Source organism: Lissotriton vulgaris, chromosome 3_1 (assembly GCF_964263255.1).
Source record: "Lissotriton vulgaris chromosome 3_1, aLisVul1.2, whole genome shotgun sequence".
NCBI lineage: Eukaryota > Metazoa > Chordata > Amphibia > Caudata > Salamandridae > Lissotriton > Lissotriton vulgaris.
In genome coordinates, this window is record NC_141689.1 from 1,629,845,749 (window position 1) to 1,629,989,927 (window position 144,179).

Here is a 144,179-nt window from a genome sequence, read left to right on the forward strand (position 1 = left end):
CCCTAAAAGTGAGGTAAGGAGGGCCGCCAAACAATTCAGTGTTGGGGATGTGTGCCCATACTTGACTGGCCGAGAATAGACATTAATAATTGCCAGCTTAGGGAGATCTCTGTGGGTGAGGAGAATGCATAAAAGTCTGGTGAGTGGGTTTCTATTCTCTTCACCATGCACCCTAAGTGGGTACCCACCACTATATTGAGACCCCCCGAACATCTGCCCCTAGGACCCTGCACTGCCGCTTCACTATATGCTATGAAGCCTACTCTATTTAAAGATTTTAAGGCCCAAGTTTCTTAAAATAAACACATTTCATGGGAGTCTATGAAATCACCCCAATCAGGCAACTCTAATCTAGCCTTTAATCCTGCGATGTTCCATGACAGGATCTTGGGGCCACTTGATCTTATTTCCATCCGACACTCAAGGATCGCCTCCAGTTCTCGTCTATCTATTGCTTCAATGGACCCGAGGTTATTATCCTTGGTCACTGGGATTTGGGGGAGAAATCCTTCCTCACTAGTTATAGGACTATTAAGATTAGCATCAACTGAGAGATTCCTCACCTCCTCACAGACACCAACTATAGTATCCCTAATTCTATCTTTGGACCCCAACGTGTCCCTTCACTCTAACTGTTGTTTCGATGTCTCAACCCCCATACTCATGGTGATATCATACTGCCGATTAGACCGAGTTGGAGGACAGATGTGAGTTGAAGTTAGTCAGTCCACCATATCAAGCACACTAAATCTATTGCTAAGAGGAATACTAGACTCAAAACCAAAACCATTTGACCCAGTTCTATTGCTGGCATTGCCAGGCATGATTCGCCTTTCACAGATCTTTCCCTGGTAACTAAATTTCGCCATACGCATTGGGGGGGTATAGAAGTAACTGAGATCAAGTGTCTGGATACTAGTTCTCATATTTTGGTGAGACCTATCACATATATTACACACTACCCGACTATCTCTAAAAATAATAACTATGCAATTACCTGGTATATCTTTCGCTCTCCGGCCTACCCAGCTTACTCTATGGGCAAACAAGATTTGGCTATGCGCATTCGGGGGGAGGGGTCTATTGATGTTCAACCAATGGATCGTTTTGTTCATTAATTAACTATAGGATTCAGCTCTGCCCTTGTCTAGGTCCGGGACCCCTTTCAAAACAACAACATACGGAACGGACTCAGGGGGGTAGATCAATGCGTCGCAGCACATCCTTATAGTCATCAATGATGTATGATCCCTTCAAGCCTCCCTGCAGGGTTTTGGCCATGCCCCATCCCAATAATTGTTGTTCTGCACTCTAACCCTAAGAACAGTCCTTATTTCCCTGCAAGACTGCTCCACCCTCAGTACTGCATCCAGCTACAGCATTTCCATATAAAGCACCTTCCATAGGATAAGAAACAGATGCGTGAGTAGTCGGGTTACTGCCAGAAAAACCCTGAAGTCCATTCATAGTCAGCTCCTTATCCTGGACACTCATTGGCAGATTCTTCTTGATGCAATCAAAATTAGTTATAGTCAGCTGTTTGAATTTCGCCAATCTGTCCTCAATTAACAACTGCCTAGCAAGTATGGGCTGTATAGAAGATGTAATGAGGACTCCTACTTTTAACCAGAAACCCTTATCAATCAAGGACAAAGGACCAACAAGAGGAGGTGTGGACAAAAAACTTGCAGCAGGCATATTCACAGGCGGAAGCCCAGGGCTTAAAGATACAATGTTTACCAAGTCACGAGGCTTGTTCAGTTTGGACACCTCAGGATTTTTTTCCCTCTGTACATCCCCTCCTCGCTTCCTCTTAGGAACTGCCCCCGACGTATGCTCCGGTAGATTAGGCAGAACTTTGGGGATAGACCCCGTAGATGCATGGGTGGCTACCCCGCCAACGATAGTTGTTGGAATATTGTGTGAAGTTCAGTAAGGCTGACAGGACTCCCCATCAATCAAAGTATTTACCAATTCCTGAGGCAGTTGAATGCCACTTTGAGGAGACCCCAGGGTCTGTAGCTATATCAGTATGCTGCTCCGGAGTAAGTGTCATCATCAGACCCCCCAAAGATGAGCTTTTGGCGAATACGGGGTCCTATGAAAGGCGACGCTCAGTAATTGAGATTTCGTTCGTCAATACTGACGTAGCCCTTGTGAAAAACTGGTCAAGTGTCCCGGCTACGTACCGGCCCAATGCGGCTTTCCTCCCCTTTCCTTCGCGTCCAGACATTTCAAACTGGGTAAAGTACTCTAGTTTCGCACAGGATAGCAGAAATGGTTAATAGGCACAATTTTACGCAAAATAGCTAACCTTGCGAACTGTCGATGTCAGATGGGGGCCCAGCCCGGCCTCCTTCGGTCTCCAATGGGCTCAAACGGGCCCCCGTTCGCCCGGGCTTCGCCCAGTGCACGCCTGCGCGCTTCCCACAGAGCGAGAGCGGCAAGGTGGTTTTGAAGCCCCTGCTGTTTCGAAGCACAGGTGAGGGCGGTTAGGGCAGGCTGTCTCCTGGGACTTGGAGTCCCTCATTCGTCCCAATACACTAATGCAGGCACGCTGCGGCTCCCACGGAGCGGGAGCGGAGAGGTGGTTTTGAACCCTCCGCTGGTTCGAGGCACAGGTGAGGGCGGTCAGGGCAGGCTTTCTCCTGGGACTTGGAGTCCCTCGTTCGTCCCAATACACCAATGCAGGCACACAGCGGCTCCCCTTCCTTTAATTGTCACCAACAAGAATGAAATTTCATCCTGCATTTCCATGTTTGTTCTGATAACAATGGTACCACATTGTTGGAAGACAGAAAACCACAACAATGTCAATGAACTCTGAGATTTCAATATAATTAAGAAATTGGTGATAAAATGACTGCAGTCATTGTGCACGTGACCCTGGGACACATTTCTGAAACTTCACAAACAGCAAATGTTCTACCAACCAGCATATCAGCACAAGAAAAATGATACCCCACGTGTGTTGGCGACACTTGCTTGTGGGACAGATGATTATCTTTATTAATCGACCTTAATCCAGTAATGCACCCCAATCTTGAGAACAAGGCGGTGCACTGAGCGCCAAGGTGCACCTCAGTTTGGAGCCCAAATCTTGCTGTTCACGGGTGATGGCAGCATGTGCAGTGGTTATGTCTACATTGTGAGCTACAAATGAACACATTGGAAATATACAAAATATCACTAAGATTAATGTTTTGGAAAAGCATCAACTCAAATGAAACCATTGAAGGAACTGCAGAATGTAACCACTCACCATCCAACCCCGAAATATGTTAGATATCTAATAGATGACATAAAAGTATAGCTTTAACATCCAAGGGATTTATTTTTAATGAGTATTGTCCACACATATACCTTCACTTTGCAGGACAAATGCTTACCATTCTAAAATGGAATCAGTCAATGAACCATAAAAACTGCTTAATTGGAGATTGTGACTTCCCACAAATGTCCACACTTACACGGCAAGTGATCTCTTGAATCATCTCCTGCCCACCCTCATGGTGGAGAAATCTGCAATGGTAACTATTTATGCCTAACAGTAATCCTTTTGGGAATTCCTGGCAGAGTTTAACAATAGATTGTCGGACCTCAACGTGTACTGAAGTTAAAACTATTTATATGAACAGGGGTCTAAATACTTTTATGAACAGGCCCCAATGTGTGTTAGTTATCTCAGCTATATTCATTTTGAACTCTATTACATTTGTTTGAACAACTTGTAAATGTAATTTCAGTTATAATTTGTATAGGCTAAATAAGGGTTTTTATAAAAGTATATCGTGTTACCAAATTAGAATATATACATTGTTTGTGTTTCTGAAGCTTTAGCTTTTGTGTAGCTTCTTTAATTGTTATCCCAGCATGTTCCACAGGTGTTCAATTGGAATAGAAATGACTTTGTCATCGATTCATTTTGTTTTAATTGATACTTTATGTTAGTAGTTGAAGCAATCATTCTGTTAATGCTGCTGTAGTCTTTAGTGGTATTTTTTGTTTTAATCACTTCTACCATCATTGAGTTTATGAATTGCATGTTTTCGTGAAGTCATATTTTGATTGCATTTATGGTCAAACATTGTGATCGACTTATTTCTAGATTGTACTTTTTCTTGTACTTTAATTTGTAATGTTTTATCAGATAGTAATCCAGCTGATTCTTTAGGAGTGTTCATTATTGAGAGGTTTTATTTCTTTCCAAATAGCATTGATCTTTATTGTAGTGAAGGACTGGGACTGTAGTTTGTGCAATGCAAAATGGAACTGGCATTCTGGATTTTCCTAATTTGTGGTTCGATGTTTGCATGTTAGTTGTTTGCTGTGACAGGGAGTCTTTTTGAAATATGTTATTTTTTTATATCCTTGGATAGGTGTGACATCTTTAATATTTTTTCCAATACATGTTTTAGGTTGTCATTCATTTTATTGTGCATATTTATTTGTTTCATTGTCTTGAGACAGTTGCTGGAATACCTAGTTGAGGCTGAAATACTCATTTATCCTCAGAACAAACTTTAACAAAATACAGAAAAATATCATGTGAAGGAATGGAGTAGGATTTGGAGACAATTGAAGCTGAATAAAATTCCAGATTAAGTATGCTCGTTGTAAGAATTCAGCTTTGCTTTGTGTAAGTGGTTTCCTTTATCAGTACTCTTTTTAGGATCAAGGTCATAACAAAATTAACTGAATGCAGCGAAAATAACATAATAATCAATAAATTATATTATAGGACTCAAAATTGCGTATGGGTGGAGCCACGATAGCAGATAGTCAAATTTCCTGCCATGTGGCAAACATAAACATTCATTTAAAAAGTTAATCAATACCACATACGTCTCGTATTTTTACGTCACACCAGCATGCAACCTGATCTGTGGAGTAAAAGGTGATGCTCTCCTTTTGCATTCATTAGTCACTCATTGAAACAATCTTTGTTCAAATCAAAGTGTTAAATGCTACAGTTGTATTAATGCAGTACAAGGCAATAGGAAAAATATGGTCCAAGAACCTTCCACCCTGAACATGGGTACCTGATCTGCCTATCTGGCCTCATGTTTGGGGCAACTAGAAGAACATTTGTGGGGCTTAGTCAAACCTCTATGTTGTCCACAACAACATAAAAATTGTAATTCTCTGAAAGAGTTAGAATGTATTAAGCCATCTGGGCTACTGCTCTGTCCAAGGGGATACTTCACCACATCTATGTTTTATGCTTAATTTGGAAAATAATACAATACAATAAGAAAAAAAGGCAAACAAAAGGATGGGATTTTTTGTACCATCTAGCCAACTGTTTTACATGGAAAGGTTTCTATACTGGAAATATTTTTTTAAAACTGAGCCCAATGAATCTGATATTGCTTACTAATCTGATCAAAGTATTTGGATGGTTATGTTGGGAGGATTTAAAAGTGGCCAGTGCCGAGTATTACTCTGCTTGAAAGGACCAGAAAAACCTACTTAGAAGAGAGGCTTCGGAGCACTTACTTACCGCTTGCTCACTTAAGGATAGTTCGGCATTCTGGAAGGTGGTGAACTAGGCCCTTTTTCATGTGGAGAATTTGCCCTACCCAACACAAACCATTCCGGCTCACACCTGGGTTAACCATTTTGAGTCAACTTATAATTTGGAGGGACCAATTCCACTTCCTATAATCCCCCGAAAGAAGGATAATGTTAGCTGGGAGAAGTTGAAAGAAGCTATCTTGGCTCTCCATTCTGGGAAAGCCCCAGACCCCAACAGGATCTACATAAATCTTGTGTTGATCATCGGGCCCCTTTAATTACCTTGCACTTAAATGTCACGGCCCATGGATATATTCTTTTCTCATGGCAAAAGTCAGTGATTGTCCCACCTGGCTTGTAACAGGCCTATATCTTTAGTGGATGAAGAAGTTAAAATCATCAGCTGGGTCATCATAAATTGGTTAACAGCCTCGGCAGATGAGCATAATATCACATTTGATATACAATATGGATTTAGGCCTGAGCAAGGGACGGGAGAGCAGAATCTGATTTTATATCTGTTCATTAATAAATAAGCAAAAACTAAAAAGGGAGTTATTTACTTGAATCTCGGCACAGCCTTTGATACCATTAACAGAGCCAAGCTCTGGCCATGTTGGAGTGCTTGGTGGTTGATAATGCACTTCTTGTTTTCCTTAATAACTTGCACATGGGGCATATGGCCTTTGTGAGATATTCTTCAAATGGGGAGTGCACAATGCACTTTAAGCTGAGAATGAGAGCCCAACAGAGCTGTATTCTTGTGCCTTTGCTTTTCAATTTTTATATTAATCTTCTAGAGTCCGTTTTTAACAGAGTGGTGTCAGAACATCTCAAAGGTTGGAGGAAATCCTGTGCCAGGGATGCTTTATGCAGATGACACAGTTCTGATTATGTGTACTACAAATAGCCTACAACCTTTATTAGATCATTTTATCAACTTAATGGTTGGTATGTATTTGAAAACTAATTTCTCAAAATCCCATACCATGGCGGTTGGTCTAAAGCATGCTAAAACTTGAAAACACATGATTAATGACCAACATATCAGTAGAGTTGATAATTTTTGACCCCTGAATTAGATTCTTGGATAAATAATAATTTACAGTATTTTAATGGTGTGGCTTAAAGCATAGTTATTTTTCTAGATGCTTTGAACAAATCCATATAAAGTTAACTATTGACATCTAAAAAGTGAAGTGTATCCCAAGAGTCAGCTTTGGATGCAAGATTTGGGGACATACATTTTGCTCTGCTATTCAGGTAGCAAAAAACACGTTTCTAAGATGGCTTTAAAGATCCTTTAAAGCATCCCTTCTGAGATTGTCCATGAGGAAATAGGTGTGGGATACATTTCAGATTGTATTCAAGTCCTCCAATTGTTACTGTGGCTCTCAGTATGGTTGAAAGGTGAAACTCAATTTTAAAATAAGTATTTTAAGGGAATATATGGATCTAGAATGGTGGCACTGTATACTTTGTCTGCATTACATTATGTGCACCTTGAGCGACCTTGGCGGACCTGATCTTTTTTTTTACTCCGACTGTATTACCAAAGCAGACATGTGTTTTTCGCCAGGGAACGTGAAAAAAGAGATATTGATTTTACTTGTACCAAATATAATACATTACAACATAACTTTATTGGTCCGCTTTTCCTGGAGCTTTACCTGCGTTTTCCTTCTTCCACCTCGGGGGCCTTTTCGGCCCCTCACTGCAGTCTCACCCGGGTAGCCTGTTTGGCCAGAATTCAGCTCTATGACTGCCGCCCAGGGAGCAGCACTTGTGCTGACGCTACCCCCGCTGTTCCTGTGGAGCCGCTGCCCTGCAGCTCTTCTGGAGCTCCAGGATGGCGCAAGACCTGTGGCCCTCATCCTCTCGATCCCAGCAGCGAAAAACCTCCAAACCACAGCTCCATGGTCGAGGGCAGGGTCGGCAGCTCAATGAGGCACATCTGATTCAGGTACGGGGGAGTGAGGGGTCATTATGAGTCTGTGGTGGCGGAGTGCATCAGCTGGACCTAGCGACCAACTCGGTTAGCAGCTGCTATGTTCTCCTCCTTCCTTGCCCTGGCATTGTCTATTCGTTGAGAAGCCATCAGTCCCTTGTCAGCGCTATGCGGCTTTCCTTGCTGGCAAAGACAAATGCTGCCAGGACAGGGAGCCCGATCTTCTGCCCTATTGTGTATGTGCCTAAGAGGCCTCCCACACAAGCAACACCAACAATAGGGGAGAAAGATAGAGACTTCACTTGTTTCCATCTGTGAACTGCCAGGTAACATATGTCTGTGCCCCCTGGGCAGTTTTACAATGGTTCTCTGTCTGTCATCATGCCACCTTCCTTGTCACCCAGCACTATACCTTCTTATGTGTGCACCTGTTACTCTCATCCACTTGTGGACTTTTGAAGAAGCCTACCTTCCCTAATGGCAATTTGTACCTCCTCACTGAAATTGTCCTCACTTCTACATGTCACATGACATGTCTCCCAAATGGACTATATCTGGACATCTTTTGTTCAAAATCATTGCTTGTGTTGTTGCCACAAACACTGATAAATCAGTCATGTTGAGACATCCAAATCTTGTATATAAATCTACTAATCCAAACCAGTGTGTTGTATGTTTGTTAATGAACAGATTGCTTATACCACGGTGGATGTGTATTAACATAACCAACTTCATAGAATCTCGAAGAGAGTGAGCAAAAGTCACTAGCACATGCTCTATTTTGATATGCAGCAGCAACAATTCCATCAACTGCTATGGCATAATGAGGAATGTATTGCTTTCCAATGGAAGGTCAGGGTATGACATTAAGCTTCAGGTTCTTGAATGACACATAGTGAAATGCTCCAACTAACCACACAAAAACCTACCTTCTAAAAAAAGGATCTGTAAGCCATGTGAGCCAATAACACTGTTGCACTCATCCACATATTTCTGTCTCAGTGAACATCACAACATGATCAAACACAAATGATAGCCATAATGCTCTCACTGAAGAGATTCTAAAGTACATAAATTATCAAGCGTGGATTAATTATAGGCAGATAGTCATGCCCATACTCCGTATATAAGACTGTGTGCATCAGGTACTAATCTATATGCATGTGCTTCTTTTGCTTCAGAAAATGGGTTAGCCGTAATGTTTACACCACAGTATGCAGGCTGCAGGTAGCATAATCTATAGCACCTTCCGACCTCGGCTATTTTAAGCGAATCATTTTTGGCAAGTGTTGCATAGAGTGTACAATGTTCTTAGTGTATAGTTTTTAATACCCTGGGATGTATTTCTCATGAGAGTTTCACTGTCTGCAAACAGTGTAGTACAGAGTAAATTCTCGTCATTGAGTAAACACTGCTTATAGTACCCATGTTTCTACTCTGTCAGTCAATAATCTTTATTGTCATTAGAAAGACCATAAAAGCATTAAAATAAAATATATAAAATCAACAGGCTTAAGAGAAATCCCAATTTCCTAAAGCATATCTCCGTAATTACATCAGCACGTGCACACCGACATCATCACATGGTCCTGGGGATGCACTGGAACCCATTTGCTTCCAGTGCGTCCAGGAGAGAAGACTCCTAACAGTGACTTCTTATTGTGGTAGGGGTTTAGTGGCCATACAGGCACAGGGAAAAGGAAAGAAGTTTTCCTTTTCCCCAGTGTCACTCTGAAATGGATTCCTGCTCCACGATCGTGGGTGGGGCTGCAATCGTGAAGCATAAATCCAATCGACTAGACCATCAGGTATTTTATTTTGTTTGGGGAGCAGCCCCGTAGGCAAGGTCGCTCACCTTGGTGCTAATACTTTATTCATGTTTCTGCCTAGGGGGATAGTTTGGCTGTTTATTTCAGCTGATCTGCCTACTAGAGAGGTTGAAACCCACTAGTGCCAGGGATGTTATTTGTGCTGGAATTGTGGGGATCACCCCATTGGGCAAGGGTTGCTTCCCCTGTAGGATAATTATTTTTTGTATTTCGCCCCAGGAGGGCAAAAAAGACTGTCTTTAGGACGATCTGCCCTCTGGGATGGCAGAAGCACACTGGACACTAGGGAAATATGTTTTGAAAGGGAATGACCCCTTGGGCAAGGGCCACTTCCCGTGGAGGGCCATATTTTTTCTTTCTCTGTCCTACCCAGGGTAGATCAGCTGTTTTTAAGACTGATCTGCCCTCAGGAGGATGGAAACCCACTACACCCCGGGTATTATATTTGGAAGGAGAGTGACCCCTTGGGTAGTGGTTGCATCCTTTGGCTGTTGTTTATTGATTGTATTCCTACTGCTCCAAAGGGCAGGTTGGCCATTTTTAGGTTGATCTCACATATGGGGAGTGGGGAGGCAGATTCCCACTAGACACGAGGGATAGTGTGTAGAAGGATCATTCCCCTTGGGCCATTTTTTTTTGTTTTCCTCCCACCCAGGAAGATCGGCTGTTTTCTGGTAAAAAAAAGCCCTAACATTAAAATAAAGATGATGGCGCAACACTTATATAATGTAAACATAAGGAATGAGTGCTTATGATAAAATAAAATAAATGTGGTCCAACGCCTGAAACAAATGAATGAAAAAAAGATTTTGCATTTCACCCATATGATGAATATAAAAGACTCAATAAAAATATTTTGAAAACATGAGCATTTTTCTTTCAAGGATGGTTTGAAGAATTAAACATTTAAAGAAGAACATAGTACTCCATGCTAAAGGAGAAAAGTCAACACAATTATGATAGAATAGAAAATAGAATAATATTTTCAAATACCTTTACAGTCAACAAACTCCTAAGCAGAGTACATAGTTTAAGTTGAAAACACCCTACCAAAACTAGTTTTTGAAACGCATTGTAAAATAAAATACATCACAAAATTAGCTACGTACATGGTGAGGGTATCGTAACGTCACATAGAAAAAACAACCAATAGAACATTGAGATCAGGAAGGTAGAGTTAACCACACAACAGCCAATCAAATGTTTTTCAAAATCTGCGCAAGGAAAGGGATTGGTCGGTGATACGTCTTCTTACAATGCTTCACAACCAATTAAAAAGAGATGTAGAAAGTTTCTGTTTTTAACATACGAGCAAATCAGATGACCTTGCAAGTACACGCAGCAGGAGGCAATTATTGAAGATGACTTGCTTTCGCAAGACCCCGAATAGCTTCTTGCACAATAAATACGCACTTATCTGCCAGACCTCATTTAATGATTAACCAGGCTCTCAAGTCTAAACACGTCGAGAATCTTCACTCATCACTTTCTCTTCTTCCAGGTTCACCGTGAACGTGCGTGTCTCCTTCTCCTTTAACTCCTTTCTTTTTTATAGTAATTGTTACTCACACACTATCCAGCAAATACCCCATAGATGCAACCCCCTGGATTTGCAATAGTAATTGTTACTCATTCACTATCCAGCAAATACCCCACAGATGCAACCCCCTGGATTTGCAATAGTAATTGTTGCTCATACACTATCCAGCACATACCGTACATACTCACCCTCCTGGAGTTACAATAGTAATTGTTACCCTTACACTACCATGCACTTACCCTACAGATGCAACCCCCTGGAGTTACAATAGTAATTGTTACCCCTACACTAACCTGCACTTACCCTACAGATGCACCCTGCTCCCTCTTTCAAAATTCAAACCAGATTTCCAGCACCCTTGCACCACTTTCCAATAGAAGCCCATGTTCATACCAGAACATGGATTTCTATTGGAATTCAAAAGGCCATATTATCAAGCCCATTAAAACGGTGATAATTTTTATTTTCCTGCTTGATAATATGCCCCTTGGTTTGGATTTTGACAGAGCAGTGAAATCTGTGTTCACTTTCAAAATCCAAACCAGATTGCTTTTCCACATGCAAGTTAGCATCTCCCCATACGGAAAAGCAATGTCGGATAACGAAGGACGCGGGGAGCTGGCGGGACCATGGGGGCAATGTGGCTATCCCCACGGTCCCCAAAATTTTTCAGAAAACCCAGGGGATAGGGTCCCCGGGGATTTTAGAAATGACTGATAAGTGCAATTTTTTAATGGTAAAATAAAAAGTCATGCACACAGCGCAGCGCTCAGTGCGTCCCTCTGGTGTGCACGCTCTGGATGCACGACTCATAATCTGTAGGGTGCACGACTCCAGCACCTTTGGTGCACAACTTCTACACGTTTGGGAGCCGGCACTGCTTTTCCACATCAAATGGGGAACTACTAACATGCAGCTTCCCATTTGGAAAAGCAATCTGATTTAGATTTTGAAAGAGAGAATAGATTTCATTGCTATGGGAGGGTGGGATGGACACCCCGGGACACTGCAGAAGCTGGCCCTCCCACAATACATAAAGCCCTGGGGAGTGGTGTTCCCCGGGGCTTTGGAGACCTTGCAGTCCCCAACTATTTATTTTGTAGCCCCGGGGAGTAAGGGGCCCTTGAGTGCTTCAGGAAGGGGGCCAGGCAGTCCCCGTAGCAAAATACATAAAGTCCCAGGGGGTGGTGGTCCCCGTGGCTTTAGGGACCTTGGACCCCATTATTCTTTTCTTTTTAGCCCCGGGGGGTGATGATTCCTGGAGCTGAGGGGCACCTCTGGGCCCCCCATAAAATGTAATAATTTTGCCCTAGGTATTTACCCCCCCCCCTGCCTGGGGCTAATTATAAAAATGCTCTGTTTTATTTTATTTATTTTACAACAGAGTCCGCGCAGCCTTCATGCACCTGCCCGGTTTAAAAAATATATATATTTTGACGGCCCTGGAGGTCCTACTGGGACCCCCTAAGCAGGTCTAGAGGGTAACATTATTTCTACCCTGGCCCCTTTCTCAGATTTGCACACATATTCCACTGACTTCCTCAGCCTCGCTTCTACTGAGGCACAAAATGGCTGCCAACAGTTCCTGGTTTCGAATGTTGATAACCACTTGACAGCCAATTAGCATTCAGCATGTTATCGGAAGGGTGCGCATATGGTACGATAACGATACTCGCACACTCCATGGATCCACCGCGCCCATAGATATATAAATGATTTTAACTGTAATTTTCTCAGGAACTACTGAACAGCTTGACACCAATAAGGCAAAAGGCACAAGTCTGAACTGACAACTACTTCTTTGCCAAATTTGGTGTCATTGCATTCAGCCGTTCAGGCTGTAGCTGTGACTAAAGGTCCTATGGGAAATTGCATGGGGAAAACACGTTTTGGGACCCTCCTTTTTTCTCTGCCCCACTTGAACAATCACCCTGAAACTTTCAGGATAGTAGCGGACCAAAGCTGGCCAAAAGTTTAGAAAATTACCCAAAGATTCATCAATAGGCGCCAAATTTATTGGGAATAGAATGTTGCGGATTTCCTATGCATAATAGGTTCTAACTATAACTACCTACTGGCGACCGCACTTCTCTCTGCCACACGAACAGACGAGCATGGACCCAGCAATTTCGTGCAAGTATTTTTATGTAGCCATTGCCGCCATTACGCATTTTGGGCAATCCCGCCCTTTATCACATGACTACTCCTTGGTAATTTTCATCGCTATTTAAAGTGCAAGTGCAGTGCAGCAATTACATAAACATAGAAGAAACACTTCAAATATACTCTGCATCAAGGAGGTCTTCCATGGGCTTTGCGTGGGGTTCGTAATTGTCTCAGCGGGACAAAAATTAGAACCACTTCTGCAAATAGGAGGGGCACTGGCCATAAAGGATGTGGTGGGCGATGACTAGGGATCTGAACTTAACCCGTACTGCCACAGGAAGCCAATGTAGTGCGGTCATCAATATAAAGCATAACGTATGAATATGACCAAAAATCATCCAGAATCCCTTTAGAAAATATATAAAAGGAATGATAATATAAATTTCAATATTTCATGAAAAATATATATTAACTGAAAAAACCATAGGTTTCAGGGATGTTATAGTTAGTTGGACATCTCCCTCATACAAAACCATAGAAATTCCCTTGTTATAGTTAGTTCAGCTTAATATAACTTGCGCCCCCGCAATGCACTGCTGATGACGTCACATATTACATCATTCATGACATAGTCAGTGACATCACTGATGACATCTCAAATGACATCACTGATGACATCATCAAGTGACTGTGTATTTCTCTAAAGTTTAAATATGTTTTATATATATGTCAAGGTGTATGGAAGAATGAGTGGTTATATAAGTGTCTGGGTGGAGGATTTAGTATGTGCGTGACTGACTGTAAAAATGAGTGATTAAATGTGTCTTACTGAATGCATGGGTTAGTGACTAAACTGTCTGAATGTGTGTATAAGTATGTCTCTTGTTGTGTAAGCTGCTGCATGTGTTGGTCAGTACCTACATGATTTTCTATATGTGTTATTGATTGGTTGCCTGAGTATTTGTATGGGAGACTGAGTGTGTGTGGGTTGGTGGGAGGTGTGTGACTGTGAATAGATGCGTGAGTGGCTGATTCACTGGGTGTATGGGTTCAAGTATATATGTGGAAACAGCTGTATGGTCGGTTGAGTGTGTGTATGGGTGTGTTGGTGAGAGATTGGATGTCTCAGTGGTACATGGCAAAGTAACTCCATATGTAAAAGACTGTGAGAGTGGCTGTATGAATGAGTGTGTACTTGTATCAGTGATTGTATAAGAGAGTAAGTATGTTTTAGTATATGTTTGAATAGGTGAGGTGGTGTGTGTATACCTGTATATGTGAGGAAATGGGAGTGTGATTGATTCTTTGCATGACTGACTAGGTGTGTGAGTAACTCCATGGATGAGTGGCAGTGTGTGAGTGTCTGTATAAGTGTATGAGTGCATATGATAGTGTTGTATTGATAAGTGACTGTATATATGAGTGATTGTATGGGTGAATGAGTGGATGTGTGTGAAGACCTAGGAATCAGTGAGTGTGAATGTAATAACTGGTATTGGTGTGCCGATGGTTTAGAAAATGGTAGTCTGTATTTTACAGTGGGAGTATCAAAGATTATATTAGAGTGTGAGGAGGTACATCAGATTTTGATGTGGATGATGTCATCAGTGATGTCATTTGACATGTCATCAGTTCCCCCCGGGACCCTGAGGATTCAAGGGGACTTAATATCCCAACTTAAAACGGGCCACGGGGCGCGTTTTCACAGTGATGCAGGGAGGGGGCGGGCCTGATGTGACAAGTGTGCAAATGCACCCTGTGGCGCATTTTAAGTTAGGGGATTAAGTCCCCTTGAATCCGGAAGGTCCCTGGGGGCCAACTAGCACACCAGGTACCTCCAGTATGCACCAGGGAGCTGCGTTGCAGAGAGGTGTTCAGAGGCTGTGCCCTTTTTTACACTCCTCTGCAACGCAGCTCTTTGGTGCTTACTGGAGGAACCTGGTGGGCTAATTGGCCCCCAGGGACCCTCAGGATTGAAGTGGACTTAATCCCCCAATTTACAATGTGTCAGGTGCCAAAGTTATTAACAAAACAAAAAATGACTTTTCAGTAGAAACGAGGTCCAAACTATAACTACCCACTGGTGACCCCCAGTAGGTAATATATATCACCAATCCATTCCCTGAATTACTCAAACAAAACTCTTGGTTCCCGCAATGTCGAGGTTTTTTCAAATGCTCGAGTTGCCGAGCTTGCAAATTTGGTATTAACACCAGCACCTACATGACCCCATTCAGTCCAGTGCCATTACAGATTGAAGGCAATTACAGTTGCAGGACAGAGTATGCTGTTTATGTCCTGTTTATGTCCTGGCGTGTACTTGCGGCCTGAGGTACGTTGGGAGTACTCGGCTTGCGGTGCACGCCAGGATATTACAGCATCTCTGAGCAATTGTCAATAATGACAACTCTTATCCAGTGTGCATAACAACAATTTAGAGTGTCTCAGCTACTTTGTGTTGACATCTGTACCCCAAACCGGCAGGGGAGGGGATATAGATAAAATGCCCCGTCAACTCGAGTCTAAAATGATATTAGAACTTGATACTAAGGTACCTAATGGTCTCAACAGCACAGAAGACCTGTATAATTTTCTTTAAGGTTGTCTTATCTAATATATATGATTACACTCTGTAACATATTCTGACCCAATATTTAGTTTCATTAGTTTTGAGTAAAATCCGCTTCTTTGACAATATATTAGTTTTCCTCGCCATATAAAGGTTTTTTCCTTTGCTGTTCAATTGTTTATATCTTTTGTCTTTCACCCTGATTATTATTTTTTCATTTTTGGACTTAAAAGTGAATATAGATAGTAGGTTTTTCATTGGACTATTTCAAAAATATATCTAAAAAAACTTTTTTTTTTTGATTTCTCTTATTAGATGTTGGGTATACTTATAGAAACTCGGAGACTAATTACCAGACGTAGGCTATATTTTTGAGATTGGAGGGGTTGCCATCATGTGCAGATGTCCCCTCAGCATCATCACCAATTGGGGTTGCCATCAATATTAGATGTCCCCACAAGATTGTAAATATTATATATGGTTTTTAAAATATATACAGTATTTATTGGCATCTTTTGCACATGATATATCGTCTATAATGTTTAGGGGTTCATAGTTCAATAAGACAATTGTTTAGAATAAAACTCCTTTGTGATATACCAAGTGTGGTTTTTTTTAACATTATTTGTTTACATATATTATTCCTGTTGATTTTTATGGAATTTAGTATGTATTAACTATGTAAGCTGCCATTTGATAACATTTTAAATGTACATTACTGTATTTTACCATATTTTAAGCATTTATGCAGAAACAATCTTGTCATTACACATGAATTTATTCAGTCAGTAATTGGTATTTTGGAGACATACTTTGTGTAAATTGCTTCAAACCCATCCATACTCATAGTTATGCCAGTGTTATGTAGTAGTATTTCCTCCATATCTATTATTATCACATGGTGTGCACTAGCACTTTAAAAGTTCAGGCATGATGGGTTAACATTTGACTGTGATCAAGGGCACCCGCCCGAAACGCGTCAGTTTTTGCTTCTACTCAGTTTTGCTCATTAAATTTTCCACTGCCTCATATCGGAGTCGTTGAGTTGTCTGTTTGTTCTGGGGACCTGGGGCTACAGTCTGGCTTTTGTCTCGAGCATTTATCCCACGGAAGGTGGTTGCTTCCGCTACGAGTCCACTCCTCTGAAGCTGTCCGACATTGTCAACCAGTACGAGGTGCATCTGTGTGAACAGGAATTTGATGACGGACCCTGCCTATCGACAGTAGACACACCCACTTGTGGATCAAGCCTGCCGAGAACGCCAAACTCTGAAGGAAGAACGCTGTGTGAAATGCTGCGTGAAACCCGGACCCGAACGGGTGACTCGTGCGAATCAGGCAATTACAGGCGCGGCGAAATTCCTTTGTGATGAGTGATCTCCAAGTATATTAGGCGGTGAGGAGGAATAAGGCATTTGCGGGTGGGGGCAGCATTGATATCGGCCCCCCCGCACCATACAAACGAGCATACACACAAACTGGGCAGGAGCGATAATGACGGAAGACGCAGTGAAAGGGCGTGAGGCGGCCTCATTAAAACTTTTTTCCAACTTGCCTAAAATCCCTCAAAAGGGAGCTACAAACACAGCGGGCACATCAGGGGAATACAAACTCACCCCCCTTCAGATGAAATGAAAATGAAGGCTCTAATGAAGCGCTTGGAGAAGGTGATGAAAAATGAGGTAACCAAGTGGTGGGTGCACAAATCGTTCACAATGTATATTTCAGAAGAACGTGTTCCACGAGGGCTACTAATTCTACTGGCCCCCAACTATGATAAACCCCATCCAGAAATGCTGAAAAACGTGGGGACAGAGTAATTTGGATGCTTCCCGAAATGTGATACTTATTTTAATTGAATATGCTGAGATAGATCGTGCATCATTGATAAAGGAGATAGATGCAATCAATGAAGAGCTTTTCAAATTTGAACCTAATGATCTCATTACATCAATGAAAAAGGAGATCCAGGAAAGGGTCAATGCGCATGAAGAAAAAATCAAGGTGCGCAAGGCTTGGAAGTTTGCGCGCGATAAAGATGACTATGAACACGGTAAAATCTACACCTTCGCGCGCAAATTTGATAATGCAAAACGTTTGAAAATCAATCAAAAAAGAGCACCAGTCCAAACAGGTGCAGGGGCAACCACATTTGAAAGAGATCCATGCGAGATCCTGAATAAACGAGCACCCAGTACAAGTGACTCTAATTCAAATCTGAGCAGTAATTGCAGCACATATTCAAATGACAACTTAACAGTAGGAGACGAAGACGAAGAGCCATCAATGGTTCTGGATTTGGGCAAAGAAGTTGATTTTTTAGTCAACGCACGATTGCAAACTCTGCGCCCAGGTAAGCAACAACAAAAACAGCAGAAAAAAGGGCCAGAATCAACCGTCGCAGAAAAGAACTATGCCGAAAAAACAAGCACAAAAAACAACAACAAAAAGAAAAAATTCTGGTGCAAGAACAAGAAATAAATGAGAAAACAATAATCAATCTTTCATCTGCAACGCTAACAACAGCAGAAAAACAGTTGGTCAGTCTTGGCCTTACCACCTGTCCACTCACAGACTTCAATTACACAGCTACGAGAATAGATGTGTTCTGCTACATCCGGAAACTAAAGCTGTGCAAATTCTTCAAAATTAAACAAAGCTCTAACATCACGGAATCAAACTCAGTAGAACCTACTACTACAACTCTCCAAGCTCGCGACATCAGAGTCTTACTCACTTTATGTCAGCTGGGTGAAGGCGCTAATGACATGAATGGTGATTTGCCAACACAAGAGGAGTTAAGAAATGCTGAAATACAGCAAATTGGAGCAGGATCTAGTCCTTTTAAACCATCATCTAGTTTCATGCCCATCATGCCAAAAGAAGCAATAGACTCATTTCATGATGTTGTGACTTCAGATCTCAAGAAATTATATCACCAGGTGAAACATCGAGGAAGAATCAAGCAAGATCAAGAAAAACAATATTGGGCTTTGTTATCTAAACTGAAAAACGATCATCATAATGTGGTGTGCAGTTCTGATAAGGGAGGCAATATCGTGATTTGGCCTCAAGAACAATATATTGCGGAGGCCACCAAACAATTATCAGATACTGCATGTTACATAAAAACTTGTGTAAAGCAATATGACTTAGCGAGGGAGAAATTAAGGAAACTCCTCCTTCAATATAAGAGGGAGGGTTTGATTTCCATTCAGGAATTCAAATTTCTTCACGTTTAACTACCGGTCATGGCACGCATTTACCTTATACCCAAAGTCCATAAAGAAATAACTCCAATACCAGGACGGCCCATTATATCGGCCATCAACAGTATGGGGGAACATCTTGCTCAATTCATCGATTACGTCCTGCAACCCCTGGTTACCAACTTGCCCACGTATATCAAGGACACGGGACATTTCTTGGATAAAATCAAAAAATACCACTTGGACAGAAGACTCTCTTTTGATAACACTCGACATCGAGGCTCTATATACGAGCATAGAACATTAGATTGGACTCAGGGCTCTTGAACATTTCCTGGGTCCCAGACCAGCAGACTGTTATAACCACAGTAAAATACTGGTTGTGTTAGTATCATGGAGCCTAAATCATAACTTTTTCATGTTTGGGAGAGACATTTATCTACAAAAGAGGGGAGTGGCGATGGGGGCCTGCTTTTCCCCTAGCTACGCGTGCTTGCACGTGGGCTATTGGGAGAAGCAGGTCCTCATGGGTACGCCTCATGACATCTTTTCAGAAAATGTGCAAATGTGGGTCAGATTTATTGACGATGTGTTTTTAATTTGGAGAGGTGATGAATTGAGTGCACTTGCTTTTATTGAAAAACGTAACGCTACTGAGTATAACTTAAAGTTTACTCATCACATCAATAGTAAATCGGTTGATTTCCTAGACGTTAAGGTATATCATAAATCAGGCAGTCTGGCAACCACCCTCCATAGAAAGGCTACTGCGGGTAATTCCACTTTGCACGCTAGTAGTGCTCACCTGCACCACACAATTGAGAATATCCCCTATGGGGAACTGCTCTGCCTTAAAAGGATTTGTAGCAGTGAAGAGAAATTGGAGAAATGTACGATGGAAGCCCTTAGTAGGTTCAAAACAAGAGGGTACCATGTTGATACTCTTAAAAGAGCAGTTAACAAAATGAAACAAATGTCTAGAGACTGCCTTCTCCAACCGACAAGAGTTATTTCAACAAACAGTGAAGACCCTGAAAATTCAGTTTTGAGATTTATAACACCATACAGTTGCCAAAATAGAAAAATAAGATCAATTCTCATGAAGAGTTGGCCAATTCTTCAAACTGATAGTGTCATCTCAGCTGAACTCCCTGACAATCCTAAGATCACTTTCAGGAGAGGACCTTCTTTATGCAATCATGTCACCAATCCATTCCCTGAATTACTCAAACAAAAATCTTGGTTCCCGCAACGTCGAGGTTTTTTCAAATGCTCGAGTTGCCGAGCTTGCAAATTTGGTGTTAACACCAGCACCAACATGACCCCATTCAGTCCAGTGCCATTACAGAATAAGGGCAATTACAGTTGCAGGACAGAGTATGCTGTTTATGTCCTGGCGTGTACTTGCGGCCTGAGGTACGTTGGGAGTACTCGGCTTGCGGTGCACGCGAGGATATTACAGCATCTCCGAGCAATTGTCAATAATGACAACTCTTATCCAGTGGCGAGACACTTCAAAAGTGTGCATAACAACAATTTGGAGTGTCTCAGATACTTTGTGTTGACATCTGTACCCCAACCCCGCAGGGGAGGGGATAGAGATAAAATGCTCCGTCAACTCGAGTCTAAAATAATATTAGAACTTAAATACTAAGGTACCTAATGGTCTCAACACCACAGAAGACCTGTATCATTTTCTTTAAGGTTGTCTTATCTAATATATATGATTACACTCTGTAACCTATTCTGACCCAATATTTAGTTTCATTAGTTTTGAGTAAAATCCGCTTGTTTGACAATATATTAGTTTTCCTCGCCATATAAAGGTTTTTTCCTTTGCAGTTCAATTGTTTATATCTTTTGTCTTTCACCCTGATTATTATTTTTTCATTTTTGGACTTAAAAGTGAATATAGATAGTAAGTTTTTCATTGGACTATATAAAAAATATGTATAAAAAAACTTTTTTATTTTTTTATTTCACTTATTAGATGTTGGGTACACATATAGAAACTCGGACACTAATTACCAGACGTAGGCTATATTTTTGAGATTGGAGGGGTTGCCATCATGTTCAGATGTCCCCTCAGCATCATCACCAATTGGGGTTGCCATCAATATTAGATGTCCCCACAAGATTGTAAATATTATATATGGTTTTTAATATATATACAGTATTTATTGGCATCTTTTGCACATGATATATCGTCTATAATGTTTAGGGGTTCATAGTTCAATAAGACAATTGTTTAGAATAATACTCCTTTGTGATATACCAAGTGTGTTTTTTTTAACATTATTTATTTACATATATTATTCCTGTTGATTTTTATGGAATTTTTTATGTATTAACTATGTAAGCTGCTATTTGATAACATTTTAAATGTGCATTACTGTATTTTACCACATTTTAAGCATTTATGCAGAAACAATCTTGTCATTACATATGAATTTATTCAGTCAGTAATTGGTATTTCGGAGACATACTTTGTGTAAATTGATTCAAGCCCATCCATACTCATAGTTATGCCAGTGTTAAGTAGTAGTATTTTCTCCATATCTACTATTATCACATGGTGTGCACTAGCACTTTAAAAGTTCAGGCCTGATGGGTAAACATTTGACTGTGATCAAGGGCACCCGCCCGAAACGCGTCAGTTTTTGCTTCTGCTCAGTTTTGCTCATCAAATTTTCAACTGCCTCATATAGGAGTCGTTGAATCATCTGTTTGTCCTGTGGACCTGGGGCTACAGTCTGGCTTTTGTCTCGAGTATATATATATATATATATATATATATATATATATATATATATATATATATATATAGATATATATATATATTCACTGAAAAAACCATAGGTTATAGACCATATATAGTTAGGAATAAGCATTTACAAAACCATATTTTACTCACACAAAACCATTGAAATTTCATATATAGTTAGTTGCACTAACTATATATCGCGCACCCGCAATCCACTGCTGATGATGTCACACATTACATCATTCATGACATGGTCAGTGACATCACTGATGACATCACTGATGACATCTCAAATGACATCACTGATAACATCACTGATGACAACATCCAGTGACTGTATGTTTCTGTAAAGTTAAAATATGTCTTACATATTGAAGAATGAGTGGATGTATAAGTGTCTGGATGAAGGATTTAGTAGGTGCATGACTGACTGTATGAGTGAGTGATTAAATGTGTCTCACTGAGTGCATGGGTTAGTGACTAAACTGTCTTAATTTGTGCATCATTATGTCTGTTGTTCTGTAAACAGTTGCATGTGTTGATAAGTAGCTATATGAGTAAATATATGGGTTATTGATTGGTTGCCCAAGTATTTGTATGGGAGACTGAGTGTGTGTGTGGGTGGCTGGGATGTGTATGACTCTGTGCATAGATGTGTGAGCAGTTGATTCACTAGATGTATGGTTTCAAAAGTGCATGTGGAAACAGCTGTATGGGCGGTTGACTGTGTGCATGAGTGTATTGGTGAGTGAATGGATATCTCAGTGCTACATGTCAAAGTAAGTACATATGTAAAACACAGTACATTTGAGAGTTGACATATATAAATAACTGTGCATAAGAGCCAGTGAATGTGTGAGTGGCTGTATGGATCATTGTGAACTTGTATCAGGGATTATATAAGAGAGTAAATATGTGTTAGTATATGTTTGAATAAGTAAAGTTTGTATAACTGTATAGTTGAGGAAATGGAGGTGTGATTGATTCTTTGCATGACAGACTAGGTGTGTGAGTAACTCCATGGATGAGTGGCAGTCTGTGAGTGTCTGTTTACACTGATTGTATCTAAGGTTATATTAGAGTCTGAAGAGGTTCATCGTATTATCACATGAATAATATCATCAGTGATGTGATCAGTAATGTCAAATGAGATGTCATCAGTGATGTTATCAGTGATGTCATTTGAGATGTCATCAGTGATGTCATCAGTGATGTCACTGACCATGTCATGAATGATGTAATGTGTGACATCATCAGCAGTGGATTGCGGGTGTGCGATATATAGTTAGTGCAACTAACTATATATGAAATTTCAATGGTTTTGTGTGAGTAAAATATGGTTTCGTAAATGCTTATTCCTAACTATATATGGTCTATAACCTATGGTTTTTTCAGTGAATTTTCAAGGTTTTGTAAATGCTAATTCCTAACTATATATGGTCTATAACCTATGGTTTTTTCAGTGAATTTCATTGGTTTTTTAAAAGCTAACATCTGTAGCTGTAAAATGTATTCTTCTTTAAATCCAAAAATATATTTTAGATGTTTATTGATAATTTTTTTTTTAATATTTTTTTTCTTCGCTTCCAGTTCGCGAACCGGGAAGCTTTCCGTTAGCTCATCTTGATGCCGCGACCTAGTCCGCGAACCGGTAAACGTTTCGTTTGCGCAACTGTGACGCGTCGCGGAAGCGCGACGTATCACTTTGTCGCGTAATGCGTCCTATGACGCGCCGCGTTAGCGCTCCCGGAAGTGCTCCGGACAGCGAACCGGAACCTGACCTGTTAATTGTGCACTGTGGAGGTAATGATTTGGGCACTTTGACTGGGGTAGGTCTGGAAATGCTTTTAAAGGACACCTTTGAGCAATTAATGGCACTTTTTTCCTCAAACTGCCTTGGTATATTCCAATATATGCCAAAGACAGAAATGGAGGTAGGAAGCATGTAAACAAATCTGTTTCAGCTTACATGAGAGACCATGGAATGGGCTCCTTGTACAACAATAACTTGCGTTACTACATGCAAGATATCTACAGAAGAGATGGAGTTCACTTCTCAGATGAGGGCAACAGAATTTTCATTCTGAATTTAAGACTGTGCATTGGTACCTACTTATAAGTACCTAAATGTACCATAAACCCAAAAGCTCTTCTCAGAGCTACCCTTCATCTGATCACTCACAATTATTATTTTTTTCTAACTTTTTCACTAATTTTCAACAAAATACGCTCCCCGGGGCGCTACCCGGTTCGCGAACCGAAAGCTAACCTCGCTGAATTTTTTTAAAAATTGTTTTTTTCCGCACATATAAGCCTCCTCAGCCACCCTCAGAAAACCTAGGGGGTCAAGATAAATCTACCATGCCCCCTTCTACCCATTCTGAACATTATTTGCCCTCCATCTTGTATCTTAATACGACCAAAACACAAAATGGAGGACTCCCGTGACGCTTAAGGTTCGCGAACCGAGCCGCTTCCCGGGAAGCGGTCCAAAAAAAAGGTGGGAAAGTAATTTACAGAAAAACGACTAGAGACACTCTCACCAAATATAGATTAGCTCATACTACATAACAATCCCTTTCATTTTCACAAATTTGATTGAAATTCCATTTAGCCATTTAGCCTGTAGACCTCTCTAAATACCGTGAGGTAAATTACTTCACAAAACACATCTGAAGTGTTGGAATTGACAACTAATGAAAATGTTACTTTCATTTTCTACTTTTATTACCTGACATTTGATTGGTTATATACCTGAATATATATAAAGGAAGAGAAGGAAACACAGCCATTTTGACTACTACTTCTTGTTGTATATATCATTTGGAATATCACTAATCACTTCAACTTGTTTCTAAAGGTAAGTTGTTATTTTTAAAACTGAAGTATATTGTGCACTATAAGTAAATATGGTAAACTTTTTCAAATAGTTATATACTATCCCTCAGTACTAGTTATAGATTTAGATAGACTTCTCTGTTATAGTTATGGATGGACTCAGGCTTCTCTTGTATAATTATAAATTTACTTACGTTAAATCACATACACTTTTTTATATTCCTACTACCACTCTGATACTATACACTGCCCAAAGATAAATTCACTGATAAAAAATGCCTATCTAAAATTAATCCCAACAGTGCCCTATCTCTACTAATATATATTTTTTTAATCCAAATTTCAGGCAAAATGGAAGGCGAAAACCAAGTTTCTTTTCAAATGGACCTGCAAGAGAGCAGCCAAGAATTGATTGATACAATTGATCAAATTGACATTGAATTTATGGATGAAACTTGGGACAAAGAACTACTGCAATGTGTCCAAGCAGTAGGTGACCTCCTTGAAAATGAGAACATTTTACAACCGCACAGATTGCAAACAATATTCCAAGAAAATAATGACATTTCAGACACTGAAATGTTAGAAAGTTTAATAAATTATGAAACACAATCAAAATAAAAAAAAAAATGCTTTAAAAATAAAGAAAACAAAAAAAAATCAACAAAAACAACAAACAATTAACATACAGTATTTGAAAAGTCTATCATTCTTTTTTCCGTATAGTACGCTGCCCAGAACGCTTCCCGGTTCGCGAACTTGGCGCTCACCACGCAAAAAAAAAAAAAAAATTTTTTTTTTTGACCCTGCTGGGCCCTTTTAAAACCTCCACATAAAACCTAGGGGGTCAACGAGGATCTACTATGCCCCCTTATGGTAATTTTCCCCTTTGTTTTGGCCTCCTCTTGTCTCTCGATCCTACAGAGAGACAAGATGGCGGCCGCTCCGGACTGTTTAGAATGTTGACAGACACCGGAGAGCCAATCAACTTCGCTTCGCAAAGTTCCGATACGCGAAAAGTTCGCGAACCGGAGCGCTACCCGGAGCGCTGTTACAGATATATATCTTGTTTTAAACGTTAATTTCTCAAAATCCACTGAAGCACATATATTGAGACCTAGCAAAGGCACATCGGGCTAACAGTCCCTACAATTTTGCCAAGTTTCGTGGAAATCCATTCAGCCGTTCGGGCTAAAAGTGAGGCCAACCGCCCTATGGAAATTAACATGGGAAAAACGCGTTTTGGGACCCCCCTTTTTTCTCGGCCCCCCCTTGACGAACCCCCCCAAATTTCCAGGAGCTGCTCAGAAACAAAATGTGCCATTTTCCTGAAAATTTCAGCCGATTCCGTCCACAAACGCCAAAGTTATTAGACATAGAATTTTCAAAAATCCCATAGGGAAAAAATCCTAACTATATATACCTACTGGCGACCACCAGTAGGTAATATATATATATATATATATATATTCACAGAAAAAACCATAGGTTATAGTCCATATATAGTTAGGAATTTGCATTTACAAAACCTTGAAAATTCAATGAAAAAACCATTGGTTTTAGGTCATATATAGTTAGGGATTTGCATTTACAAAACCTTATTTTACTCGCATAAAACCATTGAAATTCCATATATAGTTAGATGCGCTAACTATATATCGCACACCCGCAATCCACTGCTGATGATGTCACATATTACATCATTCATGACATGGTCAGTGACATCACTGATGACATCACTGATGACATCTCAAATGACATCACTGATGACATCACTGGTGATATCTCAAATGACATCACTGATAACATCTCAAAGATGGCCGATCCTTTTCCTCTCAATTGCACTGGCATTGTAGGGAACGCCTCACGTTTGTGACGCGCTTATATGTGGGCGGGAACGCGGTCACGTGTCCATACACGGAACCGGGCCCGGAAGAGCTGCACTCGCTGTTCGCTTCGTGGAAACGCCGCACACGGGTAAGCGGGTGAAATACGTGCACCAATACAAATGTGTACGCTTAACTTGTGTATTCGTTAACAACGAGCAAGTCTTCTAAATCCCGCTTTTATTTACTTCCAATAGCTTGATACGAAATATATTTGGAACCGCACCAGGTTTTCTAACTAAAGAACTGATACTGGTAAGATAGCGATCACCCTCTGACAGGCATTATCACGCAAGGGTAACTTAACATAGTAGTTACTGATGTAAGCATTACTCTCTTTTAACAGCACGCTCTCTGACCACAGAAAGTTCGATAGTTTGGTGAAAGAAACCGAGTGATTTCCGAGCCCGACCTAAACGTATATGCCTTTTAAATATATGTAAGTTGAAGTGAATTACCGTGTATAGATTAACATACAATACTCGACGTATGGAACAGAATTGTAGCCAATAATGAGAATTAATTTTTTTGGCAATATTATTGGATATGGAATTCCACCGCATGCTTATATATTAATAGAACTCTAGTGAGGGAATTCTGTGACATTTCTTGCATAGGCATTTCTGCCTAGAGCCACCAATGGACGATGGCGACACTGCATATCTGTAGTGACATATTTTACCTTGATTGTGTCACAGATATAAGGACTCTCACCGCATCTGGACGCACTCACACCAGTGCTACTAGGGGAAGTCCCGGCTGGGTTGGAATTATCACCAGCTAAGCGGTGAGTCAACGTGCATACAACTTTGAGCTAGTCTCACTATGGCGATATCTTGCCCAAACATCACTCAAATACAGTTAGTGATGATATCTTTCCGTTTTATTTTCTCTCAACAATGTTACAGACCTTCGGATGTTGACACGGCCGTCTAGGTATGTCTTCTCAATGACACGATTTTGCACTATATCACAAGTTTGGCATGAAGGATGTAAGAGCCGCACACGGTCAGGACACTCTCGCAACTGGTTTTTTGTCACTATGTGTCATTGGGATCATTGAACACATACAGTGAGCTACTATCTCCTCCCACACAAACCCCTCACGACCCCTATCACGTACACTCACGTCTTGATATAATATCGACTATAGACACCTTATTCGACACGGATGTGTTGTGGTAGCACTAGAAAAAACGAGCCTGAGCAAATCACTGTATGTTCACTGCTGGAGGAAGCATTTACTTGATGTCTATAATTCCCAGACAGCATGGTCTGGTATGGTAATTTATCTGTTCAAAAGAATATGCTATATGCTACTTATTTGTTTGTTTCAGCCCTGAGGAATCGCGAAGGCGATGAAACACGTGTCGGCTGGCTGTAATCTTCATTAAAGACTCCAAGATTTAATCATCTTGTGGAACTTTGTTCACTTCTGTCAATTGGTGTTCTGGAATGTGCTTGTATATTGTCATTGTACAAAACGTCTTTACTTCACGGAGTGCTGCGGCAAACCGTTTATCTGACAGGAGTAGTGTCTTTACTCATAGGAGTGGTTTGGGTTTGTCCACTCGCCGTACAGCACCTAAGAAATTCTTGTTTTCTGAAACTATATGCGTATGAACTGGCAGTGCACCCTCTTACTGATTCAAAAACCTTCGTCCTTCTAATACGGTCTCTATTGTGTTTCTCGGCAAAATGCCGGGCGACTGGGTAAGATGGATCTGCTTTATCAATCGCTCTTAGATGTTCTAAGATCCGTAATTTAAGCATATTGATTGTGCTCCCTATGTAGCGGAGGCCACACAGGCAGGTCAAACAATAAACCGCTAAAGGTGTGCTGCATGTAATAAACTGCTTGATTTGCAGTTTCTTACCAGTATCAGGTACTTCTATGGAGAGGACCCTTTTGCTTCCGACGCACGCCTTGCATTTTCCACATGGGTAAAACCCACTCATGGTTTTTAAGGTGTTACTCTTTGGAAGTGATTTCTCTAGGTGACTAGTTACCAGATAGTCCCTTAAAGATCTGGCTTTGTTGAAGGTTATGAGTGGGTGGGTAGGTAGGTCATCTTTGAGTGTGTTGTCTGTCTTGAGAATGTGCCAGTTTTTTTCGAGCATGGCCCTTAGATCATCGGCTCCAGCGGAGAAAGTAGTTATTAGTCTAAACTTGCCTTTACCGGCTATTGATATCATGGAGTCGTTCCTTGTGATCGGTTTAGTTGTCAACAAGGAATCTCTAGGGATAGCCCTTACTCTTTTCAAAGTATTATTCAAAAGGACTTCTCCATACCCCCTGGCCATAAATCTACTCATACATTCCCTCGCTGCCACTTCGAAATCCTCTAATCTCGAGCAATTCCTTCGGAGTCGAAGTAGCTCTCTGTATGGAATACTCTTAATGAGTTGCGGGGGGTGGCTACTGCTGGCAAAGAGTGTAGAATTACCAGGAGTAGTTTTTCTGTGTAGGGCTGTGTGAATATGATGGTCTTCTGAAAACACTTTTAGGTCGAGATAGTCCACGGTTGCCGGACTCACCGTCCCTGAAAAATGTAAATTGTAGTCATTCTCATTGAGTAGGTTGATGTAGGCATGTGCTGTTTCGGATGAACCCCGCCAGAAAATAAACAGGTCGTCAATGTACCTGAACCAACCCTCAGTCTTCCCCTCTGAGCCATCTGCCATACAGCTCCTGGGTACCTGCTTCTCCCACCAGCCAACAAAAAGATTCGCGTAGCTGGGAGCGAATCAGGTACCCATCGCCGTTCCAGACACCTGCCTGAACAATTGATCCTCAAATAAAAAGATGTTATTACTCAAGCAAAACTCAGTGAATTCGAGGATCATGGTGTTATGTTTGGTAAATCTTAATTGTCTCAAGTTCAGGAAATGCTGAATAGCTTCTAGGCCTTGCTGGTGATCTATGACTGTGTACAAACTTGTGATGTCCAACACAATTAGCTGGCAGTCGTTGTCCCAATTCACATTCCGGATTTTGTTGAGAAAGTCCTTGGTATCCCGGACATATAAAGGTAGAGTGAGTACCAAGGGAAATAGGAATTTATCAATGAAACGGGACATGTTTTCAGTAAGACTGCCAATAGATGACACAATCGGACGGCCCGGTGGGTGTACATTGTCTTTGTGTAATTTCGGCAGATGGTAAAATGTCGGTGTGAGAGGTTGGCTGTTCCGGAGAAAGAGAAATTCGTCCTTACTCAACATGTTACAATCATGCCATTTCCATATAAGTTTGTCATAGTTCCGGATACTCTCTTGGTATACATCATTAGTACACTTGACGTAAAAGTTGGTATCAGAAAGCTGGCGTAGTGCTTCGTATCTGTAGTAGTCTCTGGTAAGTAACACTACGTTCCCCCCTTTATCCGAAGGTTTGATTATGATGTTATCATCCTTCATGAGGTCGTGTAGAGCCAGTTTGTGTTGCTCTGTGATGTTATATTTCATAGGATGGTTCACTTTTCTGTACTGCATTAGTTCTTGAGTCATGGCCTCAGTGAAAGCGTCAATAGCATCCCAGGGCATCTGTGGGATGAATACTGAAGGAGGTTTATACCCACTCTCTTCCCGGTCTTGCTCAATACCAAGGGCCTGTGCTCTCTGTTCTCTATTGAGGGTCTCAGATGGATTATATGTGGGATTGTCTTCCCGCAATTCCTCAAGGGTTTCTAGAGCTTCTATTTCTCTGCCCGTGAGGGCATCCGTTGCTGTAAGTCTGGTACCCTTGTCTCCAGTTTCTTTCAAATGAGGTCGTAGTTTGAAATATTTATGTAATTTGAGCTTTCGTGTAAATCGGAAGAGATCGATCCTTGTTTGGGTATATTCGAGAGGTGTACTGGGGCAAAAGGTAAGTCCGAGGCTGAGTAGATTCTTTTCACAGTCCGTTAGAATTCTGTCCATTAAATTGACCACCGTTAGATTATGACTTGTGGTATCCTGGCCAAAATTCACTTTTTGTTGCTGCGAGTTTGATTGCCCCAATTGTTGGGCTTCGCTCTGCCTCTGCCCTTTCCGCCGCCGCTGGCCGCAGCCTGCTCTCCTAGTCCGCCTTGTTTTTTTGCTGTTTGTTGTTGTTGGGCCATGTCTGGTGGTTTCGTTTTTCCGCCTCGTAGCTAGGTCCCCTTGATGACATCGAATTCCTGATCAAAAGGAGTTTTTTCACTGTCATTAGTGGTGTCTGGTCGTGCTCTTTGTCGTGTTTTGGCTGATGCTCTTGTATTTTGTTGCTCATTCCCGGATTCATTCTCAGTCACGTCGGACTCTGACGTGGGAATTTCAGATGTTGAGATAGTACTGGATTGGAGTGCTTGGCGCGAGGCATCATATTTTTTTGCATATGTTAATATGCGACCTTGTTGGTAATCATCCTCATCCCTTTCGTACTTTTCTTGTTTTCTTGTACGAATTTTCTGTTCGTATTTAGTCAGGCGGGATTTCATCTGAGTTTTGAGCTGGAGCACCAGCTCTTTATCCGATTCCTTCTCCAGCTCGTCCTCCAAAGTCTTTATTTCCTCCAGTGCTTTCTCTCGGTCACTCCAAGCGTATTTGATTAGTATCTTGAGTGTTCCTTCCGTGTAAGCGGCTGTGTGTAATTCCCAATCCGTGAGCAGCTGTGGGTCTGGGTTCTCATACGATGGCACAGTAAAAACCCTCAAGCCGCGTGGCACTCTTTTTACCTCCACATAGCTAGTGAGGCTGGTAGCTTCCCACCACTTGCGTGCCTCGCGTTCGTGCAGTCTTTCTAGTTTGACCATCATCTCTTTTATTCTCATGTTTTGTGGGTCTACTAATGGCACATTTTCATTGACCCTTTCTCGTCTATCACGATGCTTAAATATATCTTGTGCCGCAGTGCGGCGTTCAGTCTCTGAAAACATAGCACCGGTTGCAGTTGCGCCTGTTACAAGATGAAATCCGGGAGCATTGATTGATGGGTTTAGCTTGTGATAACTCCGTGGAAAGGAAACACTTCCTGACGCCCAGCCTCAATAGCCGCTACTTCGTTATGGTATCCCAACGAGATATACAGGGAAATGGTCAAACGACGGTCCGCTGTTGGAACAAGCTTTGCAGTGTCCGCAGGGATAAAAGCCTGGAAGGTCAATCCCCCGCGGCACTGATTCGCTAATGTCATTATGTACCAGTAGGTCCCTCAGGTTGCGGCCCCTGCGGTATGTGATACTATGTTTCGCAGTGAGGCAATTGCCTTTTATCCCTGCAGACACTGCAAAGCTTGTTCCAACAGCCATATGATCAAAGAATACTGGAACCCCAGTACCAGTAAGATGCAAGCTATCACGCAATTTCTTACATGCACAACAATGTTTGTTGTTTACATTCTGGTATGCCCTTGTGACTTAAAGTACATTGGAAGCACCACCAAAATGGCCAAACAACGTATTTTAGAACATACGAGAGCAATTACCAACAAGGACAAGCAATACCCCATAGCAAGACATTTTGAAACGCACCATTACTCTAATCCCAAACTGCTGAGGTACTATATCATTGAACAGGTTAATCTGACCAAACGAGGTGGTAACCGAGCATTGAGACTCAGACAAAGGGAATCGAGACAGATAATAGGTCTCTGTACCTGTTTTCCGAAAGGACACAATATGGATGAGGAATACAATGTACACCTACATAGTATATAAATGTGTTTGATTGATTGGTATCATATTTCATACTTATGCTTCTCTATCTATCCTCTTTCCTACAGGTTGAAAGGGAGGGACTTTGTCTCAGGCTTGCGACACCGATACCCTAAACCTTTCAACATGGACTGCTTCCATTCTTCACTCCTAGTATGCACAGTTTTATTTTGACAAGGTCACTGTTATTTTCACCATTTTTGAAGTGGAGAGTGGGTTTATGCCTTTTACAGACTGTGTAACAGAAGTTTGCCATCAATTCTGATGTGGGATTCATGGAGTTGACGCATATACGGTTAACAGGATGGATGGTTGGTTGCCAAACACAATGTGTATTTTCCCACTAGCCAGGGTCAGTATCCACTTCATGCATAATCGTTATAATTGTACCAACTCCATTTGTTGGATATGTTTAGCGTTTACCCCCACTAACCAGGGTGATAACCAACACGCGAGTTTACCAACTTACGTGCTCTGTTGTATCAAACGCACTAATCTGCTCCATTTACTGATTGAGCATTAACTTGCAGCGTTGCCTTAGCTACCGTTGCCATGACAACGTGGCTAGCTTCGGACGCTCACACATGCGCATCATGACGCGCACCTAACTCCACATCCATTGGATGGCGGGTTACCAGTCATCCGTAGTCCTTTGCTTATGATACATAGGCCTCAATTCACATCACCCCTGTATTCCCACACAAGTGTACCATGCCTTTTACTACAATTTTTGGGTAACATTTTACCCTTTTGAACATGAATTCTCAGGTTCGAAGTGGTCAGCTACAACACAATTGTGGTAGATTCCGTTATTGCATTATATTTTATTATGTTATACAGATTCAGCCGCATTTCAAACTGTTTTATAACTGTTTTATAATTATTGTTTACATTTGATTAACAAAGTTTTGACCACTCGAAGATGGTGCCCACGATCACAGTAATGCCTCGTCGGTCCGTCCTCTATGTTATGTAATAAGATGCATTTAAAATGGCAAACTTCACAAACACAACTGTGTGATCAAGCACTCATGGAGTGCGAAACGCGTCACGTAGGGCTTATGACGTGAATAAACCCTACCTTTTGTTGGCAAACCGGATTGTGTGGTGTGGATTATTGCGCCTGAGAGCACGCTTTGACCTCCGTTTAAACTGTGATATTGACGCCGGCTGCTTCACCCGTGGTGTGCCACCCCCTCAAGACGAAGGATACATCGAAGAAGCTACCTTTGGATTGATATATATATATATATATATATATATATATATATATATATATATATATATATATATATATATATATATATATATATATATATATATATATATATTATATACATATAAACATATATACACACACACACACAGACAATAAATTACGAACTGTTACAAATAAATTGGAAACAGTTCTAAAAGACATACTAATTTAATTACACACAAAAATGTAAACAAATAAATAAATTACAATTTAGTAAAAATATATTCCCACACAGAAACCTCATCATGTGATAAAGCCTCTGGCGTCATGCAGATTTGCTGGGTGTTCATTTCCTGAAATCAAATAAAACACTGAATTTTTGCACCAGAACGGGCTCTGCTTTTTCGTCCAGTCCAGTTGGGGACGCGATGGCGTCGGACGAAGAAATTGGAATATATATATATATATATATATATATATATATATATATATATATATATATATATATATATATATATATATATATATATATATATATATATATATATATATATATATATATATATGTATATATATATGTATATGTCTATTATATATACATATAAAAATATATACACACAGACACACAGACAATAAATTACGAACTGTAACATAAATTGGAAACAATTCTAAAAGACATACTAATTTAATTACACACAAAAATATAAACAAATACATAAATTACAGTTTAGTAAAAATGTATTCCCTTTTATATAAATTAATAAATACAAATAATATAATGTTAAATAGACAGAAACCTCATAACAATATAAACTTAAACAATATAAACAAAACTATAACATTGTAGTAATAATACATATACTATTTCCACTCCAATCTCTGAACTAGTAGGGAAATCGTTGGACAGGAGGGAAACAATTTACTATTCCCACTCCATTCTGTGCAACATAAGGGAAAGCAATGTATCCATACAGGGTTAAAGTTACTATTCCTACTGCAGTCACTACAACAGTAGGGAAAATGTTTGTTTTCGGATAGAGCAAAATTACTATTCCCACTCCAGTCGGCGCAACTGTAGGGAAAGTGTTGGACTCAGGAGGGGTGAAAATGACTATTACCACTCCAGTCGGTGCAACAGTAGGGAAAGTGTTGGATTGCAGAGGGGTGAAATGTACTATTCCCACTTCAGTTGTACAGCAGTAGGCAAAGCATTGTACTTAGGAGGGGTAAAATTGAAACTGTTGGATAGCAAAGTGGTAAAATTTACTAACAACTAAAACAGGTAGTGATGGTTTTGTTGATCGCACCTCTTTTGTCATGTGCCACTGTATTTGTAGATAGGACTCCAAGCAATTTTCTTAATGTGGTGCTATAGGGGACAAATGCATCATTCTACCCTAAATGCATAATACACTTTGGCAAAAACCTCTGTGGTAATAGATACGATCAAAGTACCCAAGCACTCCAAATAACAATCAACATAGAGATTTCCCACCCTTCATATTATTTCGTAGTTCCCATAGTTAGACCACAAGAGCCAGATGTTTGTTGAACAAAGCTTGTATTTGAGTCACGTAAAATAGCCAACACGTGTTTTTTCACACAGGTGACTTTTTCAAGGCTGTATTTACATATGTACAAGTATACCAGCCTATACAGTTTTTGGTTTATATACATTACTTAAATGTTATCTACATTTGTTATTCATATAATATTGTATTGTGGCAAAACTCAAGGAAGGAAAAAAGAGCCCTCACTGTGTCCCCATGATAAGAAAAAGTTTATATTATTTCATGCCATCTATTTAGATGACATACCAACTATGTACAAAGCAATAGAAAAGAAGCTGTGAACAGTGTCCTTGTAGTGCACACCCCTGTTAAGGGTGGAAATACCAAGCAGTGTCCTTGTAGTGCTAACCCCTGTTGAGTGTGGAAGGAGAAAAAACAGAATATTGCCAAGATAGTAGTATATGTGGTCGTCCAAGTGGTAAACATAGAACCTACACCAAAGAATAAAGTGAGATTGGTCAAACACAAAGTCATTAGTCCCTTGACTGACCAAAAATAATGGTCGAGTAGTCATAATCTTCGTAGGGATGATGAGTATAAGTTGAGCTGTGTAGATAACTGATAATAAGAGGGAAAGTAAATGATTAGTCATCTGTCAATTTCCGTAAATAGAGTGACATATTCCTCATGTGTATCTCCCATATTAGACTTACAGTTTACGTTATAGGTCAATAGAGTCATCTGAGTTAAGCCCAAACGTCCAGCTGTCATCTTTAGTACTGAGGAGTGAATCCTAGATGGTCAATAATTAACCAGCAAGAAAGTCATCCTAAGTAGAATTAATAATGTTACACAACATCCTTGTATTAAATCATAGTTTTGTCGATTCCAGTAAATCGGAAGAAAATATATTAGTTATTTGAGTCATTGACAAACGACTGACAGTCATAGGTAATGTTCAATTGTATATTCTAAGTTAAGGAAAGCATCCAGCTGTCCAAATAGTATATCCTTAGTAGCAAAAAGTGGATCCTAGATGTTCTATCCACCTGCAAAAGAAATGATAATATTCAATATAGTTATTCTTTTAAATGAAAATTGTATAGCACAAGTCATGTCTTCAATTACTGGAGGAGATGCAAGTGTAAATTTCCTACAGGGGAAGCAGATTTCGTCCCTCTACTGTAGATCGGTACCGGTTAGGGAAAACAGGAAGAACCATGATAAGCCCCCTGCATTTAGAAAGAACCATACATCAGAGAAAGAAAGTCTGTAATATATTTCATCATTATGTTGCATATTGTAACATGACATTGACATATTCTTAACCACTGTCTATGTGTACCGGTAAATCCACAAATATGTTACAAAGAAGAAATTTTTGTCCGCACTGTGTGGTATGCAAGTAAAACAGTTTCCCTCCATTTCGTACATTGAGTGCCTCCCATATCATCAAAAATATCCATCAGCAGCAGAATAATTTAAGATAAATCATGACCTGATTGGCATTGGCAACCGACGAATAACCCGTCAAATAAGACAGCTGTAAAAACTTTCACTATCAATGGTGCCTAAGGTCCAGTTCATAAGTATTCAGAACACCAGTGTTTCAAATTATGTAAAGACATCCTGGCTATATTTATAATATGTCCCGATTAGGTAGCGATATGTTGCATCCAAATAAGTTCTCAAAGAAGCCCAGAATTGTCAGTACTACCCCACATCAGTTATCCTTTACATGTATCCTGCGTATCGCATCCATTCTTAGTTTCAAAGTACCAGAGGTGTTTGAACCGGATGTCTAAAAAGTTCAAAACTTTTAAGATAAAAACAGATGATCAAAATAGAAAACAGACTACAGGACATAGCGGGAACAAGTCAAGAATGGCCACCATATTTGAATGTGCCTGCCGCAATAAGTGAGAAAGGAGGTGTGCAAAGTATTTGAAAAGCAAGCAGATAGACAAACTCCTATTTTCATCACCAAAATCAGTTTCCAAAACCTAAGAGATGTGGTTACTCTTATGACTTCTGCCGTTGTAATCCCATATCCGAAAAACAACTACATTTTAGGTATGGATCCAAGTAATCATAGAGGAACCCGAGGATGGGGGTCTGTAGGGATGGTCTTAGCCCCTGGACGAGCAGTACAAAATGTATTTCGGCATGGAACAATGATACATAGATTTTTTTTTCTTATACTTAGATGGATTGGAGAGTGACACATATCCCAAACGCATTGTGTACGACTTCAGAATTCAACATAGGGAGTATCGAAATAGAGTTAACAGTTGCAAAGTTCACCTATTGATATACATGAGAGAGATGCCTAGTCAGGAGACATCTTCAAAATTCAGCATTCGGAGTATTGATACATAGTTAACAGTTCCCTAGTACACATATTGATATACCTGAGAGGAAAACATAGTCAAGTGACTGGTGTAGTTCAGAATTACCAGTTCCCAAGCGCATATATGGGCATTCCTAAGAGAATACATATTTAATTGATTAGTAGTTGCTGGAACACATATACATAAGAATTTCCTCCTATTTATAGATTACTCAATCCCTTAAGAACACATGCAGTTCCCTATCAATGTTGAGCCCTTGTTTCACTGCCCTCAATTTAGTTATCCAATTTGTCTCCTCCTTTCTTAGGGTTAGGGTTCTGTCACCTCCTCTCAGGTTATTCGCAATGTCTGCCAGTGCATGGAATCCAGTGTTTATCACTTAAGCACCTGTGTGTATGGTGTTATAGTGTGTTGCTAAGGGGTAGTTGCAATTATTATTTCCAATCACCCTGATGTGTTCTTGTATGCGTTCCTTCATTGGTCTGATGGTACTGCCCACATAAATCTGTTAACATGTACACACTATTCATTATATCACCAATGTTGTGTTACTGTTGTATGTAATATTTAGACTTGGTGTTGCATTGGAAGCACGTGGTCTTATCCATAGCATAATTGCATACATTACATCTTGGGCACCCGAAAAATCCCTTTGGTTTCTCAGGTAACCAGGAGCTTGTATTATCCTGAGATTTTTGTGTAATGTAAATGGGGCATAATATGTTCCTGAGTGTCCTGCCCCTGCTATATGTTATCATAGGTTTCGTTGTTATGAATCTCTTCATGGTTGTATCTAATTCTAGTGTATGCTAGTGTTTTGTGTATTTTAAATACGTTATGACTTTGTGCACAGTATCTGGTAATCAATGCTAAGCATTGCTTTGTCTTACGTTACTTAGGATTTGGTTTTAGAAGTGAATTAAACCCACTCCACTATGTGCAAAAGTAGAGAGGGAGTAGTTCACTTAACAATATATATATATATATATATATTACCAACCACATTAAATACCAACAAATATAAATATTTAAAATTAAAATACATACATATTATTTATTACAATGAAATACATTACATATGTATTACAAAATTTAATAAATATCTCAAATTAAAACAGATTATAATATTATAATTACAATGTCACACTATATATTCTCAATTATAACAAACAATAAATGTAATGTTTTTTACAAATAGCACGCATAAAATAACTAACACATAGCATAATAAATAACATATGGTTTAAAAAATAAATGACTATTTTCACATTTATTAATACTCAAATAACTTCATACCCTATAGCTCAGCAAAGTAAACAGCAAACACCTAAAATCTATCTTGAAATTATATTAGTCACAGATTTTACATACCTAATTATTAATTAAACAATTAATAGTAATTAACTAATAATAAAATAAATACAGTTAATTAACTTCCCATTCTTTATCCCTAGAAACCAAACCATGGGTGCCTAATATATATATATATATATATATATATATATATATATATATATATATATATATATATATATATATATATATATATATATATATATATATATATATATATATATATATATATATATATATTCACAGAAAAAACCATAGGTTATAGTGGATATATAGTTAGGAATTTGCATTTACAAAACCTTGAAAATTCAATGAAAAAACCATTGGTTTTAGGCCATATATAGTTAGGGATTTGCATTTACAAAACCTTATTTTACTCGCATAAAACCATTGAAATTCCATATATAGTTAGATGCGCTAACTATATATTGCGCACCCGCAATCCACTGCTGATGATGTCACATATTACATCATTCATGACATGGTCAGTGACATCACTGATGACATCACTGATCACAACATCCAGTGACTGTATGTTTCTGTAAAGTTAAAATATGTCTTACATATTGAAGAATGAGTGGATGTATAAATGTCTGGATGAAGGATTTAGTAGGTGCATGACTGATTGTATGAGGGAGTGATTAAATGTGTCTCAGTGAGTGCATGGGTTAGTGATTAAACTGTATTAATTTGTGCATCATTATATCTGTTGTTCTATGAAGTGCTGCATGTGTTAATCAGTAGCTATATGAGTAACTATATGGGTTATTGATTGGTTGCCTAAATATTTCTATGGGAGAGTAAGTGTGTGTGTGGGGGTGGCTGGGAGGTGTGTGACTCTGTGCATAGATGTGTGAGCAGTTGATTCACTAGATGTATGGTTTCAAAAGTGCATGTGGAAACAGCTGTATGGGCGGTTGACTGTGTGCATGAGTGTATTGGTGAGTGAATGGATATCTCAGTGCTACATGTCAAAGTAAGTACATATGTAAAACACACTCCATGTGAGAGTTGACATATATAAATAACTGTGCATTAGAGCCAGTGAATGTGTGAGTGGCTGTATGGATCATTGTGAACTTTTATTAGGGATTATATAAGAGAGTAAATATGTGTTAGAATATGTTTCAATAAGTAAGGTGTGTATAACTGTATAGTTGAGGAATTGGAGGTGTGATTGATTCTTTGCATGACTGTCTAGGTGTATGAGTAACTCCATGGATGAGTGACAATCTGTGAGTGTCTGTTTTCACTGAGTGTATCTAAGGATATATCAGAGTCTGTAGAGGTTCATCGTATTAACACATGAATGATGTCATCTGTGATGTTGTCAGTGATGTCATTTGAGTTGTCATCAGTGATGTCATCAGTGATGTCATTTGAGATGTCATCAGTGATGTCATTTGAGTTGTCATCAGTGATGTCATCAGTGATGTCACTGACCATGTCATGAATGATGTAATATGTGACATCATCAGCAGTGGATTGCGGGTGCACGATATATAGTTAGCGCATCTAACTATATATGGAATTTCAATGGTTTTATGCGAGTAAAATAAGGTTTTGTAAATACAAATCCCTAACTATATATGGCCTAAAACCAATGGTTTTTTCATTGAATTTTCAAGGTTTTGTAAATGCAAATTCCTAACTATATATCCACTATAACCTATGGTTTTTTCTGTGAATTTCATTGGTTTTTTAATAGCAAATATGAAAAGCTTTAAAATGTCAAGTACGTGATAGATAAAAACATTTTCGTATTTATGCACGCTGATGTGCTTTGAACGCTGCACCCCCCCCCCCCCCTCCCCTCTTTTCTCTTAGTAGTACTCTCTCTTTGCAGATAGTGAATGGTAGTTAACGCAGGCCTTTGCCCCCGTTGTAATCCGTCGTGCCTGCTTGTCTCTCCATTTGATTGATTGTTATCCAAGCATTTACTGTTTTAGAATTGGTTCTCTTTGGATCATTCTCTATTTACAAACAAGCACAAAGTCGCAATACTCTGTTTAGTCTTTGCAGATAGTGAAAAATCGTGTAAAAAAATAAAAGTAATCGAGCAAAATCAGTAGGCCACTAATTGGATCTCTTTTTGACCTCGCTAAAATAGAAATATTAGGAACAACCCTTCATGAGAAATACGAAAATAGTGAGATGAACTGAGCTCCACACCATGAGGGCTGCAAGACAGCTCGACTCCGTCACCCACCCCGCCCAAAATAACGACAAACCCTATGCAAATATTAAAAATATAGACAACACACCAGCAAAGAAACAGGGTAAAACATTTTATTAAATAACTATTTACATAACTATTTTATTTTTTTTATTGCCCGATCCGGCTAGCTCAATCGATCGAGCATGAAACTCATGCACTCTGATAGCAAGCGTTGCTACTGATGCTATGCAGACCAAAACTGGTTTTCAGTTTGTACATTTTTCTAGATTTTTCAATCCAAGGTTGGTTGACTTTGTAGAACGATGGCTTCAGATTTTCAACATACGGTGTGGTGGCGCGGACTGGGAGGGGGCGCTTCGCTCCTGCCCCCTCCCCAAGTAAGATTTTCATACGTAAAAGTACGTTAATGGTTTTGGTCCCTGAGTTGCTTCAATGTCACTGCCATTCTCAAATGGCATAAGTTCTGGATGTTGGGTGCCATAGTTAAGAGTTCTGAGCAGTGCTTGTAACACTGTCTGAAGCTTATTTCCACCTACTGCAGCTTCACTATTCTCAAAGTAAGTGAGTGTCGTTTGTGGACCTGACTGCATTAGAAAACAATGTGATATGTTACCTTCCTAAACAGCTTGACGGAGGCCCCTGAGGGGCGGTGTGATGGCCATGGACTCGGAGAAGACGCTTGGCTCCGACACCCTCCCCAAGTCTTATAGCACTGGTGTAGCCTGAGATCGCCCCCGACATAGGCGGCCGGCTCCCGGGGTCCGGCGGAACTTTTTGCCTTTTGATGACTCTTCAATTCTGGACCTTGTCCCACAATCCGTTTGACCTGAAGACACACTGTAGTGGGGCGCCCCTTTACCGTTTCAGTTGCCATTCCGCCCGCTTTTGCTACACTGTGCCTCTTCCGCCATTCAGCTGTTTACCGCCCGCTCTTGCGACTACAGCGTCTCGCTCATCATGTAGTTGAGTTGCTCCCGCTCTTGCGGTGCAGCGATAGGCGGCTGCCACAGGACTCTCAAAATGGCGGCCGGCTCTTCGGTTTTGGGCCTGGTCCACTAAAATGGCCCTGGGACACCTTTGAACTCGGACGCTTCCCTGATAGGGCTTGGGTCCCATTCTCGAAAGCGTCCCCTCAGCCGTGAAGATTCTACAAAAGTCTTGGGGGCCTCCGACTCCCGCAGGCTTCTGGTGGGGAGCGGCTGCCATGATTGCTCGTGGAATGGCCACGACGGAGCTACGAGATGGTAGTGCTCTCATGCTGACGCCAGCTTTAGTCTGAAACATCCAGAAACACTGTAGACTACCAATTCGATCAGTTCCGGTAGCGCCCCAACATGACCCGGAAGAGAAGAACTTGCCCTCCCCTCTTTGACTGATGGTTCTTGTTGCCTGTCCCCTCTGTTGTCATTTAACAGAACTTTTTGGACTGCTGAAAGGGGTTGTGTTCCGAACGCTGGTTGGTGGAGACATTTTGACTATATTCTTGACCTACGTTGTCGCGTAATGCGTTATATGACACGCCGCGTTAGCGCACCCGGAAGTGATCCGAGGCGCGGCGCGCAGCGCGTAACGTAAGCATAACAGGTCATGTGACTTGTTAATAAAACTTTTCAAAGGTTCATTTTACTTTTGTTATTTTAATGATGAAAAGCTTGGTCATATGACCTAAAAATTACGCTTTTTATTGTTTTCGAACATTATTTTTTTTTAAACATATGTTATAATATTCCAGGCTAATGTACTTTCCCGGAAAATTTACAACTGTCCTGCAAGTAAAATATATTCCTTTTTCGAGAAAAAGGGCGTTTCTTCCTTCCATGACGGAGCCGTTGAGTAAAAGAGATTCGGCCTGCTGTCTTAGTCGCCGATACGCCTGATTATCAGATTCTTATCGATCACTTTATGTTGCAGAAATGAAAAACACAACTGCCCTTGACCATTTATCTTTACTGCGTTCCTACATATTATACCTTTTATCCGTCATGTAATTGGACTGCTTTATTTCACTTGCCTTTTACTGATTCGAAAACAGTGACTAAAAGTAAAAACTTTACCAATGTAAATACTACTACCGTGTTTTGTTTTAAAAACCTTTATTGTGAAAATGTCAGTATACAAATACGGGCCTATAACCACGTGGGCCGGCCACGGAGCAAACTGAAATCGTATATGATGAGGAGACATTTACACTGTAGAGGAACGTAACGAGCGGGCCATTAGGTTGCAAGAACAAAGGTGTCTAACAGTTGCGGAATCGGTGGACGTACATTTTGTAATTAAAATACGACAGGGCCACTTACAATAACATTTTCTAGATATACATTTGCGGGCAAGGAGTTACGAGTCCCATTTATACCGGCGCCATTTTGGGCGAGGCCGGGCAGGTCCAAGATATAGTCAAAATGTCTCCACCAACCATCGGCCAGACCAGAACCCCTTTCGGCCCTTTATGCTACAAGATGGTGTCTTCCATTCAGAAAATATTGTTGGCAGCATTTTGAAAGGAAACAGAAACAGCCGTTCTCCTAGTGAGTTTCACATTGTTACATTTAGGAAGAATGTTGAAGAGTAGTATGTGGAAAATCTGAAGCCATTTTTCTACAAACTCTCAATCAGACTTGGATGGAAAAAAAAATCCTGAAGAATGTACAAACTGAAAACCAATTTTTGTCTGTATAGCATCAACAGCAACGCTTGAGTCAGCTTTGTGTCAAGCCGCCATTTTCATTCAATCAATAGCGTCCCCCTGCACACATTCAGGGACCTGGTCGTGTCTTCAGATGAAACGGATTGTAGGAAAAGAAGCAGAAAGGAAAAGGAAAAAAGTTCCGCCGGACCTCGGGAGCCGGCCGCCTATGTCATGTGCGACCTTTGGCCACACCAGGGCAATAGTGAAGCTGCAGCAGGTGCAAATAAGCTTCAGACAGTCTTACAAGCACTGCTCAGAACTCTCAACTGAGGCACTCAACGTCCAGGACTTGCCATTCGGATCTTGGCGCCTTGTGCTGGTTCCGACCTATTCACACATCGGTCCACTACTGACATCACCTCATAAGCCAACGGGGCACCCCACGCCGACTTTCGGCGCAGCATTGTAGGATGGCCACACCAGTGCGGCAACTTGCTGGACACAACCTCGGTGCCATCCGGATCTCGGCGCGTTCGACTCACTGTACCGCAAGAGTGACCGCAACTCAGCTGGACACGCCGTCTTTCGGCGCAGCATTGTAGGATGGCCACACCAGTGCGGCAATTTGCTGGACACCACCTCGGTGCCATCCGGATCTCGGCGCGTTCGAGTCACTGTACCGCAAGAGTGACCGCAACTCAGCTGGACACGCCGTCTTTCGGCGCAGCATTGTAGGATGGCCACACCAGTGCGGCAATTTGCTGGACACCACCTCGGTGCCATCCGGATCTCGACGCGTTGTGCTGCCTTCGGCCTATTCGCACATCGGTCCGCTACTGACGCGGCCTCACGTGCCAACGGATTTTCTACGCTTTTTGTAGCCCTATGCCGCATAACAGGTCATGTGACTTGTTTATAAAACTTTTCATTGGATCATTTTACTTTTGGTTTCCTAAAGATGGAAGGCTTGGTCATATGACCTAAAAATAACACTTTTCATTGGTTTAGAACATTTTTTTTTCCCAAACGATGAAAGCCCCACCTTGTTTCTGGATCATTCAGACTGAAGCTGGCGTCAGCATGAGAGCACCACCATCTCGTGGCTCCGTCGTGGTCATTCCGCGAGCAATCATGGCAGCCGCTCCCCACCGGAAGCCTGCGGGAGTCGGGGGCCCCCAAGACTTTTGTAGAATCTTCACGGCTGAGGGGACGCTTTTCGAGAATGGAGCCCAAGCCCTAGCAGGCAAGCGTCCGAGTTCCAAGGTGTCCCAGGGCCATTTCAGTGGACCAGGCCCAAAACCGAAGAGCCGTCCGCCATTTTAAGAGTCATGTGGCAGGCGCCTATCGCTGCACTGCAAGAGTGGGAGCAACTCAACAACATGGTGAGCGAGACGCTGTAGCCGCAAGAGCGGGCGCAACTCAGCTGGATGGCCGCCACCTGGGGAGGCCCGTTCACGCCGCCTCCCCCACGCCCCCCCCACCCCCCCCCGGGCCGCCACACGCAAATTTTCGGAGCAGCATTGTAGGATACCAAAACCAGTGCGGCAGTTTACTGGACATCACCTGGGTGCCATCAACATCTCAGCGCGTTCTGCTGCCTTGGGACTATTCGCACAACAGACCGCTACTGACGAGGCCTCCCCCCGCCCCACCCGGGACGCCCCACGCCAATTTTCGGAGCAGCATTGTAGGATCCCAAAAACCAGTGCGGCACCCAGGTGACATCACCTGGGTGCCGTCCAGAACTCAGCACGTTGTGCTGCCTTGGGACTATTCACACAAAAGACAGCTTCTGACCATTGTTGCTTTTTTGGGTGAAAAATGTTTAAATGTTTTTACAGTTTTTGTTCCGTTCATTATAGTTAAAAGTTAATAAAGTTTTAAAATCTAACTTTGTTGGAGTGCTATATATGTTTAAAAAATCGGGTGAATGGGGCCTTGAATCGGGTTATTGTCATGTGTGGGCTTTGCAAGTGTACTGCTACAAGATCGGACATTTCAAACTCAAATGCACGTTCTTTTTCTTACCTTTCCGAAGCATGGAGCGCAATAGCAGGCAGAGAAAGGGTGATGCACGTGTTGAACACTGCCTGGCCTGGCAAGTTGCTGGCAGTGCCCCCCCCGCCCGCTCCTGAAAGAGGGCACACACACACCGCCGCCCCGAGTACTTCACAAATCTTTAAAAGACCATGCGCTTGTTCATGAGGCTTAAATGGTTTATCACCCCTTCTAGAACCCCTGCATCGACCCTCTGACGTTTCCTGGAAGAATTAGCACGTAACACAATACCAAGCCCTGTCAGCTGAAACCCCCGAGAAATCATGGGGCATATTATCAAGGGGGTTTATTTCCGCTTTTTTGGCTTTAAAAGCCAAAAAAAAAAGAGATAAAATTATCTCCCTATTACCAAGCTGTCGCTAACACCAGTTAGTGACAGCTAAAAGGAGATAGCGACCATCTTGGGCCCCGCTTTGCATATCAGTGATATTTATCACTAATGACATGCAAAGTGGGCGTGCCAAGATTTTAGCGACTGGAAACAGTCCCTAACCATCGCTATCTCCTATTACCAACTTTTGGAGATATTGGCGCTAAGCGCGAATATCTCCAAAACCTAACACCTGCCCTGAGCAGTTTTAGCCATGTTATCCAATGGGAAGTGGATAACATGGCTAAGAGCATTTGCTGGATAATGCATGAATATCGCTGACTTTTCAACGATATTCATGCATTGTGGCCGTTTTTTATCGCATTTGCGATAAACCTTGCTAATAGCAAGGTTTATGTGCGATAAAATTCGCCGATGTGCGGCGATAATTTTTGTCTCTAAACAAGTTAGAGACAAAAATTATCGCTAGTTGTTGGTAATATGCCCCCGGGTTTTTGCTTGCAGGAATCGGGAGGCGGGAGACTAGCACTGAAATCAGTAGTCTCACGCCTGAATCGGGAGGGTTGGCATGTCTGGATACTCTACAGCTGGGGCCATAAACTACATCCGCAGGGCTAGGTGATAGCCTAGGTCCGGCCTGGACAATCGGACACAGAGGAAGAGGAGTGTCAGAGGGTGCGGTAGTGAATAGGGTGAAAGGGAGATGTCGGGCGGGCACAGGGTGTGATTCTCAGAGAAGAGCAGCGCAGATGGGGGAAAGTATATGGCCCATGCATGAGAGAAAGAGCGGTGGTGATTAGTGCGTGGGGGAGATGCTTGCGAGGGTGGGGAGCCATGCTGAGGATCGGCGGCGTGCAGAGAGTGGCCCTGGTCAAGGCATCTAAAATGGCTGCCGTGCACGACAAAATTGTGGCATTGGACAAAAACGCAAGATGGCGCAGACAATGTTTATCAATAAGGATTCATTTATAACAAAATATTTACTCGCAGTGACAAAATGGTGGTCAACACTTCCTGATTTCCATTGAATCGAACGTTAACAAACGTCACGCAGCAAAAAAAAAAAAAAAAAGCTCACGCACAGAGCAGTTTTTAGCCATGTTATCCAATGGAAGGTGGATAACATGGCTAAGATCATTTGCTGGATAATGCATGAATATCGCTGACTTTTCAGCGATATTCATGCATTGTGGCCGATGTGCGGCGATAATTTTTGTCTCTAAACAATTCAAACGAAGCACAAAATGGCGAATTCCCGTTTCGCTACCAGTTTGCGGCCCAGTTTGCGGCCCGTGAAGCGCTTCTACCGTGAAAAATCATTTTTTTTTTATTTTCCCCACGGGACCCTTTAATAACCCCAACAACATTCCTAGGGGATCAAGAGGGGTATACCTTGCCCCCTTTCAATAAATTCCCCCTTCGTTTTTCACCTCTTCTTCTCTCTCGATCCTACCGAGAGATAAGATGGCGGCCGCTCCGGACTGTTTAGAATGTTGACAGACACCGGAGAGCCAATCAGCTTTCTGCGCGCAAAGTTCCGTTTCGCGAAAAGTAAGCGGACCGGATCGCTGCCCGGAGCGCTGTTACAGATATATATCTTGTTTTGAACGTTAATTTCTCAAAAACTACTGGAGCACATATATTGAGACCTAGCAAAGGCACATCGGGCTAACAGTCCCTACAATTTTGCCAAGTTTCGTGCCAATCCATTCAGCCGTTCGAGCTAAAAGTGAGTCCAACCGCCCTATGGAAATTAACATGGGAAAAACGCGTTTTGGGACCCCCCTTTTTTCTCGGCCCCCCCTCGACAAAACCCCCCCAAATTTTCAAGGGCTGCTCAGAAACAAAATGTGCCATTTTCCTGAAAATTTCAGCCGATTCCGTCCACAAACGCCAAAGTTATTAGACATAGAATTTTCAAAAATCCCATAGGGAAAAAATCCTAACTATATATACCTACTGGCGATAGCCAGTAGGTAATATATATATATATATATATTCTTTAAATTCTTTCTTACATAAGTTACTTGCAGGCACATGCATCAGTATTGCTTTTTGCGATTCCATAATTGTGAAAAATAAGGAATCGGAATTAAGGAATCGCAAAATGCAATGCATCAAGAAATCGCTTTAAAAAATTGCAATTTCTTAATGTTCCTTGATTGCGACTCGCAAATTCCGAGTCGCAATTAAGGAATACCTCCCCATTCATTCCTTTGGGCCTAGAGGCCCATAGGAATGAATGGGAAGACATTTCAATTTGCGATTAGCAATTAGCGAATCGCAAATTGAGAATGCGATTTCAAGGGTGCTGGGGTGTCTAAAGGACACGCTGTTGCACCCCTGAAATCAATCTGTGCACATTTGTTGTGCACACACATGCCCTAAGCGCATGTGTGTGCACAAAATTCAACTTTGAAAAATGCACAGGTTCAACCTCATGGTAATTTGCTCCTCCTAATTGCGAAATCGCAATTTTTAAAAGTTTCATGGATTGCATTTAAGGAATCGCAAAATGCGATTCCTTAAATGCAATCGCAATTCGAGAATTCACAAATATTTGCGAATTCTCAAATTGCGAGGGCCTTCACGCTTCATGCATTCCAAATGCAGATTTTGCAATTGCAAACGGACGATTTTTGCGATTCGCACTGTTTGCGATCGCAAAATACTTTGATGCATGTGCCTGATAATTATTAATTAAACAATGAATAACAAATAACTGATAATACATTAATTATATTTATTGAATTGCCCACCCTTTGAACCTACATAGACAACAACCAGACCTCATATATAACCTAAAAAAATCTCAATTAATTATCAATTAAATATTTATTAATAATTACCATTAGTTAATAATAATTATACTTATTTGCTTTCACACCTACAAAAACCAAAACGGATAATAATTAATGATTAAATAATTATAGTTAAATTACTTTCCACCTTATACCCATACAAACCCCAAAGCTCTCATCTAAAACTTGGCATATTTAAGATTGTATTTACACAATTCGCATAATTAATTATCAATATATTATTTAACATTAATTAATAATTAACAACATATATATGTATATATATATTTTTCATCGATACTACTTACCTCAAAATCGATATTCTTGTCCATGATATATTTGTACATGATATTTCTGCATAATGATATTTCAAACTCGATATTTCTGTTCTTCAAGTTTTAAAAAAAATATTTTGTATATGACTAACTGGAAATGGTGTGCCTCTCTGAAAGTAATGTACTTTTTCATTATCAAGACTAAATAGAAGCATTTCTTTATAGCACTATTAACTCATCTGAACTAAAAATCAGATCATTTTATGTCTGAACTTGTCACTCAGAAATGCCATTGTCTTTGTCATTTGCAACCACTGCACAAGTTGGCTTTCTAATTTTTTCACTAAGTGGTGACAGTTGCGAGTGTTAACTTTACTAACAAACACTGTGTCAAAGCAGTCATTCCCTGCACACTGAAACATGTTAATATTAGCCAGCTAGGCCTTCATATGAGTCTTGTAATCATAACAAGAAATAATGCTGCAAAATGTGATTTTCACGCTAAACATACATTTAGTGTTTGTGGTATGATATGTTTGCATTCTTGCATTCACAGAAGTGAAATGTTCTTGCAGTTCGCTACTGGTACTCCTGTTCTTTTTCAATGTGTTTGATACTTCTTAGAATTGACAGCTTAACAGATGCTAGCAGCTTGGACAAGATATTTGGCATTTTTGTCTAGATAAAATTATTTCTCTTACGGCAGAGTATTTTAGCAGTTTATCAAAAGGTAGTGACAGAATATAATTCTCATAAAATTCGAAATATCAGTGAATTAATTTTGAAATCGGCATTGTGGCATTGCTTCCAGGAGAAATGGATTCCTTTGAAGTAGGAGCTGTTAGCTTCTTGCCTTGTGACTATCTGCCAGAAGGGAGTGGCGCATGTTCTTTTCTCCATGATAGGTGAAAAGCTATGCATTTTAAGCCTTCTCATTGTTAACCGGAGTGAGTGGTGCATCAAGTGTGAAGGGGTCAAATCTTTTAGGTTCTGATAACTTCTGGAGTGGAAAATGCCGGTATGGTATGATTGCTTCTGGAACGGTAATTGGACTTTCCAAATCATCCACCCAACTTGCAAACTCCTGTGATGAATCTGCAAAACGTTGGCACGATTTTTTGTCAGCTGGAGATCTGCATCGTATTTCTTTCTGGATTTCAAGGGGTCGTGCGATATACAGGATTTGTTGCTGCATATTTTCGATGTTGTTTTTGACACTCTCATGCCATGAAAAATGTGAAAATATCTACATTGGCATGGCTTGTAAATTGCAGCTGGTGCAGCTAATGAGAATAGTTCTGTTAGGCACCTGTAGTTCATTTAGTGTTGCCCCGGTTACTTACCGGTAATCTTCATTACTCCGAGTATAGTCTTCCTCGCCACATGATTTACATAGTGAGCATAAGCTCCACGACAGAACCCTCCAAAGCAAAAAAAGCCTCCCACCCCCTCCCAACATGGCCGACCAGTCCCACCTGACCTCTATAAGAGGCGGACCGGCCCAACCAACAGCCTGATCTACCAAGCAAACAATGAAGCCGATAGCCAGACAGGGAGGGGGGGAGGGAACTCATGTGGCGAGGAAGACTATACTCGGAGTAATGAAGATTACCGGTAAGTAACCGGGGCATTACCTCCTCGTTAGTCTTCCTCGCCACATGATTTACATAGTGAGCAAATACCCAAGCCAACAAGGCTTCATTGACCACCATAAAAACAACACCACACGGTGATGCAGAGAAACCAACCCCAGGTTGAAGTAGAATAAATGACAAGAAAACAGGGATCACAGGAAACCTGAAATCAAGACATAAAGGAAAAGTAGGCCAGCCAGGAGCCGCAGCACCTGCACTCCGAACGGCCCCAGCGAAGTCCCCCGGGACCGAAAGAGTCCCATGAACAAGGTGGGGGACGACAACGTCGACGCCCGACAAATCTCCACAGAGGAGACACCCTGAAGGGGGCCCAGGACACCGAGCCACTCCCCGTGGACCGACCCTGGACCCCCGCCGGATCCACCGAACCCAGCGAAGCGTAGGAAAGGATGATAGCCTGTGGAAGCCAGCGAACCAAGGTGGAAAGAGGGCTAGTGGCCCGAACGAACCGGGCCAAAAGACACAAAACAGGCCATCCCACCGGGAAAGGAAAGACGTGCGGCCAAGAGAAGCCAAAACAGCACGCCGAACAACCAGCACGGACAAGAGAGGAACCTTATTCAGAATCGCCAGACCACACGGAGGTCTGACTGACCCTCTCCCTACGTCGGCAGGGAAAAGCGGTAAAGACACCACCCGAGCCCGGGACCCCAGGGAAGGAACCCCGGGAAGGACACGGGGGACATGCCGGAGGAACAACCATGTCCGGCAAAAACCCGCAAGAAGGGAGGGGAGCGGAGGCACGACCCCCGCACGCCCATCCGCCCAGCAGACACCACTGCCACCAGGGAAAAACCACCTAAAAGGTGAGGAACCGTAAAGCCACCGAGGGCAGGGGCCCAAAAGGGCGGACCCCGAAGAGCTCGCAGAACGAGAGAGAGAACCCAAGGGGGAGACCGGCAGAGCGTCCGAGGGCGACGGAGAAACAACCCCGGAGCCAAGCGAGCCACCAGGGAAACCAGCCCGTCGAACACCGGACTGTGGAAGGCCCGCAAGGCCGCCCACCGGGCCCACAGGGAAGAAGGGGCCACGCCCCAGGAAAACCCCTCAGACCGGAAAACCAAGACCCGCAAGGGGACCACGGAGGTGGGGACAGCACCAAGCCGACCGCGCCAACGCGAGAAGGACGCCCAGTGCCGGGCACAGGAAGAGAACTTGGAAGACCTGCGGGAACCCAGCAGCAAAACCACAACCCCCGAAGAACAACCCCGAGCAAGCAGCGTCATCCGCTCAAGAACCAGGCCTGCAGAAGGAGGCAGGCCAGCCGACAAGAGCCGGCTCAACACCGACTCCGAGAGCGGGGGACCCAACCACGGTACGGGAAGATCCGGGATCGGCCAGGAGGCTCGAACCGCCAGCTCGCCAAAGGAGAGGGTACCCGGGGCGGTGGACCCCGCCGGGAACTAAAAACAGGAACGCACCACGACTTGCGTGTCAACCACGCGCGGGTGCCAGGCACATCTTCACTGCAATGTTCCAAAATAAGTCCATGCGCTGCCGAGGCGAGCACCCAGGAGCACCCCGGCCCTGCCCAAGCGAATCCAGTCGAGGACCCGCGATATCAGAGGGCACGGGGGAAACGCGTACATCAGACCGAAAGGCCACGCGAAAGACAGGGCAACCACAAGGACCCGGGAGGAGAGAGCAGAACCTGGGTAGGAGGGCCGAGTCCCCCTCCATGAACAGAGCCACCGGAGGCAGACCGAGTCGAGGCCCCAGGCGCCGAAACACCACCGGGGTCAGGGCGAGACCAGGCAACGAAGGCTAGATCCGACTCAGTCGAACCGCCTCCACCAAGTCGGACCCCGGGGGAAAGACAGCCCGAAGGGACAGGACAGGCGACACCTACACCACCAGGTCGACCGACCCGACCAAGACATGGGGACCCCGAAGCACCGGTGCAAAAGATGGCAGGCCAGGAGGACTGCTAGCAACCCCCGAAGCACGAGGAGCTGCGAGACTGCAGGAGATCCCAACGACCCCCAACGCCCCGGCCAAAGGACGCCCCCCCTGAAAGAACCAGAGGGAAGAACCGGGACCAGGCACACGACCCCCGAAGGAGGACAAGCCCGAGACGGGAGCCGAAGGGACCACCGCACCTAGAGCAGGGAGCCGACGGAGGAGAGACACCGCCTGACGAGACGCCTCACCCATGAAAACGATGAGGCCGAGAAGAAAATTTAAATGTAAATGTATAGGTATTTATATAGCGCACCACATACCCGTAGGGTCCCAAGGCGCTTCGTACACGTCCAGACAGGGAACACCAAGACCCCCACCCGGGGAAGAAGATCCACCAGGCGGGCCAGGAGCCCAGTCCCCACCCATGGGGCGAGAAAAAACCCACAGGCGAGACAAGGGAAGGAGTAGGTACCCTAACCCTCCGAGAAGGTGGGATCCCGCAGAAAACCGCAAGACTGGACACCGGCCAGCAAGCCCAAAGAGCCCAAGAACCGTGACAGCAATGTCCCAAGAAGGGACGCAACGGAGGCGACAGCCCCCCCCCTCCCCCCCTTCAGGGAATCCCAGGGAGGGAGATGGCCGAAAGCCAGGTTCAAGGGGTGAAAAAAGGGAGCAGCCGCACCAGCATGAGACCGGGAAAAGCCCATTATAGTATATGTGCTGCCGAAGCGAGCACCCGAAAACCCGGGCCCGGAAGCCCAGAACGCCCCACGTGAAGGCCGACACCCCGAAATCCGGGGGGAATGCCGAAGGACCCCACCCAAGAGAAGGCGAGACGCCCTCACCCATAGGCGGACGAGGAGACCGGAGGACGGCCGCACCCAGGTGAGCGGGCCCCAGACGAACGGACAGGCGCCAGAACAGGCCCCTCGCAGAAAAACACTGACCCCGCCGATCCGGATGCAGCCAGACCAGACGGCCGAGCCAGCCCCTCGGCCACATCGACCAACCCAACGGACGCAGGCCGAGGAAGGGAGTCCGGAGACAAGCGTAGATAACGCACCCAGAGAAAACCCCGGGGATAATGCCACAACCTGGCGCGTGGCCACCCAGCACAGGGGCCACGCTAAAACATCCGTCGCGTAAGCGACACAAGAAAAGCGCACAACACCCCCTAAGGGTCTCAAGGCGCCGGTATGAATGCTGAAAACCTACAGCACCCGGTATACCCAGGCCGACTCCCATCCAGGGACCAACCAGGCCCGACCCTGCACATTTACTGAGAGCGTACGAGACCAGGTGCCTACAGGGCGGTATGGCCCAATGCCGCAGCGGTACCCCGTCTGGCACACCCAGAGAGACGACCCACCCGGACACCCCTAAGGTGGAGGCAAGGCAACCTAAGCTTCGTGGGGGCCGTTCACGAAACAAAAACATGCCATTGCCCAGAGAAGCAGAATGGGAGTCCACGAGTGGAAAAGGCACCGAGGCGAGAAAAAAACCGGGCCCTGGCACCCCATGAACTGAAGACCCGCCGCGGTAGGGGACCGACCCCTGCACCCGGGCCAGACCAAAACCACCCTGGGATAGCTCTACAGCAATGGCAGGATTCGAACCCTGGCCCGTGAGGGCCGTCCGCACCAAAGGTACAAGACCTACCCTCGAGCTATAGCACCTCAGTACACTATCCCATGGAGTAAAAAAAAGCAGCCGAAGCGAGCACAGCAGGAAAGGGAAGGCTCCGCCGATGGAGACGGAAGGGGGTCCAGGACTTTATGAGGTCGAATATGGCCCCCTGTAGTGGATGCATCCGTCCACTGAGCCATCAAATCTGGCTCCACGCTCCAGACCCCACAGTCCTCGGGGGAAACACGGGCCCCCAGGACGACAAACAGAACAGCTGAGTCGCGCCCCAGGCGCCGGGGACAATTCCGTGCATCAGCAGAGCCGCCCGAGGACGGCAGACACTAGCGGAGGAGGCCGGTGGAACGGCCAACAAAAAAACAGCACTGCACATGCAGGAACGAACCCTTCGTGCGGGCAGACCCCACCAACGGCATAAGCCTTACCTGTGAGCCCCAGCGCCACGGACCCTGGACCCTAAGGGCGTCTGCACCGCTCCGCGAGCCGCCGCGTCCCACAGCCCCGGCCGCTACACCGGCTGCACCAGGCAGAGCGAGGCCCCGCCCCCAAGAGGCGGGAGGCACCCGTAGCCAACCCCAGCGCAGCAAACAGCCGCGGGACCTAGGGAATCACTGAAATTCCCGTCCGGAGGCGGAAGCGACCAGCCCGTGACCCGAGGCTGCAGAACCCCCGAGGGCCCGCCGCCGATGAGGTAGGATCGAGCCCGCAATTGCATCCCTCGGTATATTAATGCCACAACCTGGACAAGCGTCGAAGCGTATCTGACCAGGTTTTCGTCAGGCGAGGCACGATACACGCAGGCAGATCCCAAGTCACAGGGGTATGGCAGGGAAGCGGGAAAGACTCCGGGGCCACCCACGGCGATGCGTGAATGGCAAAAGTCTGGAGATGCCGGGGATAGAACCCGGCGCCTCCCACATGTAAAGTATGCGCACTACCACTGAGCAATGCTTCAGTAGACAGGAGTACCCGGGAAACGCGCCGCATGCAGGGACAAAGTGGAGCCATTGCGATGAGGAGCCCTAAAGAGCGACTCTATCATTGGAATTGGCCTCGGGACGAGAAATATCAGGTCCGTAGCAATAGTCCACCGCTAGACAGCGTGAGCCCCAAGGACCCCCGCCAGGCGTTTCAAAGGTAACCGGGGCCGCCGGACCCAAAGCCCACACAGCGGCCCGGGCCCATTAGTAACGACCTGGGGAGAACACGGGAATGTACCAACACCCCACATCCCCGGCCGCCCCCCCCCCCCCTGTAAACCCCTGGCACGCTAGAGCAGCACCTAACCGGCCCCATAGGACCGGGGGAAGGAAGAGGGGGGGGGGGTTTAGGCATAAGGCACCAGGGACCGCTAGAGCAGGTCCTCAACCCTTAAACCCAAGGGCCAGCTCACGCCGGCCCATCTTACCTGAACAGCGCCTCTGGAGAGAATCGCGCAGAACAAAAAAAACAGGCTGTTGGTTGGGCCGGTCCGCCTCTTATAGAGGTCAGGTGGGACTGGTCGGCCATGTTGGGAGGGGGTGGGAGGCTTTTTTTGCTTTGGAGGGTTCTGTCGTGGAGCTTATGCTCACTATGTAAATCATGTGGCGAGGAAGACTAACGAGGAGGTAATTTCTTTTACTCTTTAAAAAAAAAGGTTTCAGTTACAGGAAAATCAGTTGTGACTGATCACCACTTGCCACAGCTTATTCTCATGATCATGGTGTATCCATCAGGAAGAATTCAGGGGCATATTTATGAGAGGCTGTTGCCACTGTTGCTCCACTGTTATTGATGCAATGGCGGCTCAAGCAGTATTCCATATTAAAAAAATTACACATTTGTCCAAATGCATGTCATTTTTTAGGCTCCTATATTGGGAACAAGCTGTGCCTAAATCAGCTGTGCTACGCACAAATTAAAATATGCAAGGTACGCATTCCGTAACACAAATACTAACATAAATTCAATGCAGTGCCATTTATGGGAATGACAGTGTTTGGCACATTCACAGTAAGCAGCACACAACGGCCAAAATGCATCAAAATTCCTGCACAACGGCAACTCAGACATAGGAAATGATATAGTGACTGTGGTAGAAAAAACGAACCACACAACAAAATTTGTCAAGATCCACTATGACATGGAGGTGATTATTCTGCAGCTGGGAGCACCAAGGAGAACACCACATAGGTTAGCGAAGGAGAATGGAGCATGTGCTCTGCCAGCGCATATCCCTCATTAACTTCAGGGAGCATGAGGTCATCAAATTCTACTCAGGAGGGATTCTATCCTTTAACTGCTCCAGAAGATTGGGCCAAGTTTCCGCCCACCAACTGTCAAGCCCAATAACATCCCTCCACAGGTCAAACTGATGGCAGTGCTCCACATGCTTGTCCAGATCATAACAGCCAGAGTGGCAGGAATATCACAACCATCATTTCCACCTTCCTACACTCACTCTTGGGTGCCATCATCAGGCTCACACTCCAGAATAATTTCTTCCCCAGGGTTAAACAGATGGACATCAAACAACGCTTCTATGCCATTGAAGAATTCCCCCACGTAATAGGTTCCATTGATTACATACATGTTCAATCGGTGTCCCCTGCCGAAACATCCCACCTGTACCGCAACCAGAAGCACTTCTGCTTCATCGATGTTCAGGCAATCATGTACCATATGGGGATGTTCACCAATGTGCTGGCCAAATACCTTAGAAGTGCGCATGATGCCTACATGTTCAGTTACTGTATTATCAATCAGCGCTTCCAGAATGGGTGAGATAGGCATGTGGACATGTTGGTAAGAAAATCTGAAGTAGACAACATACCAACTCAAATTTAGAAATGTATGACATAATGGCCATCTCAGTGCCTGTTGAAGGAGCTAGGGGTATATGTATGAGAGGTATGCCTCATACTTGCACCCTGCATCATGGGACAAGTGTGACCCAAAGCCAGAATAATTTTTTTTTAGTCACTCAAAGCTAATTTGCGTGGCTATGAATGGCATTAAAAATCTGGAGTAATGCAATGCAGGGATAAATGCTGGGTTGCATTACAGTTTGCAAGGGAGGTGTGCCATGTGCACTGTGTTGGGCGTATCAATGCACCTCCAATTGTTTATGACGCTTGTCATGAATACCAAACCGGGTAAACCTGGTAATGCTTCCAAAACATATGACGCCCAAGGCAATGTGTAACAAGGATAAATGCAAAAAGAACAATTGATGGGCAGAATGAATAACAATATCACACATTCATCCCAGTACAGAGATCTGGACCTAAATCCATTGTTTTTTTGTTCCCCATGCCATTCCAGTTTGAACTCATTCATATGCATATCAGTCTTGACCCTGCGCCAAATGAGAACAGTCTAGCCCGAACTGCCAGACCAGGTTCTCCCTGGACTGTAAACAAGCATCATAGTACCGGTTTCAGGGTTTCACCCCTCATCAGCCAGGATAGCTTGTCTCCAGTGGCATGTAGAGCAAGGGACCCACGTCTGGGCACACCCGTCCCACTCAGGGTGACAAATGCAAAAAGAACAATGGATCGACAGAATGCAGAACAATGTCATACATTCACCCCAGTACAGAGATCTGGGCCTAAATCCATTGTTTTCTTGCTCCCCATGCCATTCCAGTTTGAAACCAGCCATATGAAAATCAGTCTTGACCTTGCGCCCAATCAGAACAGTCCAGCCTGAACTCCCAGGCCATGTCCTCCCTGGACTGGAAACAAGCATCCTAGGACCAGTTTCGGGGTTTTACCCCTCATCAGCCAGGATGTCTTGACTCCACTCGCATGGAGAGCACGGGACCCACGTCTGGGCATACCTGTCCCACTCGGGGTGACAAATGCCAAAAGAACAATTGATGGACATATCATACGTTCACCCCAATACAGAGATCTAGGCCTAAATCCATCGTTTTCCTGCTTCCTACGCCATTCCAGTTTGAACCCAGCCATATGTAAATCAGGCTTGACCTTGCTCCCAATGGGAACAGTCAGCCCGAACTGCCAGGCCAGGTCCTCCCTGGACTGTAAACAAGCATGATAGGACCAGTTTCATCATCCGTCCATCAACTCCTTGTGTTTGCTGTGTAAGTTGGCAGGGTATACCCAGACGTGTGTTCCTTGCTCACCTGCCACTGGATTCCAGCTAGTCTGGCTGATGAGGGGTGATACACCAAAACCAGTCCCAGGATTCTTGTTTGGGGTCCAGCAAAGACCTGGCTTGGCAGTTGGGGTTGGACTGTTCCCATGAGACACATGGTCAAGATCGATTTGCATATGGCTGTGTCTGAACTGGGGTGGTGGAGTGAGCTAAAGAATGATGATGGATTCAACCCAAATCTGAGACTGGGGGTGAGTGTCTGAAAAGTTTCAGCATTCCGTCCATCATCTCCTTGTGTTAACAAGGATAAATAGCTTAACCCATCCAAGTCACTTCAGCTTCCTATGGGTTCTGAATTCTGTGACAGACATAGAGTAATATGCCTCAAAGTATTGGTATTGTCCAGGAAGACATCCCTTCTTACACCAAAACAATTCTGCTTGCAATGCAAGCACACTGGCACCATGTAGCAAGGGTGCCTGCGTTTGTGCTAGACATCGAACTGTGTGCCAGTGCTGTGTGAACGGACAGCAATGTGGTGTATGGGCTAAATACTGTGCACTACTGCCCTTTGGAATTACACTTTGTGTTTATAAATACAGAAAATGTGCAGACTGTGTGGGACATACTCTGTAGTATGTGTGAGACAACCTCTCTTTATTTTCCATAAGTGTGTGTTGAATCTGTGACACATCACACTGGTGGATTGCCCCAACATTGCATGAATAGAGAGCCTAGCCAGAATAGGGAAAACAATTGCGTGGCACAAAGGCCCCAGGAGCCTTCTTAATATGCACGTATGACTGTGTCGGACATCCAGGTGTGTACCCTGGTAATGACTGTGACAACTGATGTGTGACCCTACAGCTCATGGTGTTTGACTTGCAGTGCTGCCATGCTGCCTACTGTTTCCTGTTGCATGGTGATTAAGACTAAGGGCCAGATGTAGGTAATCTCGATTTACCTACTCTTAAATACCGAATCATACCTATTTGGTATTTAAGAGTAGGTAAATGGGATGTAGGTAATTTCACTTTTGAAATTACTGAATCGGAATGATTCGGTAATTACCGAATCGGTATTTACCAATTCGATAATTGCCATTGATTCCTATGGGCCTTGAGGCCCATAGGAATCAATGCCAATTACCGAATAGGTAAATACCGATTCGGTAAAATTACCGAATTTGCAATGGGGACAGGGTGTCACTTTGACACCCTGTTACACCCCTCAATTGTGCAATGGTGCACATGTTGCTGACATACATGCCCTTAGGGCATGTATGTCTGCAACATGGCACATTTTGTACGGCAAAAAAATGCTTTTTGAAGGGTTTCATTATTTACCACCAACTTCTAGTTGGTGGTAAATAACGAATTCTTAAACCCTTGTAGCACTGATTACAGTGATCCCTACATGTTGAATTACAGAATCGGTAATTTTACCAATTCGGTATTTTACTGAATCGGAAAAATTATAAATTCAGTAAAATTACCGATTCTGTAATTTAACATGCCCCTACATCTCAATATCCAAATACCGGTCGGTAACGGCCGAAAATCGGTATTTTCGGCCGTTTCCGACCGGTATTTGGATACCTACATCTGGCCCTAAATGCCTTCCTTACTACTATGCTGACTCCATGGATAGTCTGTTCCCCCAACAAACGCACCAATTGAAGTAGAGTCTAAGGGAATGTTTAAAGACCTAGGGTGGATTTACTCCTCATATGAAGCAAATACAACACACTTCTATCCACAGGTCTAGAAAATAGACAAACAGGAGAGGCCTGAAAGAGCGTGATCCCTAACCTCTAACTAATTATGAAAGGGAATTATGAAGACATTTTCTTGATATGAATGTTTTGGAGTCCTACTCTAAAGGACATATTCTCATCACTCACCTATGGTAATATGCTTCATCATCTGGGTCTCCTACTAGTGCGACACTAGTGACAATAAGGGCTACAACCCTTTCAAAAGGAAAAGGGAGCTTGCAGATTTTTTTATCAAGAGCTATTGATGGTGCTCTCAAAATTACACGCTTTAGTAATAGACCTGCAGATGTGAGCAGCTACCACTTGTGGGAAAAGAAATGTGCAGTCAAGAGATAGTTTTGAGAAAGTGAATTAAAATTGGGCAGTGAGAGAAAAAACTTTAATTGATATCTCTCAGTGCTCAAACATAAAAAAAGTGCAATGGACAGCTTTCAACAAATAACTGTCTCAATGGATACATGGGTCAACATGTTTCAGCAATTTGGTGAAACAACTAAACCTTTGCCTTCTTCAGGACCACAATAAGATTGGTACTGCAAATGTGAAATCAATAAGAACTGGTTGGAACCAATACAACCTTATCACCTGTAATCAGGAATGTACACCGTGTCCTCTGAAAGTGACGTGATGCTAATGGCTTCTGAAACAAAAAATATATTATATTGAAAAAATACTAATCATAGTGTATAGGGTTATCACACTCATTAAACCAAGACTCTCATAATCATAAATCAAATATTTATACAGTCTGTTCCTTATAGTGATGTATTCAATCATTATCTATGTGTTGAAAACTGTCCATTGCATTGTTTTAAGTTTGAGCACTGAGAGATATCAATAAAAGTTTTTTTCTCTCACTGCCCAATTTTAATTCGCTTTCTCGAAACTATCTCGGCACTGCACATTTCTTTTCCCACATGTAAATGCTGCTCACAACTGTAGGTCCATTACTAAAGCGTGTAATTTTGAGAGCACAATCAATAGCTCTTGATAAAAACATCCACAAGCTCCCCTTTCCTTTTGAAAGGGTTGTAACCCGTAGTGCCTCTAATGTGGCACTAGGAGGAGACCCAGATGATGAAGCCTGTGACCATTAGTAAGTGATGGGAATCTGTTTTTTTGAGTAGGACTCCAAAACATTCATGTCAAGAAGATTTCTTCTTAATTCCCTTTCATAGTTAGTTAGAGGTTAGGGATCACGCTCTTTCAGGTCTCTCCTGTTTGTTTATGTTCTAGATCCGTGGATAGAAGTGTGTTGTATAGTCTGTTTCCCCACCTGTATATGATGCACCACCTGTCATGAAGTTACAGGCAAATGCCAGACTTACAACCACCCGATTTACCACATGGACATTGCCCTCTGTCACACAAACCTGCCAAGTGGTGCCACCCCAGGCCTGGCACACTGGAAGTGTGACCAAGGTGTGTGATTCGGCATCAAAAACACCTCTACAGTTGAACAAACACATTAGGCCAGTTGCAGAGGTCACAACCGTGCATTGTCCCTGTTGCACTGTGCATGGTAACACATGTATTGTTCAGAAGCCATTCATATAAGCCAATGCATGGAACTGACTGCAGAAGTGCCACTGCTCAGTGCAGGAATCACGCATTGGCCATTTTAGTAGCAATGTGTCATTAAAAAGTGATGCAAATGTTGGAAACTGGTGAGATACACCCTGGAAATGATGCAATGGTTGTGGAAGGCTGCAAACTAGGAAGTTTGAAAGTCAGTTTCACTTTCTCTTATGGCCAGTTAGCTTGTTCTAGGTGTTGGTTGTGTTTTGGAGAGTGGTTTGTTAATTGTGGTAAATTTTGGTCTTGTTGGTTTATGCTCTGTTGATTTCTTGCATCAGGGAGAAGGGTGAGCCAACCCTACCCCACCAAGACCAGAAAGAGCGTAGGGAGAGCGTGCGATGGCACATGTCGAGGGTGTTTGGGGTTGACTGAATCATACATCAGCTGATGCATTGGTGGGCTGATGTGGTGTTCCGAGAAGCAGATCTCTTAGACCATCTTGGATTGGCTGTTGACAAACCCATAGGTATGTATGTATGTACCATCTACATCTGGTTGGGTCTCGATCACATTGTAAACAATATTTTTACATGTAAGAGCCAGAAAATTTAAGGGTTAGGGACCAAACTCCATTGTATATTTTTCCAATTGCTATACCCTGCACCATGGGACTATTCAAGGTGTTATGGCTTTTAAACAATTTCACAGAGTGATCCTATCTAAGGTCACATACTGGGTGAACGAAAATGAGGTATTATGTAACCTACAATATGGCTTTAGACAATATAGGAGTGCCATGGGTCAGTGTCGTAATTTACATGTAATAATAGGTAAATATACCATAGCTAATGCAAGTTTTTTACAGTTTGCCTTTATGGACCTCTCCTCAGCCTTCGATCTGGTTAACAGATCGAAGCTGTAGTCTACCCTACTTGACATGAGCATTGATCCATGTTTAGTTCATTTCCTGGCAGAATTACACAGGGATCTCTCAGCAACAGTAGGGTCACCCAGGAAGGAAAATGCACAAGGCACTTTAAATCTGGCAGAGGTGTTCATCAGAGATGTATTCTAGCACCACTACTTTTTACCCTTTATATTACAAATCTTGATACATTTTTAGACTTGGCTAGTTTGAACATCCTGCGACATAGGGGAAAGGAGTATCCCTGTTCTCCAAAACGCAGATGACACTGTGTTATTAGCCCGTACAGCCATATACCTTCAGAGACTATTGGATGCCTTTGGGGCCTATATGAAGTCCTTGGACTTAGTAGTAAGCATATCGAAATCCCACGTTATGTCTATGGGCCAAAGAAACTGAAAAGTAAAATCATTTTACTGCAACAGAGCTAAGGTGTCTAGGGTGTCCTCTTTTACCTATTTAGGGGTCTTATTCGATGAGAGAGGTCCCTGGGTCCTCCAACAGAAAATCAAAAAAGTGCAATGGTAAAATCAAGGGCTGCTGTTCAAGGGTTTGCACTGCGTCTGGGGGCTAGGCCCATCAAAGCCATTCCTAATATTTATAAATCTAAATGCTTGGCTATTGCTCTGTATGGCTCTGCCATCTGGGGTTACAAGCACTTGGAAGGGGTCAAGATAGCTGAAAATAAATGTATGCGTCCACTTTTGTCGGTTCCTCAATCAACTCCAACCTTTGTTATTCATCAAGAATTGTGGCTTGGATATGTGTCAGACTTGATGAGGTTGGCCCCGGTGGTTTTCAGGCTTAAAACCTGGCTTAACCCAGAATTACCACTGAATCATCAGATTATTCAGGACTGTGTTACCCTGGAGAAAGCTAGCAGTATCCCGTGGTTACATTGCGTTAAGCATATGTTGTCAACAATTGGGGCGTCCAGATCTCTTTAATTGCCTGGATAGGATAAAAAAAGGATGTTAAATAGGTCAAATCCCAAATTTTGAATTTATTGCTGGCGGATCGTGAGGAGCAGGAGCTATTAAAACCCCCAGTTAGGACTCACTTTTGTTAAAAACTTCCCCTCTGATTGAGCCCTACCTGAGAATTGTTACCAAGCCCTTTCATCATTGGCTTTTAACTAGGTTTCGTTTTAATTTAATCCATTTCTCCTTAGGCAATCTGCAAGGTTGGTGCAGACCAGAGGAACTAGGTCCATGTCTCTGCGACAACTTTTCGTCACAGGACAAGATGTATTTTATAATGTTTTGTGACTATTACAGTGAGATTCCTAGGAGGTTTTTTACAGGTTAGACCTGCTTTATTTTATCTTTAACTGCTTAAAGATCCATGGGAGATTTTTAACATTACCAACTTTTTAGTTGCAGGGTTCATCTCAGAAAAAGAAGGGACGCTATGTTAAAATCTGTCTAAGCTCAGATTGTGTGGAAAACCTATGTTTTACCCCTTTATGAAATTACCCCTAATTGTGTTTGTACGTTTTTATGCATTTGATAATCGATCATGCTGTATTCTTTTTTTTTTAAGTCGCTTATATGTTTTATAGGGTATATGACTATATTAAATTGTATATTGTGTAATGTTCTTTTATGATTTTAATTAATCGAATAAAGTGGTTTGACTGACTGACTGAATTTCACATGCATTTATTTATAAACATGGCCTGATTCCTCATAAATGCTTGAGCAGAGCATGATGTAAATATTTACACAAATCTTGCACAGGTGTTGTGTTGTGTAAGAAGGAATGCAATGATCAATCGCCTAAAATGTTAAACTTCTCTTGGGTTCTGCATTGTTCAGCACATGTAGAGAGTTTAACAAGCCCCTGGAATTTGTATGTGATGTGGAAGGAGGGCCTTTTAGGACAGAATATTGATACTATCTTCCAAATCATGCACCCTTACACCATGTTGCAAGGTAGAATACTTTGCGCCTAGTCATCCCTCTGTGCACCTGTGACATTATTAGTCTGATATTTTCCTAACAATGTCACATACTGCGTATACCTGTCCTTTCCACCCCAGCACTACTAGGCCCAATGGTTTTCCCCGTGTGTCATGGTGCAAGCTGGCACTTTCTTGTAAATTAAATTTTTTTTTTTTTCAAAACATGCACCACAATCACAGTTGAACATCATGTTTAAGATATCATTCTGAAATTAGCTATGATTTAGGATTATGTTCAAACCCCACATAGCAAAGGAATAGTCCCATCCCCCCTTTGAGTCAGTACAGGGTCATACATGTGCATTTATTGTGCATCTTGCTCGAGTGTTCTGATGTAGAATGTTAGGAGGCAGGCAAGCCATGGTGTATTTGGAGAGTGGAACCAAATCCCCCCAGCCCTCCGGGCCCTCTGCAGATATCCTTATGTAGGGAGCTTTTGCAAAGGTAATGTCAGTGATGCCATAGGTGAGGTTTTGGTGTCATGTAGCTCCTACTAATCCATAGGATCTATGCATTGTTTGGACAGTGTAAACTAAGGGTTTGGTATCAAGACTAATTACGGACACCCCCGCAGGATATGTTGGCCTATGGACCAGCTAGCTCACAGTGCTAACGTGAGCCCCTCTAACCTACCACAGAGCGAATAGTTTCTTGCAACTACTGAACATGACAACCCTGAACACTCAGGGATCGTGGAAACAGTACATAATCTTTAGCTCAGTCACTCGTGCTCACTTGTTCTCAGTGAAATGTACAATGAATACAAAGTCGGACGTTTTCAATAATATTTATTGAACCAACGTTATTCTTGCATAAAATACATGTGCTGCAATGATTAGGAGACAGCAGCAAATGAAGGAGATTAGGAGCCCCTAAACTGTAAACAGTAGATACATTTTAAGCACCGCGCTGAAGCAATGAATATTTGCAGGCATATATGCAATATGGTAATCCAACGTACTCCTACAATGTAATAAATATAGAAGTATAAAACATCGACTTCACATAACTTAAATAAAATTAATTAAATAACATTATTATTATTAACAAAATTAATTAAATGTAACATTTGTTTTAACTAATTATAACTAATAGGCTTAATTTAATAAATATAAACACAAAAAAGTGTACATATATATTTACTTAAATACATTTTATTAACTATTATCTTTATTTAATATATAAACGTTTTAAATGATATACAAATAAAATATATATAAATGATCTAAAATTAAATAAAATGTTCTATATTAATTAACACATTAAACTATAAAAAATAAAATAAAACATACATTTAATAACAAAATAAACATCATAGTAGTGGAAACGTTGGATACTGAGGGGGTAAAGATTACTATTCCCACTTCAATGAGTGCAACAGTAGGGAAAGCGTTGGATGGCTTAGGGATAAAAATTACTATTCTAAATCCACTGAGTGCAACAGTAGGGAAAGCGCTGGATAACGTAGGGGTAACAATTCCTATTCCCACTCCACTGAGTGCAACTGTAGGGAAAGTGTTGAATAGCATAAGGGGTAAAAATTACTATTCCAACTCCAGTGAGTGCACAGTAGGGTATGCGTTGGATTAGCGCAGGGGTAAAAATTACTATTCCCACTCCAGTGAGTGCAACAGTAGGGAAAGCGTTGGTTAGCGAACGGGTAAAAATTACTATTCCCACTCCAGTGAGTGCAACAGTAGGGAAAGCGTTCGATAGCATAGGGGTAAAAACTACTATTCCCACTCCAGTGAGTGCAACAGTAGGGAAAGCGTTGGATAGCGTAGGGGTAAAAATTACTATTCCCACTCCAGTAAGTGCAACAGTAGGGAAAGCGCTGGATAGCGTAGGGGGAAAAATGACTATTCCCACTGCAGTGAGTGCAACAGTAGGGAAAGCGTTGGATAGCGTAGGGGTAAAAATTACAATTCCCACACCAATGAGTGCAACTGTAGGGAAAGTGCTGAATCCCACAACAATAAAAATCAAAAACATCAACATTTTTATTAAATGTAATTTCCAATATTAACATAATTGATATATAAAATTAAACATATTATTATTACCAAAAATAATAAAAAAATATTAATTACACATTCATTAACACTATAATATCTACAACACACAATTAAAATAAATTACAGAATTAAAATTAATAATTACTCATTAATTAATAGAAATTATTGTATAAATATGTATTAACTAATCAATACAAAATTAATTACTTACCACTCTTCACACAATTTACACATATAAACACGGCTACACACACCTCCAATTAATTGCACAATTAAAAATTATTTAATGGAAATTACTTTATAAATAATAAATAAATAATCAATAAAAATTCATTACTTACCACCCTTCATACCATGTACACATACAAACACGCAAAAAATGTATTAAACAATTAACATAAGTAATTATTGATTAATTCAAATTTATTAACAACTAATTATTATCTATTATTATTTAATCAAATATTCTTGAAATTTCCACCCTATTCCCCTATAAACCCACAACCCGCTACGGAACTAAAAATACAAAATTAAACTGAAAATAAACTAATAACTACTAAAATGTTAAAATGACAACTATTTTCATTAAAACCACAAAAATACAAAAATGCATAACATTATTAATAGTTCAATATTTTTGTCAAGTATATTTTTGTAAACAATATTTAATACATCGATATTTTTTAAATCGATATTAATTACCTTTAAGTCAATATTCTTGTCCACAATATTTCTGTTGTCAATATTTTTTCTCCACGATATTTTTGCAGCGATATTTAGGTCCCTCAATATTTCTACGTCGATATTCCTTCTGTGCACCGTTATGGATATGAATATTCAGAGAAATTAATCTAACGTTGTCATGCATGCAAATGTGTGCAAAAGGTCACTCCATAAATGTTATTTTCTAGGACAATGTAAGGAATAAGCTGCCTCGCTAAATGGGACTAACTCGGAATATACCAATGGGAGTGTCAGATTCAGGAGTTGTGAAGAGATCTACTAGTGTGTCCCAGGCTTGGCGAGATCTGCTGTACACACTCTGCACCTGGCTTCCTATATGAGTAACCTCCCCTCATAGTCCGCCCACTTCTCTACCTCCTTTTTCCATTTGGTTATTCAGGGCCCTCTTGGTATCTTCCAATCCCTCATGATTTTTCGCTTGGGCAGGATAAATGCTAGGTCTTGTACTTTGCTAGAAATCTTAGTTCTAGACATATGTGGAAACCATCGTAGAAAGCAATGGCTAGGGCAGTTAGGGATCTCTCTCTCTATAACAGCCACAGCACTAGTGGTAACATCCTCCCAGAAAGAACTAAGCAATCAGCATGTCCAAAACATATATAAAACTTAGGCTGCCCCTTCTCCTCATCTAGAGCAAGCTGCATCATCAAAATAGCATTATCTCATGATGCTTTCTGGGGTTAGGTAGTATTTATGGAGGACGTAATATTTGATGAGCTTAAATATATATGGATATTTTCAGAGTTCTCTCTATGATAGTGTCCCAATTTTTAGCCATAACCAGGGTACCTAGGTCTTCTTTTTATTGCGAGCGCAGGTGCTCCAGTGGTCGCTTTATACCAGCATCAGACCGCCTTTATGGTGCCCGTTGAGATGGTCATATAGTGGCAGCTCCGAAGTGTGTTCAGTTCAGAGGCACCAGCACCCCAATGTTTCCTCAGTGCTATTGTAATTTCCCTGTGGAGGAGGAAATGGCCCTGCGGTAGATCGAATTCTGCACAAAACTCCTCAAATGTGAGTAGTTCTGAGTGCCTAAACAGACCTTCCACCCTTGTCACTGCCACCCTTCACCCAGTGAGCCAGTCCACTCCAGAATCCACCATGAGGTAGGTCTCTCAGTATAGTGAGGGAATTATTAGGAGAGTATTGAACTTTTCTATGTGTTTATTGCATCCAATGGTTCCAACATCTAGCAGCTACCTGTAGTTCCTGTGTGGCTCCGGTGGTTGCGTGTCTCACCTTAAGGAACACCTTAGTGAGATTAGCGAGGGTCGGCACAAATGGGTTTTGAGACCTGGCTGGATCTCGCTTACTTACCATCCTTTGAACTAACCAGTGCAGTTGGTACGCTATGTTATACGCCTCAAAGTCGGGGACTATCAGTCACCCAGTTGCCGTTGAGTGCTGAGTGCTGAGTCAATGCCACTCCTCTGCAGTTCGCCCCCATATGAAGGTAATTATTAAGGAGTCAAGGTCTTTGAATAGTGCCCGCGTGATACAAATCAGGAATTTGCCAAAGAAGTACTAAAAGTGAGGCAGTCTCACCATCTTTAGTAGAGCTGTTCGGCCTGCCACTGATAGCGGTAATGTCTTAGAAAAGTCTATAGGACACCTGAGGGATGGGATGGGCTGTCCTATATTGCCTTCCAGGAGGTCCTGGTGATCATGGTAGATCCTGATCTCTAGGTAAGACAAAGAATGAGGGTCCTGTTGCACCAGCTCCAGTCCCTCTGGTGGGGCTCAACACTGTATCACAGGGAAGAGCCTGGATTTCTGCCAATTCCTTTTTAAGCCAGACTGAAGCCCAAAGTAGTCTAGCATGGTCCTGGCTCCTTACAGGTCCTCCTCAGTATCACACAGGAAGATCAGATCACCTGTATATAACGCTATGCAGTATTTGTGGCCCTGAATGGAAAGTACCTGATACACGTGTCCCATTCGCGCAAAGCCGGCCAAAGGCTTTATGGCAAGTGCATAAAGCAAGGGTGATCAGGGGCAGCCCAGCCTCGTACCTCGACCCAAAGGGTATCTCCCCAATATAACCCTTCCTGTGCCGACTCTATCAGTCGGGTTGATATAGAACAGTTTCATCCAGGCAAGGACATTCCTGCCTCCAATAACTTGTTCATTTTATCATTGCATATGAACATGCACAGATCACCACTGCCTTTCTGTTAGGTTTCTTGCCTTACAACTTCCACTTGCAAACATATGTAAATATATACTTTTTAATTAGAGAGCTTAATTTAGGGGCTTGTGTTTGGTGTAGGTAAATCTACGGGTGCCACCACAGCACAGAAAACGTCTCCATGGGGGGTGTGGAAGCTATATACTAAATACTGAAAGAATCATCCTCAAATTTTAATGTGAAAAGCCTGTATATCTTGTAATTTGCTTTTGAGTAGTTGAACGTTTTCGAAAGGTGTGTGTTTTTCAGCAATATTTTTTTTGCAAGAAGTATTTTTTTAAATGGACCAGTAGTATGTGGACTACAAAGAATACATTCTGCCTGGTGTTTTTAGAGATTAACTAGGCTTGTATTTGTATTATTTTTATAACAGACCCATGTATTACATCAGTTTTGGAAATATTTGTTTAATAAATAAGAGTTAGTGATTGATGAAGGCATCGCCTTCAATGTGAACCCATTTGTGGGACTACGGGTCATGACGTCCTGTCCATCTTGAGACGCCGCCTATCCTCCATGTTAAAAACCAGGACACAATTGTGGAATAAATGGACTGTGTTCAATTATTCCAAAAGCATGTATTACATTCTCCTTTCTTATACTTGTGACTCGGTATATCATGGCAAATGCATGACGTATTATCTTTCTCGTGGTATTTGCAAGAATTGGCCACAGATTTTGACCCTTCATTTACGCCATTTTGCATAATCTTTGCTGAATAATTTGTAGTTTTCATCATGTTTGTTTAATATTATCAATTTTCGTCCTCACATGTGTTCTATAAAATAGCTGTAGAATACCGGAAACAGGAAATAGAAAATTACCACTTGAGTAGATGATCGATTTTTTCGCCTTGACCTCCCATTTGTCTCACAAATCTAAAATAAGGTATTCTTTATGCACCAGCCCTTTTTAAAGAGCCTTTAATTTAATGCTGAAATGATTGCAAAGTTCATTAAACAAAAGGCCAGTGTTGTCAGATGCTTGCTTTTATATATGGCAATGGGTTTAATAAGGAGATTGCGTCCAGGAGAAATAAAACTGCCCGGCTTTGTATTACGACCATCCTTCATGTTGATAAGTACAATTAATGAAATGATTAAAAACCTATAAATGTCCCATTGGGGGTGAGCTATAACCCTTTCTGATAAGAGAGTTTAATCAATTAATTGGGAGCATCACGGCTCAGCATTTAAAAAATATACATCGCAAACATATTGCCGTTATTGTGATAGAACTTTAGGAAGCTTGAGTTAGGCCACGTTCAGACGGGTGCTTGAATTATTAAGCTTTACCTTCAGGGCACAGTGGATGGAATTGTTCAGGTTTTATTGTTTGCATTTCATTCTCCAAACTCAGTGACCCAGAAGTACAGTGGAAGTAAAAGACATTCCATTTCGTGAAAATAAATTGCTCTGCAGTTTAGGTTCAAAAACATCATCCTTGAAAAAAAAGAAAAAATAACCTATAAAGACGTTTAGGGATCTGGGTCATTAATCAGGACTTTTCTCTGCTCAAACAATAGGTTTCATGAAATGTCTAATGTGTTCTTGCACACTGTGGTTTGTCTCGTTTTCCACATGGCAATAAAAGGGCCAAGAAGTTGACGATTATTGCTGCAGTCTACAATTCATTCAATAAGAAAAGTTCTATTTGTCAATGCGCAGTTGACATAACGCTTGTGGAATACGGTATGGAAACGGCGTTTTATATATAGTTTTTGACAGGTCATATTTACACAACAATCTTCAATTTAATTTAGCTGAAAAAAACTCAGTTTCACGCAGTGAGCAATTTCCGTTAGAAACACAACGATACAATGTCTTATATCAGTAAGGATCGATAGAGATTGTAGCAGTGATCCGTTTGTAAGGTTTGGGTGTAATGCGGAAGTTGATGACAAGTTGCATCAATTCAATAGGCATTATCTACAGATTCTGTGAGGGAGTGGCCATTGTATACTCTGTGCAGCTGTTAGTCAACAACTTACACACTGCGCTGAATTTTCCTAGCAAGCCACACATCTGGAACACAACATGGCCCTCAATAGGGGATCGAAAACTCACGCTACGGCCTTTGCTGCACCTAATGACGCACGAGGCAGCAATATAAAGGCTGGAACAGCTACCAAGCAAAGGATGGCAGCAGGGCTTTACGTGGGATGAAAAAACTGGGGGGGGTCTCTCAAAGGCGTGTGACCAATGTAATTTAGGGTGTGGCTTAAAACACATACACTAAAAATCTGTGCTTAGCATAGTGTGCCACTTGACTTGTATTTTGCTACTTCTGTCATGGCATCCAGAGATATGATACATGTAACATCATACCTACAAGTCAGCACTTTTGGCTTTGTCAATGGTTGTTAGTTGCATAAGAAATTAAGCAGCAGCTATGGCTTGTATATAATATTGAAAAAGCTTCCACTTACAGCCTTGATGACACCACGACGATGTTGCTGTTCCTGAGTTTCAAAAAGAGAAGGGAAATCCAGAGAAAAAATGACTCTCTTTGAAGGATTTCCCTTACCCCAGAGGTCTTCAAACTTTTGGATGCCAAGACCCCCCTGTCAACATTTTCAGGCGTAAGGACCCCCTCCTGAAAAAAAATTCTAAACACTGTGTGGGTGACAAGAGTACCCAAGTGACTGCACAGTGAGCGATGCAACAGTGTGAGAGTAGGGTAAAAGGAGTGACTGCAGGGTGAGTGAGGTGACCATATGAATTTGGGTTCGGCTGTAAGTGCAGAGTGGGACGAATTAATGCATGGTTAGTGATGGCCTTGTTTGAGTGAGCTACAGATTGAGCAGTGAGGGGGGGACAGGTGAGTGAAGTGTCCCATGAGTGCAGGGTGAGTAGTGTGCTCATGTGACTGCAGGGTGAGGTAAAGGGTGAACAGTGCAAGCGGATTGTTAGTGCAGAGAGATCACTGTGAGCGCAGGATGAGCGGGTGAATGTTGTGAGTGCATGGTGATCAGTGTGAGTGCATGGTGATCAGTGTGAGTGCATTGTGATCACTGTTTGCAGGGTGAGCGTGTGATCAGTGTGAGTGCATGGTGATCAGTGGGAGTGCATGATGATCAGTGTGAGTGCAGGGTGAGCGGGTGAATGGTGTGAGTGCATTGTGATCAGGTGAGTGCATGGTGATCAGTGTGAGTCTATTGTGATCACTGTGAGTGCAGGGTGAACGGGTGAATGTTGTGAGTGCATGGTGATCAGTGTGAGTGCATGGTGATCAGTGTGAGTGCATGGTGATTGCTGTGAGTGCATGGTGATTGCTGTGAGTGTGATTGCTGTGAGTGCATGGTGATTCCTGTGAGTGCATGTGATTGCTGTGAGTGCATGGTGATCAGTGTGAGTGCATGGTGAGCAGTGTGAGTGCATGGTGATCAGTGTGAGTGCATTGTGATCAGTGTGAGTGCATTGTGATCAGTGCGAGTGCATTGTGATCGCTATGAGTGCAGGGTGAGCGTGAAAGTGAAGGTGAGAATGAGGAGTGAGTTGTCTGAATGCAGGGTGTATTCCCAGAAACTTGGAGCGTAGGGTTTCAGATATAAGTTAAACTATTGCTTTAATGGCATTAATCAGGGATCGAGGGTGGATGAAATAAATATTGTGCTGATACAGCTCATTATTTTGATGGCCCAGAAATAAGCAGTCACCTAAACCTGTATTTTTAGCACTTATCTGTGAATATTTAGAACAACAAATATACATAGAAAGCTCTTTTAATTGTGTTCTAGGGCTACCTCAATGATCCATGACTGATAATTAAAGAGAACAAAGACAGAAAAGTCACATAGCTAATTAATACATACTTTTTTATTTATAACTCTATTTAGTGTCAAGAGCAGGTCTCTGCGGGCTCTTTAAACAACACATGGCTGGCATTTTTCTTTTGGCTTCCCAACTTTATATTTCTTTTCATTAAATGCATTCTCACACTACAGCAGTAAGTGTGAAAATACAAATGTAAGGAATAGGCAGAGTGGGGGCCCGGGGGTACTGGAACCATTAAAAAACTAAGCCTAGGTAACCAGTAAACAAAGGCATGTAAATATGCAAATGGTCTTTAAAGACCTGTGAAAAGCTCCGGCGGCTGGAGATAAGACTCCAGACACCTCCCAGCCGAGCCCCCAGCAGCGCGAACTGCACTGCAGCAGCCCGGGCTGAGAGACACTAAGGGGAAGGAGGGGGTCTGAAGCTATGGGCCTCGGCAGAAGTGTGAAGGGAATGCGCGACCCCCTTCCTATCACTCCACGGCCCCCCTGGGGGTCGCGCCCCACAGTTTGAAGACCCCTGCCTTACCCTAAGACGCTCACCTTGCCCTAATTTCCTGAGAAGTTAGCAGTGTGAGCACAGGCACATGGTGTTCCTGCTGTCACTGCAGTCCGGAAAAAAAGGACCAACTGTGTCAGGGCACAAAATAGAGCCCGATAGTGACCTGTTTTGAGGCCCTCTTTTTAAAAACTGCCAGTGCTTGGCACCGGTGAGACCCGGCCCACTTAAAGCCATGGATGACAGCCATACCCAGGGATACAGCACTGCCACAAAAACAGGTAATCTCGAACCAGGAACCGTCCTACACTTCCATCCGCACGGATCCCTTCCGAATATCCTGTTTCTGTTGTCAAATGTATAGTCATGTCCACAAAGACGCTTGCTGCGGATGCCTTCTGCACACATGACAAGGTAGCATGCACAAAAACACGAACTAGTCAATGAATGATGAAAAGTATCAGAAGTTCTCCCCATTATGGGAGCACAGGAGCACACAAGTAACACTGCCTCACTGACCACTGTTTTTGTCCTTGCTATTACTATACAAGATGGTTCTTTGTTCCCGTGTTTGTACATTATGTTTTGTTATTTGAATTTCTTTGCTGTAATGTTATTCATGATGGATGTGATCTAGATCTAGTCTGTGTGCTACTATCTACATATGATGCAATATGTGTGGACTTCATGTTGGGGATGGAATTTGGGTTGGAGTGTTTGATGTCGTGTCCTCTTCGCCTGTACTTTGATGTATTTTTGTGAACTTTGTTGTACTGCATGTGGATTTTAGGAACCATGGGCCTCATTTATGAAAAGTGACGCATCGCTGCGTGAAAACAGCTATGCATCACGTTTCATTGCGCCCTCCTTGCGACACCAATGATGCGTCATATTTACAGTATGATGCATCATTGCGCAAGGAGTTACAGTTACGTCAGTATTTTTGATGTATCTGTAGGCGCAAAAGTGACGCATTGCTGGAGTGTGTCACAAAGTAACGCAACTCCAGCAATGTGTCCTTTCACATGGGGCAAGCCCAATGTGAAAGGGCCTGCGTCAGTCTTACTCCTGCTGTGAGGCAGGCGTAGATTTTGACGCATTTGAGTCCTAGAAGTGGCGCAGTGAAATCCTATGGGAAACATCCTTTACAACGCAACTTTTACAACGCAGTGCCTTTTTGACACAACTTTTACAACGCAAACCATTACAACGCATTGCACTGGGAGGCGCTCTAGGATAGGGAATAAGTTTAATTTACTATCCAACACCTTCCCTAGTGTCCACGGGGACTGGAGTTGGAATAGTAAATGAAACTATTCACTATCCAGCACCCCAAAGCGCTATGCGTTGTAAAGGTTTGCGATGTAAAAACTGCGTTGTAAAAGCATGCGTTATAACGTCATACATCCAAATCCTATAGATTTCACTGCGTCACTTCCATGACCCTTTCTTGCGTCAAAACGCCCCCCTTACATACATTATACCTGGCGCAGGTATAATGTGGCGCAGGGGTTGACAATGTGACGCATCTACCTAGATGCGTCACTTTGTAAATATGGCACAACAAGGTGCATTTTTTACGCCACTGGTGCGTCACAAAAAGTGACGCACCGGCGGCGTAAAAGTAACGCACGGCCTCATAAATGAGGCCCCATGTGTTTGTTTCATTGGCATACGTTTGCACTGTGTGGTGGAGTTCGTCTTTGTAATTTCAGTATGATCTCAAACTATTGCCTGCCTTTATTTTAGCGGATCCCATAACTTCTAGAAACTGTAAAAGAAATAGAAAGGCATTATCAAACACTGCTCGTTTCGAATATCCAATATAACATCTACTTAAGTAAACATTTTTAATCAACCAATGGAAATTTAGTTATACGACCTTAAAATTAAGTTTGTTTACCCCATAGGCAGAGACAAAATGCCACAAAATAGATTGCATGTAATTATTAGCCTCAAGAGGGTAAGGCCCTGCTGCTGGATTAGACGCAGACTGATCCGCCAAGTAGCATACTTTGGCAGCCCTGGGCAAAGTTGTTTTTTTTAAAACTTTATTTTCAGGTTTTGTCAATGAGATAAACAGGAAGGTGCATTCATATAGACACAACACATCTCATAGTCATCAATTCGTACATGTAGCCGGGCACCTCATCATGGCAAGAAAGACATAGCAATATAATCTCACAATTAGTACAAAAGCCCCCCCCCCTAGTTTGCGGGCTGTACAGTTACATAAATGTAGCAATTCAACAAATCTAAGCAGTACTACAAGCGTTCAATTCAGTTCATTATAAGAGTGAGTATTTACACATGCTTAAAGAGGTCCCAGGCAATAAGCGAGAGCCCTGGGCAAAGTTACCATTAACTTGAATATTATTTAGGGGAACTGTTGCTTTAGGCAATACCTGGCATCAGAAGGTGTCCAATGAGGAGGGTTGCCTTCTGATCAGTCTCGCATTTCCTCTTGGCAATGGACTCAGATTTCATGTCAGTTGCTTAAGGTCAGCATGCAGAGTCGGCCTCCATAGCAAGAAAAAAACTGATTCTTATAATTAAATCTCAACTCTGCAATGATTTGACCATGCAGTGACATTTCTTTCCCAAAACGTATGTAAAGCAGTCCATACAGGAATTATTTCTCAAGTTCTCATTCCATCTAAGCAAGACCTTCAGATAAGAACTTTGATTCTTACACCTTAGGCCAGTGACCTTGTTGTGAGAAGTGATACCAATAAAACAACGCCTACTAGAGGTTCAACATTCGATAAAACCCTTATCCTCAAAAGCAGAAAAAGTGAGGTCCTGTTGGCATTCAAAGATATCCGTTGTTGACGGGTGAATGTCTGGCTAAAATATATCATTATGTTCCTGTCAGAAAGCACTAAACTTGTATTCTCCAATCCAACTGCAGCAATACACTCATTCACCCCTCACCACATCCACCATTAGACACACACAAAAAGGGTTTGTTGGTCAATAGCAGAGCAGATACCAATGCAATATGTTGCCCAAATGTAGGATGGCTGTGGGAAAATGCTTGAACTGGAATGATTTCATATTAATGTTGAAAATGGCAATAAAACCCAATAAAAAACTTTACAAAAACAAAGAATATAATATAATATGATATCATGTCATGTCATATAATACAATACAATACAATACAATATAATACAATAACATGTCATATAATATATTATAATATAACATAATATCATTAAAAGTGCTGATCATATTATATGTCTAAGCAATCAACATGAGAACAGATGGTACTACACGTGAGGCACAGTACTGGAATAACTAATATGTGTATAATGAAAACAAACTGAAAACACCATATAAAAGAGGGAAAAAGATGAGCCCATAGATTAGCAATGCTGATGTAAAGCAGCAAGAATTGGGAAAAAAATGAAGAAATATAGCAAGGAGGATTGTACACAACTGCACAATTGAAATAGAAAATGGTGGGTGGGGTTGGCTGAGTGACTTGTTTTCTTGGGGCGGTGATAGCTGGCTTGCCAACTGGGGTGAGCTCATCACAGGCTTACGTGAGGTCCTCCACACCTTAGGCATTTCTAATAGGAAACTAAATGACATAATTGTTCTGTAACAGGTAATCATAGTTCAGTGTGCTGTGAAATGTGGTGTAGCACACAAATACAAATAAGGCATGAATAGGAAGACATTCTCAATTTGTGATTCTCAATTAGAGAATCACAAATTGAGAATGCAATTTCAAGGGTGCCAGGGTGTCAAAACACACTGTTGCACCCCTGAAATCTGCATATGAGTACATCTTGCACATACACATGCCCCAAGGAATTTCAATTTGCGATTCCTTAAATGCAATCACAATTTGCGAACTCACAATTAATTGAGAATTCTCAAATTGCGAAGGCCTTGATCCTTGATGCATCGCAAAAGATAATTTTGCGATCGCAAAAGGCCAATTTTTGCGAATCGCACCCTTTGTGATCGCAAAAAGCTTTGATGCATGTGCCAGCATATGGCTTAAGGAAGAAAATGGCAACTTTCTAAAAGTAAAAATATTTAAGCCAAAATGTACTCCCTTTCATGTAATCCATGTTCTTAGATTGCGTGCAAACCGTTCTGCGTGACCCGTCCCTGGTCACTTATTTGTATATGAAAACAAAAAAGCATGTAACTGACACACCGAACTCATTCACTGCTTTAAATGGGACCTTTTCCCTTTACAATACTTCATGTTTATCCATATTTCATCAAAACTTTAACATTGTAATCAATGATTTAGTCCATCTTATTTTGTAGACACCACAGAGACATGAAATTCATTTAGATGTTTATTTTACATTTTTAAATGCTGCTGCTTTCAAATCCAGGCTTTTAAACAGCAGCACGTGTGATTAAATAAACTTCAATGTCGACCCTGTTCATAAAACCCAATGTATTTCGAGCCGTGGGCTCTTCTTCAGGGGTTTCTGAAAAATACAACGTGATCAGCTGTACAAACTGTTCAAAACAAAAGTGCTATTTAAGCTACAAACAAAATATACTACACCCAGCTATGGGTGATACTGGGTGTAGTATATTTTGTTTGTAGCTTAAATAGCACTTTTGTTTTGAACAATTGGTACAGCTGATCTTTTATTGTAAAGGGAAAAGGTCCCATTTAAAGCAGTGTATGAGTTCTGTGGATCAGGTACGTGCCTTTTTGTTTTCAACTTCCTAAAAGTGTCAATTTCAGAATTGCAATTTAGAATCTGGCTTCACTATTAGTTGTGATTTTAAATTGTGATTCCAGCGGGGGTCTTATCTCTTCCCAATTAGAAAATGCACTCAGAAAATCTAAAAAGGTAATCCCAATGTTATCCTATGGGAGAGATAGGTCTTGTAATAGTGAAAAACGACTTTGGGAGTTTTTTACTATCAAAAGACATGTAAAACTTTGAATTACATGTCCGGCCTTTTAAATACATTGCATCTTGCCCTTTGGATTATATAGGGCCTACTTTAGGGGTGATGTGTAGGTATGAAAAAGGAAGGTCTGGGCCTGGCAAAAGGGTTATTTTGCTAGTTCAACATGTCACAGGCTCTGCAGTGGCAGGGCTGAAGCATGGTTGGAGCGTGGGTGGCACAATCAGTGCTGCAAGCCCACTAGTAGCATTTCATTTCAGGCCCTGGGTACAAGGGTTAACACTTTACTCAGGGCTTATAAACAAATTAAATATACCAATTGGGGATGAACCAATCCTACCATGTTTAGGGGCGAGAGCACAAGCATTTTAGCACTGGTTAGCAGTGGAAAATGCACAGAGTCCTAATACCAGCAAAAAAGAATAATGGAGGGAGGCAGGCAAAAGGTTGGTGTAAAGGCTACTCTAAGGCTGTCAGGTCTAACAGGTAACATCCAGGCCATGTAGCTGAATTCGTACTCTTGAAGAGAGTAATAACAGATATATGGCAGGCACTAGATAAATACACCACCACAACTAACAGACAAAGGGCCCGATTCACAAAGGGAAACACACAATTGTGTACGTTTTAAGTAATTAGAAAACTGCATTTTAATATTACGTTTCTGACTGCAGAGACTTTGCAGTCAGGGTGCAGAGCTCCACACATAAAAAGATAGGCCTCACCTAACTTTTTACATGCAGCATTCTCGACCCCAACAGCGGAGACTCCACACTTATAAACTTAATATTCATCTGCGGTTTTGTAACATGTTACTATGTTATGTAATCTATCACATAATCTAAAAGTAAAATAAAAAGTGTGTACACTTACTATCCCTGAGGTGCCACACACAATACCATCCAAAAAGGCACTACCATTCATACATGTCCATGACATTTAGGTATGTGTCAGTATGTAGATCCTCCAAATCTGGGAAAATCTTTACATGCAAAAAGGTAAGTTCTTCTTTGCTTGAAGTATAAGTAAATTTCAGAAAGTCTACTGGTCATTTATCCAAGGAGAAAAGGGGAGGATGAATTCTTCGTTACTTTCCCAAATGGAATAAATGTAATTGTCTCCAAGTTCTGACTTTTTTAAACACACTAATTTGCACCACTAGGTATAGCTTTTCATCTGATCATGTCCAGAGAGATGTCCAGAATTTATTTTGCCTTTGACTACGGGCTCTCTAAATTAGGAGCAGTCAGTGTTCTCATACAAACGAGCTATGAATCTATTGAATGCTTTGGGCCATACAAGTAGTAAAACCAGGCTTACATCATCACTAGGGGACCTCGCTAAGGTAACTGGAAACTGCCCATGTGGCTACTGCGGTGTATGTGGACTAACAAAACAAATACAATTCCTCAATTTACGGCAAGAAAAAACTTGAATAGTACAGAAACACATGAATTGTAACTCATTATATGTACTTCACATGATCACATGCCCCTGTGGTCTGTGACACATATGGATGACGTGCTGAAAAATTAAGAATCGAATTGGAGAACACAGGAGCAATATTAGGTGTAGAATACCCACAACAAAGACGGCTAACAATTACATTACTAAAGGCCATACATCAGCGGACCTAAATTGGGTCAAATAGAACAACCGGTTGACAGTACAAGGAACCCAGAAAGAATCCTATTTGAGAAAGAGCAACAAATGATTTACAATCTCCGTACCCATATTCTGGGAATGAATGACCACCTCCCCTGGATGGCGTTTCAAAACAGATAAGACAATAAACAATAATAGTGTTACCACATATGAGGAATCCCAGTAAATGAAGTACATGCAGGATGCAATACTTAGACGATACTGTGAAACCTTCTTGATTATCCCCAACATAACATATAATCTTTTTAAATAAGCCCCAAGTTCTGTGTAGGTTAGGCAATATGACAGGAAAGGCATAAGAACTTGCAGCAGGTGGAGATTGTTAATACCCAGATGCTCGGATGTGTAAGGAGAGTACCAGTTACTAAACAAGGCCAGACACACAATTATGGGGATGGGTATCAGCATATGCATGCACTCAAAGTAATGGATGTTGACATCCACAAGACATAATCATGAGGATAGTCAACCCTACTGACAAACGCAAGCACCGTCACTTGGCAGCGTGTATGATGCGATAAGGTATCATGTCCCTCTGCTGATTAAGTGATGGGAACCATATGACTCATCAGATTAAGATGTAGGGGAGATGGATTACTTGTAGGCAAGAATGTCAGTTTAGAGGCTTTGATGAAGTAAGTTGAAGGAGGAGGGAGTTTGATTTTAGATATATTTCCACTATGGGAAGATAGATTGAGCCAGTGCCAGAAAAGCTATTTCCACACTAAAAATCTTCCTTAAACATACCTTTTTTTGCAGTGTGTCACTACAATGCTGAACCACCCCTACTATCCCTTTGGGACACAAATAGGGTTTGAGACACATATGAGTATGGTTTTGACACACTTTCGAGTTTGCTGCAGGTCAACTAAAAGACATTAGAGTTTTAGCCCACATGTCCAGATAAAGATTCAATATTGTAATTGTATTGTAATTTGTATTTATAAAGCGCGCTATCACCAACGGTCTCTAAGTGCTGTGAGAGAGGCAATTCTGTATTAGGTAGGTGATGGGGAGGGTACTTTACTGTGTGCCCCAAGCCTCTTGGAAGAGTATGGTCCTTAGTTTTTTCCTGAAAGGTAGCAGGGAGTGTTCCTTCCGAATGTTATCGGGTAGCTTGTTCCAGATCTGTGGGATGATGGTGGAGAAAGCTCTGCCTCCGAGGGAGACCTGTCGAGAGCGGGGGCAGACTAGGAGCCTAGCCTCAGAGGAGCGAAGTACTCTGTTTGGGAAGTAGTTTGCTAGGCTGTTTTTGATGTATCTCGGGGCCTGGCCAAAGATGGCTTTGTGTGCGATACAGAGACCCTTGAACTTTGTCCTTTGCGTGATCGGGAGCCAATGAAGCTGGCGGAGAAGGGGGGAGGCGTGGGTGCGACTGGGAACTTTGAACACCAGTCTGGCCGCGTCATTTATAATGATCTGGAGTCTGGAAAGTTGTTGGTCTGGGAGTCCTAGGTAGAGCGAGCTTCCGTAATCTAACCTGGATTTTATGAGTACTACTACCACTTGTTTAAGGGTATCAAAAGTGAGGAGAGGGGACAGTTGTCGCTGTTGCCTTAGCAAGTTTGAGCAGACGCCCACTATTGTTGATACCTGTTGGACAATGGTTAGTTTATTGTCGATTTTAATGCCCAGGCTTTTAACTACCATGGTTGGCTCGGGGTATTTACCCAGCTCTTGTGGCCAGAAGAGACTACTCCATGGGTTAGAGACAGTGGTGACGGCCAACACCTCTGTTTTATCTGGGTTAATTTTCAGGGAGTTGTCCGACATTGTGAATTTGAGGATGCTCTGAACTCGGGTATGAGCAACTGGGGAGTTATCAATCTGAATGATAATTTGGGTGTCGTCAACATAATTATATATTTGGCACTACAGCTGATTCAGTGCAGCTACCAGAGGTTGGAGATATGCATTGAACAAAAGGGGTGACAATGCAGATCCCTGCGGGACTCCGCATGAAAGTGTGCCTGGCTTGGACACCGCATCGCCCAGCTGCACTCTCTGGGAGCTGTTTTTCAGAAAGGATGTAAGCCATGTGAGAGCCATGCCCTGAATCCCGAGATCAGCCATCCGTGACAGGAGAAGATCGTGGTTTACGGTATCGAAAGCCGTGGATAAATCTTATAGGATCAGGGCACAAGGTTTCTTAGAGTCGGCCCTCAATCTCAGTCCATCAAGTACCGACAGCATGACTAGTTCAGTGCTGTGGTGTGCTCGAAAACCTGCCTGGTTGAATTGTAGGACATGGTTGGCCTACAGGTGGTGTGAGAGTGAGGTGAGAACATGCTGTTCGAGGACTTTAGAGAGGAATGGGAGCTGGGAGATTGGCCGGAAATTCTTCAGATTTTTTATGTTAGCCCTGGGTTTTTTAAGGAGTGGAATCATGCGCGCCTCCTTGAAGTCCCTAGGAACTAGTCCAGTTTCGAGGGAGGAGTTCAGAAGTGATATAATCTCAACTTCAATCCCTGGGAGAGCCATCTTGAAGGTCCTTGGGGGGCAGGGGTCTGCTGGTGAGCCAGATTTTACACGTCCAATAAGCTTGGCAAGGGCTTCGTGCGAGAGCGGCAGGAATGAGGTGAGGGGAAAATCAAAAAGGGGGCATATGGGTGTTGGCTCTAGGGGGCACGGGAGCGGGGAGGGTCCTCAATTGTGGTCAGGAGGTCCTTAACTTTGGTGGTGAAGAAAGTTTGGAATTTATCGCAATCTTCAATGTCAAAAAAAGGCTTCTGTTCTTTTACCTGCCTAAGTTCTTTCATGATTTTGAACGTTTCTTTTTGTGTGTTATGTGCGGATCTTATTTTGTTTTCATAGAAGACTGCTTTCCCAATTTGGATTGCTTTTTTTATGTGGCAAAAGTTTCAAGATGTTTTGAGGGGGCAACAGGGTCATAGGCTTTTCGCCAGGCTCTTTCGCTTTGGCTGAGCTGTTGTTTCAAGCTCCGGAGGTTCTCATTGAACCATGTGACCCCCTTCCCCATGTCTCTTATCTTTTCCCTGCGTGCGGCTGCTAGGGTGTCGATAGCGATAATCAGCCTTTGCGTAAGGGCTTTATTTTGGGCATCTGGGTCTCCGTGAGGGTGGCCCAGAGGGCTAGATTTTTGCAGGGTGGAGACTAGGTAATCAGCCCTGATTTTAATCCAATGTCTGATGGTTTTCCAACTTGGGGGTGGTGAGGATCCCCGCTCTAGAGGCTGGATAGTGCCATAGATGAATAAATGGTCGGACCAAGGGCATGGTCAGGTAACTGGGGGGCCTATGAGGGACTGGGAGGACCTGATTAGGTCCAGAGTATGTCCTTTTGCATGGGTGGGACCGGTCACGGATTGGTGAAGTTCCAAAGCAGTCAGAGCCTTGTCCATTTGGTTGGCTTGGATCTCTTAGGGGGATAGCTCCCAATGGAAGTTAAAGTCTCCCAAAATTAGGAGGCACTGGTAACGTGAGCGCAGATCGTGTACAAGTTCCGTCAGCTGTTCGATGAAATTGGATGGTGTTTTTGGGGGGCGGTACACAATCAGGATGGTGACACAGGCGGAGAAAGAGTGGAATTTTACCCCTAGTATTTCTGCCCCTTCAATGCTTCCTGCAAAAAGGGTCTCGGCCGTCAGGAAATTTTTGTAGAGATTGGCCACCCCGCCCCCTCGAGTGTTACCCGGCCAATTATGATAGAAGGCTGCATAATTGGGGGGCATGGATGCTACAAGATCCGGTGTCAATAAATCCTCCAGCCAGGTCTCAGTAATGCCAAGGATATCTATTGTTTCATCTTGCAGTAGTGCAAAGACCTCAAGGTGGTGTTTTTGTAATGATCTAGTATTCAGGGAGGCGAAAGTAAGGGCCGGGGTGTTATGGGGCCCGAGGATCTCGATGGGTCACAAGCGGCCTTCTGGGAAGGTGTCCTTAGCAGCCCTTCGGAATTAAGTAGGGTTGCTACCTTCTTATCGAGTGGTACTAGTTGATTTTTTAGACGGTGAAAGTCTACCAAGGAGTATATGGGGCCCTGGGCAGGGGTTCTGGCCCCTGGGCCCGGCAGGGCGCGGACGGGCGCAGACAGGCTTGCCTTTGGCGCGCCATCGGCTCACCCCCTGCGCTCTTGTTCCAGCGTGGAATAAGTAGGCAGAGGTTCCACCCACCCGCCAATCAGCTCTGCTGTGCAGCAGCTATCTCTTCCCTGCACTAGACTGGTTACCAACCGGAAGTGCTTCTAACAGGAAGCGTATTGGAGTTAGGAGGATTGTTTGCCAACAACAGTGAGATATTGCTTTTCGACTTTCCAATATTTCACTCGGAAACGCAGTAGCCTTCAGCCGCGGTCGGTATTGGGTGTACCTGCAGGGCGGTGACGTGGGGAGGGGGGGCAGGGTGTGGGGTAGTAATGTATGGTTTACGGAGGTTTACAGGTAAGTAAACATATAAATAAATAAAACGAATTTCATTGCGCGCACTGCATCGCTTTTGGGGATGCAATGCATGCAACGAAATTCATTTTATTTATTAATATGTTTACTTACCTGTAAAGCTCCGTAATCCATACAATACTACCCCCCACCCTTCCCCTCCCCCTCCCCACGTCACCGCCCTGCAGGTACACCCACTACCGACCGCGGCTGGTAGCCTTTCATAACAAGTGCATGAGTATGCAATCATCGTTTGTTTACCAAGTCAAGTCAAGTCAAAATAACTTTATTCGGTTTCAGAAAAACCCATAAAAGTTTATAAAATCAGCATTACAGTTTATAATTTCAATGGTCGATTAACGGAAAAGCACCAGGAATAATTCACACAATTCAATTAATAAGTAGAGGTAAAAGCAATACAATCCTTATATAAAAATATATATTACAGAGCACTTCATGACATAATAGTTTAAACTTTCTCTATAAAAATACACCATACTTATACTTTGTGCTTTGTGTAAAAGAATTACACTATTCTGGTTCAACTACCATAACTAATATCGTTTTCTGATGGCCCTTGGGACTTTAATATAGTTGTAAACCATAGTACATATATCATAAGTAGCCAGGGAAAGTAAGTAGTTAAAACCTTCTATATAGGAACATGACCTAATTTCTTTTCAAATCGGAACTGAAAAGTTTCCCCTTGGCTCTTTATGGAGGGGGCAGAATAACATAAAGTGCAAGGTGCTTTGGACTGTCAAATTTTCACAGGGGCAGGGTTCTAATTTATCTTCCCACTCAGATGGTTTAGGGAATGCCACTAGAAAGTGCAGGGTAAGTAAACACAATCTTGTTAAATAAAATCGTTTATGGTGAATTTTAAATAAAATTGCTGTCGGACAGAGGCTAAGTAAGGGGGGACTATTACCTCTGGCTTTGGGTGGCATATTTTTGCCCCTGAAGAGTGTGCCTCTTTTATAATATTTTTCGCATTTTCATAAATACCTGCTGGAAAATCAAAATAGTGCCCCAAACCTAACTTATAGAGGCCATCCCTTACAAAACAGAGCCAAGGAATAGTTAGTGCTCTGTCAAGATTAATACAATCTTTTATGACCTCTCTGGAAAAAATTAACGCCTCAGTGAGCCACATTTTGGCCCATTATGGCAAGTGGGCAATATCTATACGATCCTCTACAAAATCAAGCCCCAACTAATGATGACAAAAAATTGTGGGGGCACTATTTGGAGCCATCGTTACCTCTTTAGAAATGTATTTTCCGTAATCTGAAGTTGGCGACTGTTATGATATACCCACACACCTGCTCCGTATGTTGCAACAGGCACACATTTGGATTTATACAGTGTAGCCAACTCAGTCACTGGCTTGTGGCCCTGCTTACAAGCAAAACAAAAAATCCCTTCAACAGCTCTACCCATTTGTTGCACCCTTGCAGTAACAAGCAATTCCCAATTCATCTTGTTGTCTAAAATAGTTGCCTAAAGATAATTATTATTATTCAGTTTGTCAATTCTCTTATCCTCTAAATCAAATTTCCTAGCTTTAGTCATTTTGGAACCACACAGCATAATGTATGATTTAATAAAATTAACTTTTAAATCAAGCACCAACATAAAACCGTAAATGTGTTAAGTAAGTTTTGGAGGTTGTTAGCTGTCAGGGCCCTTAACACAGTGTCATCCGCATAAGAAAGTAGCCGGACCCGTGTGCCCCCAATGCGTGGACAGTCAATTTCTTTAACTATTTAAAAGGCCTCTAACCCATTAGAATGAATTAAAAAAAGAAAAGGAGCTCAAATGTATCCCTGCCGGATACCTTCTGTGGAGGCTATAGGCCTGGTTTTTTTCCCCCTGTGGACCATATCTTATAACAACAGAGGTGGATGCATGGAGCCTACAAAGAAGACAGATCAGAGCCTCCTTGAGTCCCATTTTCCCCATAAGGGCCCACAACTTCTTCCGATTTACAGTATCAAAAGCACTGGACAAATCCATGAAGGCCAGGTGGATAGAACCCTTCCTGGCCCTCATGTACTTGCCCATAATCAGATACAAGGTGAGGCATTGTTCAGTGGCGCCCATCCCTCTTCTAAAACCATACTGCCTTCTTGCCATAATCCCTGCATCAGTCACCCAGGTTTCGAGTCAGGCAAGGACTACCCTCCCCAACAACTTTGCTGTGGCATCAATAAGGGAGATTGCCCTATAGCAGGCTGGGTCACTTCTGTTACCTTTTCTGAACACAGGGACAACAACTGCATCTCCAGGTTGCTGTGATAGGGCCAATCACCAGTGCTTTAAAAACGTTTGTTAATAATGGAGCCCATACATGAGGATTACTTTAAAAAGGATCTAATGGCTCTCCGTCCGGACCGGGATCTTTCATGTTAATACCTTTTGGTATGGCTTCCTCAACCTCAGCTACAGAAATCGATGCACTTAAGTAAGAGGCCGATGTTAAATCTACGGCTAAAACACCACTGATTACCTCAGGCTGGCGGCCATTAGAATTAAATATAGCTGTAAAATGTGCTTTCCACACATCCCCAGGATCAATGAATCTGTCTTCATTTCCTCTTCAGTGAATAAGCGACTATTTATTATGTCCCAAAAGCTTTTCGAGTCCTTAAGGGACCTGGCTCTCACCAAATCGTCCCAGGCAAAACTTCTCAATGCCTCCTTCCTCTGCCTAACTATACTTTTATAAGCTTTACTAGCATATTTAATTTAGGCCCTATCATGAGCATTAGCATGGAGAGCCAATTTTAAGACTTTTTGGGCTCGTGAGCATTCCGCATTGAATCAGTCTCCGGGAAACCCCTTACCTTCAGCGACGGCTCGTGGAGGGAGTTACGGTGGGGCAGGAGGGTGGGGAGGGGGAGGGGCAGGGTGGAGGTTGCTAAAAACCGGCATATGGATAATTGCAGGTAAGTAAACAATTTAATTAATAAAACGAATTTCGTAGTGCGCCTTGCATCGCAAAATGCAATGCAGTGCGAGCTACGAAATTCGTTTTATTAATTAATTTGGTTAGGTTTTTAGGTACATCTATACAAATCTGTTCGAATTCACAAATGATCTCAGCTGGGGGCAAATCACAATTGAAACACCTCATAATTGAATCATAATTAGTTGTTACAATTTTTGCCTCAAAGTCGAAGGGGTTTCCTTACCAAATTGGATTGATTTGTAGTCCTCACCAAAACACATCAGAGTTTGCAAAACATATAGGGGCAGATTTATGTTAACTGGCGCATCCCCAATTTTACCAATCCTCCTGTTGATACCTTTGGGTGAAAGACTTATATTCTCATTAATACTTCCACCATAGTAACAATGGGGCAGATTTATGAGGCCAGTGCGCCTCTTTGCGCCGCAATTGTGTCACTTTATTTGACGCAACTGCAGTGCAAGCAATGCGCCCTATTTACAACGTGAGGCATCTAGGAGATGCGTCACGTTGTAAAGCACTGCGCCATAAGGAGGCGTTCCTGCGCGGGGGGGGGGCGTTCCTGCGCAGGAACGCCTCCTGAAAGTGGCTGAGTGAAATGTATGAGATTTCACTCAGTCACTTTCAGGGCAATGCTGCGTCAAAACCCTGCGCCTGCTTGAAGCAGGCGTAGGTCTTGACGCAGCATTGTGTAGATGGGGCACCCCCGAGCCTTGCTGGAGCTGCGTCGCGCTTGCGACACAACTCCAGCAATGTGCCACATTTCCGGCACAGATGCGTCACGCATCTGTGCCGTTTTTGCACCATGGTGCGCCGCATTATAAATGCGGCGCACCATGGGTGGCGGAGCTGTGGCGCACTGTGGCGCACATTAACTGGCGCATCCCTGGGGATGCGCCAGTTAACATAAATCTGCCCCTATGTGTTTACCGAGGAAGCACGGAGTCGGCTGCCAAACGCGGTCACTGATCAGTAATGGACATGTGTTCATTTGTTATTGCCTGGCCTCAGATTAACTTTACAAAAAAGAAAAAAACGTAACCTCATCGCGCGTTGTGTCTGTGTTTGATTCAGTAGCGCATGCGCCTTCCTTTGTGAGTGCGGTCGTGAAGGTGCAGCAGCGTAATCAACAGCGTAATCAACTGTGACATTTCCTCACTTGCAGCTCAGGAACGCTTGCTGTGCTGCAATGTTTGGTGCATGCGCATGCCTGCAGTCATAAAGCACACTTCATCTCTATGTGCCGCCGTCTTTGTTGTTCGTCATTACAGGCTGTGCTTTATGCTGCTTCGTTCAGGCAAGTAGCAGCTCAGTAACCCCGATAACTTTATGATGGAGTCCAGCTGGAAGCCAGGTATCAATTGTTAAGCAGCTGTGGCGGAGAGTCACTAACATTTTGAGGTGGACATTTAAGTTGATGGAAGATAGTGTTCTGAACCAGTTTTAGTTTACAGAGAAGCATTTCAGCAGCAGATTAATGGGAAACAGTCCTGAGTTCATTTTGTTTTGCACTTAACTTTTTTGTGGAAGATAATGGAGATGACTCGTGTCAAAATGGGATACGACCCAGTTACTGAAGACATGTTTTAGGATCCAGTGTTTTTGTCTTTTCCCTTGTGTAGAAGAGGGATTGTTTACAGTGCTTGCAAAGTCATACACTAATGCTGCGTGTTTTACTTAAATACCGTGCTCGACGTATGTCAAATGGTTTTGTGTTGGGATGAATGAGCTTGCATGCAGTTTGGATGACTCTTGAGGATATGTTGGTCCGGTTACTCACTAACATGTCGGCTAGTTTGGTTCCCACGATACTGCTCTTTGTTCTTATCGGGGCAGTCTACTCACCACAGCTGTTTTTGAGATTTCCTACCTGCGCGTTTTACATAGAGTTGATATTTTCTTGAGGGATGACTGCAAGACGCTAAGTCACCTATTTAGTTTTGCTACAGATATTATGTTGGTGGGACGACTGTGAGTATGTCACCCATTTCTTGCTGTTCACTAGTTGCTTTGTTGGTAGAGATGGCTGTGAAGGAGTGAGTTACCTGATCGTGGGTGTTTACGCTAGATGCCCTTGTGTTAGGGATGACGTGAGGGGTGTGAGTCGCTCAGTTTTTGCAATGGGTTGGGATTGCTGTGAGTGAGTTAGTCACCCATTTCTTGATGTTGGTTAAGATGGTTGTGAATGGGTAAGAAATCCATTTCTTGCTGTTGGTTGGGAGGGTTGTGAGTGAGTAAGTCATCCTTTGTTGCTTCAGATGTTTGGTGTTGGATGACTGAGCTGGGTTAGGTTTGCTGTATCTGGTTGTTTTGTGGGATGAAGTGTTGGGTAGATTTCACCAATTCGTTGCTGTTGTACACTTTATGTTTTAGTTTGAGAGTTATTTGGTGGGTGATTGAGTGTTGTACTGCTTTGATGGTGTGTGAGTTCAGGTTTATTCTTCGCTCCGTGTTGTAATATGCCACACCGCTTTTGTGGTGGTTTCCTCAGTGAGCTGCTTTTCATGGTAGACTGTCCAGCTGGTATGCTTCATGGTGTAAATGGGGTTGCTTGTTATTTCTTGTGGGTTTCTTGTTTCTTTATCAGATAGTGATATGTCCATCTGTTATACACATTATTGTAGCTTTTTTATGTATTGCTTTTACATGCAAGGTCTCTTATATATATGCGATTTCTTATTGTCCTTACATCTAATTTGTTCTTGTGCATGTTTCTTTTCCCTCTTTATGCAATTGCGAGATGTTCATCTGGTAGTCGCAAAGTTGTTGTTGAGTTCTGTAAAAAGGGGAGATGTGTTATACTTGCCTCTCAGACAGTATGAGTGTGCTATGTGGAATGTTGGTGAATGGTGATGCATTGGAATGTTAGAGTGCCTGTGAGTGTCAGTTGGAGTATGGCTTGAACAGCATGAAGGCTGCCCCTGCAGGGTCTTACAATAGACCTTATCCTTGAAGCTTATTATTGGAACTTATTACTTACGTGCAACCAAGGTAATAAACCATCTTACAGAAGTTACAGCTCAGCTGCCAGATCTTTTTTATTACAACACTCACTTCTGTTTCCTCAGTGGATTTTCCTATAATCAAGGAATATGTGAGGTGAGAAAGGGAGGAAGGAGGAGCATGTTAGTGCCTCCTTCCAGTTTCGGATTCCTCTGATTCTAATAACATTTTAACATGGCATGTGTGAGCAATGAAAGGAACTTCTTCATTTTAAAAACCCTGAGTCAACGCCCCGCTCCTTCCCTGAAAGTTTCGGGGGGATTCGTCAAGCGGGGGCCGAGAAAAAAGGGGGGTCCCAAAACGTGTTTTCTCCATGTTAATTTCCATAGGGACATTTAGACACGGCTACAGCCCGAACGGCTGAATGGAATTTCACCAAACTTGGCAAAGTGGCAGGGCCTGGTATGCAGATGTGCCTTTGCTTTGTTTGGTGAAAATCCCTCCTGCAGTTCTTGAGAAAATTGAATTAAACATTTTTAAAACGGCATTTCCTATGGGACCTTTAGACACGGGTACAGCCCGAACGGCTGAACAGAAGTACACCAAACTTGCCAAAATGGTAGGGACAGGTATGTAGTAGTGCCTTTTCTTTATTTGGTGAAAATCCCTCCAGTATTTGCTGAGAAAATTGAATTTGAGCAAATTATATATCTATATGCCTTCAACATAATATTGGGAATAACTTTGAGATTGAGGAATCTGCGTGTAATTTTCCAGAATTTTGGCCAGATCCGCTCCGCTCCTTCCCTGAAAGTTTCCGGGGGATTCGTCAAGCAGGGGCCGAAAGGGGGGTCCCAAAACGAGTTTTCCCAATGTTAATTTCCGTAGGGACCTTTAGACACGGCTACAGCCCGAACGGTGAATGGAATTACACCAAACTTGGCCAAATGGTAGGGCCTGGTATGCACATGTGCCTTTGCTATGTTTGGTGAAAATCTCTCCAGTAGTTCTTGAGAAAATTGAATTTGAAATGTTTCAAATGGCATTTTCTATGGAACCTTTAGACACGGCTACAGACAGAACGGATGAACAGAATTACACTAAACTTGGCAAAATGGTAGGGACAGGTATGCAGTAGTGCCTTTTCTATATTTGTTGAAAATCCCTCCAGTAGTTGTTGAGAAAATTGAATTTGAGCAAATTATATATCTATATGCGCTCACAGTAGGCGCACCGTACGTGTACGGTACGCGTACCGTGTGCGTACCCTTACGTGGGTGAGTGAGTTTCTGATTGGCTGGCAGTCGACTGTCAACATTCCAAACTGTCCAAACCAGGAAGTGTTGGCCACCATCTTGTTTTTTAGGAGAACTGAGGCACAAGAGAGCCCAAAATAAGAGTGGAAAACACGAAAAGGGGGGCAGGGTAGAGACCCCCCCAACCCTCTAGCCCTTCTCAGGGGGTCCCAGAAGGACCCCCAAGGGCAAAAAAAAAAAGAAAAAATCGAGGGGGCGTACCGTGCGCATACCCGCGATTTAAAAAAAAAGAATAATTTTTTTTGCACTTGGTGGTCCTTCTGGGACCCCCCGAGAAGGGCTAGGGGGTCAGGAGTTCTCTACCCTGCCCCCTTTTCGCGTTTTCCACTCTTGTTTTGTGCTCTCTTGTGCCTCACTTCTCCTGAGAAACAAGATGGCTGCTCTGGTGGTCCCAGAAGGATAATAATATATACAAAAGTTATCCGCTAATAGAATTAGAATTTACAAAACCTTTGAAATTTATTGAAAAAAAATATAGGTTTCACGCCTGATATAGTTAGGAATTAGCATTTAAAAAACCTTGCAAATTCACCGAAAAAACCATAGGTTTCAGGCCTTATATAGTTAGGAATTAGCATTTAAAAAACCTTGCAAATTCACTTAAAAAACCATAGGTTTCAGGCCTCATATAGTATTATAGTTAGGAATTAGCATTTAAAAAACCTTGCAAATTCACTTAAAGAACCATAGGTTTCAGGCCTTATATAGTTAGGAATTAGCATTTTAAAAACCTTGCAAATTCACTTAAAAAACATAGGTTTCAGGCCTTAAATAGTTAGGAATTAGCATTTAAAAAACCATTGAAATTGCTCCTATATAGTTAGTTGTACTAACTATATTTCGCGCACCCGCAATCCACTGCTGATGATGTCACATATTACATCATTCATGACATGATCAGTGACATCACTGATGACATCTCAAATGACATCACTGATGACATCACTGATGACATCTCATTTAACATCACTGATCACATCACTGATGATATCATTCATGTGATTATACGATGCACCTCATCACACGTTAATATTATCTTTGATACACCCAGTGTTAAATACAGACTACCATTCTTGAAACCATTGACACACCAATACCAGTTACTACATACGCACTCTCTGATTCCTAGGTCTACACACACATTTACTCATTCACCCATAGAATCACTCATACATACAGTCACTCATCAATACAACACTATCATATGCACTCATACACCTATACAGACACTCACACACTGCCACTCATCCATGGAGTTACTCACACACCTAGTCAGTCATGCAAAGAATCAATCACACTTCCATTTCCTCAACTATACAGTTATACACACAACACCTTACTTATTCAAACATATACTAACACATACTTACTCTCTTATACAATCACTGATACAAGTACACAATGATCCATACAGCCACTCACACATTCACTGGCTCTCATGTACAGTCATGTATATATGCCAACTCTCACATGCACTGTGTTTTACATATGTACTTACTTGGACATGTAGCACTGAGATATCCATTCACTCACCAACACACCCATGCACACAGTCAACCGCCCATATAGCTGATTCCACATGCACTCTTGAACTCATACACCTAGTGAATCAACTGCTCACACGTCTATGCACAGAGTCACACACCTCCCAGCCACCCACACACACACTCAGTCTCCCATTCAAATACTTGTGCAAACAATCAATAACCCATATAGCCATGCATATAGCTACTGATCAACAAATGCAGCAGCTTACAAAACAACAGACATACTGATGCACACATTCAGACAGTTTAGTCACTAACCCATGCATTTAGTAAGACACATTTAATCCCTCACTCATACAGTCAGTCACACACCTACTAAATCCTTCATCCAGACACTTATACATCCACTCTTTCTTCAATATGTAAAACATATTTAAACTTTACAGAAACACACAGTCACTGGATGATGTCATCAGTGATGTCAAATGAGATGTTATCAGTGATGTCATTTGAGATGTCATCAGTGATGTCATTAGTGATGTCACTGACCATGTCATGAATGATGTAATATGTGCCATCATCAGCAGTGGATTGCGGGTGCACGAAATATAGTTAGTACAACTAAATATATAGGAGCAATTTCAATGGTTTTTTAAATGCTAATTCCTAACTATATAAGGCCTGAAACCTATGGTTTTTAAGTGAATATATATATATATATATATATATATATATATATATATATATATATATATATATATATATATATATATATATTACCTACTGGCGGTCGCCAGTAGGTATATATAGTTAGGATTTTTTTCCTATGGGATTTCTGAAAATTCTATGTCGAATAACTTTGGCGTTTGTGGACGGAATTGGCTGAAATTTTGGCACATTTTGTTTCTGAGCAGTCCCTGAAAATTTGGGGGGGTTTCGTTAAGGGGGGGGCTGAGAAAATAGGGGGTCCCAAAACACTTTTTTCCCATTCATTTTTCCATAGGCCGGTTGGAATCACTTTTAGCTCGAACGGCTGAATAGATTTACATGAAACTTGGCAAAATTGTAGATATGGTTTGCCCGACGTGCCTTTGGTATGTCTCAATATATGTGCTCCAGTGGATTTTGAGAAATTAACGTTTCAAAAAACAGATATATCTGTAACAGCGCACCGGTTAGCGCTCCGGTTCGCGTACCTGACGCGTAACGGAACTTCGCTAGCAGAAGTGGATTGGCTCCCCGGTGACTGTGAACATTCTAAACAGTCCGGAGCGGCCGCCATCTTGTGTCTCGGTAGTATCGAGACACAAGATGTGGCAAAAACAAGGGGGGAAATGAGCATATGGGGGCAGAGTACATCCTCCCTGACCCCCTAGGTTTGATGAGGGGGCTTTAAAAGGGCCCCGCGGAGAAAAAAAAATAAATTTTATTATCGTTTTTTTTGCGGGGGGAGCGATCGGTACGCGCACCGGGAAGCGGTCCGGGAAGCGTAATATTGGGAAAATAGGATGAAAGAATGTTCAAATATTGTATGTTTATTGATTGTTCTTTTTGTTTTTTTTTATTTTTTTTTATTTAAGTACCAACATGTAGGTACCAATGCAGAGTCTAAAAATAAAAATTCACCGTTTTCTTTGTAGATATCTTGCATGTTGTTTCAGAAGTTATTGTGGTATATGGAATTCATAGCGTAGTCTGTCAGGAAAGCAGAAACACCATGGAGGCAGGAGATGATAAAGAGATGTTAAATACACATTGGAGATAATATAGTGGAAGAAAGGAAGTAACTATGAGCAAACTTACTATGTAACACAAAAAAGTTGCACAGTATATTTAAAGTCTGATTTTACATTATAATCAATTTGCTACTAGTATAAAAAATACATATAAAAATGAATAATGTCTCAAACAATTTTTGAATTATTAAATATAAATTTATTTTTCTGATTCGTTTTCAAAATTAAAAAGAACTTCTAATAATTCATTGTCAGAAATGTTCTCATTTTCAATTAGGTAATCTACTGATTCTACACATTGCAGAAGTTCAAAGTCCCGTGATTCATCAAAGAATTAAGAATCAATTTCTATATCTTTGTTGCTTTCTGCAACTATTTCGAAGTTATTTTTTTCTCTCCATCCATTTTTGTGCTGTAAAATGAATTTACAAAAAATATATCAGTACAGATAGGGCACTGTTGGGTTTATGTACAGACAGGTATTTTTTTTTCTTTTTTTAAATTTTTTTATTTGCATCAAATGGGCACACAAGACAAATCGAACATAAAACATTTCGATTTACAAAAGATATAAAGCAATTTTCAATAACTACAGTAAGCAATTATAAAACATTGCATAGGCCATAGCAAATAAAAAGGTCATACAAACATAAGTTTTAAGAAGAAAATTATTAAGACATAAATAAACCCCAAATTCTATCAATTTTTCGTTTGGCCTGTAGACCCCTTGAATCAGCAATAGCAGTCTCAATATTATATGTTTCCTTAACTAGGCTCCACCATTCCAAAACTATTGGTGGTTTTTTTTGAATCCAGGCTCTAGCAATAGTTAGTCTTGCACATGTAATTAGAATATTCAACAGATCTCTGAACGCACTATTACCCCCATTGATGCCCACAAACACATCAGTATATGAAAATGAAATGGGTTGCTCAAGTCTATCAGCAATCACCTTAATTATTCCTTCCCAATATTCACTAAGACGTGGGCAAGAAAAAACATGTGGGTAATATCCGCACCACTCAGGTCACATTTAGGGCATTTTGTGCGATCAGAATAATTATTATTCGTTGCCCATTTAAGGATCCTCTCAGGAGTATGGTATAATTGACAAACAGTTTTAAACATTTGCAATTTTAGACTAGAAGATTGAACAGATAAATTTAGACTTTTAAGAGATGTAGTAATTAGATCAGTTGGTACAGTCAAAGCCAATTTTCTATTCCATTTCTCTGTTAAATTTATGACATCGCTAATCCTGAGGTCAGAAAAAAGCTTGTATCCTAAGCTAATCATGGATTTGTCTACATCTCTATAAATACAATCCCATAACTCGGAGTCTAATACCATAGTGAGTTCTAGTTTCTTTACCAAAAAGTCTTTAATCTGATAGCATTTAAACCTTGCCAGTTCGGATAAATTATAACAGTGTTTCATTTTATCAAATGCCATAAAACCCTGATGATCATATAAATCTCCCAAAAATCTAATACCAGAATCTAAAAATAATCGACAGGTTGGATCATGAAAAATTAAAGGAAAACCAGGATTGCCCCATAGAGGTGTTTTACAATGTAAAGGAGAAGTATTGCATTTAGCCATAATAGATCGCCAAATACTCACGGTATCACGTATAGTCTTGAATTTAACCCTTTTGAAGTAATTAGGGTCATTCAGCCTATAAAGAAACATATTAGCATCCGGTCCTAGTAGGAACCTATGAAAATACAAACATTTATCAATGACTGTCAAACTACGTAGCCGAATCAGAAACGCTGACCAATAATAGAATTTGAAGTCCGGGAGCGCCAGTCCCCCTTGACTAAAGGGGAGTTTAAGTGATGATACGGCGCGTTGGGCTTTTTTATATCCCCATACAAAGCTGCTAATGATACCTTCTAATCTAAGAAAAAAAGAATTGTTAACCCGTAAGGGAATCGCTCGAAACAAATATAAAAACCTAGGCAAAATTTTCATTTTAATTAAATTTATTCGGCCAATCATGCTAATTGGCAATTTATGCCATTTCTTAAGTTGCATAGCGGTCTCTTTTAATAAAGGTTCATAGTTTAATGCTATAATAGTGTCAATATCAGAAGAGATTTTAACGCCTAGATAGGTTGCAGCGCAGCACGTTCCAGAGATAGGGGCAGCTGACTGATAATTCATAACAACTTGAGTTTTTGTAGTATTAAGTCTGTAGCCAGAAACAGAACCATATATACCTGCTTCTATTATAATGCCTTTCATGGTTTTAGAGACATCTGGGGAAAAAACTGCAATGTCGTCAGCGTATACAGTAATATCTAATTTATTTGAGCCATTAATAAAAGGATAAATTAAAGCTTGGCGTTGAAGTGCGATTAAAAAAGGTTCTATCCCTAAAGCAAAAAGCAGGGGTGATAAAGGGCACCCCTGTCTTGTCCCCCTTTTAATTGGAAACATAGTAGAGCATTTCCCCATATACGAGATCTTACCCATGGGGTTATCGTATATCGATTGAATCCATCGTAAAAGTTGACCATTAATGCCAAATGCCTGTAAAGCTGCCCACAAGAAACCCCACCCCACCCGGTCAAATGCTTTTTCTGCATCTAATAAGATCATACCGAGTGGGGCGGGTTTAGTCCGTGCAGCATCAAAGGCAGATATGGCCATATTGATATGCGCTGTAGTGTCTCGCTTTGGAATAAAACCGTGTTGTTGGGGAGAAACAAGCTGGGACATGAGTGGCGCTAACCTAGTAGCCAATATTTTGGCAAAAATTTTTGCATCACTATTGATAAGTGAAATTGGCCTGTATGATCCTCTCTCTTGGGGTACCTTACCTTTTTTTAAAAAGAAAATAATTTGTGTTAAATTCCAAGATCTGGGTGCTTGTTGCCCTTTACCTATAGCACAAATCACGTCAGTAAATAATGGTATCAGTTCCTCAATACAGTGTTTATAAAGTTCCAAAGGAATAAGTTCTTCCCCTACAGCTTTGCCCATCGCTAAAGATTTGATGGCATCCCTAATTTCTATTACTGTAATGTCGGCCGCTAATTGAGCAGATTGTTCCGGCTTTAAGTTTTTGACTTTGTTTAGGTTTATATAAATATTAATGCTATCATCTGAGATAGCAGCTTCTGGTGTATATAAAACTTGATAGAAGGAAGCAAATTGTTGTAATATCGATTTTGAGTCACAAAATATTTGATTATTATCCCCTTTAATTTCTTTAACCATATTTTGAGATCGATCTTCAGCAACTTTGTAAGCCAGTAGTTTACCACTTTTATCACCATTTTCATACTGATCTAGTTGGTATTTTTTTAATTTGTTAATACTTTTACCCCTAAGAAGATCTTTTAATGCAGCTTTAAGCTCAATTAGTTTGAAATTTAGTTCATCTAAGTTTAAAGCGCCATTACAGATAGCGTCAGATATTTGAAGTTCAATATCACGGATTTCAGTAAGCCTTCCCTCATTTAAATTTCGAAGTTCTTTATTTTGTCGCCAAATGTATTGTTGAGTGAATCCACGTATACTTGCTTTGCAAGAATCCCATACTATCCAGGGTAAGCTGGATTGTATGTTTATATCAATAAACTCCTTTATATGCTCTTTAAGTTGAGTTACAAACACCATGTCAGAAAACAAATATCGAGGAAATGAGAAGAAACGAGGGGCAAACTCTTCAGTTGCTAGTACAAATGTTAAAGAAATCGGGTTATGGTCCGAGGTTACCCTTGGGTGTATAGCCATTGAACAATTACCAAGAATCAAGTCTGAAGCCCATATCATATCTATGCGTGAGCATACCTTATGCGCGGCAGAGTAAAATGTGTAGCCAGCTATTTCAGGATTTAAACATCTCCATACATCTTTTAGGAGATGTATAGCTGCTAAATCCAAAATTGCAGCTCTAGTTTTCCTCATTCTCTGAAAAGAGTTTTTCCTAGTAATGTCCAAGTTGTAGTTCATTATACAATTAAAATCACCCAACACAATATATTCCCCCTCCCAACCAAGTAATTCCATATTAATCTGATCAAAAATTATAGGCTCATCTTGATTTGATGCATAAACTCCGCATATTGTATATTTACGGTTTTCTAGCTTTATCTGTGCTATCGCCCATCTGCCAGCTTTATCAGTTAATGTCTTGATTATCTCACATTTTAATCCTTTATGTTTTAAGATCGCTACCCCCCGAATTGAGGCGTTGAAGTCAGTGCAAACTAAGGTATCATATCCTAGTTGTTTAAGCAAGTGTTTATCTTTATAAGCAATATGAGTTTCAATAAGAACCACTATTTAAGGGTTATACATCCTAAGCTCCTCATATACAAGACGCCGCTTTATTTTATTATTTAAACCTGACACGTTCCAGGTTAAGCATTTTATTAGATGCATTTCAAATTATGTATATCGCTATCTATATGACCTCTATAATAAATCATAACAGCCTTGTAATTCCTCTTAGTTTTTTTATCATTGTTGTGTCCTTTGATGCATTTTTTACCCCAAACCATTTCTTCCCCTTGCCCACCCCACACTCTGCTCCACCCTCCCCCCACCCCACAATTACCTGCAGGTCCCCCCCTAAATTCGGCTGCCGCTATAATGGCAACCAGCTAGCGGATTTAGCCGCCTGTAGGGTCCGGGCATTCACAATAATCAAAAGAAGACCGTGTTTAAAGACATCAGTGACTAATATACAATAGGAAGAGCATAGCATTAGTCAATATCGACTTCATTTTTCCAGTCTCCACTTAGCAATAGCAGATTCAACCTCGTTCTCTTCCAGAAAGAAATAAGAGCGACCATTTCTAAATACTTTCAGTTTTGCTGGTTCTTGCAAAAAAACTTGGTAACCCATCTCCTTAATTGGATCGATAAATTGTTTCAATTTCCAGCGACGTTCCAAAGAGAGTTTACTTAAGTCAGATCTAACAAAAAATTTAACTGAGTCACTAGTAACTGGATTATTTGGTCGAGCTTTTATTGATATGGCTTGTCGAAGCAGATAGTTACCTAGACAGATCAGAATTGGACGAGGAGATGTATCGCTCTTATTCCTTTGAAATAAGGGAAGCCGATGGGCGCGTTGGATCTGAGAGTCCCAATCCCAATCTGCTAAATCAGGAAAAGCCTTCTGAAACAGTCGGACAATAAATGCCCTAGGGTCAGCTCCCTCGACTCCCTCCGCAATACCAAAAACGCGTAGGTTTTGTCTCCGTCGTCTATTTTCTAAATCTTCAAGTTTAGCTTGCATCTGAAGAAGTTGAGAAGAATGTTTATTTATAGCGATCTCTGACCGGTGTGATTTTTCCTCTGTTAGAACCACTCTCTGCTGTAATTCCTCCACCTCTTGGGATACAGCTCCCAGTTTACATGACAGTTCTTGCAAAGAAGCCTGAGTTTTATTGCTGTCTTCCCTCATCTGTTGATAATTAATCTTGGCTTCTTGTTTCTGTTCATTAAGTAACTGTAATATTGTCTGAAATGAAGCGGACACCTCCCCTTGAAGGGTCCAATCGGCTGATAAAATAGGCGGTTGAGCCGGTCCTTCTGAATTGTTCTCTTTAGTTGATTCTATCGCTGGAGCCGATGCATTGCCCCCTTTTGATGCTCTTCCTGTGCTTGTTGTATCCTCTGCTGAGGTGTTATTGTTAGATGAGAGTGACATAGTATCGTGCAGAGTTGTTAGTGGAGAAGAGGAAAATTCCTCTAGTGCTTTGTGGCCAGAGCCAGAGGAAAATAGTTCCTGCCTTTCCGTTATGAGAGCCTCCGATTCTGCAATCTGACCATTAGTGGATATTACATTTGGTCGTTGGCTAGAACCAATTGGTCCGGGAACGTTGATCACTGCTATAGAGGAACTAGCATCATTGTTTATCATACTTCCATCAGTGGGACTGTTACCTGATCATCTCAATGCCATTGATTTAACACCGCCTTTAGCTTGTACCCATTGTCTGATAGGGCTGTTTTCTGCAATAGCTTTCATAGTGTTTGGTTTGGATTTGCTAATAGCCTTTTTGGTTTTATTCTTAGTTTTCCCTCTAAGTTTTTTGAAATTAGTAGTTTTATCTTTAATCAATCCTGAGGGCGTGTTATTCCCATGTTCATAAAGATCAAGATACTCCTCATCCGTTTCAATGCTTTCGGCATTGTCGCCACCTTTAACCCCTAGCACTCCTATTTCAGCGGTGTTAACAGTTAAGTCAGTAGGCAGGTTGTTAGGTAACACTTGAATAGTTGGTGCATTTTCCATACTGAAAGAGTCAGGCTGTGTAGGGGCTGTGCTGGTATCAATTATTAAACAATTATCTTGACTAATCAAAGCAGGAGAGCCAGTATTAGCCTCAACAGTGAAAACTGTAGCAATCCTGGAAATTGTAGCGATGTCCTGAATGTCCTGATTATTTACATCAACATCGTTGCACATGGACTCAAGCAGCACTGGCTGAACACCCACCTTTGATAACATTGTATCAGCTTTTATGCCTCCCACAAGTACCCCCGGCTTCTCTTGCCTACCAGAGACTTGTTTGCTCACCTCCAGCGTAGTAGTCAATAGATTATTAGCAGGGCCCCCCAGAGAGGCTGGATTGCTGGAATTGGAAGTCGTTGGGAGTGACGCTGGCATTTGTTTCCCCGTTCCTGCTGTAGTCCGAGTGTTCCTTGCTGGGGGTTTCGGTGCCATCACTAAACACTCTATCTCCGTCGGCGTAGAGGAGAACTGCCGATAGATCCGCAGACCAAGCCAGCTAATCGCCGACCAGCCCCTCGTGGTCTCAGGGGTCAGACGCGGTAATCGAGTGGAGCGCAGCAAGCTCCGTACTCTGCTCTTAATCAGCCGTAATCTTAACATTCAGCAGTGTTCCGCCGTTTCCACGATCTCCAAAATGCTCTTATGTCTCAGCCCCAGCACAATTTCCAAAAGTGCTTTTATGTCACGGCCGCCGTCACTTGCGCCCGCTCCGATGTAAGGTATAGCTCCGGAGGTCAGACGCGGAAAACAGCTCACCGTCAGCCGTGGCTTCGCCTTCAGCGTTTCAGGTAGGCAGCATGCGGCACTCTCGGCACCGTGTGTAGTCCTTGTATCCTTGCAGTCACACAAGCTTGCGGTAAAGTTTACAGTAAAGCCTGTCGCACAACATAGCTTAAGCACAGCTTAAACAACGGAGTCATTAGCCCAGACCTTCGCAGCGTTCCTCCGCTTTTGGTTTTTTAAACAGTGATTTTATCCTTGGGCAGTGTATGGTATCAGACTGGAAGTAGAAATATAAAAAAATGTATGTGAAAAAGTCTAAGTCAATTCTTAATTATACAAGACAAGCCTAACTTCATCCATAACTAAAACAGAGAAGTCTTTCTTAATCTATAAGTATTACAGCGGGATAGTATATAACTATCAGAAAATGTTTTCCTAATTAACTTAAAGTGCAGAACATACTTCAGTTTTTAAAATAACATCTTACCTTTCAAAAAGAAGTTTAAGTGCTCAGTCGAAATGCACTTGATATGTACTTCAGGAAGTAGTAGTCAAAATGGCTGTGTTTCTCTCTCTTTCTTTCTATATATATCCAGTTACATAACCAATCAAATGTCATGAAATAATGGAAGATATTGAAAGTAGTATTTTGATTGGTTGTCAATTCTAACACTTTATAAGTGTTTTTGTTAGGTAATTTACCTCAGGATATTTAGTCAGGCTTACAGCATAATTTTCTCAATGGAATTCCATCAAATTTGGGTAAATGGTAGGGACTACTATGTAGTAGGGCCTATTCTATATTTGATGAAAGTGTCTGTAGTGGTTTTTCTGTAAATCACTTTCCCACCTATTTTTATCGAGCGCATACCGGTGCGCTCCCCGGTACGCGAACCGGCAGCGTTACGGGAGTCCTCCATTTTGTGTACCGGTAGAATTGAGACATAAGATGGAGGACAAACAATGTTCGGAATGGGTAGAAGGGGGCACGGTAGACACTTTGTGACCCTCTAGGTTTTTTGAGGGGGGATTAGGACGCTGATATATGCAAAAATAAAAAAAATTAAAATTTTGATAAATTCGAGGGGGGGGGGGGCGCCCGGTACGCGCACCCGTAAGCGAACCGGGGAGCGTACTTTGGTGGAAAAAAAAAAGTTAGAAAAAGATAAACGTTTTGACATATATTGGAATATACCAAGGCAGTTTGGAGAAAAAGTGTCATCAATTGAAGAAAGGTGTTCTTTAAAAGCATTTCCATACCAATCCCAGTCATAGTGCCCACATCATTTCCACCACAGTGCACTATTAAGAGGTCAGGGTTTGGCAGATGCATACATTTTTTTTATTAAAAACATATAAAAAATATTTTTGCATTAAAATAAGAATACATTTTACAGCTTTTGATATTTGCTATTAAAAAACTATTGAAATTCACTGAAAAAACCATAGGTTATAGACCATATATAGTTAGGAATTAGCATTTACAAAACCTTAAAAATTCACTGAAAAAACCATAGGTTACAGACTATATATAGTTAGGGATTAGCATGGTCAGTAATGTCACTGACCATGTCATGAATGATGTAATATGTAACATCATTAGCAGTGGATTGCGGGTGCGCGATATATAGTTAGTGGAACTAACTATATATGCGAATTTCAATGGTTTTGTGCAAGTAAAATAAGATTTTGTAAATGCTAATCCCTAACTATATATGGTCTATAACCTATGGTTTTTTCAGTGAATATATATATATATATATATATATATATATATATATATATATATATATATATATATATATATATATATATATATATATATTAGCAGCCCGCCCCGATGTTGTCCGGGCCAGAAGGGGGTGGGAGCCGCACCGCTGCAGGAGACGCGTAGCAGAGCGGCCAGTAGCGGGAGCAGCAGAGCGTACTTACCAGCATCACGTGCGCAGGGTGTTGTTTCCTTGCCCCTGTTTCCTTGCTCCTGGCCGCTCCTGCCCATGCTCCTGTCCGGACTCTGGAGACTGTCGGTTTGGCGCTCCTGCCCGCTTCTGCCCGCGCTTCTGCCCACGCTCCTGTCCGGACTCCGGAGGCTGTCGGTTTGGCACTCCTGCCCTCTTCTGCCCACGCTCCTGTCTGCTCTTGGCATGTCGGACTCCAGAGTCTGTCGGTTCGGCGCTCCTGTCCTGCCCGCTGGTGGCAACTCTCCTGTCCGCTCTCCGAGCACTTTACTACTTTACTAAAATGGTGGACCCGTGATTGTGATGTCAGCACGCATACAACGCACATGCCCACCTCAGACATGGCGCTACTTCCAAGGAACTACTTTCTGAAATAATGTACTTTGCCCTTCTAAGGTATATTTTTTTATGATGTATAGCCTATGTCCATCTGCTTACCCCGACGTTTCCTATGATGTATTGGGTGTTTTGATTGGCGCTTTGGTTCCCGAGTTTACCTGGCTCAAAGGATTGTCTTCTCTCTTTATAATAATAGTATATATATATAGAACTCGACATTATGAACAATATTGTGGAGGTTATAAGCCCACTTGGGCTGAGATTTTCTTTGAGACAGCTTATACAGAACAGGCATTTACATATTTTCTGACATTTATTTCTCATTAAGATAAATGTGACACACGATGTTAATAGTTGCCAGTATAAGTAACTGCAAAGCCAATATGCATGTTGTATATACTGTTGTGATAGTAGCAAGCAAACGAAACTACTGTGAAAACAAACTCACGGATACATTGTAGCCTGATTTCAGTATCTCTTCAATGTCTATGTGCACGTGATGCATGACGAAATGCATCTCGTTGTTTACTTTAAAAGAATGGCGAACTGATGTTACTCCACCCGTGACCAAGAGGTAGGCTTACCTTGAAACGCGTTGGGGCTGTTTTATCTTTCTGCCAAATAAACCTTGAGCACTGAGAACACAATTTGGGCCTCGACTCTGGTTTCTACAAATAGGACTATACCAGTTTTCTGACTTATTTTAAGGATCGGCGATCCTGTCGAGCGCCCGCCGTGCAAGAGGCAGAAGCACGCCGCTATTTCGTGTTGTATATATATATATATATATATATATATAAATAAAACAAAGGATGCCAAAGCTTTTGACAGCGAGAACAAAAAACTGTGCCCCCTCTCTCAATGACTTATTGCTGGGACCAAATAAACAACGACGTTAGATTTGATCCGGTATATTTATTTATACCTTTTTCTTTAGATCATTATTTCAAAAGTAATTTTGTATGGCAGAAAAGGATACAACAAACACAATTACATACACAATTATTGACAATACACTCAGAAATACATTAACAAAATGATACTAACACACTCTGTGAAAAGAAGGAAAATTTTTCAAGTGTAACATCCCACAAATAACAGTGCTAAACTATAAACGTTGCAATTAAACAATTTAGTGCAGGCCAACCTAACACTAATACCCAGGTACTTTTAATTCTATTCAAACGGTTCTTCTTTCTTCAGAAGAGGCCATTTGGTTGTATTAAAACGATTTATTATTTTTTACATTCCTACAGAATAATAACAAGAGCCCTGATGAGAGTTTGGAAACTTCATGTCCAAACTTGAAACGCGTCGGCAATCCAGCAAGAGCTAATTATAGACATTTATTGTGTTTCAAGAACATATCTGCCTTACGCTGTTTTTGCTCTTGTTTTCGAATTGGCTCTTTTGTCGTGTATTTTATGATTTGTCTGCACTAAATTGTTTAATTGCAACGTTTATAGTTTAGCACTGTTATTTGTGGGATGTTACACTTGAAAAATTTTCCTTCTTTTCACAGAGTGTGTTAGTATCATTTTGTTAATGTATTTCTGAGTGTATTGTCAATAATTGTGTATGTAATTGTGTTTGTTGCATCCTTTTCTGCCATACAAAATTACTTTTGAAATAATGATCTAAAGAAAAAGGTATAAATAAATATACCGGATCAAATCTAACGTCGTTGTTTATTTGGTCCCAGCAATAAGTCATTGAGAGAGGGGGCACAGTTTTTTGTTCTCGCTTATATAGGGTCCAGCCCTCCCTCAGCCCCGCCAAGGACCTACCTCCTTATTGTGTGCTGTATAAAGCTTTTGACAGGGCACACAACATCACCCCAGCCATCCGGCATAATGCAGCTCGCCGTGATTCACCTTCTTAATTTATTTTCACCAACGCGTTTCAGGGCACTGCAGCCCCTTCTTCCTGTGCAGCTAACAAACAACACTGAGGCTTTCAATTTACTCTTTCCTTGGTTTATTAACACCACATGTCCCTCCAGTGGCCCCTCCCATCTCGTGCTGCTGCAGTGTTTGATGGGACATGTAGTCACCAAATTGCAAGCGAACATATCCTTTAAGTAAGTTCAGTAATTGTTTGTCATTTAAAAGCACATTACATTCCTTTAATAGGATGAGGATCCTCTTTGACGCGCTGTTTTGTTCACATTGGGGCGATGTGCTGACGGCGAAGATACGTTCCTCTACCCAGCCTCTCCTTATTCGAGATGGTGCCCCATCCATGGCATGGACCAGCCGTGCACAAACACAAAACACAAAAATGCCCGAAGCTTTTGACAGGGTACACAACATCACCCCAGCCATCCGGCATAATGCAGCTCGCCGTGATTCACCTTCTTAATTCATTTTCGCCGATGCGTTTCAGGGCACTGCGGCCCCTTCTTCCTGGGCAGCTTACAAACAACACTGAGGCGTGCAATTTACTCTTTCCTCGGTTTAATAACACCACATGTCCCTGCAGCAGCCCCTCCTATCTCGTTACTCAGTAACCATTTGCACCTGTGATCAAGACTTGTGATGGGATCCGAACCACGCGAAGATTTTAAAGAATTTAAACTGCACATTTGGACACAATGCATCATAGTCCTGCTTGTGGGAAGCTTATTGTTCATAACATTCACTGCACTATATATCCCCATGAACCACCTACCTGGGAAAGAAATGTATCCAGGAGTTGCAGTTCACTAGCAATGCGTGAACAGTGAGAGGTGGAGTGGGCGTTTACAAATTGTAACGTGGCAGGACCTATTTAATGATTGTGAAGCCTCCTGAAGATTTAGGCGCTAAAGAAGGCCGGTCAGGCCGAAATGCATTTGCTATTCAGTAAATAAAAGATGCTTCTAAGGTTCCGCTACGTGGGCTCTGCTCTCTCATTTGGAGGAGTTTCGTGGTGAGATATATATATATACACACACACCATCACACATATATTTGGGTTTTTATATTTATATATTCATATATAGTAATAAATATAAGTGGAATATATTTAATTTACATTATTTTACATTTATATACCACTGTAAACTCTATTTATATTAAATGTAAAATGTCAACCATATATTTTTTCCAATATTTTTGTACTTACCTTTATAAGAATAGTAGCACGATATTATGGTAAACAATATTTTTGACACAATATTGTTTACCACAATATTGCATCAGTGATAAGGCAGAGACTCCGCACATAAAAGGATATGCAGCCTAAAGATACTACTTTTAAAATTCTTTGGATGTATTATGTTAAGCCCACCACATTTAAGTTTGGCAAAACTTAATAACTGGTAAGGACAAGTCGTGAGCAAATCAGTCTTTCTTGAATGTCAGGATAGTAAAAAGAGAAGCAGGGAAACTCCAAAAATCTTCTAACAGGGACTTTCTATTGACACAGACATCCCTTGGCATCTGTTAACAAATTCTTGGCAGTGGGCTCTCCTTACAACAATCCAGCTGGGCATTAGAAGATGGTTTTCATTTTTTCTGTTGGGCCACTATAATGTCAAGTCTGCCTGTAAGTGTCCTGTGACGAATCACCTTTCGCAATCTGCGCCGTTCTCAAAGCTTTTCTTGTTGACTTTCTTGAGGAGACATGGTTTCAATAGGTGTAGACTTGCCCTTTACCATCTACAACTGCTTCCCAAACCTGAAGTTTGTCTAATTGTGGGCTTTTTTTAAATCTGCCATTTGTAATTCATCAATGTTTCAACTATTTGAGGTGCAATATTGTTGTATTGTGCTGTTATTTTTAATAGATGTATTATTATTTTATTATGTGTATAGTTTGTGATGCTTTATTAACTGTTAATTTGTGTATACGTTATGTAAGTTTGTGAGTGTACTTTATATTTATATACTAACAATAAATAAAGATTAAATGCAGTGCTTAACTTGTGCCAGTGCTTTCCGGTGCTTAGCACCAGCACTTATTCATCAGGGCCGGGTCTAGACCTGAGTGGCAACTTACATTAGGAACTACAGTGCACAACGTGTGTCAGAAAGTACATTCTGTCTCCACTCTCCCTCGTGAAAAGTGCTTCAGCCCATAGCCGATAAGAAATCCATGCCTGCCCTTCAGTCAGTGTTGCCGGTGGGTGGGCCACTGATTGGGCTGGATTTGGTCATGACTGTGATGCTGCGCTGTGGCAGCCGAGGCAGCATGCATAACCTATTTTAAATTCCACGCCCGGCCGGCCAGCCCTTCTCATCATCATTCATGAGGGCAAAGCACACTTGCACGGGTCACGATGCACGTATCAGCAGCTGAGCACGACAGCACTAATGTTTGAAGCAGAAGCAGTGTGTTGTGCAGTGTGCAGCAGCAGGCCTCTAAGGCATTTTTTATTTATTGATTTATTTATTTTGGTGGTTTTGTATAGTGCGAACCAGACCCTTGCAGGTATCAGAGCGCTTTACAGAGCAAATAGAGGTAATGGCATATACATATAAATGCAATGATTTATGTGAATACATTACTAGTAACAATTAGAGATTCGTGCATAACTACAGGAGTGTATAGGACAAGTTCAAGTGAATTTGGACATGAGAATTGATTTCACTTCTTTTTTGAAAAAGGCCACATATGGATCAATTCTCGTTTCTGGGAGTAAGGCGTTCCATATCCTGGAGGCCATTCCTGAGAAGGTACGATTGAATGCTTTTTTCTTGGAGAAACGTTGTTGTTTAAGTAGAAGGTTGTTAGAGCTCCTGGTACACCTGTTACCACCTGATAGTAGTAGTTTCTTCGCTAGGTACCTCGGGGTTTTGTGATGTAATGTCTTATGTGTCATACAGGCGATTTATAACTGGATTTTGGCCTCAAAAGGTATCCAGTTGAGGGCATGAAGGTCAGGGGAAATGTCGCAGTTTCATTTGGTGCCTGTGACGAGTCATGTGGCTGTATTGAATGATGCTCTGAGAGGAGCGGTTGTTGATTTGGAAAGATCACAGAAAGCAACACTCCCATAGTCAACTCGGGAATTACTAGAGTTTGAACTGCCTGTTTGAAGTCATTTGCGAGTATGAAGGGTTTTAATTTTCTCAGTGTGTTTATCTGAAAATGTGCTCCTTTTGTTGCAGTGCTGATGTGCTTCAGCATGTTTAGCTTATTATACAGGGTTATTCCTAGAGGTTTAGCGGAATCAATGATGAGAGGTTGACCGTCGAGTGCAGTTAGGTGCTTCATCCACTCGCGGATGATAGTTGTTTGGTTGGGAGTAGCGATTTAGAGGAATTCTGTTTTTAATGTGTTTAGTTTTAAATGGTTCTTAGCTATCCATGTCTGGAATGTTTGGATCCTTGAGTTAAGGGACTTGATGTCTTCAAGAGATTGGACCTTAATGTAGAGTTTTGTTTCGTCGGCTTACATGTGATATTGAATATTTGCGAAGTTGAGTAGCTCTGTGAGTGATTCCATAAACATATTGAAGAGTGTTGGGGAGAGAAAAGTTCCCTGGGGTACTCCCTAAGTGACTGGGGTGGGGTTAGATAATGATTGGTTGGTCTTAAATCTTTGTGTTCTGTTTTCGAGGAAGGAAGTGAACCAGTTTAACACTGTTCCAGATAGCCCCATTCTATGCTTCAGGAGGTCAAGTAGGTTGTCATGTCTGACTGTATCAAAGGCTGAAGAAAGGTCAAGTAGGATTAGCAAGCAGGCTTTGTTTTGATCTAGTATTTGTAATGCCACATCAATTATGTGGGTCATGGCTGATAGGGTACTGTGCCCTGATCGAAAGCCTGAGTGGAAATGATCGAGCATGTTGAAGTGGTCTATGTGGTTACTAAGCTGCATGTGTACACATTTTTCAAGTAGTTTGGCCAGGGTTGAGATGTTAGATATTGGGCAATAGGTATTCAGGTCTGATGTGTCAGCTGATACTTTCTTAAGGATGGGGGATACCTGACCAGCTTTGAGGATGTCAGAAATGGTTCCTTGCATGAGAGAGGAATTTTAAATCCTAGTCCATAGAGGCACTAGCAGTGGCATGAAGGTCTTTAGGTGGGATGCTGGTAGGGGTTCTGTGAAATGATTGGAAGGATTCAGAGTAGTGAGCGTGTGTAGGATAGTTTATTCACTGTAGAGGTTGAAGGTAGTCCTGGAGGCATTGTTTTTGAGGTCAAGTATTGAAGCAGTTAAGCGGGGTCCCTGATGTGGTCCGTGAGTAGATTGTGTGTGCATCGGTAAGGGATAATAGATCGTTAAGTAGGTCAGTCTTTAATTTTTCAGTCTTTGTTGTGAAATAGGAGGCAATATCCTCACAATTGGGGAGTGTATCAAGATTGGCATGGGGGCAGCGGGGGACACCCTTAGACTGAGGTTTGATTTTTTCGAGGAATTTTTTGAGGCGATTCTTAGCTTGGTCTAGTTGTACGCGTATAAAATCCGCTTTTTAGCATCTATTCCTTCTGTAGTAGGCATTTCTGGTGCTTCTTAGAAATTTGAGGTGGGCAGTGGATGGGGCGGCTCTCCATTGTCTTTCAATTGTTTTAAATGATCTTCTGTCTTCATTCAGTCTACCATCATACCAGGGGTTTGAGTACTCTGTGATGACTCTTTTTAATTGTAGGGGGGCTAAGGTGTCAAGTACCGTGTTCATAGAGTGGAAGTAGTGATTTGTCAGATCCTGTACATCCTTTGATCCATCAGGCGGGGGCGTGAGGATGTGACTAGCGGATGTGAGATCGACCGGATTGATGTTTTCTAGGTTCCTCTTACAGATTTTTGTTCTCGTGGGTTGGACAGAGAGTAGTTTAACTGCTTCCTTGATATAGAAAGTGATAATGTGATGGTCAGACCAATTGCACAGGAGAATCAATTCTAGCTGGGTAGAGTCTGCTTTGGAAATTACTAGATCAAGGATGACCGTAACTGTAATGAAGTGATTAATAACCAATGCTGCTTTTTCTTGAGCATGGTCACTGTGGTGGTTGCAGGGTAAACCTGGAATAAATGAGCCATAATTAATGTTACGTAATGGCTCCGAGCAATCATGCACTTTCACCTGGCATTGTGTGCAAACCTGGAAATAAAGGGTTAGAAAATGCAATGAAAATACTTTGCATGCAATTAATTATGAGAGACATGGTTCCCTATGTGTTAGCACTTGATCAGTAGTCCATATATTGCCCCAGTACTCAAACGTTCTTTCTCAAACGTCACAGAAGGTCTCCTTCTAAGCACTCATAAAACTCAGTCAGTAATCTCAACTGAGATCACCCTTGAAGGGAGAGGGGTGGGGGGACTAGACCTAGAGTCAAAATCAAAGTTTTGATAATTTTGGTGATGCGTCTTCTTAGCCGATCCCCTCGAATTCTCAATGCCACGCATCAAGCACCTGAGGGGCCCCTGATTGCGTGAGAGCCTGAAGTCCTGTGAAAGCTTGAGTTTTGAAAGGATAGGTAAGTAAATGAAGTCCAGGCTCCACAGTGCCACAATCAGCAGGACTGTTAATAAAGGCAGTAATCGTAAGTGCATTTAGGATAGGATAGTATTTATAGAGCGCACTAAAATCAAAATGTGTCAAGGCGTTGGGCGAGCAGAAGAGAGACCATCAACAGTCAGCTAAAAGGCAAAGAGCAAGGTCTTCAGAAGATTCCTGAAGACCTGGAGTGAATCAGCCATTGTTATAGAAGGGGGCAGAGAGTTTCAGAGTTTGGCGGCCGCCACTGAGGATGAGTTGCCACTCCATTTGGACCTAGTGAATCTGAAAGAGACAAGTTTTTTTTATGAGTGGAGGATCTCAAGGCTCTTCCTGGTGTATACCATTGGAACAAGGTTTTAAGGTGTGGTGAGCCTTTGCTATGTATAGCTTTGTACAATAAGTTCAGAGCTTTGAAGGAGATGCACTTCCTGATAGGAAGCCAGTGCAAGGCACAGATTCCTTCCCTTTTTGGACTGGTGTTTCGGGATGTTAAGAATAAGACTTGCTGCAGCCTTTTGCACCACCTGGAGCTTGTTCAGAGAACCTATGCTGGCATTAAGATACAATGCATTGCATGCATTGCATGCATTGCAGTAGTCTAACCAGGCGGTAACTAGTGCAATGATGGTGGGCCGATGTAGCTCCGAAGGGATGTACAGCAGCACTTTCTTCAAACTTTTAAGAATGTAGAAGCAGGTACTAACTGTGCAGTACACCTGGGCGTCAAAAGACAGGCCCTCATCCAAAAGGACTCCCACATTTTTAGCCTTTTGAACCGGAACATGAAGGGGACCACAGTTTGAGGGCCACCAGGTGGCAGACCAAATAGTGGTTTTAGGGCCAAATACCAGAATCTCGCTTTTGTCTGAGTTGATTTTAAGAGAGTTGTCCTTCATCCAGCATATCATGCTGGATATACAATGATTGAACTTTATGGAAACCAGCTGCAAATCATTTGAGGTGAAGATTTTGATTTGCGTGTCAACCGCATATGAGAGTACTTGAAAGCTGAATGATTTTACCAATGAAGCCAGGGGATCACATAAAGATTAAAAAGAGTGGGGCTGAGCGAAGAGCCCTGGGGGAGCCCCCACGGAAGGCCAAAGGCCTTGGCTTTGAACCCGCCATAACTGAAGACATTGGTTCCGCCGTGCAAGAATGAGTGAAGAAGCTGCAGGGCCCTTCCGGTGACTCCTGTTTCCTGCAGTCGCTGAAGCATGCAAACTGGGGAGATTGTATTGAACCCCGATGAGAGGTCAAGCAGAATCAGACACCGCAGACCTGCCTTGGTCGACCTGCCTGCGGATGCAATCCGAGGCTGCTCCCCAGGCGGATTCTGTGCTATGACCTACCCGAAAACCGTTCTGGGAGCTGTCTTGAGCTTCAATATGTTACATAAGCTCAACGTTGATCATTTTTCCAGTATCATGGCAGGGGCAGGGAGGAGGGAGATAGGCCGAAAGTTCTTCTGCTCTAAAGGATTGGCATTGGGCTTCTTATGGTGTAGTGAGACAGTGGCTTCCTTCCAGATGACCAGGTATTGCCCAGACAATTTTTTTTTTAAAGACTTTGCACAGGAAATCATCTATATGGTCAGGAACAAGTCTGAGTGAAGACAACATGCAGGGATCAATGAGAGTTCCAGATTTAAGGCCAAGTAAGAGTTCCTTTATGCGAGGGACTGTAATAGGAGGAAAAGATGCCAGAGCAATCATCCCAAGGGCCTGGCTGAGCTTTCTCTTAGGAAGAGTTGCGTTTTCCCCATCGGCCGCCTTTGCGGCAAGGTCAGGTTCCTCTGAAGGGGAGAACTCTTGAAAGATTTTCAGGACTTTCTCCTGGAAGTAGAGTGCCATGTTGTCCCAGAAGTCTCTGGTAGGATTTAGGAGCTGTGCTCCCAGAGGTTCAGCAATCTCTTTAATAACTTTAAAGAGCTTGCTGGAGGAATTATCAGCGGACTCAATATTGTCAGTGAAATTATGGGATCTTCCCTGGAAGAGGGTGAATTTATAGATCCGCAGGAGGGAGCTCTGCTTGACTTTTTCCTGAAGGCAAGGATCCACATGCCACCTCCGTTCTTGCCGGCGACATAGGCGTCTGAGTGCCATGAGTTCTTCTGTGAACCACGGAGCTCAGGGTTTAGCTTATTTAAGGCACAACTTTTGACTGAGTGCTTTAGTAATCCAGTTACGGAAGCCCTCTGCCATGGAGGGGTGAGTGGTGGGGTTACCGGCCGAGGATGAGACCAAGACAGCCTTCCAGTCCGTGGGTTAGGGGGTAAACATGTGATGGTTTAATGGGGGGAAGGAAAGTAACATCAAACTTAACCAGCCAATGGTCAGCCCAGCTAAGAGGCTGAATGAACTGCATCAATCTTAAGACTGCTATGGCTGGCAAAGATGCCGTACAGAGTATGGCAAGCCCTATGGGTGGAAGAGTGAACAAGTTGTTCAAATCCCATGGAGGTCTAGATGGTGAAAAGAGTCAGTGTACTGATGGCATCCAAGATGGAAATTAAAATCCCCAAGAATAGTGTCATTTGTGATGGTGACAAAGGGTTCAAGAGTCTGGCCCCATGTCTCAAGAAAGGTGGGCCTGGACCCTGGGGGGGGGGGTAAATCAAGAGGCCAGAGAAGTAGCGGTTTTCTGCTGACTTTATTCAAAACGTGGCTGCTTCCAGAGGGGTGCTGGAGGTACCTTCCAGAGGGGTAAGGGTGCAGCTAAGGGAATCACTATCCACCAAGGCTAGGCCACCACCTGATCTGCCAGGATGGTCATATCAGAGGATAGTGCAGCCTGGGGGGACGGCATCATGTAGATAAGCTCCTCGTGACCCGAACAGGAAGTGCAGATTGGAAAGTAAAAAACAAACGAGACCGCCAACCACAGTAATAGCGGCCGGCTCAGAAAACCAGAAACAAGGAAGGAAAATAACTCTTTCCGCTCAAACAGGGAGCCCCGCGGCAGACTAAAGAGTCACATAAGTCAGTACGTAACCATCGCTGCTTTTTCTTGAGCGTGGTCACTGACGTAAATTGTTGTAATTAAACTTTTTGGTGACATAAGCATTGGAAATACAATCCTAAATATTGGGGTACGGTGTGTTCCACTTCCACACATACCAGGAAGGATTGTCTGCCTATTTCTTAATTAATCATGATGCTTTAAGCTGTGGATGCAGTTACTATGTACCCGTTTTTGTCAATGAGATGTGGTTCGTTTTGTTGTCCTGAGATGGGGAAAACTGTTGTGGAAATCTTTGCAGGTTTGGTAAGCTGTCTTGATGGTGGACTTACTTTATGGGGGTCTAGACAGTGTATAAACATTACAATTTGGATCCATATTCTAATTTTAGTGGAAACCTGAGATCAAGAGAGCTGCATGCTTCTCTGCATATTGGTGGTTTGTTGTGACTGGTCAATAGAACATTGTCTTTGTTATAGATCAGTGCATTAAACCTCCGACTACTATGTGGTGATTGCTTGTTGTCAGAATGTATTTAGATTTTAGTTTTCACTGTAGATAGAGCTGGAAATGGCCAGAGTTAGCTGCACTAAAGGCTTAATGTAAAGTGTGATAGAAGACAACATTAGCCTTTTATATCAACCAAGGACGGGGCTGAAGTTATATTTTCCTAGGCTAGCAGTTTGGTTTCTCTCTACTCTGCCAACAACTGCCACTTCTGTAATGGGCAGTGGAAAGCATCAGCATATTAGTAGGGTAATTGTGGGGCTTGCCATGTGGCACTGAGTAAACAAACTGCTGTCCTGTCACCGTGGAACTTATGAGTGCATATTCCATGGCATTAGTGGAAGTAGGAAGTAGGGAGAAGAAATTCTGCATTTTTAGATTCACTGACAGAGAATGCAATGGCTTTCATATCTCTATATCAAATAGGCACAACTTTACATGTATGATGTCATCTACTAATAAAAATGTTTGCAGCACCTGGGTACCCTCAGCACATTAGTTTGTATGAATGTGCAGAAACCAATAACCCCAGAGGTTGGTGTACAAAAGAAAACTCAACTTACAGTTAACAAACTGCAGCTTTCTACACGGCCTCAAGAGGAACATGTTATGTTATGTTATCACTGATTTGTAGCGCGCAAAGCTAATCAGAAGAGTGTCCTGGTGCGAGTCCAATGAGAAAACAGAGGAGGGAACAGAGACAGTGGCACCAGAGAAAAAGCAACTCAATTGAATAAGAAAGTTTTGAGTTTTTTTCTAAACTGAGTGGAATTCTGAAGGCTTTGCAGATCAAGTGGAAGAGAGTTTCAGGACTTCGCAGCCAAATAATCCAAGGAGCTGCCCCCCTTTCTTTTCAGACGAATTCTGGGTATGGAAGCCAGATGCGTGTTCGAAGAGCGCAAGAGACTGCCAGGGATATAAAACGAGAAGCGTTTCCTGAGATAGACGGGCCATACTCATAAAGCATGGCATGGGCCATAACCAAAGCCTTGAACATGACCCTAGCTTTTACCGGCAGCTAGTGCAAGTTGCGCGGATGCTGCTTAATAATGGTACGCTTAGGTAGGTCCAACAGCTGCTGAGCAGTGGCATTCTGGACTGCCTTCAGCTTATCCATAAGGTAGCTGGGGAGTCCGACATACAATGCATTAGCATAATCGATGTGGGAGGTAACGAAAGCCTGAACAATCATTTCTTTGGCAGAAAGGGGCAACAGGGGCAAGAATTTTCTGAGAAGCTCCAAGATACCAAAGGAGGTGCCAGTCAATTTGCTAATCTGGTTGCGAAAGCTGAGTTTTTCGTCAAACCAGATTCCAAGATTTTTTATTGGGAGGCCTGATGAAGAGGGCCAAGGGGAATCATAAGGCCAGAAATTGTGCCAAAACAGAGGAGGGAACTCCCTAAAAAAAAGGATCTTGGTTTTGACTTTAATACATTTCAGCTGTGAAGACATGAACCAACTGAACACAAACAGGCTTTGACGGGTGGTTGCAGTCTCATGCTTCTTTCAGGTAAACAAGAGCTGAATATCATCAGTGTAAGCGTCCACTTTTGCACCCAGGTCCTCTGCCAGTTGAATTAGAGAGGTCATATACAGTTTGAACAGCAAAGGACTCAATATAGATCCCTGCGGCACCCCTATCAGGAAGGCTTGGGTGGTTGACACGAAAGGGGAAATCCATACTTGTTGGGTTCTACCTTCAGAAATGATTTTAACCACTCCCAAGCAGCACCAATGATACCCAACCTCTGCAAACAGGCCGGGAGGAGTGCGTGGGGGACAGTATCAAAAGCGGTAGATAGGTCCAACAGGACCAAAACTGCCCTGTCTTCAACGTCTAAGGTCTCCCGGATGGCCTCTGTGATTTCCACCAGGGCGGACTCAGTGCTGTATGAAACTCTAAACACAGACATGAGCAGGATAAGATTCTGCAATGCTGCCTATGTAAGAGGTTCCATGGCAAACTTGCCAACAGGGAAACCTGGCAATGCCCGAAGGGCTGGTCTCACAGATCTGCAAATGGGATGTTTTTTCATTGATTTATGGGCCTGTCTTATGTTATGGTGGGCCGGTTTTTACAGTTGATTTCCTAATATTAACACAAGGACCGCTTGCAGCAAGCACAAATGGATAGAGGCATGCTTGCAAACAGTTCAAAACACTTAAACAGCATGTCTATACAAGTTCATAACTACCCTGATTTGCAAATGTGATCCACTTTTTTATCTATTAATCTATCTGATTTGCTAATGTGAGCCACTTTTAATTTGGTCTATTTTATATCCCACTCCAGATCCGAGATGGTGGTAGTGGAGCAGCAGGGGTCAAGAGAGCAAGGAATAGGTTCAGCCACCAAAATATATTCAGGTGCAGTTGCATTCTGTGGTAGAACTTGAAGGACTTATCAATAGCCCTCAGAAGCTAACGAATGGTCAAACGTATTTAGGAGTATTTATAGTCTGTCAAAAAGAAAACATCTTTGACAGTCCAAGGCATGTATTTGGAAAAGGCTTGCATTACCTCTCTTTCTTATCTGGCACTTGACTAAAACTGACCTTATATGGAAATCGCCACCTCTCGTGGGAGGTCAATGCTCTAAGAGGTGACAATGCAGTGGACATGACAGGCTCATGAACATGTCAAGCTGAGCCTGACGTTGTTGGCCTCTTTTTTGTGCTGCAGTATTTACCTTTTTAAGGCATAATTTTGTCAAATAACTTATTGATTTTCTTGTCAGCTAGTCAATTTCCCCATGTCTTTCCTTTATAATTAAGTTAACAATAATTTTAAGCAAACCACTCTGAGTTGAGATATTTTTCCTTGCCTGCTTCCACCTAAACACACACACCTTCGCCCTTGGAGAGGTCCACGCACAAATCACCTATTTTGACAAACTAGCCTTTTTTTAGGATTTTAGGCTGCCTGGCTTGACAGTGCTGCTATCTGCAGACATATGGTTACTAAGGGCCATATGCATCAAGCCAAATTGACTTCGCAAACATCGAAATTCGCAGAATTTCGACGTTTGCGAATGCAATTTGGACAAATGGTATGTATGAAGGAAATGTCCTTTAAAAATAAGGAATCGCAAAATGTGCGATTCCTTATTTTGCGATTGCATTTAAGGAATCGCAAATTTTGCGATTCCTTAAATGCAATGTAAGAAGCCAAAACAAATCGCAAATTGGCCTTAAGGAATCGCAAATTACCACCAACTTCTAGTTGGTGGTAAGTTGCGAATTCCTTTCAAAATGCATATTTTTTCATTTTTCAAAGTGCCATGTGACGTACATACATGCCCTTAGAGCATGTATGTGCGCCACATGTGAACCCATGCAGATTTCAGGGGTGCAACAGGGTGTCCTTTGGACACCACTGCACCCTTGAAAATATTCTCAATTTGCGATTAGCAAATTGCGAATTGCAAATTTCCCCTTCATTCCGATGGGCCTCCTGGCCCATAGAAATGAATGAGAAATTATTCCTTAATTGCGATTAGCAATTTGCTAATCGCAATTAAGGAATTTTAAGGAATCGCTAAAAAGAAGCAAATTTCTACATACATACCATTTTGCGATTTCTAAATAGCGATTCCTTAAAAATCGCTATTTAGAAATCGCAAAACGGAATGTTGATACATATGGCCCTAGTTCTTTAAAACATGCATTCAGTACAGTGTTGCTACACCCAGATGAAAATTTCTCTCTCACACTTCTTCCAGTTGTCTGCTTGGCGTATCATTCCACCTCCTTTTTATTTTATATATTTATTTATTTAATGTGATTTACTATAGCGCGAACATTACCCGAAGGTGTCAGAGCGCTTTACAAAAGAACCAGTTGCGATACATAAGGACTTAGGATTACATGAGTTACATAAAAGATACAAACAGGAAAAATACTTGCAAATGTACAAGTTGTAAAGTCACACAGGGAAGAGATACAAATAGAAAAAATTGCAAATATACAAGTCGTAAAGTCACTCAAGGAAGAGATACAAATGGATGAACTCTAAGAATCACATAGGAATGGTAGTGAGTACAAAAGTCAACTACAGTGGAGTGGTGTGGCTCACTGGTTAGAGGCGGCAGACCCGGGAGCAGAGGACGGCCCGGGACCAGGGTTCCATTCCCGACGCGGCAGGGTCGTGGACCAGGGTCAGCGGACTCGATAATTCTCACCTCGGTGCCTACTCTAACCAGGGATCACACTCGGCAACTCTGGGCATTAGCTTGCCTCATCTTCACAACGGCCCACCACATACGCTGGGGATGCCTGGTTTCACCTTGGAGATACCCAGTAGGGACCATCTCACAGGGAAAGACAGAACGGGTTCCCCGGCGGTCTACTGCGCAGAGATACTCCTTCGGGATGCGATTCTAGCGCATTACAAACCCACAATTAATTAATTAATTATACTAGTGGTTAGAGTTATCTCTATATATATATATATATATATATACAAATAGTAGATGTTCTCAGGATTCCATTTAACCAGCGATTCGGCTTGGGCAAGTATATATCACATATTTACAGAGTGAAAAGAGAAATAAAAAAATAAAAAAATTAAATTAAATTAAAATAAAAAGGGGTAGAGAGCGGTATGTGGGGGAGAAGAGTCGGAGGCTGAGATTGGTGAGAGGAGAGAGGGGGACCTGAGGGGGAGAAAGAGATAAGGCAGTCCAGCAAAAGAGAAATGACCGAAGGTCGGCAGGATGGAATCCAAAGGACCAAAGGAAAGGACAAGAATCCACATGATGGCGGACCCTGGTCGTAGGCATCGATGGAAACAATCTCAACATGGCAAGATGCACCCAGGACAAGAGCAACAACAGGAGAGGGTCCCAAAATGGTGGGACGCACACGAATTCCAGTCCAAAAGTTACGAGGGCCAAGTCTAGAGAAAACCAGGGAGCCGACCCAACGGAGAAAGAACAAGAGGGGAAAAGGAGCCAGATAGTCAAAAGGAGGAGCATCTTCAGTATTTTCACCTCCTTTCACCACTGCTGCACACTCATGATCCCTGGTCTAAATGCTTCCATGCCCCTGTACTGGGCTCCACAGTCCACCCGTGTCATTAGCTGGAGGGTGTTAAAACAAATCCCCAGTTCTCCACCCAGCTTTCATGCTCGACAAAAAGCTGATGTCTATCTTGGCTCTCCCAGGGGAGCATTAGCGGCATGGTCATATGTAGGGGGTGAGCGTTGTAATTAAAATCCTCTCTAGGTCCTGTAACCTGTCCCGCCGACCACAGTGGCCTATTTATCATCTGAAAATACACTAAATCATCACTCACTCAGTTATTTAGCTCACACATGCAGTCTGTAGAGAAAGGAATAACTTGCAGTATTTTCTTTTATTGCAGTAGGCTTTTTAAATGATTTTGTCACAATTTCAGTGAGCCATAGCCACTACCACCACCATTACGAACATCATCATTATCACATGCGTTCTCCACTGCCACCATTACAACCACCACCACTAACCTCCCTACCACCCTTATCATTACTATTACTATTGTCTTCAGTACCACCACTGTAGCATTTGGACATGCCTGTGTTCGCTCTACTCTATGAAAGCCAGACTATTGGCTTTGACTTTATTTGTTTTAACCAGACCCAAAAGCACAATGTCAAGCTCTGTAATGCTAATCGTCCCTCATGCCAAAGCCACCTATCATGGTGTGTCTGCTAATAAATGTTCCTGGGTTCTAGACAGGCGTAACAAATGAATCAGACAACAATTTGGCAATTAGGATCTTTGCAAAGTGACCAAGCTTGTTGCCAATACTGCAAGTGTCAGTCTGAATTGGCTCAAGGCATGTAAAAGGGTGTCAGCAGGAAGGTAATATCCATCCAGTGCCAGGTGTATCCAGTTTAAAGTTGTCAACACACTTATTTCTTGTTCTAATACCTGTTAAATGATTACAATGACATTCTATAGAGGCTTCTGTTTGTGCTTCCATAACCTTCCCTAGAAGTCGTTGCCAGAATGCAACCCCTTGATTTCAGTACACTCTAGAGGCGTAGACCAGTTTGACTATATTGAATGGCCATAAGGTGTTGATGTTGCACTCATTTCTATTTTTTCCCTGGACACAGAGACTTCCTGAATAATCAGTAATCTTCAACAGATGTGTACATGTGCACAATGAGCTTAGAGAAATCTAGATGATTTTCAGATATTACATACTCCTATCTAGTTTTAGGGCTATAACGTCATGGGCAAATTTTGTGGATTCGCAATCCGGGAAATCACGTGAAATGGCCAAAAAAATCTGCGAGTTTGCGGGAAAATCCGCGAACTCGCGGATTTAAACAAATATGTGACCACGTGTGTCTGTAACTTTGCCACTGCGCCGAAAGGCGCCAAGGTCCCTCGAGTGAGCTGTCCATCACAGTGGGGGAAAGGGCGGTAAGACGTTGCATATTCTAGTGTGTGTGGGGCAGGGCCAAGGGGGTGGGGCTTCCATGCGAGTTCACATGCCTCTTAAAGGGTCAGAGACCGATCAGAGCAGCAGATGAGAAGAAAGCAGACTCCTGGTCAAAGGAAGTACACGGAGATTGCGCTCGAGAAACTGGTGGATGCAAAGACCTCCATCAAGGATTACATCTAATTGTAGGCAGTAGACATGGGGAGGAAGCACACCTGCCTAACCCAGACTGTGCTCACTAGTTGTTTGGGCTGATTAAAATGCGTGACTGAATTTGAGCTTCAACTCGGGCGCCTGCTTTATATCTGTAAGTGCTTCCTGTTGACAGGAGCATTGTGCCAGAATGAATCCTGCCTGCATATTTATCCACGAAGATGCCACTGTGTTGTGCCATACCTCTACTCAACTGGAGTACTTTCTACTGGCTAATCAGTAAGTGCTACCTCGTTGGGTAAATGTATAGTGCTTTTGCTACACCACAGCTGCGTAAAGGGCCAGAATGTTGTCTCCAGTGACCACGTGTGTCTGTAATTTTGCACTCGCGCCAAAAGGCGCAGAGGTCCCTCGAGTGAGCTGGCCATCACAGAGGGGGAAAGGGCGGGAAGACATTGCATACCATGGTGTGTGTGGGGCAGGGCCAAATGGGTAGGGCTTCCATGCGAGTTCACATGCCTCTTATAAAGGGTCAGAGACTGATCAGAACAGCAGATGAGAAGAAAGCAGCCTCCTGGTCACAGGAAGTACACGGGGATTGCGCTTGAGAAACTGGTGGATGTAAATGAGCACGGTAGCTGTCCTAACGCTAAAAAAAAGTAGTGCTTCCTTGTGAGGCTGTTAGCATCGAGAGTTTAGTCAGACTTCTTAAAGAGGAAAGTTTTTAACTGTTTACGAAATGAAAGTAAGTTGGAGTCAGATCTCAGGTGAAGGGGAAGGGAGTTCCACAATTTGGCCGCATTATAAGAAAATGACCGGCCTCCAGATCTTGATCTCTTGATTGTGGGGGCTGTAGCAAGGAAGGCATAAGTAGAACAAAGCTGTTTATTGGGATGATAGGGAGTGATTAGGGAATGGTTAATGACCGGACCCATTTTCCAGAAAGCCTGATGGTAAATGAAAAGAGTTTTAAAATTGATTCTTTCCCTAACAGGGAGCCAATGCAGGCTTCTCAGACCGGGTTTTGCCGAGAGGCTGCGGGGGAGCTGAAGCAAAGTTCCGGCGGCACAGTTCTGTATTAACTGAAATTTTCACAGGGTGTATTCAGGGAATCCTAGGTAGAGGGCATTGCCAAAATCAAGGCGGGACTGGATCAAACCTTGAACCACAATTTGTTTGGCTTCAAGGGGAAAGAGGGGAAGGATCTTCCTAAGAAGTCTAAGAAGGCCAAAGCAGGTGGCTGATAACTTGGTTGCCTGACTGTTAAAGCTGAGAGATTCATCCAGCCAGACACTGAGGCTTTTTATAGTGTCTTTGGGTATTGGAGGAGAACCGAGACAGGGGGGCCATCAAGGATTACATCTAATTGTAGGCGGTAGATATGGGGAGGAAGAACACCTGTCTAGCCTAGACCATGCTCACTAGTTGTTTGGGCTGATTATAATGCATGACTGAATTTGAGCTTACTTGTAACTATTTTCTGACCCTGCCTCGGGCACCCGGCTGTTTAGTGTCAGGACAGGGTCAGATAATAGTTGCAACACATCCTGCCAGAATGTATATCCGCCCACAAGTGGATTTGCGGATTTTTCTGCAATTTCCTGAGATTCGCGGATTGCGAAATTGCGGAAAATCCACAAATTCGGAGAGCGGAACGGATTTTGCGCCCATAGTTAGCATTACATTAAACACTTTATTTCTGTACCACTGATCTAACAGCAAAAATACATTGAGATGCAAATGTATAAGGCTTGGGAAGGTCTGGCAGTTTTGTTTGTGTGCAAACTCACAGACGGTGAACATGTGCTGTGTAGAATTGACTGAGTGGCCAGTGTTTGTTTATACGGTACACTAGGACTCATGATGGGTAAATCTTTCGCACTGATATGCGACATTGGATGAATTCAGGCACTGATGTGAAATTTTCCTGATGAGACTTGCAAAGGTAGAGTCAAACGGAATACCCTGTCACTTGAAATTAGTTGCAGATGTACAGGTATGGTAGGGGCTGGTGTGGGGATAGTGTATTTAACATCACAAGGGACAATATGAGTGGGGGGTGTAGGCCACTCGCTACAGGAACAATTTCCTACTGCAGCTTAGTGCTTCTGAAGATTCCTCTCTGATATATTAGCAAGTATCTAAAAGTTGAATCTTTGAGCTCATGACACACAATTAAACTCTGCTAAAAATAACAAAACAAAGCACTTTTGCATATACCCAGTATTGTCTTTTCACCAAATCGGCACATAGAGCACTGGAATATCTCACAAGTCTCTTTTGGTAATTAGTCATTTTAGCTCATTTATTCAAAAATAGTGATTTCAATGCACTTTTCATCTTTTTTCAAATTTTTCGAACGGCGGGGGAACATTCCACCAAAACCTTACTTGAGGAAGGCTCAAATTCAGATTGGATATCACATCTGGCTTCCAGCAGTGCCAGGTGACGATGTGGGTAGAGCCAATAGAGGAAGTGGGTGGAGCCAGTAGAGGACGTGGGTGGAACCAGTGGAGGATGTGGGTGGAGCCGGAAAACGGGGGTGTGGTTCCCGACAAACATTTGGGCACCTGGACTTCATATTTTATAAATTAAGCACTGATTACATGGTTAATTGATGAATTAATGAGATGCTTTGGATTGCCTTGCTCCAGAGGTGGTTTAGTGCTCCTTTTTGTATTAGCAGTGAGGAAAACCAGGTGATATTCCATCTCTGAACGTTCTTCTGTTGCAATTTAGGCACTTTGCCTGCTTTGTAAGCAAGTAAGTGGGACGCCACTGCTCTCCATATTGAGACCTGTCACTTCCGTCTTCTGTGTATTGCCTACCTTGTAAATTCACATATTGTTGGTGCACCATGCTGAGTTACTATTGCATTAGAGATGGTTCATTCCTCCATGCTGCTATTGTCTCAACCTAGCCTGTTTAGTCTGTGCAGCTCTGTAAGTTCACCTAGATTTAAACCTTTGTCATTTTGGCATATGTCGAGTAACAATAATGAAGTCCTTTCTATATCTGAAAAATAATCCAGTGTTTTTGCACTGCAATTAGTGACACAGGTAAAATCGGCTAGTTTGTCTGGCTGAAAACTCCCATTAAGCCTTCATACTTCAAAAGTAAGGGCCAGATTACGAGTTCAGCGGACTGACCGCCATACCGCTGCGGTCTTACGCCTGCCATATTACAATGTCACCGATGGCCCTGCGGCAGTGTTTATTCTTGTGTGGCGTTATTACAAGTCTTGGCTGTGATGTGGGTAAGCGATCTTTTAGCTGCTCTGGTTCTGTGGATGCGCTGGGTTTCAGACAGTGCACGGTTGGATGATCGCAGGTTTCTTTTGGGTACGAGGAAGTTTATTCTGTGATTGAGGAATTTGGGTTTGTTGTGCAGGCATTTGTAGGCATGAGTGAGGATTCTGCCAGTGAAGTCTACGCCGGTGTTGGCTAATGTGTTCGTGCCGGGGTATGCCGAGGATGAGTCTGGCTGCGGTGTTCTGTGTTGTTTGCAGTTTGCGTAGTAGGGATTTGTTAATGGCGGCGACGAGTGTGTTGCCATGGTCGAGACTGCTGGTGATGAGTGAGTGGGCGACTGTTTTTCTTGATACAGGGGGATCCATTTGAAGGTCTTTCAGAGGATGCGAAGGGTGTTGAAGCAACTGGAGGAGACAGCTTTGACTTGTCAGTTCATAGTGAGTAAAGAATCGATTACGATGCAGAGGTTCTTGGCGTGGTCGGAGGGGATAGGTGGGGTTCCGATGGCGGTGAGCCACCTGGTGTTGTCCCATGCTGAAGAGGTGGTTCCCAGAATGAGGACTTCTGCCTTCTCAGTGTTGAGTTTTAGGCAGCTGTTGGTCATCCAGACTGCCACTTCTTGCATTCCTCTCTGGAAGTTGAGTTTTGCGGTGGTGGGGTCTTTGATGAGGGAGAGGGTGAGTTGGGGCTCATCGGCATAGGAAACGATGTTGAGGCCGTGTTGTCAGACAGACGATGTCTGCAAGGGGGGCCATGTAGATGTTAAAGAGGGTCTGGCTCAGAGATGACCCCTGGGGGACTCCACAGGTGATGTCCATGGGGGCAGAGAGGAAGGGCCATAGTCTGATCCTTTGGCTTCTTCCAGTTAGGAACGAGCTTATCCAGTCTAGGGCAGTTCCTTGTATGCCGGCATTGGGTAGTCTGGTGATTAGTGTGCAATGAGAGACAGTGTTGAAGGCTGCAGAAAGGTCAAAGAGAATGAGGGCCATGGAGTGGCCCTGACCCATGAGGGTGCGGATGTTGTCTGTGGCCGTGAGTAGGGTGGTCTCTGTGCTGTGGTTGGCTCGGAAACCGGATTGAGACGGGTCGAGGATCACATGCTCTTCGATGAATTGTATCACCTCCCTGTTGACTGTTTTCTCTGCCACTTTGGCTGCGAAAGGGAGAAGTGAGATGGGTCAGTAGTTTTTGAGATCGGTGGGGTCAGCCGTAGGCTTCTTGAGCAGAGACCTGACTTCGGCACGCTTCCAGTCATCTGAGAAGGTGCCTGTTTAGAAGGTGGTGTTGATGGTGTGTTGAAGTTAGGACGCGATGGTGTAGGCGGCTCTGTGGTAGATGTGAGGAGGCAGGGGTTGGTGTGGGCCCCTGAGTGGATGCCTTTCATTGCTGCGGCGGTGTCCATGGTCATGATTGGTGTCCAGTTGGAGATGGTGGGCTGGCTGGTGTCTTAGTGAGGTGGGGGACTGGTTGAGGGGTCTTGTGGGTGGTCTGTGACGTTGTAGAGTGTTCTGATCTTGAGGTGGAAGTAGGTCCTGGGTTTGTCGCAGAGGTCTTGGGACTCAGTGATGTCTGTGGCTTTGCTGCATGGGTTGATGAATTCATGGATGACGTTGAAGAGTTCCTTGGAGTTGGTGGAGTTGGTGATGATTTTGTTATGGATGAAGTTCCTTTTCGGTGTAGTGAGGATACAGGATTAACTGCAGACATTGCTATGTTAGCATAAGTGAGATATATGCTTAAACACCCGCATGGGAGAATTTTGCGAATTCGCGATCTGCGAATTTGCAGATTTGCGAATTCGCGATCCGCAAAATTCGCGAATTTGCGGATTTTTGTTTTTTTGCATATTCGCGGGGTTTTTTTGCGTGTTCACGGGGTTTTTTGCGTATTCGCGGGGCTTTTTGCGTCTTCGCGAGCCGCTTGCATAGCGAAGTTACCCATGCAGTCGTTTAAGGGAGAGGGAGAGAGAGATAGATAGAAAGATAGATAGAAAGAGAGAGAAAGAGAGGGAAAGAGAGAGGGAGAGAGAGAACGAGAGAAAGAAAGGGAGGCCAGATCTCTGAAGGGCCAGATTTCTGAGTTGCCCCTACAGAACATACAGCTTTTTATTTTTAGCAAAATGCATATGAAAATTGTGCTGTAAAGGTCTCTTTTAGTTTAACCCCTCCTGACAACTCAAAATGGGTGTATTTGCCATCCTCTCCCTTCTTCCTGTTTTTTATATCTGTAAGGGCTTCCTGATGAGGTTTAATTCCTTGGACAGGTGCCTCGTTGCCTACTTGTAACTATTCTCTGACCCTGCTTCAAGGGTCAGAGCAGGGTCAGAGAATAGTTGCAAGTAGTCAACGAGGCACCAAGAAGCAATTAGCAGCAGGTGTCCAAGTTGAAGTTAATCTGTTTGTAACCCTTATGTAAAAGGTTACAAAGAAATTAGGTTCAACTTTTGCACCTGCTGCTGTAACCCTTGCTTGGCTGAAAATTCGTCCCTGCTGATTCGCGGATTTTACTGCGATTTCGCGAGATTCGCAGATCGCGAAATCGCGGAAAATCCGCAAATTCGCCCGCGAAACGGATTTTACGCTCACCCTTACACACAACACTATCTTGTAAATAACCTGCTTGTGCTCTTTCACATGAGAACTGTCTATTTTTCACAAATCTAGGTGCGCACTTGTACCTTCAGTCTGCACAGCGCGTCCAAGGTCGAATAACAATGTATGCTGTTAATTCAGGTTGATCAGTCCCATGCACATTAGACATAACAGAAAAAAACAGCTGATCAAACTCAAACTCAGGTGCTTTTAATATTGAATTGCATGCATGAGGAGGCACTTGGAGACAACCTTTTCAACATCGAGGAGCTGTTCTTGTCGTGGGATGTGATTCATTCGTTTTGATCTTGGAGGTACTGGGCCCCCTGGCAAAGCCTAGAGGTCTTCTTCTATTATTAATTAAAACTAGCTCCGAGCACGGGAGGGTGGTAACGGCACTATGTTCCTGTTTTTGCTGTCATTTATAATATGATTTCCCCTTTTATGTTTTATGGAATTGTAAAAATGCTTATCGTATTATATGGCTGAGATACCCGCCACCCCCTCTCAACACAATCCCCAAAGGAGGGAAACCGGAAACAGTTCTTGAAGTTTTTGGAAGTGGGAGGGAGTGACCCTCCCGGCCGTATTTATTAAAACAAAAAATTATAAACATTTTAAACATTAATGTACAATTTCATACCACATTGCGATGTTTGGCTAACCTTAACAGATTCTCTAATACAGAGGTTCTCCTAGCCGAACTAACATCCTACAAAACATTTACTTGAAATATTGAAATTGTACATCCTAACGTTTAAGGGACAACGGCAAGGTCGTAACCGGTGTCAAGATCCCTAACATACCCCCCCCACTTGGAGGGGCGACAGCACTGAGGCGTACTCAAGTGCAACTACAACCAATTTCCCTTGACTTGACGGGGGCACTTATCAACTCGACGCCAGTTAAAGGTCGTTCGAAGACTCGTGTGAGGTATCTAGAAGGTATCGTAGACCTCCCCCCAACCCCACACAACTTACCGCATCTGCCGTCGCAGATGTCACTGGCCCCGGGAAATTCCCCAGGAGGGGGCTGTAACCCCTCCTACACAGGAAGGGGCCTTGACCGCCTTTCCTCTTCTTTCGGCGACCCATCCTTAGAAGGGACCGCCTCCCCGTTGAGGGGCCAAAGGCCACCTCCCCCGAGCGCTCCCATCCGTGTTGGGTGACGCCCACTCATAGGGATCTTCCAATTAGTGCTCACCGATCATGACCTTACCGCCACAGGCCGGATAGTTGACCGGCTATCCGGACCCCCCACACAACTCCTACCTAAAGGTCATGTTTCAACGATTTTAACCATGCTAAGAAGTCTCCTAAGAGTAACTCATTCCCCACCCAAGACAAATGCACACCATCCCCCGAATACATACTGTCATCATTAATACAGCTATGAGAAATAGAATGCAATGCCCTGGAACGGAACAACCTACTCACTTTATTGTTAAGCTTTCTAACAGAATGGTTCAAAGCAGGAATAGAGATAGCCCCCCGCCACACCTTTCGTGGAATCAAATGGGACCATGCAATCGTGCACCCCGGAACTCTCCTCGCCAACCAACTTACGGTGGAAAGCATTGCCTCCAGGAGTAGTCGTCTACCGATGGTGACCAAATCATTACCCCCAACATGCACTATAACTATAGACGGCGGTGACCTTGTCCGCCCTAACAAACCCTCGAAAAATGTTTGAAACTGGTCAATACAGAGACCGCCCCTTCCGTAGAAGGACATCCTGTACCCGTATTCCCCAGCTACGTGAATCATGTCACCTGCTTTGAATACGTCTGCGGCACGCCTCACGTATGAGTGGCCCACGACCCACACCTCCTTTTTCACAGCCGGTGATGTCTGACCGCTGGCCCGGTGTAGGGTCGACTGCATAGTCCGCCCCGCCTCGTAGGCTTGCGTAACTGAAAACCAAACAAAAACAAGAAGCGTGAGTACATTATTACAGCTTCACAACATGTGCAACCGCACGTATCTTTTGTAACAATTGGAGGACCAATGCCCCACTCGTTTCACTTGCTCAACATTAAGACCCCTGGCTGTAGCTTCCGTAGCAGCCCCTATCCGAAAGGAATGGGTCCCAAATTCGCCCGGGTTCAAGCCCGCAGCGGCAATCGACATCGCAAGCACCCGCTGAAACTGAAATTTCGTCAGTGGGGTGGCGTCAGCGTGTCTCAACAAAGTCCCCCCCCATGATGCCACCCTTCGTGCTAGGTAATCCTCTAAACACTGTACCGGACACATGGAGGACCCAGGAATCCTGCGTATGATGACGCAGTCACCCATCATATCTTGATCAGTCTTGGATTTTACAAAGGAGACAGTCATTGTTTCACCCCTGATCTGAACGTGTTCCTGGCACAAACCCCCTGCCACATCCAGTTTGTTCCTTGCAACTAGTTCGCTTACCCGCATTGCTCCGTGAAATGCTAGCGTAAAAGCGGCTCGGAACAGCAACGCCTCAAACTGAGATGAACATGTGGCCGGGAGTGTGGCCAACAACTGGGACAATCTATCCAAACCTATCGGGCGCCTTTCATCTACTCTGCGACCCTCAAGGCGTTGCCACCCACGTAGCGCTTTCTGTACAACGAAAGACACTGTTGGGTCCTGGATAGCGTGTGCTCTGGCAACAAAGGAAATGGCAGCACGATGCCTCTGGGCCGTAGCCACCGATTTCCCAGCCCTACGTAATGACATCAGGAAATTCACTACCCATTCCTCATGACCCCAAAGTCGCTCTCTATCACTCCCCAAAAAGGCTAAATAGGCCCGAAACGCCCCTTCGTATGCCTTCCTCGTCATTGGTGCTAGACTCTCTCCCACGAGGTGACGAAGTTCGGGGCACCGAGAGACCAGAGAGCTTCGGGAAAGGGTGCCGGCTCTGGGTCCGCTGAGGGGAGGAAACCCGAAAAAGCCTGCATTTGAAAACGAGACAGTGCGTCAGCCGCCTGATTCATCACCCCCGGAACATGTTTTGCTCTGAATAGCACGTTCAATTGCATACATAGTAAAACAATTTCCTTAAGCAGTCTCAAAATCAGTTTACAACGTGCTGCCTGACTATTGATGCACTCGACCACGGTCATATTGTCAGACCAAAATATGACAGAGTGATCTTTGAACCCATCGGGCCATGTTCTCAAGGCCACCAAGATGGGAAACAGTTCCAGGAAAGCAATATTACTCGTCAGACCATTCTCATGCCACCATGACGGCCATCTTTGTGCCGACCATTTTGTGCCGAAAATGGCGCCAAAACCTATGCTTCCTGCTGAATCTGTCCACAGCCCCAGCTCTTCAGAAGACACGGCTGGTTCATTCCAGACGATTCTACCATTGAAGTCCGCCAGAAATGCTAACCAAATACGCATGTCCTGGCGGATCTCGGCCGATAGTCTCGTGCGATGGTGGCACTCTTTAAGGCCGACCATCGCTTGGGCAATTGAACGGGAAAAGGGGCGGGCCATTGGTATTACCCTCAGGGCAAAATTCAACTGTCCCACCAACTGCTGTAATTGTTGCAGCGTAACTTTTGATGCATTTATACACACTTGCAGCGCAGCCCTGAACTTCAACACCTTCTCAGCTGGCAAACGGAAACACCCTTCAATGGAGTCCAACTCGATCCCCAGAAACTCGAGGCAAGTCGTAGGACCCACTGTTTTACCCGGCGCCAATGGCACACCAAACTGTTTCATTAACACACAAAATTCGGCCAAGGCCCGGGCACATTCAAGATCCCCGGCTGCCCCAAGAAACAGAAAATCATCAAGGTAGTGCATTACATCTTGGAAACCTGTTTTCTTTGTGAAGACCCATTGTAGAAAACTACTGAATTTCTCGAAATAAGCACAGGATATAGAGCACCCCATTGGCATACACCTATCCATGTAATAACAACCCTGAAACATGAATCCTAGGAGACGCTGGTCGTCTGGGTGTACCGGGAGCAATCGGAACGCTGACTCGATATCCGACTTCGCCATCAGCGCCCCGGGCCCCAGGCGATTTAAAATGGCTACGGCCTCATCGAAGGATGCGTACCGCACCGAACACACTCCTGGATCGATTGCATCATTTACGGAAAGACCTCGTGGAGCTGATAAATTATGAATCAGTCGGAACTCACCAGGGTCTTTCTTGGGGACTACCCCTAAGGGAGAACAAACAAAATTCTGGACCGGGGGTAAACTAAACGGGCCGGCGACCCGACCTCGAGTCACCTCTTTCCGGATCTTATCCTGTACTACGGTCGTATGCTGCAGGACGGAAAGTTGATTTTTACACTTTTCCACACCCTGAAAGTCCCCTACCGGGATGCGGAAACCATACGAAAAACCATTCCGCAGCACCCCAGCAGACGTACGATCCGGGTATTCACTGAGCCAGGGAATCATCGCCAGGGTATCAATTGGGGTAGGTAAAGGCGCCCCTCGGACTATATTAGACCTGTTTGGCACCTCCTCTCCCCCCGTTATCACCCGTTTTGGCTCTGCACGAGGACTCAGGATGGGACGACCCACAACCACTACATTCATGTTTGAATTTACACGATCCCTGGGGTCTAGTACATTTACCTCTGTTGTAATTAAAGCAGAAACCCCTTTTTCCGGTATTGCCGGCAGGTTTCGAGTAATCGTCGGCACCCGTACCTGATCGAAAGGGCGTCCCCGCATATTGCCGGGAGGATTCGCCAACATTACCTCCCACCAACGGCATTTTTAACATTCCTGACTCCTTCATTTTATCCCAAGTCAAGGAATCATAACAATCCCAGGTTAAACTTTTATTATGCTCCTTTTCCTTTCTGAACAGATTATCGTAACAGAACCAATGATTACCCTGGTGCGATGTCGAGTACCCCATGATTCGTGATTGATAGATTGGGAACTCGGAAAGCAATTCAGGTCTACGTTCCCCCAAGATTGATGTAAAGATTCCCAAAGCATTGCCCCAATTGCCGATATTCTCATTCACTTTAAAGGCGGCCATTTTTGCGCGCCAAACACTCGGATGCATGAGATCCTTCTGACTCTTCACATGCTCTACCTCATAATGATCAACAAGCAGTGAGAAAATGTTCACATACTCCCCCGCCCAAATCTTTTCCTTAATTGCCAAAGGAACATGTTGCCCCAACTTTCCTCTCCGAGAGGGTGTTGACTCATCCCTCGCGATCGGCAATGGCCGCTTACCTGCACCTGACGCTGCCTCTGTGGTCGCAATCGTCCCTGGTGTCTTGTCCCCTACTGCAGCCGGCACGGGCACCTTGGCTGCTTCCCGTTTCTCACGCAATTGCTTTATCAGCGCCTGCGCATCGACAGCCGTGGCGCCCTCGTTACCTTTACCCAACCACGCTGCCAATTGTGCCGCCAGCTCGGGCGGCATATCATCCTCGGACACGGGGGTGACCACAACGGGAATTGGATTCCCCTCCTTCGGCACGGGAGTTGGAGCCTCGAGCGGGGCACTGGGACCCGGGATGTCTTCACCCGCTGCCCCCCTCCTGGGCCTCTTGTTTTTCCCTCCCGGGGCTGATCCCGCCAAAGGACGTTTTGGACCCCCTTCCTCATTCTTGTCCACCCGCTTCTTTAGCTCGGACATCTCCTTCATGAGAACGCGCAGCATCTGGTCAGTAGTCATGCGCTTTCCCACCTTCTTCGGCATTCTCCAACAAAGTAACTGTAAAACAAACAAGAACGATTAAAACGCTCAAAATTGGCTCTTCGTTCCGTCTCGAGCTCACGTGCAGCGAGGAGGTGCAGCTTCAGAGCACAGGAACAAGAGGATGTCTTCTGGTCTTGCTTCTCCTTTTATCCGTCTTCAGGGCGGGCGTAAACCCGCCCCTGCCTGCCCCGAGGGCGTGGCCAGCCGCGTCAGTGTCTAGGCCAGCCCACTCTAGGGCGGGAAAAAGCGCGCCCCGGCTACGCCGCTTCGGGCATACCAGCCGAGATGCGCCTCCCGCCCAAAATGGCTTCCCGGGGGGATCGAGGCACTCTGCCATACGTTCGGGGGGACCGAGTGGTCGCCCCTTTCCATTCTTATGCATCTGTTTGTTAGTATTGGCAAAAGTATTGCATCTTAGAGCATGTTTGTTAAAATAAAAATTTTAAACTAAACCGTTTCTCTGATTACTCACGTTGTGGACTGGTATGAAAGCTAAAACGAAAGAGTGTTCTTGATTTCCACTATTCCTGAGAAGTTTCCCAAGTCGCATGTTATAGGTTGTCTAATCATTGGTAGCTTCGCTGTAGCACGGAGAACGAATGAGAGACTAATGCTAGTTGGATCGGGGTTCTGGGCACTGAGGTGGGTTTTTGGTACACCACAATACACTGAGGTCCTGGTTTCCTGTACATAGTTCTGTGCATGAGCAGACTCCCTGCAACATTGGTTGTCTTGGTATTCCTCCAGTTCTTTTCCAGGCATCTGCAGGTGTGCCTGGCTTCTTGGAGGTAGGCGGTGAACCAGTTGGATTTTCTGGGGTGTTGTTTACCGAGCCTGCGTAGCAGGGCAAGCTCGTCTGTGCAGTTGGAGATCCACATGTGGAGTTCTGTGGCTGAGGTGTTTGGGTCAGATGCCCGGGCGTGGTTGTGGTTGTTTCGGGAGAGGGTGGAGTTCAGCTGCTCGTCTTTGACCTTGCTCCAGTTCCTTTGAGGCGGGCGTGGGGTTGGTTTAGGTGCTTTGGGTTTATTGATGGTGAAGTGGATGCAGTGTTGGTCGGTCCAAGGTGGTTGTGTTGTGTGGGTGAGGTGGACGCTATGTCCCGTTGAAAAGATGGGGTTGAGGGTGTGCCCTGCCTTGTGTGTTGATGTGTTGACGAGTTGGGTGAGTCCGATGCTGGTGAGGTTGTCACGAAGGATGGTGGACTTGGGGTCGCTGGGGTTGTTAAGGTGGAAGTTGAGGTCTCCAATGAGTATGTAGTTTGTTGATGTGTTGTTGTGGGGTGTGATGAAGTCAGTGATGGTGGTGGCAAAGGGCATCCAGGGGCCAGGGGGTCTGTAGATGAGTGTCCCGCAGAGTGTGGACTTAGGGCTGGTCTTTATCTGGAAATGCAGGCGTTCGGCAGATGGGAAGGTTTCGCTGGAGGTGGTTAAGTGGAGGGTGCTTTTGTGGACTATAGAGAGACCTCCTCCCGGGTGGTTGCGGCAGTCCTTTCTCCACAAGAACAAGACATATACCAATATGAGCCAAGGGCAGACTTTGTTCTCCTCTGATCACACAATACAGTTGTCAGTAATTATGAAATGAAACTATGTGTATGTTCACTGTCATCGTTAACCCTAGGAGAAGCTGGCATAGTGCCACTATGTGGAGTACCATGGAGTTGGGAAAAAACTCTGTGCAACTTCGCTCTGCTCCCCGCCTCCCCACCCTCACACAACAATTTGATACAAATTTAAGAAGAAAAATCACACTTAACTTAACTGTGGCATCTCTGGGCTGCCCTCTTCCTCTTCGCCGTGGTCTCTCTCCTACAAACCCCTACATTGGACGTACATCTGCCGACAACGGCACATTCTTTTTCAAAATTTTTTATTAGGGGCATGTCGGGGAGCCTATTTTTAGCAGGGGGGCTTGCTAACTCAATTCGGCTGTGGAGTCATAGTTTTGCCTAAACTCAGAGTCTGAGCGGAACGCAGAGTAGGCAAAACTCTGCACACTCTGCTGGCGGAACGGAGTTCTCTGCCTACCCTTAGTCATCTCCTGATTTGAGTCAGACATCGACATCTCACTTGAAATTGAGGTGCTTACACATCTGTACTGATCAACCATCAACTGTGGCATTCTTCTGATCTGTGTGTCCTGTCCCTGCTACATGGGCAGGGTCCATACCCAGTTTACAAAAGGAGATCAGAGGGAGTCCAGATGATATTGGAATGGGCCTCTGATATGGAGTCTCTGCACATTTACTTCCGGACTAATGTCATCTGCTGTGTAGCATTGTATTTGAGAAATTCAAATGCCGATTGGGGGTCACACATCCATATAGGGTCTGAGCTCTTATGTTTGTTAAATTGTGAGCCTAACCTTATGATATTCTCTCACAAAAGCTGACTATACAGTGCCACATATTGGCTTTGAAGTCTGATACGGTTGTGCTGTGCACTGGTGAATAGTAGTGGCTTGCTGTTGCTGTTACCTGGACTTGACAAATGGCATACAAGGCACTGAGGGTAAGAAGTGTGTCTGTGGACAGACTTTGAAAAATTGGAAACACTTAAGAGGGAGGCAAGGATCTCAAAGTCTGTCTTGACTCCATGGCACATGAAGATCTAACTTAGTCAGAACCCAAACACACCAAATGTAATGCAAGCCATGGCATCCAATCCCCATTGGCTCTCATACATACACTGGACAGTGCCTGTACCATTCCTCATCCAATGCACATATCGAGTATGATGTCCTTGGTTCATTGTTAGTTGTGCTGGCAGTGCAAATTTCTGTACTAATGTACATGTGTGGCTCAATTCCCCAGTTGTCATAATAAAACTATCACTCCCAGAATGCACTCTGCCCTGTACAGTCAATGTGCTACAGTGAGCCTTTTGCTTCATGATAATAGCTGTATAGACACAGAATAAGTAAATGGAGACATGGGACACATGATGGTACAGCTCTGTCTTCACTCACATCATAGTCCCAGACACATATTGCATATAATGCACTTACCAGGTCTCTGCTGCTCATGCTCCTCCAGCTGAGAATGGAGGGTCGGCCGAGCTGCAAGCAGGACCCTCCTGTACAGTGGCGAGAGGCGAGGGTGAAGCACTTGTTTCTGGGAAGACTGGGCCAGTATCTCCTCTGCCTTTTACTTGTCCCAGCGTTTTAGGTCCTCCCAGTGCTTGCGGCATGCCCTCGCCTTTCTGGTGTAAACGCACACTGCCCTGCAGTGCTAACCAATATTGGCCATAGTAGGGCCCACTCAGCTGGTCCTCTGGGCCCCCATAAAGCTGAGGATATTTGTTTAACTCCCCATCACCTAGGATGTCTAATTCCCTTTCAGTGAAATGGATAGCAGGATGGCAGAGGATCTGATCTGTGAGAGAGGATGACTCTGAATGAACACAAAATGGCTGTCAACTACTTCCTGTGATGTATTTCCTGTCTACCACTTTCTGTTTGTGATTTGCTGTATGTAAGAATGGGTTCTGGTTCATTTTCGGAGCTTCCAGCCTGAATGTGTAATCTCCAGGTCTGGAGCATAGGGTCCGCATATGATGGGTACTCTCAGCAACCGGAAAGCACGCAGTTGTGGCGGAGGTTGCGAAAAGAGACCGGAACCCATTTTTTTCATGCAGGAAGTTGAAGATAGGAAATACATCACAGCAAGTAATTGGCAGCCATTTTGTGCTCAATCCTGTTGTTCTGTAGCGTGGAAACCTAAAAAGTGTACATGAAAATCATACACATGAAACAAAAGGTAGAAAAGACCATTTAATGAGATTTTATCTGGGACAAGAGTGGGGGCTGTCACAACATTATACCCCAGGTTAGTTTTCTCCTCCTTTGCATTATGGTACGTGTAGTCCATATTAAGTGCTCCTCACAAGAGGTGTCTGTTGTGGTAAGGAAAATTGGGGGGAAGCAGTGCTGTGTATCCCAGACACATAGTGACAGATTCACCCAGAACATCTTCACTCACATTGTGGATCCATCATTTGTGAGGGAGTAAATCTGTTGGGGGTAAAACCTCTGACTATGCTATAGTTAGGCCCTTATGTGTTTCAGACACCCATTGCCATAAGGTCTGGGAACGTCTCTCAGAACCTATATATCCTAGCCTCTGAGTCAATAGATTCCTTAGGGACATCCGCTAAATTGATTGCTGACATAGCACATGACCTGATAAACGGTCAATCTTTTGACTCCTGTTAACTGCTGTGGTTACATGCAGTTGGTGCGGCTTTCAAAGTAGTCTCAGGATGGAATTTTTGGACAGAGTCGTAATTATCCAACTTTCATCATTGCAAACAGACTGCTAACCACATTTTGTCCATGACACAACAGGTTGCTCATGTGAAAAACATGGCAACCAGCTGGTCACGGCCTTGCATACCCTGACCTCAGTTATGTCCAGTAGCCCAGTTAACGGGATTCAGAGCTAGCCGAGGTATTAGAGGTATGTGTAAGCCATGCGTAAAAGCTTTATTATACAAAAGACAACAGGCTAATATGATCTTGCAAACAAAACAACTTCAGGTGAGTACATCAGCACACCCCCTGTATGGTCAAGACATCTGAATCGTGACTTCAATAGACCAAAAATACGCTCTATGTAGGCTCAAGTTCATAAGTGTGCCCTATTGTACCTACGCTGAGGTACATTGATTGAGTATCTGTAAGGTGTGAGAAGTTGTGGGGAGAGTGCATACACAGCATCGCCTGAGGAGGGAAGAAAGGGAAATTGGTTACATTTACCTCTTTAAATGACACAGAACATGATTTATATTTTGGTACATGCAGTGTCTGTTGAGACTGTGTATGTTGCTTGATGATTCTTATTGTACAATGGTTCTTAATGTAAGGTGGCAATCATACAATTCATTTACACATATCCCTCCTTTTTAGGTCGAGCAGACGTACTCTCAATGCGTGAGCATTGAGAGTGTCTGCTCCAGACCTAATGTGGCCCGTATTTAGGAAAGTGGACACGACTCAGAGGCGCGCTTTTGCAGTCTCAGTTTTGACCGCGGGAGCGCGCTTCTGAGCCGCGCTTGCGCAGATCAACTCACAGCCCCTGCTCACACACAGCCAGCCCCCACCCCTCTGCATGCACGCACACACACACAGGCGCGCGCGCACACACACACACACACACACACACACGCTGCCCCCCCTCCCCTCCCCCCTGCATACACACAGACACGCAAGCACGGAGCCCCACTCACCCGGACTTCTACTTGTCCCGCTCCGGGGCTGCTCACTCCGATGTATTACAGGCACAGGGACACCAGCACTCCGCTCCTTGGCTTCCCGGGCGGACGCCGGCTGCACGCAGGGCTCTCCTCTCTCTGCACCGGAGCCATGCGCCAGCCACTGCAGCCTGCCTCCTGGGAAGCTCCGGTCGCGTGTCCGGCCCCGCCCCCGTCCCAACAAAGGTTGCCTGGCTTCCTGTTGAAGCCGGGCTGCGGCGGTGAGTTTGCTTGTTTACTTTTGTTACAGTGGCTGGCAACTAAACTCATATAGGTTGCAGGACAAGTAGAAGCAGGAAAAAAATGCAGCTTTGTACTTAGCTGAAATGTGACGGACACAAATAATAATGAAACAGACCTCTTTTGTTTAATGTTACCAATTTCATTTGGCAAACGCTCCTTTCATAAAAGCAAGGCCAGCTATAAAATATTTTTAGGAAACTTAAGGCAATTACATTACAAGATTTAAAAAACGAGTCACTAGACAGATGTGAAAATGTACACCAAGCCAAACAAGACATGCACCAAACTTCTCATTTTATGTCCAGCTGTGCTGGCAAGAGTTTTTGCTGGAACAAATTTAGGTGGAGAATCATTTTTTTGGGAAATATATTAACCGATTTAAGCAATTGAAAATCGTAATGCTGCTCTACCATTCGGGACATTTTACATTGACACATCATTTCACCTAAACTTTTGAGGGCAGGGACTAAAACTTTGGACACCATATTTGACACAGCTATATGATATATGTTTGCAAAGAGCACTAGTCCACGGACACCTCTCATATAAACTGTACACATGTATCAACTGATAGGTGTGGATGCAATTAACAATCTTCCTTAGAGTTACTCTGCTTCCTCTTCTGCTTTCACCACTGTGCCTCTCTCTTCTGGTGTTGTGCCTCTCTTCTGCTGCTGTACCTCTCTCTTCTGCTGCTGTGCCTCTCTCTTCTGCTGCTGTGCCTCTCTCTTCTGCTGCTGTGCCTCTCTCTTCTGCTGCTGTGCCTCTCTTTTCTGCCGCTGTGCCACCCTCTTCTGCCGCTGTGTCACCCTCTTCTGCCGCTGTGCCACCCTTTTCTGCTGCTGTGCCCCCCTCTTCTGCTGCTGTTCCACCCTCTTCTGCCGCTGTGCCACCCTCTTCTGCCGCTGTGCCACCCTCTTCTGCTGCTGTGCCACCCTCTTCTGCTGCTGTGCCACCCTCTTCTGCCGCTGTGCCACCCTCTTCTGCCGCTGTGCCACCCTCTTCTGCCGCTGTGCCACCCTCTTCTGCCGCTGTGCCACCCCCTTCTGATGCTGTGTCACCCTCTTCTGCTACTGTGCCACCCTCTTCAGCCGCTGTGTCTTTCTTGTGCTGCTGTACCTCTCTTCTGACGCTGTGCCTCTTTCTTCTGCCACTGTGCTTCTCTTCTGCCTCTGTGCCTCCCTCTTCTGCCACTGTGCCTCCCTCTTCTGCCGCTGTGCCACACTCTTCGGTCGTTGTGCCTCTTTCTTGTGCTGCTGTGCCTCTCTTAACACTGTGCCTCTCTCTTCTGCCGCTGTGCCTCTCTTCTGCCGCTGTGCCTCCCACCTCTGCCGCTGTGCCTCTCTCTTCTGCCCCTGTGCCACCCTTTTCGGCCGCTGTGCCTCTTTCTTGTGCTGCGGTGGCTCTCTCTTGTGCTGCTGTGTCTCCCTTCTGCCGCTGTGCCTCTCTCTTCCTCAATTGTGCCTCTCTCTTCCTCAATTGTGCCTCTCTCTTCCTCAATTGTGCCTCTCTCTTCCTCAATTGTGCCTCTCTTCTGCCGCTGTGCCTCTCTCTTCCTCCATTGTGCCTCTCTCTTCCTCCATTGTGCCTCTCTCTTCCTCTATTGTGCCTCTCTTCTGCCGCTGTGCCTCTCTTCTGCCGCTGTGCCTCTCTCTTCCTCCATTGTGCCTCTCTTCTGCCGCTGTGCCTCTCTTCTGCCGCTGTGCCTCTCTTCTGCCGCTGTGCCTCTCTCTTCTGCCGTTGTGCCTCTCTTTTCCACCATTTTGCCTCTCTTTTCCTCCATTGTGCCTCTCTTCTGCCGCTGTGCCTCTCTTTTGCTGCTGTGCCTCACTTTTGCTGCTGTGCCTCTCTTCTGCCGCTGTGCCTCTCTTCTGCCGCTGTGCCTCTCTTCTGCGCTGTGCCTCCCTCTTCTGCCGCTGTGCCTCCTTCTTGCGCCACTGGGCTGCCCTCTTGCGCCACTTTGTCTCACTCTTGTGCCGCCATTGGTTACAGACCCCACAGCTGTTGGGGCCTGTGTGAAGGGGACAGGGGACAGAGTACATGTACTTTTATATGTCCAGTTTAAGGACTGGGAACAAAAATAGGTTTCGTCTTTAGAATTAAATGCATTTTATTATGTTATGTTACTGGTCCTTTTTTAGTTTTTGAGCTCTGTGCGGTATGGCTCTGAACTATCTGCTATGTGTTTTGCAGTACTACCGTGTGCTGCCTGTACTGAGGGTTGCTGCACAGTTCTGGTATATACACATCAAGTAGGTGAGGATTAGTGTGCAAGGGTTTTGGTTCTGCAGTTGTATTGGTTTCATGTGTGTGTGGTCTTCAACACTTGTTCGTCTTCACAACTCTTAGATCCTTTATTCTCTTCTGTCATAGCTCCCCTCTCTTTCACCCTCCTTCTTTTCAATTCTCTACACCCCTTTCTCATTTTTTTGCACCCTCACACACACTGCACACACTGCACCCTCACACACACTGCACCCTCACACACACAGCACACACTGCACCCTTGCATACACTGCACCCTTACACACACTGCACCCTCACACACACTGCACCCTCACACACACTGCACCCTCAAACACACTGCACCCTCACACACACTGCACCCTCACACACTGAACACACTGCACCCTCACACACACTGCACCCTCACACACACTGTACACACCGCACCCTCACACTCTGCACCCTCACACACACTGCACACACTGCACCCTCACACACTGCACACACTGCAGCATCACACACACTGCACCCGCACACACTGCACTGCACCATCACACACACTGCACACACTGTACCCTCACACACACTGCACCCTTACACACACTGCGCACCCTCACACACACTGCGCACCCTCACACACACTGCGCACCCTCACACACACTGCGCACCCTCACACACACTGCGCACCCTCACACACTGCGCACCCTCACACACTGCGCACCCTCACACACTGCGCACCCTCACACCCTGCGCACCCTCACACTCTGCAATGGAACATACACTCCAAATACCACTCAGTGCCACATAACACTGTATATATCTGTCGTCCTCCCTCTATCTATCGCCCTCACTCTATCTATCTATCTATCTATCGCATCACCATAGCATCACTCAGCTCCACCACAGCATCACTCAGGGGCACCACAACATCACTGTGCGCTACCACAGCATCACTAAACGCTCCAGCATCACTCGTCGTCACTACAACATCAGTCAGCGCCACCACAGCATCAATCTGTGCAACCATTTAACAACAACTGGTTCAAATGTGTTCTCTCAATGTTTCAAACTTTATTACAAATGTCACAAAAATATGTTAATATTTCACTTCTGTTCTTGGATTTTCGTCACAATAAAATACAATGAACATAATCTTCACAAAAGTTATTTACAAAAGCATTTGCCATTATAAATTACAATAACTTTTATTCAAGTATTAATTATTAAAAAAAGCCATTTTTTTTGTAATATCAATACATCTAAGTCACGTAAATACAACACATATTACATTACAAATGCTATAGGTGTCACATTTGCGAAAGTTACAACTATTAGCATTGTAAATGACGAAGCTATTAATTTTGCTATTTTCAAAACCAACACATAAATAAATAAATTGTCATTAACAATACCAATAGCTCAAACTTTCCTAATGCCAGACCTATTGCATTGCAAATGCTTGTTAGTGCTTGGTATTTACCCAGTGGTCACATGTTGCCAAATTCTCCCAGAGCCATCCACCGGGCAAGAGGTGACATGCAGAATGCAAAGCTGTCATGGGTACTGCCTGGAAACACTGCATGCACATCAATGAATCTCCCACTGGTATCACAGACACTCTGCACATTGATGGAATGCCATCGGTGTCTGTTGCAGAATATCTGTACAATGCAGTGGGGTTGCTGAAGGGCCACATGGGTTCAATCAATTGCACATAGCACATGTGGGAAATGAGAACTTAGTTAGAAATCTTTAGCTCCCCTTTGTCTCATGTCCAGTGTGTGGGACATTTGTATGTGGAGGTGGGCTCTTGAATTGAGAGAGCTCAGTGCCTGATGCAAGCTCCACAATTGGCTTGCCTAAGAGATGTCCAAAAAGTCACTGGCGACCCTTTGGAATGAACCCTTTGCAAAACAATGGAGAGCAAAAAGTATTTTGAGATATGCTGGAATGGCATGGGAGCGGCAGGTCACATAGCCAAGTTCCTGCTCCCACTCAAATACCATCTCCAAGATGACTTCTGGTGGGAAGCAGTATCTGACCCTGACATCTTGGCTGGACATCCCAAATAGGTTTATCCTTTGTCTGAATATCCTCTCTACTCTCCTCCTCCTCCTTCTCCTCCTGAAGCCTTCTTGCCACATGGCAAGGGGCAGAGGAACAAACACATTCAGCGACATGTTCGAAGATTTGGGTGTGTTTGCTCTGCTTTCATATGTGCTTAAGGGCTGCGATTGGCTGTTGTGCTGCAGTGTTTAACTGTATCATGGTGGGGGATGGTAGCACTTGGACAGGTGTTTAGCATTGAAGAAAATGATTATCCGGCACTAATGCAGGTATTCCAGCCCAGAGGCAGAGATTCCGGCCCAGGCGCAGGCGTAAAGATAGGAGTCGTAAGTGATTTCTGTGAATACCAAACACTCGTAAGTAGCATCTGTGAATACCAAAAAACGTATATTTAAATTCTTGTCTCAGATTAGTTTTGTGAATCGGCCTTGAGTTTTCGCTTACAACTTTGATTTAAAATGTGCATATTTTTCCCTGCAGATTTGCATATCTGCTACTTAGGTATTGATTCTGTGATTAATTTAGCAAAAGACACAAGGGGCTAGATGTAGGTAATTTTATTTTACAACTTCTTAAATACCGAATTGTACCGATTCGGTATTTAAGAAGTGGTAAAATAGAGGCGGGGGGATGTAGGTATTACAGAATCAGTAAATACCGAATCGTTAAGATTCGGTATTTACCGATTCTCCAAATACCGATTCGGTAATGCCCATTGATTCCTATGGGCATTGAAGCCCATAGGAATCAATGGGCATTTCCAAATCGGTATTTACCGATTTGGTAAATACCGATTCCAGCAAGGGTACAGGGGGTGTCACTTTGACACCCTCTAGCACCCCAAATACAGGCATGTGTGCCATGTGGCATACAGACATGCCCTAAGGGCATGTCTGTCTGTCACAAGGCATAGGTGTGCATGCACACATGTGCATGCACACCTGTATTCTGTATTTTACCACCAGATTGGATTGGGTGGTAAAATACCAAATCTGAAAGGCATTTGGGGCTCAGAAGAGTCCCACCTACATCTAGAAGTTACCAAATCGGTAAAAATACCGATTCGGTATTTTACTGATTCGGTAGATTTACCGATTCGGTAAATTTACTGAAGCTGTAAAATTGGCCCCCTACATCCCAAAAACCCATTTACCGGTCGGTAACAGCCAAAATCGGCCGTTACCAGCCGGTAAATGGCCACCTACATCTGGCCCCAGGTAGCTTGCTGCTTTGTAGATTATTATTATTATTCTTGAATAGATGTCATTTCATTCTGCGTAAAGTGTTTTGTGGGCAGGACTAGGATTTGTGGGCCCTACTGCCCATAATATATATACATCCCTGAATCTGCTATTATCGAATAAGACCTGTAAAAGCTGACAGAAGGGTAATGACTTGTCAGGTTTTGATTGTACA